The sequence below is a fragment of the Corvus moneduloides genome, chromosome 15 (assembly GCF_009650955.1).
Source record: "Corvus moneduloides isolate bCorMon1 chromosome 15, bCorMon1.pri, whole genome shotgun sequence".
NCBI lineage: Eukaryota > Metazoa > Chordata > Aves > Passeriformes > Corvidae > Corvus > Corvus moneduloides.
The window spans coordinates 9,332,984-9,477,162 of NC_045490.1; the positions used below are offsets into that span (position 1 = coordinate 9,332,984).

The following is a 144,179-nucleotide window of genomic DNA, read 5'->3' on the forward strand; positions in this document are numbered from 1 at the left end:
CACATGTTAGAAATTAGTGTATGTCTGGTACTGTCTCCCTTCTCTGTTTCTCCAGGTGGCTAAGCAAAAGCAAGAGCAAGAGCATTTTCTGATGCTGACCCCTGGTTAATGTGAGCATAAATACAAGGTTAATACCCAAAGGATGGCTGATGAAGGAAAAAGTGAAGAAAAGCAATCAGGATGAGGAAAGTAATTCAAACAATTCCTTGAAAAATATGCACCTTTGGCTTGCATTCTGACAACAAAGGGTGAGGATTACCATGAAATAGGAGAGTAGCATGTGTTATGTTACTTACTCCTCAGGAACTAAATCAGCACTGTACAGAGAATGTTAAATCTCTTAGCAAAACTAACTCAGTGCCTATTTTTAATTGAACAGTGTGCCCCAGCTCCAAGCAGAGTGTGCAGGCCCCTCTGTGGCTTTCCTGTGTGGATAGATAATGTTTTCTTGCAGTCTTACAGCTCAGCTTAACCTTAGGGATTTCAAAACTCACCCCACAGAAATGGAGATCCTGCTGCCTGCAGCATTTGTGGAGCCAAGTGCATCCCAGTGGGTGCTGCAGGCTGACACCCCACACCTCCCCATGCAGGAGCCTCCAGATACGACAGAGAACACAGTTATTTAACACGTTGGTTTGGAGAAAGGCATTATTGTCCCCAGGGTGTTTCCACTGGGAGCAAGGAATGAGGAGTGCAGAGCTGCTGTGATTTTACTGTCAGGACATTGGTATAGCCAAAGAGCAGTCAAAAGGCCAGGCAGCATCAGAGGAATTATTTGTCATCTCCATCACTTCCTTGTCTTTTCTGTTCCCCAATACTATGCTTAAGTACCTTAAGGGAGGGAAATTCCTGCTCCCTTCCTTCCACATATTCAAGAAAAGCACAATCTGTCTCAAAGCCTTAATAAATTTTCATAAATACTTCAGGCCAGTTTTGGCTCTCAAATTCATCAAGGTAAATTTGGAATGAGCAGACTTCAGAGGAGCTGCTCCAGTTTCCTTGAGAGCAGATTTTCCCTCTCTCTGCCCAGTGCAATCAAATAAAAACAATGAGAACCACATCTTTGATGTTCCCTTTGCAGGCTGGATCTCCTTCTCAGCTGAGCCACAGTTTGCTTCATTAGCTGTGATCTTCTTCAATCAGTTGGTCAGCTACATTTCATGTCCCAGACACAGGAGGTACTGCAGGAAATGAAGAACAAGCAGCACAAGCACAAGGTTGGGCTGCAGAGGAGACTCCAGGCCCTACTGAGAGCTTCTCGCCACACTCCAGCAGGATGCCAGGAGGGCTGCAAGGCCCACCAAGAGCAGGGCCCAGCTGCTCCCCAGCCCTCAGCACCACGTGCAGGATGCAGGGCATCTACAGGGAGCCCTCTGACATGGCCACAGCCTGTTTGTGGCAGGGATGTTTCTGTCTGCACAATCCACTGCTTGGTTCAGGATTCCTGCTTCTGCCTAGGACCACTGCTCACTCTGGAAATATGCCACAGCATCTGCTCCACTCTGCAGATCTTTCCACCTAGGGACCAAAGCAAATCTATTCCAGTTGACTGAGGGATCAAGACAGGAGAAGTAGCTCTTTCCCATAAAAATAAACATTCCCAGACCATGATGGCCAGTGCAGGAGAGGATGCATGTGTGCTCATCCCAGCTCCTGACTTACAGTGCTGTGGGTGAGCATTAGGAAGTGCAATACTTTTTCCAGGACAAAGGCTTTCGGCACAAATAACAGGTGAGGATATGCATACTTCTAACACTGCCTACAAATTCTTGCTGAATGTGTAGCAGTGATAGTTAAGAATGAGTTTGGTTGGTTACATAAACATATTTCAAGTCACTCCAGATGAAATGCAATGAAAATTAATGTAATATATGTTTTCAACCTTCTGTAAGGCAATAGTCTCATCAAACTACATAGAAAAAAGTAAACCTCTGAAGTCATAATTTCGTTGGGGTTTAGGTTCCCTCTGTCCATTACAGCCCCTCCCACTCAGCACTTCGTCACCTTTTCTGCTTTTAGACTGTTTTTGCTCTACTTCCTTCTAACCATGTCAGCCTGGGAGCATGGAAGGGAGGGAATCTAAGTCAGAAGAAATCCTGTCTAAGGCAAAAGTCCAACTCAAGGCAAGTTCCCTGGTGCCCAGGCAAGCCTTGTGCTGTTCTCCTGGCTATGCTCTCCCTCCTTGTTTCTGACAGACCTGTGTTGCAGCTGCAGCAGAAGCAGCATATCTTTGCACAGTCTGTGAAATGAGCCTCGTCAGGTCTTACCAAGTCCTCCAACCACTCCACAATTAATTAAAATATATCACATCACTTATAATCTGTAGCTGTAGACAAAGAGCCTGCCTAAAACCACTCTTCCCTCAAAGAAAACCAGATGCACTTGCAAGACCTTCAATTACCCCTTAAGCCACCTCCTCCTCCCTGCTCCACTCGTCCCTGAAGTCCCTGGAAAACAGATGGTCTTTGCAGCTTGCCTGCAAGTTTTATAAACCTGATGGACCAAATGAGAGGAAGCACGTTTCAGAAAGCAGGGCTGTGATCAGGATGCCCTCTCACCTGCTCCCCTAGTCACCATGGATTTTGGCCTGAGCCCCTCCAATGCCCTCTGCTGCTACAGGTCCCTGCAGGGAGGACCTCCCTCTTCCCCTCCCTCTCCTTATTACCCAGGTCATGAAATGGTTAAAGCTTTGCAAGCTCTGCTCCAGACCTGGAATTTCAGCCAGAAACCTAATGGCAGCTGTGCTGATCGCAGAGCTCTGCATGAAATTCACCTTAAGGAGGGGGCAGCTGCAGGCTGTGAGGTCTCCCCTTGCACCCCGAGCTGTTCATTCCCCAGGAACTGCAGCATGGACACCTTGGAGACAAAGGACTGCACTCACATCCCTGAGCACTGGCAACTGGTAGCTGTGCCCAAGATGATGTGCTGCATCCCAGATAATTCAAACTCTTGAGAAGGAACAAGGCTGAATTCCTCTCCTGCAGATGCCCCAGGGAAGGATGTTCACTGTCTTTATTTGACTCACTGGATGCATACACTGTCCTGACATATTTCTGCGTGGAATAGCTGGATTTTCCTCTCAGGTTTTGCCTCCAGGAACTCATCATGAGTATTACACAAATCTCCTCTAAAATCACCATCTGCCTGTTGCTCATACCCAGTGACAGGGAAAAGCCACTGCATGCACAAATGTGGGACCACTGACAGGAGCAATGGAGCAGCTCAGGAACAAGCACCGCAGACATCGGCATCTAACTCTTATCTATAAAAATTCTTGGATTAAACATATGCCACAAATATGAACATCTTCAGCTCAGAGTAATGACAAAACTTATAATCAGCTCGTAAAGTGGACTTTCATCAGCTCTTCATGTGGCTTTGCTGGATGTGAGACTGATGTGAAAAGACTTGTTCAGGAGCAGTGCCTCGGGTGCAGCAATGGTGGGGCAGAAGGAAGAAAAAGGATGGATTTTTGTAGTTTAAATGTAAATCTCAGTTTGTTACAGAATATCAAGTATCTCTTACAGATTTATCTTCCTAATGCAGCTCCCAGAAGAAAGTCCATTTCCAGTTTAACCCAGTGGACACTGAGGTTCCTGTGTTGGGTAGTGAACCCTTGATTGCTTTTTTACAGGACAGGGATGTCTGTGCAAGTGCCTCAACTCTGAGGTCACCACATTCTGCACAAGGACATAAAATATCAGCCAAGCTCTATTTCCTTCCTGGTTCTGTGGTAATAGAAGGGAGAAACAGCAATGATCTCCAAACCCTCTTTGAACAGAGGGCTCAGATACTGTGCTTTAATGAGCTGCTATCACCCCGACTGGAGAGCTGAAGTATTTCAAGACATCTCTCAGCAGCTGCATTGCAAAAGTTAATGATCTGTTCATTGCAAGAGCACATACAGATTCAGGCTGAATGATACGGAGTCAGCCTTCTCGCCTTGTATCTTTTGATATTAACCTTTTCCTGGTATTTGACCTCAGAAATGTGACCAAGGAAAGTCACCAGCATAAAGAAAGAGACTGGGATTGCAGTGAGGTGGTGAACTGCATGTTTATGGAGTCCAAGTAGGATGGATGTATTTATGGATGTTTTCACAAAAGAGTCTTCTTGCTTCAAAGCTGGAACTGATTTGCCTCAATCCTGGGCTGATAGATGAATGCAGCTAAAGAAATGTGATGGATGTAAAAAACCAAAAATTGTATGTGATAATAAAAGATAGACTAGCAAGACCTGAACGAGCTTTGTTTCCATGAGTGGACAATGCTACAAACCAAAGCAATATAAAAAACTCGCCAGGTCTGAGATGGGAATTTACAAGAAAAGAACTGTTTTAAAACACTTGAGTGTTAACAGAGAAAACAGGACTGTGCTTGTATCTCCAAATTTGCCCAAAAGAAAACTTGAATTTGCAGTCAGGAAGTTACTAAGAGATAAAAGTTTGTTATATAAAAGAACACCATCTGAGTCAAAGGTACTTGGATGCACAGAACACAAGATAATCATCATCAAAAGCTGTTTTGCTGATGTACAAGTATTTCAGTTTGCTGAAGTAATTCTGAAGTGTTTATATAAGGAGAAGAATCACAGTAAACCACTTTGAAATCACCTCTAGGCACTGAGAACTGAGCACTTGAGCATCTGAGTTGGCAAACAAGGAAACTTCAGGAAACAGAAGCTCGGAGTAGCCAAGGACATTTCTCTATAGAGGGAAAATTAAGTAGCTAGTATGAGAAATGGGAAAGGTTCTTGGGCACATCTGTGAAAACAGCCTCCTCATAGATCTGTGCCCTTGAAGACAAGTAACTTTCAAGTACTCTTGCAAGCACCTGAGCAGAGAAATACAGGAAAATGAGAATTTGCTATTAAAATGGTTATGACAAACTGGAGAACTCCATGGCACAAACCCAGCTCTTCCCAGCAAAGTCTGAAGCACTCCTTTGTTGAGTGGATGAGTTTTTGCAGGAGGTGAAGCTCCAAGTCTATCTAGAAAGGCCAGTTGCCATTGGCATCCCAGTAGATGATCTTGCAGACCTTGATCTGAGGCCTGTTAAAGCTATGAAGAAAACTTTCAGGAGATACTAAATCTGACATTTGATGCTTAAATGACTTGCATTTTCACTGATATTCTGTGGGAAGTTTAAGAATAATGAAATTGTTTAAGGAAGACGTTTATTTTATTGCATGAGGCGAAATGAATGCATGGTGCAATATTTTTAAATTCATATTTTTAAAATGTCACATTTTAGTTCTTGAGGAAGGTTTGCTTTTCCAGAACTTCACACATGTCATGCAATTTGTTGTGAAACACGATTCATTTTTAGACAGAAAACCCTTTCACTGCCAGATTCACATGGGAAGAAAATTTTGTTTCCCTGGGTGCAGGGACTCCAGACAGAAGCATCAACAACCAGAACCCAGAGCATTGAGAGAGCTCTTTCTGTTGGGTGCTTTGGTGAACACTCAACTTTCCAAACCATTAACAGTAACTGAAATCCACCATTCAACAAAATACATACAAAACACATTTTCCTGAGGTTTGTTGATCAGCCTGGCACAATGATAAGGACATGGCTGCATGCCCACATGCAGAACCAAAAATGTGTCACCTTCCCTGCAGTAACCAGCAATCTCTCATCCCCAGGTCCTGCATCTAACATGTCCCCAGTGATGTGAAAATTTTGAGCCACAGCTGTCACAGAATCATAGACTCACAAAATAGTTTGAGTTTGAAGGGACCTTTAAAGGTCATCTAGTCCAAGTGTCCTGCAATGAGCCTTCAACTACATCAGGTTGCTCAGAGCCCCATCCAAACTCTCCTTGAATGTTCCCAGGTATGTGGCATCTGTCACCTCCCTGGGCAACCTGTTCCATTTTGACTTGCACCGAACACTGCTGTCAATAATATTGGAGATGCTCTAAGACTTCATCTCAGATGTGGAAGAAAAGGAAGAAAAAGGAACATTAAATACACATTTCTGGCTTCAAGCTGAATCTCCTTCCAGGTGCATGCGGCCAGGGGCTGAGGTTTGCACAGTGTCTCTGAATGAGACCTGACAAAAGGATAAGCAAGGGCTTAGTGCACCTGATCCTGAAAAGTGGCCAGAGCTCAGGTCCCAGTTCTGCAAGGCAGTGAAATGAAGACTTAACTGCAAGCACATGAATACCCTCTCCCACTTAGCTGAAGCTCTTTTCCAGAACACATTTAAAATGAGATTGGACAGAAAACCAGAAATCGAAAAAAACCAAACCCAATTCCCACAGTAAGTGGGAAACAGAGAAGGAAGGCTAATAAATGTTTATCATTCCTAAAAGCAGCATTTGCAGTGGTGACTGGCTTGGAGAAAGACCTCATCTGGGTCTGAGCTGAGAACATGCCATGCTTCCGCCAAGTCCCCCAGTGCCTGAGGAGCTATAGCTGCTTATTTCTGGGGCAGAGAGAAAAAGGGGAAAGAAGAAAGCTTTTTTTATTTGGGGCGGGGGAGTGGGGAAGGGGTTAGGCATTTACAGCTCAGCAAAATGATGTATTTCCCAAGTGTTGCAAGATTTTTCTCAATGTACTTCTTCCCTGTCAGTTCATCTGCTGTTTTCCTTGCTGCACCCTTTTAGCCACTTCCCAATTGGTTTTGCCCTCAGGAGCAGGAGCACCCTGGAAGCCTTCACACATAAGCAGAGCCAGGGCTTCTTCCAAAAGGAGCCGCCGAATTTAATTAACTCTACTCCATATTTGCAGTCCTGTGATTTCTCTTACCTTTAACGTGAACTCACATATGGATTAAAGTGAAATAAACCCTACAATTTGAGTTCAATTCAAAGCTGATTGGAAACATGTATTACCTTTCCTTGACCCGGCAGTGAGAAGGGAAGTTATTACAGTTCTTTAGTGAGTTTGTAAACTCTTTACTGCTGTGGCAGTTTTAATCCTGCTGAGAGAAAATTTGATCTGGACAATAAATTGCTCCCATTTTATTCTAATATTTTCCAATCACAGGTTTAGATAGCAAACAAGCATCAAGTTCTTTTGGAATCAACATGTGAGAGTATTACCAGAATCCTCATGGCATTTTCAGGTTAAACAATAAACAGCCATAAATAATAAGAAATGAATGCTTCAGACATGTGGGTTTTCATATGCTGACATGATGCAGAAAAATTTGGAAATGTTAATGATTTTGTTACACCATGACTAAGAAAAAAGGTACATGTCTGAATTAAAGTAACTGATCCTGCATTCCCAGATAAAACAGCAGATCTTCACCATTCTTTGGAAGTTTGTAAACATTTTAGGGTCACACAGAGAAAAGTCACAAATGATAGATGCAAAAATACTGGCAGTGCTCTCATGAAAATTTGAGTCTAGTCCAAAGGAGTCCAGAGCAAACGCCCAGCAGTTCTAATGCTCTAACATGCCCTAATGGCTGTTTGCATGTCAGCTAAATGGAACCGGAACCCCAGCACCGGGGCTGAGTGATGGGGGTCATTAACACATTATAAAAGCAGAATGGGATTTTCTATCTCTTGAGGTCTTCAGATGAAGGCAGGATGTCTTCCTGGAAGATGTGCTTTGGCAAAGCAGAAATTATGAGGCTGCAAACAGAAATGAGCTGGGCAACATTTATTGGCCAGTGATAGATGAGTTGCACCTCATCTAATGTGCTCCCAGCTTCCAGTGCCATGAATCTCTCGACAAAAATCCATGAAAAGTTGCACCCAGGAAGTCTAAATCAAACCTCTGAGGTCTTTGCTTAAATTAGGCAAATCAAATACTTTTTGCAGGACTGATGTCTCCTAAGTGTTTGCTTTTATGCATTTGCATGATGATAAGGCACAAACCTCCCACACAGTGTAATGGGATGAGCTGGTTCTGTGTATTCTGACAGGGGACAGACCTCAGGCAGCTCAGCATGTCACTGTCCACAGGAAAGGATCTGACACTGTTGGGGTAGAAGAACTGGGTGTATTTTAGCAACAGAGTGAAATGCTACCTGCAAATCATTTTTCCATAATTCCTTAAAAAGAATCTAACAAAGAAGGTACAGGAAGGGGGAAAAAACATTTTTCCTCTACTCTTAATTTGCCTGCCAAGATGGATGCTGTGTAAGCCACCTGGGCACTCAGGCTCTTGGAAAGGCACAGTCTACTAGCAGGATTTTCTATCCCACCTGGGCGCCAAATATCCACAGTTTCTAGATCCATTTGCCACACTATTAAAACTGAAATATTAAACACTCCAGGGTATTCAGTTGAAAAGTGGGTTTTATTACTCTAAATGAGCTTTAGACTTGCCAGGCAAAAATGCTCAATAATATTTCTTTTTAACTCAAATAAATTATTTGTTCTACACAGCAGAGTCAACATAATATTATTTACAGGAACATAATCATGCCATCCCTTTTACTATCTCTGTTTTCTTGCATGGCACAAGGGTAAAAAAGGAAAAATATTGATGCTGAAATCAAATCAGGCAGAAGATGATCTAGTGTAAATAGACCATAAGGGAAGAACTTTTTAGATTTGTTTTCACTGCTGGCATCTGTTACTTCTGACACATAAAATTAAAGAGAATGATAATCTGTTTTCATGGGTGAACAAAGAAATAACAGCAAAATAGAAATGAAATCAGAAGTATGCAAGAATGCCTGTATTGGGTCACACCAAGATGAACCAGCTGACAGTGGCTGGTGGAAAAGAAATGAGGAAGAGGATGAATACAGTGTGATGATTCTCCTGGTTCTTCCATGCTGGCATGTAGGGACTCCCAAACCTGAGGTTCCAGGTTGGGGCACCATGTTTGCCACCAACCAGCTAAGCTCCAGGACTGCTTCCAGGATTTTGCTGCACTTTTATTTGTCCAGGAGTGGTTGCCCTGTCATTTCCCTGAGCACTCCCTCCTTTTTTCTGAGGACAGAAAGGACAAACCATTCCTTACTCAACATGCCCACATACAGTTTTACCAATCCCTGTGTTTCTGTTTAGCCTCTCTTTTTATGGCAGTGATTACATATCCCCTATTCTCTGGATCACTTCCAGACTATTCCTAGTCTGAAATCTCTCCTTTGAGAGCGGTTAGCAGCCTCTACCTCCGAGTACTGCTTAAGCAGGAGGGGTGCAGTAGCTCCTCCTCACCCATTCCCCTCAGTTTCCCATGCAAGAGGTGATGTGTCTTCATAAATCCGTTTTTACAAACTTCAGAGGACTTCCAGACTGAAGGAGAAATTATTTTCCCTATTGATAGATGATGTGAGGGTGAAGAGGGTCAACATGCATTTCCCCATAAGCATCCCTGAAGCTCCCAGCACCCTGGGCCATGCCAGAGGATCAGTCCTTAACCCTTGGCTGTTGTCCTCTTTCTCCAGTCCTACTCCAGCCCAGTTCCCCTCTGGCGTTGCTCCTGCTGAGGCAGGCTCAGCATAGGGTTTGCATGTACTTTCTCCAACATCACTGTAACCAGCTGACTACCCTCCCCTCAGCCCCAATTTAATTTTATATCTTTAAACAACAAGGTACAGTCCAGAATATCTAAAGCCTTTGAGTGGTCACTGTAACCTATAGCAGCCAAAAGCTCCTGATCCTCAGCCAAAGCTAACTCATTAGGTACCAGAGAAACAGCCGTGGCAACACTGTTTTCCTTTCAGTGCTGACTGCAGTGGGGATATTATATGAGGAATGTTCAAATGGAATATAATTTTTACTTGGCCAGTAATAATTCTGTGAGGTTTACAGTCACTCAGGTCTTGCAGGTCACGAGTTATTAAAATGAAGTTATGAATTGTGCATATCTACCAACACAGGAAATGGGCAGTGACCTCCTACACCACTTAGACACACTCAGGTCTGTGGGGCCCAGTGGGATCCTCCCAAGGGTACTGAGCCACTTCCCATCATTTATCATCAGTCCTGGCTAGCTGGGGAGGCCCCAGTTGACTGTAAGTGAGCAGATGTGACACCCATCCACAATGCCTGGCTCCAAGGGTGCTGGGCAGTGGGACAGCAGAGTGGGGTGAAGATGGAGATGGGGATGGGAGCATACCCTTCCTTGCACTGCTCCCTCCCTGCTCCTGGCCTCCCCACTTATAACCAAACATTTCAGCCAGCCTTTCAGGGTTGCTTTTGTTCTCTTTCTGAATCTAAAAAACCTTCCAGGGAAATGCTGTGCTAACATGCTGGCTGGTGCTGTGCTCGGCACACAGAGGGAGCGGGGGGGAACACACAGACACCGAACCCCAGAGGTCACTGCACCGATGGGAAGCACAGAACAGGCTTTGTGCGGATTTGCCCTGCCAGCTCCCTTCATTCTTGACTTGAAACACTTGCTGATAATCCACTCCTTGACCTCTCCTACACAGGATGCAGTGTCACTATATGGAAGCCATATGGAACAAAGGGATCACTCTCAATACACGCTGAGCATAAAAAATAAAAGTTTACAATGGCACTGTCACCACAGCAGCTGGGTCGGCTGTTTGCCAGCGTGCCCTCATGTTGGCAGCTGGAAGCTCGTGTGCCTGGTCTGACAAAGCACAGACTATTGGGCTTCAATAAGAGGAATTTCAGCCAGGGGATGTGTTTGTACCTCTAACTGAGCTAGCTCCTGAATTTATTGTCCAGATTTTTTTTGTCTCCCTTTGAGTAATCATTAAACCTGTAAAATGTTTTCTAGAACATGAGAAACAGATATGATCCTTGATGGCCCTGTTCCTTTGAAGGAGCATACCTGGTTCCCATTAATAACCTCTATATTATGGGATGGAGCTACGGACAATTTGCTTTCTAGTGATTACAGATTGGAGTACAAAGCTCAGGAATAATCAGAAAATACATTGAGTTTCTGCTCCAAATGCTTTAAATGTGCATACGTATCTCATGTCTAAAATTCAGAAATACCCCATAATTTGTTGATAGGATTTAATAAACTTTAAACAACTCCCACCAATATAAATGACCTTCTTGTGTTTTGAGGAGAAGAAGGGAAAAATCAACTAAGGAGTTGCATTACTTTGCAAAGAAACAGTAAGACTCTAACTTTGCACCTTCAGTACAGAAACAAGAACAAGGCTTCAAATAAGCCTTAGAGGGATGGAGCTACAGGTAAGGTTTTGACCTTCTTGTTCCATATTTCTTCCCTAATCTGTCTCTAATAGCAGAAAAGATGTTCTGGCAGATGCAAAAGCCACCTGATGACCAAATTTGAGCTGAAGTTTCCGTGTCACTTTTATCGACAAGGCGCTAGTCATCCCCTGCCCTACACTCCCAGCACTCCTGGAGCAGATGGCTGGAGCCGGATTACAGCCAGCCTCTTGTCTCTACCCTCCTTTGCCTTTCAGGAAGGTTTTATTGGAAATCTCATCTGCTCCCATTGGTTTGGTCCCGTGCCAGCTCTAAATGAGAAATGGCCCATTTCCCGCTTCATTTCCCCTTCAAAATTCATGGGGAGTGCTTGGCAGCTTTCAAACCAAGCCCTGACCAAAAAGCCCAGCACAGGCTAAATCCACAACCCAAAGAAAACCCAGTTACTCAGCCCAGTGCTGCTGCACCGGCACCACTGCAGGGAAAGCAAGTTTTTCTTATTTTCAGTACCTCTTGCAGAAACCCTTCTGTCCACACCAGAGAGGAACACATATAATTTTTGCTGATCATCTAGATGCCTGATAATGAGAAATTTCTCATCATATGGCAGAGCACAAGCACTGCTTTCTTCAGCATGACAAGCTAAAGCCTTTTCCAATTTTCAGCCAGGAAGAGAGGGGAGTTAGTTTGGACTCAATTATTTAATTATTAGGCTTGAGAATTCAGTATCCCTTACAAAAATGATAGAGAAAAATGTGATGGGTTTTAAGACAGAGATTGAGTGACCTTCCTTGAACACAGATCCCAGCTTGCTACTCCACACTTTTGGGTGGCAAAAAAAAAAAAAGAGGGGCAAAATGTGTCTTTTCTTGTAAGCTAGCAGCTGACCTCAGAGTAGCCTGAGGGCATTTTAAACCTACCTCTGCCTTTATTATGTGTGTCATGTGCCCCTATTCATCCTTTGTAGTTTAAAGCAAAAATGACCTTTTATAGCTATCTAAAGCGTAATTTTGCTTATGTTCTCCACTCTCACCATTTGTTTCGAGTTAAATATCAAACATATGTGCACCCATTTTTAACAAAAAAATGTTTAATATTAGAGAGCATGCCCTCATATAAGACTGGGAAAGCCTTTCAGGGAAATAAGCCTTTCAAATAAAAAGGCATATTAGTAAATTTTAAGGTGATTTTAACTGTATATTTTCAAGCATTAAAGGAAACAGATCCAGCAAGCCATAAAGTGACAAGTGGGAGGTGGGGAAAGATATACGGTACTAGTTTGAAAGAGAAATTAGACCTGGAACAGGGTGGAAAAATCCACCTACCCTGGAACTATTTGAATTCACAGGTTTGGAGGTAGGGAAGTTGGAGGGAGGGAGGGCGGGCTGAAGACTAGCAGGGGGCATCAGCTCTATGCCTCACCCCCTGGCAGACAGGAGTTGCTGACCGTCAGAACCACACCATGGAGAAAGTGGCAGCATCCAGGCTCATTTTATATCTCATGACTAAGAGACAAACACCAAAGCTCACGTTTTTCAAAGCTAGCTCCCAGCTGGAATATTGTGCTGTGGCTCCATGAAGGCATCAATCAGCTCAGTATGAGCTTTGCTCTTGTTCCCCTCATGACTCTGCAGCACTGATGGTGCAGGGCTGCATTAAACATTCCACATCTCCAAATATTTCTTGGTGCTGCACGTATTCAAAGTACAGAACTAAATTCCATGATCTGCAACAGCCATCTCCTCTGATGGTTAATGCTGAAATAAAGTATTTCCATGTGGCTGCTTGAATTTCTTCTGCTGTAAGAAAGAACTTTCTCTGCTGAGACATGCCTGCAAATTACATTTCCATTTGGCACCAAAGATGGTTTGCACAGATTTACTCTATTCTGGGGCTATTCCATTTGCAGTTTGGAGGAGAACTATACCTTTGGTGTTTTACAAACTTGGGTTGTATCGGCTGCTCCAGTCCCGGAAGATGTAACCAGTTATCACTCCATTAGGCTGCTGCAGCAGTACCTGAAACCCTGAATAATCTGAAGTCATTGTCCTTAATGACTGCTGAAGGGAAATGGTTCTGTTTCCATCCACTTAGCTTTGACAATGCAACCGAGCCCAGGGGTCTGCAGGAATTAAAGCTTTGGAGGCTTGGGGAAATAATTCTCTTGCTCCCTTGCTCTGTTTCTTTTCCAAGCCTGGCTGCCAGCTTGCACATCACAGCAGCTCCCAGAGTCGGCTGCTGGCTTCCCTGCAGTACATGAAATACAGGTTCCTCAGCTTTGGGCAAAGGAAAGAACACTTCTGTCTCTTTTAATACCTTTATTTCTCATGAGTAGCTGAAGTGGGAATGGAGCATTATTACATTTTGAGAAGCATATCAAGGCAGTAGAAGACTTATTCCTGGATATTCCGCTCTTGCTGAGGGATTTCTTGACCAAGGTCTCATAGTTTGGAGGTTTCTGCGCCCAGGGCAGACATCAAATTTTCTGTTTGGGGAACCTTTGCATACCCCCGGAATGGGCCACATCAAGCACAGAGGTCACAGCTGCCACAGGATTGGCTAAAGGAACACCTCCATCACATCACCACAGCACTGGGGAAGTGCACTCCTAAAGCTGGGTGAGGAAGGGAAGTCAGTGCATGTTTTCCATGCCAATCAAACTGGCCTGCCACTGCATGGTATGTCCATTGCATCAAGAATTTTAAGGTCAGAAAGCACTACTTTCATCAAGGTGTATTTTTTTCTCTATTCACCTACTTAGTTGAATTACGAAGCCTATCACCAGCACCACAGTTCAGCAAAGGGTCATTAGTTCCTCTATTAAGACTTGTTTTGATTGTGTTCACTCACAAAAGAGCAGCTCAACCATTTGGAGACCTTCCAGCCTGATCCCTCTCCGAGAAAGTCAGAGGAACTGAGGTTAGGCTCTTCCTGCTTTCATCTGGAAGGAAAATAACACAAAGCCAGGCTGGAGAACAGGAGCAGTAGAGTAGGCCACTGCATTATTAAGGAAACTCAAATAATGGCCCAACAGAATTCAACAGTGATTTTTAAATTCAGTGCACTAAATCAGGACAACCTAATAAAACCAGTTTTCCATCCTTAGTATTGAAAAAGAACAATGGCATTATCACTGCTTGCTGGACCTGTTGCCCAGCTCAGTAGGATTTCCCATCCTTCGCTGAGAACAAATACAGGGCTGACATGTCAATGTGTGGTACTAGGCAATGAGAATCATTTAGATTCCAAACCATCCCATTCTAATCCTCGCCTCCCCACCAGCCGAGTTATTCATCGGATAACCAGAAACACCTGGGTACAAGGAATTTCCTGCTGCAATTCAGCCTTAATTTCCTCAGACAGTAAAAACCTAAGGCTCACAAAGGTGAAAGAAACCAGCAGTCAATCAAGTAAATCACCACCACCACCACTGCAGCAGTGATAGTACATTCTAAATTAAATTTTAATTCCCACCTGATGGTTCACCGGGAGTTACTTATATACAAACCATTCATCTGACCCACCTTTGTATTTCAGGTGATTTGTTGGGGTCCCATTGGTTATTAACACCCACCTAAGTTCCAGAATGGCTTTTTTTTTTCTGTGATTGTGATCAGAATCAAAATCAGAAGCAAAGAAAGCAACGTCTGCAGGTATTTGCTGGGCAGATACATTAAGGTACAGACAATCTTACTGTGGAAAGCAATGAACAACAAAGCCAAGAAAACTCCCAAGGTCAAGCACAAAGTATAAACAAGACAGGTTTGGGATCTTTAATTTTTATTCTTTTTGGGGTTAGAAAGAGCTTATGGTGCTTACTGGGATCATGACTAAGCGACAAAGGTCACCTCTCCCTGTGGTCAACAGTCTTAGCAGCAAAAATATCTGAGAGTTCGGCACAAACACACAGACAAGCTATGGCTGCCCCGTTCCTGGAAATGTTCAAGGCCAGACTGTATGGGGCTCTGAGCAACCAGGTCCAGTGGAAGGTGTCCCTGTCCATGGCAGAGGGGTTGAAAAGAGATGGTCTTTAAGGTCCCTTCCAAACCAAACCACTTGTGATTCTACAATTCCTCAAAGGCCAGACGAATTAGAAAAGCTGATCAGGGCTGAGGCATGTGGGCAGAGCTGAGTGGAGAAAGGCAAGAGAGGGCATTTCAAACCAGCACTTTCAGTCTCTCATCACCTGGATTAATTAATAAAATGAATAAAAGTAAACCAAGTCCTTAAAGCCAGATTTTTAAGAGTGATAGTCGTGGAATTTCCATATTTACATGCTCAGCACAGCATCTGCAGTCACTTCTGTTTGCAATTCTGCCAGATCTGTCAAAGTAATGCACACAATTAAAGTATGTTTTTGGCAAAATTTATAGCAAAAAAAAAGCTGAAAAGGAAAAAAAAAGTGAATTCAGTAGAAGAGTCATCCAAAATTGCTGACATTTCTTTTTCCTCCTCAGTGAATTTAAATACGAATAGTCACAAATGTCTATGACAACTGGATTCTTTATCCTAGGAAGATGCTTTGCTAGGCGGCTTCTGACACTCTTGAAGGCTATTAAGACCAGGGAGCTTGCTGTGCTCTCCAGGCAGGGGCTGTGTTCACAGACAGCTGCCAATACCAAAGGAGTGAGACCTTCCCAGAGAAGGTGTTGTTAGGTTTTATTGATGGGACCCAAGAGACAGGTGTTTCAACAACATCTACTGCTGCTCCAGCATCACAAGAACCGGGAAATGTCACATCACACTTCTGTGGTAGGAGGCTCTTAGCCTTCTGGGAGAGGTGAGAAATAAGCCTTTCTCCATCAGCTTTAAAATTATTTAGAGCTGAAAATGCTGCAGTGACTAATGTGGATGCAGTAGCATCTTTAGGAAGATATTTGCTCTGACATGTTGCAATGTGGGCTTTTAAAGGAAACACTATTTTAAAACAGTCATATCATTTGTGTCTGAAGAGCGACAGTGTGGCAGCTGGAATGTGTATTTTTAGTGGCTCAGTAACAGACTATACACACCAGTTGCCTCTCACATCAAGATCAGTACAAGGCAACAAATCTTTCCAAACTGTCAGACAAAGCAGCAAAGTACATGTCAGCGAAAGTCAGTGTCAAGCCAAAAAGACAAAAAATAGAAAAAAAATAAAAACCTGCAACAAAGCTGTATGAAATTCTGCCATTGCAAACTAGGATACAGAATGGGGTGTTACAGCAACAACTGAATGATGTTCTGCCAGTGTGAAATTCATGTTGAAAAACAGGAATCCGGCACTCACAAGGAGAAAACAAAGCAGACACTATGTTCAGGTCTTTATCCTTTCTGGTTTCTGTCATGCTAAAAAGCTGACCACAGCCAGGAAAGGTTCCCAGAGCCCACGTCACCATTTCATCTCATAGGGACTGCTGGGAGATTCTCAAGGAGGAGGAAGATGAGCAGATGTCTCTGTAGAGCTCAGTTCCTTATGGGTCAATGAACTCCTTGGGACCCTGTTGAAGTGAAGCTAAAGGAAGACTTTTCAAGCTACACGGGCAGCATTTCAAATCCACTTGGTCCCTATTTCTCAAGAAATAAGGTCAAGATAAGCCCTGGTCTGGAAGGTGAGAAATTCTGCAGTAAAGAACATTTTCCACAGACAAATTCCAGCCTCTGATGCACCAATTTCCCAGCAGAGTGTGATTCTTTTTCTGCTATAAGGACACACACACACGGATGACCATGTCCAGCACACAATCTCTGAGAAGGGAAGGGTAATGGGTGGACTGCACTGGGACTGCATCAGGAATAACACAGTCATATGGAAACAATTAGAGCTGTTTCTCAGGGGAGATCTCTCTCTGCTTCTTCAAGTTTTTCTTTCTATTCCTCCCTTGGAGTTAGCCTGAGCAATTTTTTAATTCATAAACTATGTTTTGTAGGTGGGATTTTCCAGCCTCCTGCCTGTTTATAGCAATCAGGATTGCCTCTGTCAGGATATCATGTCTATTTAAAAATGTTAGTCATTCACTACTTCAACCAAATTTCAAAGCATATCTGTGTTGCCCAGCAACAGAAAAAGCTGCTCCTGTTTCCTGTACAGAAAATTAGGAGTGTAATTACCTAATGTCATCCTGTTCACTGCTAATTAGGCGAATTATGTTCAAGGAAATGCCTTATATTAAGATTACAGCAATGAAATTTACTTCCACTTGTAGGATCAGATCGTGGCTTCTCCTCTGTGGTCTGTGGGAGGACTTAAAAACTTAATGTGTGATGAAAAGTGTTTTTCCTAAGTCCTATTCACTCAGGACAGTCTCAGAGCTTAATTCCAACCAGGTCATGAGAGAGAAGGAGGAAACACACTCAGATCTCTAGAAATTCATCTCAACATGCCAACCACAATGTGAGCCCATCAGAACTGTGTGCACATATTTTCTCTGCTTCCCATGGCCAGGATCTGCCTGACTCCACAGTCCTGCTTATGCCCACAGCTCAGTGGCACATCAGTAATGCTCCTTGAGGTCTGCCTTTCCAGGTGGTCCTCTTGGCCTTAATTCAGATGGATCGATCCCTATATGTCACTGGATGAGACAGTTATTCAGTGTCGTGGGTGGCGCTAATGATCCCAATGAAGCCTGCTCCCATTGTGCAAAGGATGATGAGAAATGGCTCCTCCAGTGCTTTTCTCAGTGCCTGGGAGAGGAAGCCATGGGCATCCTGAACAGTTTAGAGTCTTCATAAAATGAGAGCAATTAATTTTAATCCCCACTAGATGGTGCAGGAAGTCAATAAATGTCAATCGTCCTCTAACACTGGACTTGTCTTTCAAGTGCTTCCATATTCTCCTGAAATACCTCATCAGATGGTTTCTTTCATGAAGTTCTAAGCAGGGTTTAAACCAGAATCTGAGCAGCACCTGAACTCCCTGCTGTGCACCAGAAAGTGTTTAAACATGGTTTGGGCATAGTTCTGGGTTTGTACAGCACATTATTATTTTGAAAAAAAAATAAAAACAATATTATCATTAATATTAAAAATAATACCCATCTAGAAATTGCTTGAAGGGCTTAACAGAAATCTAGTTCTGCTGGCATTCAGAAATTCTCTATGAGATTTAATAGGCAATTGCATCCTTTTTCTATATTAAGGTTCTTTAATGCATCAAAAGACAAGATCTGTTATCTTATAATTAGATTGTAAATGATTTGAAAATACAGACTGTACAGCTTCTCGTACAAATGCTCTAATTCATAGTTAAAGATCTCCAAGATGCTGGAATAACATAAAAATATACGTAAAGATAATGAAATCCTGATGGATTTTATAATTATTTCTGTCTTGCAAGATTATAATAGCTTCATACCTCCAGTTCAGTTTTCAGAATTTCAGACCATAAACCAGAGGGGTCTTGCAGGATCAATATGCAAGTTATTTAGAAGACTGTTTGATGCCCATATGATTTTCTGAAACACTGACAGATGGCAGCACGTAGATCTAAACCCAACAACCAAACATGCACACGTTGGGGTAAGGATGAAAGAGAGAATGAGCATGGCAGATGTCAGCTGGATCACATAATGCTTAGCTGGAAGGCACTCAGATACTCTCTGGTGATGAAGGTGGAATAACATCCTGTATAGACGAGAAAGCAATTTACCCAAGGAACTTGCAAGCGAATAAAAAAAATACAGTACCATACTCATGAAATGAGCCCTCTCTCTTCAGTCCTAAATTTTGCCATGAGGCAGTGCTCTGAAACATGTAAATCTATATGAATCAGATGAATTTCCAGCTCTGAACACAAATCAAATCCAAAGAGATAATGAGCCAAACAGAGACATTAATTATTTTTTATGCTGTCATTTATTTTGCGGCATTTAATTAATGTCATAAAAATACATAATATACATTTTCAATAAAGAATTTAAAGTACCACAATCAAAGATCCCATGACCCTAGTTTCATTATGAAAAGTACCTGGATTCAATAAAAGGAGGACATAGATTTATCCAAGACATAAATATGGTTCAGGCAGCAATATTGAGAAAGGTTAAATGGTAAAGAAAACTAATCTCTTAAAGCAATATGAATCATAGAAAAAGAGGTGGTGGTAAGGTGATAATAAAAGTCAGAGCTGTAATTTTCTTCTCACAGAAGTAATGCCTACTAGGGAATGTACAGCACTGCTGGTGCCTTCCCACCACAGCAAGGCTTCACCTGCGGGGCTGAGCAGGGACCAAACATGCAGCATTAGGAGCCACACCTGGCAAAGGATGATGGGGGGAGAAGCAATCTGCACCATCTCAAGCACAGAACATCTCCTTAACAGGGCTGCTTTGCAACCTTCAAAGTGCCACTGCAGTTCAATACAGTGAGCACTCTTGAGTGTCTCTTGGTGTCAAAGGGTGCAGAACTATCATTTTTGTGGAGCTGTGCCAGTTTACCCCAAATGGACAACTTGGTGCCATATATTTTCAGTTAGTATAATTGCTTATTTATATTTTTGAAGCCAGTTTAATCAAAGACAATTTAAAACTTCTTTACTCTTCACTGTACATTCTCTTCACTGTCAGCCTGAAAATGCAACCACACCAAAGTAAGTTGTTTTCATTGCCATTTGTCCTAGAGCTTTAGACTTTGGTGAGTGCAGAATTTGGAGTCCAGCTGAGGAGAGCCACCTCTCAGACAGCACATCTGGCCAGTCACTAAGATTTGTTAGCATCCATTTAGAGACATGTAGAACCTTCATGTTGTTCTGTTTTGCTTCTCACTTGTTTCCAATATTTAATGTAAACCTTGGCATGTTTTGGGTTCAAGTTTTTTAATTGTCTCTTTGGAGGGACAAATTTGGTGTGACTTATTTTGGTTTACTTTAGTCTTCCTGAGTCCAAACCGGAAAAACACAACGATGTGCAGCAAGGCTGTCAAGCCACAGTGATTAAAAAGGCTGTGTCTTGAAACCATTGCTTCCTGAAAGGTGGAACTGCAACATGTCTTCCCAGATTCACTCTCTCATTAGGAAAATGCAGTCTGGTTTCCCTCCTGCCATCAGAGAAAGACTCTGATTCTGAGAGCCAGCGTTCCCTAAAGTATGAAGAGCAGACTTAGACTAATTCTGCTTCTTTAACAAACCAGTTTGTCCTTGTATTTTCCTGACACCTATCTGAAAATCTTTGCTGCACATTCATTAGCCTGCTATCAGCTGCCTGAAACCATAACAAGTGTCTCTGGCACCAGCTCTTCTGTCTCCTACCCTAACCTCTTTGATGAAAACTTTAGATGCACAGGCTGGAATTGAGTTGGCTCATAAGGAAACGCTGATACTTCCCAGAAATAAAAATCCCAGCTCTGTTATTCACCAGCTGGATGTGGACAGCATCAGCTCGTATTCCTAATAATTTCATATATGGGCATCAAACCATGAAACAGATGAAACTTGAAACCTCCTGCAGTGAAAGCCCTCTGGATTGAAAAAGAGAAAGAGCTGAGTGGGTCTCAAGTATTTTAAGCTCTTGATCAAACCAGGGACCTCCTGGCATGCTGGCTATGCATGGGACATGACCTTCTGTCATGCCACTCTCCCCCTCCTGCACCCGTAAACTTGCAGTAAAATATTGGACATATTCATAATTTGTCTAACCCTCTTACTATTTATTGCCAGACCCTGTGGAAACTGTTCCAGCATCCCTTCATTTCCATTTCCCTGGAAGTACTGTAGCTACATTCAGGATTTATTTCTTCTTGAAAGTACAGGCTAAGTCCTAGACACAATCACACTACATCACTGCCCTGCACAGAGCTTGTCTTCACATTCTGCTACATTCCCTGCAAGTTTCTCTATTATCTTAGCACTGAATTTTTGTTTAATTACATTAATTTTTCTTTTATAGCTGAAAGCTTCTCTGATAACCAAAATACAGATACTGGGGCTGGATATTTAAATGTTTCGATATAGTTCCATGACTTCTGTATGCCTTCTGGAGAAATAGATTTAGCCAGCTAATACTGTTGGGATAATGGAGTCCAGGAGCCAGGGAGAATGTGCTCCTTCAGCATGTTTTACAGAATCCAGAGCACTCACAAATAGCATTATAAGGCAAAATAATTAATACCTCATGTGATACACTGCAAATACTACCTAATGAGAAAATACACATCTTCAGGATGTGTATCTGAAAAAGGCCTTTATTTGATAAAATCACCAAATTCGCTTCTGATGAACCCTCTTGCAGCCTCAACAGCTCAAACCTGCTTGTTCCAGCTGCAGTGCTCTATCTCTTTGCTTCCCATGCTATAATCCCCTCCTTGAAACAATTGATGGCAATTCTTATACACTGCAAACTGACCATAACTTCCTCATTTTAATTCAGCAATTACACCAGTCAGAGAGCAAAACTGGGGGTGCCCTTTGCCTTCTGAACAACTGTGGAGCTGTTTCGTGGCTGTGGAGCTGTTTCCCAGATTTAAAGAAAGGAATGTGGCAAAGCAGAGCTGCGTGTGTATCACAGCAACCTCCAGCAAAGCCATCTGCAAGGGAGCTGCACAGGGGCATGGCACAGCCACAGGAACCATGCCACTCTTTGCAGCAAGAAGGGAACATTTCACTCCGAGGCGAATAACCTAAAAAAAGCAATAGACCTTGGTGATGAGCTACTATAGGTCTCCTGAATGCTTAAACCTACGTGATACAAGAGCAGGAACTCCTGCACAGAAACAGTGGTCCTTTAACAAAAAATGGTGAGTTTCCTAGAAACCAAAGTGATGATCTCCTATAATCCTCTTCCACGGCCATTTCTCCACCTTAGATTCCTCCCTCCTTATTCCCTCTGACTGCTAGAAGTTGGCAAAGACATGGTAATAATAAAACCCCCACTGTCTGCTTTGTCTTTGGATTGAGGTGATGGCAAGGATCTCTGCAGAAAACAATGCCTCGCTGCTGATGAAGTCATTTTAAAACCATCTGTCGTAATTTACTGACTAATGAAGTGAAGGCTTGCTCTCCCCAGCCTCACTGCAATTTGCCATTTTTTGGCACATATATAAAACAACACTTGTCTCCTCTAGCAGTCTCTGTGACAGTCTCGAGGTGACTGTCCAAACATTCCTCAACCCTGGCAAACGTAAAATCACCAAACTTTGCTTGACCCTCACTGAAAGACATTACAATAGAGTTAGTTTTGCAATACGCTAACAGCAATTTTTCTCCCAGCAGCTGTGTGTTGGCAGTAAAGGACAAGATCACACAGAATACAGAACAAATCCAAGTAAAACTGGAGTTCATTGCAGAACTGATAGACTGAGGTTCAGATGCAACTCAAAAGGCAAAATCATGTGTTACCTCACCATCACCTCTTTTATCTTCTACAGCAATTCACCATCCTTGAGTTTGAATACTTCCCTTCTTCTCTTTTTTTTTTGTTTTGTTTTTTTAATGCTTGTTCATTTCTTTTGATGTCTGAAATAAAAATCATTGTGCTGGAAATACTGCAGTTAACATGTGGGAATACAAGCAGCATATTACTTGTGGAATCCCATCTGATTTCAGGTGCATCCCATTGACCTCCTACCCCATACACTGGCAGCTATATTTTGTTTAGAAACTGAAGAAAGAAGAATACTATAGAATCATAGAATGGTTTAGGTTGGAAAAGACCATTAAGATCATTGCGTCCAACAGAAATATGAGAAGAGTTTATTTAATTAAAGAAGAAATAGCCTGATCTTGCCAGAATTTTCCATTTATAGTTTTTGGGAGGTTTATAGCTTGCCAGTAGCTCAGTCTTCATCCTTTGCACATTTTCTTCCCTTATGTCTGTAACTCCCTTCCATCCTGGCAGGTATAATGATGTTGGGACTGTAAGCACCGAAGTACACAAGTATGCTGACATCAGGCATGAAGCATTGCACCAGGAGGCTGGAAAGCCTGTTTATAGTGTATCATTTCAAGAGTGGAATGCCATTTATTTTCTTTGCTTTTTGTAGCTTTCTTTAAAAAGTCTTTGTGGAGTGAGCTGCTGATTCAGCATTGCCTCCTGGAGAGCCATGAGAGGGTGATGATGTGAAACTGAAACATGAGACCCAGCACTGGAACAGATCCTTAGATCAGCAGTCAGCCTTCTGCTATGGCAGGAAGCACATCATCCAGGCCTTTGGATTGCTGAGGTTTTCTAAGGTGGCAAGCAAAATGCTGTTAATTTTTGCAGTTGGCGAGACAGCAGGAATAAGCCAGGGCTGGCTGTCTGAGCCCACCCAGGCAGGGATGACCTGCCCCCTGGAACGCTTCCCGGTGTTATTTATGACAGCCTCCGTGGCCACAGCCGCTCTCCTTCTCCAGCATCAGTTGCCAACTTTCCTTTTTTTGGCACTTAGAATGGAGAAAATTCTTCTTTTTGCCAGGTGAAATGTATTCACTGAACTGAGGGTATTTGGTAGTAAATTCTCACTCTGGCTTTGTTTAATGTTACTTTGGTCTAGTGCAGTTTGTCCATCTGCTCCATAATGCTGCATCCCTTATGGGTGCTGAGATGCTCATTTTAGAGTTCCTGTTACTCCCTTCTCTCTCCTAAGGTGTTCTGCTGACTGATTTGAGAATACAAGCACGTTTTCAGATGCAAGGATCTGAAAAACATTTCAATACTTCCAAACGTCTGGACACTTTCTAGAAGTCTTTTTCTAGCCTGTGTCATCTGCTTTGAACATGATTTCTGTGGTGCTTTGCACCTCCCCTTTGAGTCCTTTGTCACAAGTTTAGTGTCACTAGTTCAGGACAGACCTGGTTTAGATGAAAGCAGTAGTTTTTCTGTAGTCTCTAGAACTGAAATTTCAGTCTGTATAATTTGCTTCAGTGTTTTGCCTGTAATTCACATTGTCTCTGCAGCAATCGAGTTGTGTCATCATGTGCTTTCAATGGCTGCCAATTCCCTTTCTTCTTCTGCATAGCTCAGAGGAAGTCAAGGTAACCTGGCAGTCCTTGGTCTGCCCATCTGGTTTGCTTTCCCTTTCCTCTTTGCGTGTTCCTGCCTGATTTGTGTCCAGTAGGACTCTAGATTTTATAGACTTCATTTACATGAGGTTCTGCAAACCATTCCTGGCCAAAAGGATGCAAAATTTCACCTTTAAACCACCACAGCACAGTGCGGCAATTTTTTTCCCTGAAAATTCTAACATAAGTTCTTCCCTGGATGCCAGTACCGCCTACAACTCTATTAACCAAAGCAAATCCCATCATTGTTTTTCTTCACAGTCTTACACACCTCTTATACTGATTTCTGGAAAACAGCAAAAGCTGCCTCCAGAACACAGTAGCTTATCATAGCAGCATTTGCTAAGGAGCTCCTGTCTTTAACCTCAAACCAGAACTCACAGTGCAAGATAAAAGTGATGGCAGACCGCACAGTTCATCTCTAAGATTGAGGTATAAGCCTTGGAGCCTGGCTTCATTCCCAGGCAGATGCCAGCCATAGCCATATCCTGCTCAGAAGGGTTGGCCAGCTCCAGTCTCTCCTGCTTTGGCTGTTCAGCATTAGGTTCATAATAAAGCTCAGTGACAGATGCAATAAACCTTGCTCTCATCTACCTCCCATTGCTACCAGTGCAGTGTTATAATTTTTGTCAGATACTTCTTGACCCTTTAATCTCTTTCAGTGCTTAATGCAGCTTCTAGTGAAGCACTGACATCAAATCCTACACTGATCTTATCCTAATCCTATTTTTTGCCATTAAGGTAAAAAATAAAACAGTTTAAATTGGGAATTCAGTTCATCTGAGTGTTCCTTCTCCCTTCATGTCTGTTCAGGTATACACAAAAATGACAGATTACTTGTTTTTTAATTTACACATAATGACAATTATTTAGCACTCCTCCACATTACTCCAAAGTCGATGCAAACAAGTTCATAAATTGCCCATGGCACCTTTGCAGCAGCAATGTGGTCTACAGATAAACAGTCTGATGGGTGACAAAACTTTACTGACCCAACGCTCTTCCAGAAGTGTCCATAAGAGGAATTCCCAGTAGCACAGTTTCAGATAAACCTTAATCAGTCTAAAACTGCTGTTTAAATGCAATTTAAACTCCACCTGCTGGCTGAGCTCCTTAATGGCATCGTCTGCACATAGAGATGGTAAAGGGGCTTAAGGATGCTCCCCTTCCAGTGCTAAGGAGCTTAAGAAAGATCTATGATACACCCCATTAAGAAAAATACCAGGCAAGACTTTCTAAAGTGATTAATGATCTCTATAGCGCTGTTTAATAGAAACATGCCTAAAAGAGTCTGATTTGCAAAATCACTAATCACATTTGAACATGTTGGCAACAACAACCCTGAAACACTCTGAAACGCAAATAGGTCTAAGGAGAAGTAACAAATGCCCTCTCAGTTAAAAAAAAAGGGAATGTATTTCATGAAGAAGGCTTGAAATAGAGGTTTGAATGACCAGATGTTGCTTTGTTTCCCATTTCCAGAGATGCATTTCAAGTAACTGTAGAACACTAACTGTACATACATACACACAGAGAACATGATGCACACACGTGACAATAAGGGATTTGTGCAGAGTTCACATTTAATTCCATTGGGACTCCTATATGCCTGTGTTTATACAAAACCATACATTGAAAAAAAATTACGATTTTGTTTTCCTTTTCTATTTTAGTACCTAAAAAGCAACTTCAGTGGAAAAACAATCTGTAGAGCAGTTTAAAAATATGAGTTGCATTCAGGAAAAACGTTGGGCATTAGTAAATTTTTCCATGTGTGATAAGGGTAATTTAGCATAAAACTACATATCTTCTATTTTCTTAAAACTAGCCAGACTTTAGAAAAATGTTATGATACTAATGAGGCAGAAATCTCTGAGAATTCAGTGCATGGCATACAGGGAAATCAAAAATTAATTTAAGAGGCCTATTTCCAAGGTATGAGGGTTATTGACAATAATCAGTACAATCAGGAAGTCATCAAACACTGACTATTTTCTTTTCAAAACAGTGCATAAAAAGATATTAATTTTGTTTCATATTCATATTTCATATTCATTTATTATCCCATAAACAGTTTATGTGACTGTATTTATATTGCATGAATTGTTTGGAAAGTATTCACCACAACTATCACCCAGAGAATGCTTTACTTTCCATAGCTCAATTTGTGGGGCAGGTCAACCGACACTTGAGACTAATTCTGCTTGCCTGGTTAATCCACAAGCTTCAGAATGACCCTCTAAGAACTTCCAAACAAATACCCTGGCCCATTTCTCACCAGTATTCACCCCAGTGCTTTCCAAGTGCCATTTTTTATGGACAAAATGTAATCAGATGGATTAGCAAGAAGCAAGTAGAAAAGAATAACATATCCTGACATGAACTGTAGGGCTTTACATAAACACACACACACAAAAGAATATGTATGTTACAGGCACCTGCTTATTCTTATTACGCCTAGTGGCAGAATCTGAACATGATGGAAGGATGGACCTGGTCAGCCAGTAATACCCTGTTAGCTTCAAGCTGCTTACCCCTTCAAAAGTAGCACATGTGAGGACAATCACAGTGCAAAGCCTAAGCTAAAGAAAAGCAAAGCAAAGCAAAGCAAAACCCAGCAATAATCATAGGGTTTCTCATTAACATGTGTAAACTCTTTAAAAGCACAGGTTCTGAGTAGCTATCAAGAAACCAAGACTTTAGTTAGATATTATTAGTTATGGATCATACCCTCAGGATCTGCTCCTCATCAGCCCACCCAGCCTGTCTGGAATTAGCAGGAGCAGCGGAGGCTTGGCTGGACAGGTAAAGCAGCACTGAGGAGATTTCAGCTGCCCAGAGCCTGGGGCTGCAGTACAGGTGATTCCCATAGAGGGAGATGTTGCTTTGTTTCTTCTTTATTTTGAAGTTTTTCTGTCCATGTCATGGGAAAAACTTCTTGTGCTCCAGTCACGGCACAGACACTTCCCAATATGTAGATTTTTAAGATGTGCAAAGCATTCACCAGAACCTGTCAGTCATGTCTATTATTGAATTAAATTTTTCCATTGTCCTGCTATATGGCTTTTTTGAGCCAGCATTACTGAATTTACAATTCCTGGCTGTTTTCTCAACCTGTCCAAAGGAGTCCATGAGGATGCTCAGAGTGCTGGAGCATCTCTGTTACAGAGACAGGAGGAGCAACGGGGGTGTTTAACCTGAAGGAGAGAAGGCTCCAGGGAGATCACATTGTGGACTCTTGGTACTTAAAGGGAGCTTATAAACAAATCGATAGAAGCTTACTACACGGGCAGATGTCCTATCCCTAGTGATAGGACAAGGGAGAATGGTTTTAAACTAAAAGAAGGGAGACTTAGATTGGATGTTAGGAAGAAATTTTTTCCCTGTTAGGGTGGTGAGGCCATGGCAGAGGTTGCCCAGAGAAGCTGGGATTGCCCCATCCATGATAGTGCTCATCCAGGCTGGACACGATTTTGAGCAACCTGGTCTAGTGGAAGGTGTCCCTGCCCATGGCAGAGGGGTGGAATGAGATGAATTTTAAGGTTCCTTCCAACCCAAGCCACTATGTGATTCCGTGATTCTATGATTCCTAAAGTGGGATAGAGATGGAAACTGTTCTTACAAAGCAATCAAGCAGCTACTGCATTCCCAGTGCTCTTTGGATCCTTCAGCAAAAGCCAGGCTGACCACATCACTTGGCACTTTTGACATGAACATACTTCTGTGTCCTTCACAAATATCTGGCACCATCACTTCCTCATTCTGTACCTCCATACAGAGAACATACTTCAAAATAAACTGAAGGAATGATGGGCTGTGTCTGATATAATGAATTTATGAAGCTCAGGTTAAACTGAGTACATCACCCTCTGGTAAGCCTTCGTTTGCTGTGACAGCCAATGATCTTCGTATCTGCAAGAGAAGTTTTGTTTAACTTAAGCAGTAGGGTTTGTCTCGTGAGATGGATGTGAAAGTGCCTGATTTCATTGCTGCCTGGTATTATGGTGGACTCTAATTCTCTTGCCTCCTTCATGAACCATATTCTATAAAATTTCTGCTGTCCAGCACAGGAGCCTTCTTAATTAATATTCCTCAGAGAGGTGATCTGATTTTGCTTTTGCAGGCAAAGAAATGGGTCTGCTTTAAAAATAACCTCTTACATGAAATGATGCATCATAGCAATCCCATGCAGAACAGCAGCTAGGAAAGTATTCCATAGCAATGGCCACATCTTAATAGAAGATCATCTCCTGGACATCTCCCTCTGCATTTCTGCAATTATCAACTACGTCTCCTACCATGTGCAATTATATAAAACCCCTCTGGCAACTACAGCTATTGCTTACATGGAAAATTAATGTAGTGGAGCAATGGGACCTAATAACTAAATATAAGAAATGTGAGTTATTACTACATTACTATCTGCCAAGCTTTACACCAGCTACCAGGAACTATGATCATCATGTGAAGTAATTTTGAATTCTTTGACTTAATAATACAAATCATAGATCTCAGATTTAATATTTTCTTTGCACAATAATGCAGAACTTTCCCCTGCCACTTGACATTAAAAATGCAGCAATGCAAGGGCTGTTTTGAATACCAGAAAGGAATGAACTGATTCGCTTAAAAGACAACCAGAGTTATGTTAGGAGCAGCTGTGTGGGAGTCAGGTTATGTTGGGAGCAGCTGTGACCATAGGAGAGACAGACAAGTGTCCTTGTTTCCTGGGTGCTCCAGGGTGCATCAGGCTTGTTTGAAAGCACACTTCTTCCATATTGCTGGGAAAGAGGCATTCATGTTTCCTGATGCCACTGTGTCATACTGTGGTTGGGCTACTGGTTTTATAAATCAAAAAGCACTTAGATTCTATTAGAAGAAGCAGGTTTTGAAATGCATTATACTGCAGGTTAATATTAATCCTAATCTACAGATTAATAATGATCTTACAAACTTTGGCTTTTCCTTTTGTCCCAGCTTTAGTTAACTGTATGAATGACTTCACAACCTGGTTAAAAAAGGTGCAGTTATCATAGTGGCTCTCATTTTCCAGTTTAAAATTTTAAGAAGTTTGCCTTCTTTTTTTTAAAAAGTGACATTTTATTTAAAATATTTTCAAAGCAATTAAACATTGTCTGATGGGGGTATAAACATTGATAAAAAATTTCCATAATTGACATTTTTCTAGAAGAAAGCAATGGCAAATGGCATACATGTTTGAAAAAGTTGCACAAATATCATGTTGGGGAAAACAGTAAGAGGTGGCCTGCCTAGAAAGATTTGGAACAAAATAAATTATTGGTACTAACTTATCTCTGTCTGCTAGCCTGGGAAAGAAATCCCAGACATCCACTTTTTGTGCCCTGGAAGTATTAATCTCACCATAACATATCAGCGCACCAGTCAGCACTTCTGTTATGGAACAACACTCCTGGCAATTAATACAGAGTCACCAGTGCCTTGACGTTGTCAAGGCAGGAGAAAATGTTCTGAAGCGGGAGGATATCCCAGCTGTCATGACTTGGATGTCAAAGCAAAGACTGACTGAAAACGGAATTAATCCTGCTCACCTGTGGCAGATAAACAAAGGGTGAGTATAAAACAGCAGCTCAGTTCAACAGTCAGCTGTCAGGTTTTGAACTGTGCTGAAACTAAACTGCAATTCTCTGGTGGTCTAGATAATGGAGATAAAAAGGGATCATTAAGATCAATGGCTCTGACCCTGAACCAAACAGGTATCAAACACACCATGCTTCCGTAGCACCAGTCTGTGGACAATCTTAGTTGCAGAACTTACTGATCTTGATGGGCTAATTTTGAATAACCGGGAAGCTAAGTATCTTTAGAGTGGCTGGAAAACAGAGCGAAGTGAAAGCAAAGGCCTGGCCCACACACATTCAAGTCCTGTAGTACATCATTCCTCTGGATGGTAACGACACTGGTGGATTAAAGCAATCTGCTGCAAGGCCAGGGTCAGCCCTCTGGAAATCACAGCTAATACTCCCCTGGGACAGGCAGTAGGTCTGTGGGTTGCATTAGGAGCATGATAAGCACTGAGTGGATTTGGTACAAGGTCACTGTGCCCATCTGATGGTGAAGGCAAGAATATCACTAGCATGACACACAGTACAGGTATATTTATCTGTGTGATTGTAACCTGAAGTTAAGAAGCATGGATTAGTCATACAGTCCGCAAAGAGAGAGAAGGCTGAGCAGCTGAACGAGGTTCAGATAACCCCTTCAGAGAAGTAGGTCATGTCTGAGGAATCTGTACTTTTTTTTGACGATGGGAAGGTGAAAGGAGAACAGCAGGGATCTGCTGGCTAGGCACACAACATCCTGAAGGAATATTTCAGCAACCTCCAGTAACCTAGGACATGCATTCTCAGTAGCCAATAAACACACAACATCATCAAATACCAGTGACAAAAGAGGTGACGCATTTAGAATTAGGATAGCTATCCTAAAGTGAAAACACTCATCTAAATTTAAGAGGATTACCCCCAGCCACAGCCCTTCCCACACTGCTCTGTCCCCTCCCAGGTGATATTTCCTTCTCCACCACCTCTGCTGCATAAACAAGTTAAGGGTTTGTATTCTCAATCACTCAGAATTTCTTCTGCAAATAGTCCCTTGAGGTTGCTAGAATTGATTATAGAATCAGAGTGTCAAAATAAAGTAAGAGTAAAAAAATGTAAGAATATTAACTGTTTAGATTAGCAATAAAGACAGCGGAACTCTGGAAAGGTGTTTTTTCTCATTCTATATAAAAATAAATACACTACAACTGGCAAAGAAAACAAAACTTAAGCCAAGGTTTGTTTTAGTGAGGTTGTTCATGTAGTGTTTCACAGGCTTTTGTTGCAACTTCTAGACAGTCATGACACATTGTGTGCTTTCAAAATGGGCAATTTTTGTAGACCCAGCAGATGCTCAATATGATAAGTCTGTGTTTTGGTGGGAGGTGAGCCAGGCAATGCTAACATTACAAATTATCAACAGCAGTCTTCATGCTAGCATCCCATTTCATGGACAAATTGTTCAGGACCTCTGCAAACTCAGGTAGCTCCCACTCCAGAAATTCTCACCAATTCTGTTTTGAAGGCTTTCTTCAAAAGCACAAAATCCATAGACTCCCCTTCAAACCAGACAAAACGAACAATGATAGTAGAAGAGCATAGAAAGCAACCTTCGGGTTGTAAGGGACCTTAAAGGTCATCTAGTTACAACCCTTGCAGCCTTCCATCAATCCCATTACACAATGTCGTGGGTTCTTTAATTTCACATGGGCTTTTGCAGGTCATATCAACAAGATATTTGGCGGAGGGTTGGTTTTGTGATTTGGTTTTTGTTTTGTTGGGGTTTTTTTTATTTAAGTAAAACTTGTGTGGGTGACGGGAAAATAGAGTGTGAAGAGCCAAGCACCAGAGGACCAGTTCTGTTGGGTGCTCTGCACAGCATACAGAAAAGGTTACTGCGTGGGCAGCACAACCAGCAAAGAAAAAGGGAACGGGGCAACGTGGAGGAAGAAGAGGAGGAGGAGGGGAAGGAGGGAAGGAGATGATGTGTGTGGAGAGGAACACAGGGAAAGAGTTTGTCCTCAGCTGTGTAAGAAGAGCCATGGCAGATGGCCTAGTAAGGACTGTATCCATATCTTTGGGTTAAGGGCAATCAGGGACTATAAGGTACTTGCCCAGCAGGGAGCCTTTGTTAAGCAAAACTGCCCCGCTGCATGGCATGCAGGGTACAGTTAGCACTCACGGAGTGCAGTGAGGACTAGGTTGCATTGGACTGTGTGGTGCACTGAGACATAATGAGAGATGTCTCAGGAGACACTGAGTTTAGCTGTGTTAAAAACCAGACCAGGTCTGGCCATTTGGATGGATGAGAGCACCACAATTATAATGCCTGAAACACTCTTTGAAGGGATATTTCTCAGACCAGCCACACATTTTACATAGGCTGTCCACACTCCCCTGTTTTTTCTTTTTCTTTTAAACCCCCTTCTTCCTTCCCGCTTTCTATTTTGTATCACAAAGGCACTGTGATTGATATGCTGATAAGGAGAGCTGGAGCTCAGAGTGGTTGAAGAGAAAAGCAGGAAAAAAACTCCTTGCTATCCAGTAGTAATAGTATTATGCCACTTGTCACTTAGTACAGTTCTACCCATGAAAGAACAGCAAGGGACACTGGGGAAGAGGCTATGGGCTAGCATTCCGCTTTGGGTACTGAAGAAAGAAGATGCTCCATTCAAATGGCATTGGCACAAAAGTCTGGGAGCATTAACAAGGCAGGAATCTTCCAGGACACTCAAAACTCCAGCTGCTTCTAGTCCCACCATTGTAAACAGAGTGGCAGTCTGTTGTGACTTGTCTGTTGTGACTTGTCTGTCCTACAGCCAAGAACCGCTGTGGCAGCTCCTCTTTTCCACTGGCAGCCTGTGGGCGAGGCAACTGGAGGAGGCAGGAGAGGAGAGGTGGAAAAGGGACTGAACCCTCAGTCTGTCACAGGGCGTGTGGGCAGGGGGCAGCGGCGACCCAGGGCTCCCAAGTCGGCAAGGTGAGCTCAAGGACATCCGTGTGGCCCACGCACAAACGCGTCCAAACGCTCCATCTGGGGCCTTGGTAAAATGGCACTGAGCCATTTTTGTATAGCACGAGGAAGAAAGTGCGTGTGCCTCACGGAACAATCCAGCTGCTCATTCTCTTCCCTCCATGAACTTCATTCTTGTGAGGAATACAGCGCGAACCCCCCGGTCTGACTTCCCCGTCCTGAAAATTTGGGAGTGAACACATTTGTACACAATGGCTCGGTCGGGAGCAGCTGCGGAGGCCGCGGTGCCAAAGCCCAGCCCAACGCAAGGACAGGGCTTTTCAATAGCCCGGCCGGCCCAGCTGCCGCCTGGGGCCTGTGCGGGCGGGAGGAGAGGAAGGAGGGCCCCTGGGAACCTCCGTGATCGCGGCACCGGTGGCCCAGCCGAGAGGGATCGTGAGGGAATCCGTGAGTGGATCGTGGGGAGACCGCGAGGACAGCGTGCGGCACCATGACGGACCGTGCGGCACCGTGACGGACCGTGCGGCACCGTGACGGACCGTGCGGCACCGTGAGGCGGCCCCGCCGTGAGGGGCGGGCGGTGGATGTGACGCGCGGGCGCGCGGGGCATTGTGGGAGCTCCGCCAGCCCGTCCAGCCGATCCCGGTGGCCCCGCAGGCGGAGCGGAGCAGCGGGAGCGGGAGCAGGGACGGGAGCGGGGCCGCTGCCGGCCGACCGGAGACATCTTGCCCACGCCGTAAGTCACCGTCAAGGTCCGCCCGCTGTGCGGGAAGGAGGGGGTGCGGGGGGCTCTGTCGCGGCGCGGTGACACCCGGCGGCGATGGGGGGGGCCGAGCCGGCCAGGCGCGCCGTGGGAAGGAGGGGTGCCGGTCCCCTCCCCTGAGGGAAACCAGGGCTCAGTTCAGCTGCTGCTTGCTGTGCTTCGGGTGAAGCCGGGAGATCCACCCGCGCCCCGCGAAATGGTGGCAGCGGGGCTGTATTTCTATGGAATCCGCTACGGAATGACGGTGTGGGGCTGGAAGGAGCCCGGCGGGGGTGCAGGGGCGGCCGGGTGTGTGGAGCCGCGGTCCCCCACGTCCCTGTTGTTCCACGCACGGACGGGCTCCGTCCTCGTCGTTCCCACCGCGGGTCGCCAGGCAGGGGAGCATAACCGAGGGAGACTGCGAAAAGCACAAGGCAAAAAACAGCAGGACGTGCTTTGCGTGTGTTTCACTTCGGGATGAAGAACCCGTGGCATAAAAGTTACCTGCCTCGTGTGAATGACTTAATTCAAAAAAGCCAAATGACGTATTTTAAACCGTAAGCAAAGGTTTCCGAGAGTGGCAAAGATAAATGTTTGTCTGGAAACGGGGCTCCTTATTCTTTTAGGACTGTCACTTCTTGTAGAGGCTGCAATATGTCTGCCTGCAGGATTCGAGCAGCCCATACGGACTGTCTGGGTGTGGGTGTTCCTCCAAGGGGACTGCGAGTACTGCAGGGCGCAGGTGAATGCAGTTTCCTGAGGCTCCGCACCGGCTCCAGCACAGGAGCGCTGGGATTGAGACTCGAGGCTGACGTGTTTGTGTGTGTAAGAGACAGTGAGGGCAACAGACTATTTCTGTGACTTGCATCTCCCTGTAATCCTTTTGTTTCTTCTGTAATCTTTAAAAGTAAGTTGTAGAAGGCCCATGATATTGTGTCTGAAGCCAGCAGTTGGAACTAGCTCCTATGCAAGCAGGGTGGTGTAAAGCTGAGGTTGCTTCATTTGTAGAGATGGAAGGAGATTTGTTGAAATATACTTGGATGAGACTTGTTATTTATCTCTTGACCATGCAAGTGAACAACCATTTTTTCCCCAGGAGTGTGTGTGGCTGTCACTTAGCAACAGGTCTGTAGGGAACTTTGCAGATCCACTGCCTCCCCTATTCTAAAGAGTAGAAGAAATAAATGAGCGAAGGAGCAAGAGTGCAATTAATGAAAACAGTACCTGGGTTCTTAGGGACAGCCCAGAGTTGAAAGACTTACGTGGGAACAAGACAATTACAGTTGCATTGAAAATTATGTTTTAATGCAGTTGGGTATGAAAGATTTTGTATCATGTAGTCCCTAGAAAACTACCCAGTGTGTTTGGGGGTTTGGGGCGCTTTTTTTTAAGTGTTGTGAAATAAAGGAATTACATTGTTTACTTAGTAATGGTTGCAGGTTATTTTGCATCATCATGTTTCGTAACCTTTCACACTGAAATCTAGGCCTTCTGGGTTTCTGAAGAGTAACTGTGCTTTGCTGTGTGTACTGTGTGTGTATCCTTCTGATTGCCAGTAAAGCCAAATGTTGACAATGTAGATTAAGCCATAACTGATCTAAAAACTAGTGGCAAGACTAGTATTTGGCTTAATGACAGTAATGTCGGTAAAGTGCTGAAGCACTGCTTATTTTGTAGATCAGCATGAGCCGTAAGAGAAGTCCACCACTGCAAGTTTAATCTTAAAAGAAACTGCTCTGTTTAAATTTGTTCTTAGGAGTTACCTGGTTCTGCCAATACATAGCAATGAGCTTTGATAAAAGATATTCTCTTGATAAGATAGGTGATACAATCACACTCCGGAAGAATAGTCATGAACCTTTGCTCTCAGAGGAATGCAGAAATATTTTTGTGCAACTCTGTCAACTAGGATCAAGGCCTGCTGTCAGTTCCACAGAAAAGGTAGTCCTACCCCAGCAAGGTTATAAAGAAGGGATAAAGGAGCGGGGATCTGGAACTGTTGCTACAAGAGGAGAACAGAGTCTCCAGACAGATCCTCCATTGGGAGAGGAGATGTTGGCCCTGTGGGCAGTGCTGTGAGCATTAGGTTTTGTCATCTCGAGGTAAAATTGGGAAAGAAAAATGCAGTGCTTGTGGAAAGACTGCAGGGCTGGCTAGCTTGCTCAGTAGGAAAAGATGCTATGAACACATAAAGAAGCTGTAGTTCCTTACCCAGACCCATTCTAAAGACAGGATAGGCAGGATTCAGCTCATGGTCCTTGTTCCAGGAGTGATGTAAGAATCACACCATTCATTACCTCCTTGATGGGTCAAGTTCTTGCAATCCCTTCCCTCAGCAGCATAATGTCTATTTTAAATTTTGTTCTGCATTTGGATTTTGCCTTGGAAGCATCCATGTGAATTCTTTATTATCTTTTCATTTTCTTACAAATATGTCAAGGGACAAAGTTGTTTTCAACATTTTATTTAAAACAGTTTTTCTGAACATTAAATTCACAAATGGTCCAGTGACTTAAAGCCCTGTATAAATTTTTATGCTTTCTATCTAGAATGCAAAACCCCATAATATGTAAATGGTTATTTCAGGCCAGTTCTGCCAGCAGTGGTCAGTGAAGACAATTGTATTTACGTTTTCCTGACTATTGGTGGCAGGATGCCCAGCAGAAACTCTTGTCACACTCCCAGCACTGTTCTTAGTGGAGGTTTGCACATTAAGGGGCATTTGTTTTGGTGTTTCAGACCCACTGTGGGAGGGAAGGACTTCTGCCAGTTGAATACCATTGTGCAACAGTATTTTGTTTAGCACACAGATTTTGTGAAAACGTTATTCCTCTTTTTCCCATCCTTTATGTAGGAATTGTAATTGTCTTAATCTTCAACAGAAAGTACACCTACTGTGCATTCCTAGATGAGGAGTGTTCTCTTGGTTTTCCAAATGAAAATAAATGTATGGTGCTACCTTTTCAGATGAGAAGTTAATGGAGTTTTGGAACAGCTGTTTTACAACTAGTTTTACTCCTCTGTCTGTTTCAAAGAGTTACTGCTTTGATAAAGAATTTGAGCTAAAGTTTGAAATCACATCAGATCAAATGATAACTGAGTGATTAGCTCTTTTTAGTACCGTTGTACCTAGAAACCACAGTCCTAGGCAGAGACACTGTTGTGCCAGGCAGGTATTATTAGAGACCATTCTATACCATTTTATAAATATGCCAGCTTCTGATTAGCTAAGAAAAGAGCAAGTTCATTGTCACAGCAAGTTCAAATGCACCTTTTCAGCAAGAGTTCAGCGAGTGGCTATTATTGTAGGACATAAATAGATTTAAGAGAGAATGGCAGCACTTACATTGTTAATCTTTTGAAACAATGGGAAGAAAATAGCATTGCAGTTAATCTCTTGTGATACAAAAATGAACTTTCCAGCTTAGTCTTTGTATTGAAAGAAAAGAAAAATAATTACTACATCTTTGTATTTTTCCTATTGTAGTAATGGTATCCTGAATTCCACTACACTTACTGATATGATGATGTAGATCTAAATTGAATCATTTCTTTGAGTGCAGTTAATACACCAGTGTAAGCCCACGATCAGAACAGTCTCTGTCTGACAGCAGTAACATTCATAGTAATTTGTTTAGTCATTAAGAACCAGTACCTGAAAACTATTAATAACAGACTGGGTTTATTACTGCTGTTTGATCAAATCGACTGAACTAATGAAGTACTGGTATTTGGGTATCGCTTTACCAGGATGTTCAGGCTGTACTTTAAGAATTATGTGATGTTAAACCTTTCATTTCACAGATGCCTATGTGCATTTGAGGAAGATGGTATTTGAAAGTGTGGTTTAGCAGAATATCTGTCTTCACATAGAAAAATATGGCCAACCAGAATTACTCCAGCCAATTTCAAAGAGAGAAATCTTAATTACGCTGATTTCATCACTACACCTTAAGGTCGTTTCTTAGGAAATGTGTTTCTGGCTTGTAAAGACGTGACAGCAGAGGAGCCTTGTAGCTTGAATCTTTGCTGTGACAATTAATACACCATCAAATCTTGTTTATGCATTTGGAGATCTTAGAAGGCAGTGTGAATCTTGCCACAGTCTTTAAGGGGTTTCAAAAGGCTGTGAATCAAGTGATAAATTCTGTATCTAGGGCAATCTGTGTCCAAGCACAACAGAGCCACTGAAGAACATAGTGTTAAATTTCATTTGAAGTCAAAGGTGAACTTAGATATTTGACTCCTCAGTGATATCCCCTGATTATTACAGTGATAATTTTGTGAACTCTCACACTGAAACAAAATCATTTTATTGTCAAATCTGTGGAGACTTCGCAATGTATTTGGTAAAGTTCTCAATAATTCCATTGCAAGTACAGGAAAAAAGAAAGAAAGGAAAAGTACCGGTCCACTGACTGTCATTTACTGTGATTTACTTAAAAATATATTTACTTACTTTTATTATACTGCTCAAATCTTGTCTGAACTATGGTGCATGTGATAAGGTTCCCTTTGGTTGCTTCTCTGATCTGTGGGCTCCCAGTGACTCAGCAAACAGCTCTGGTTCATTAGTGTTGGCAGCATTCCAGAGTTTCTGGTGTTACAAAGATAAACCATTTTGGAATATGTAAGGCACACGGCTTTCTTTGGTTTTTGATCTGCTGCCATGCACTTTACATTTCACCTCAGTACATTTTCTTGTGGCTTTTGCAAGTGAAATCTCTTTCCCTTCTCTTTTTTGGTGGAGAACTAGAAGTAGGGAAGAGACATTTGAGAGTTGGTTCGGCCATGCTGCAGCTCAAAGGCAGGACAAACAGGTTCCGGAATACACAGTTAAGCTCTGAAAAAGGTTTTCATGCCGGGCTCTCACCTTCACCTTCCAAATTACATGGTTGGTAACAGTAAAAGTGGTACTTGAAACCTAATTGAAGTTTTCCTCCCTCCACCCCCAACATCTAAACAATCTGAACATCCAGTGATTCACTACATGTAGGAATGGGATCCTTGAGATGGGAAGGTTGGAAACTAATCTGTATCACATTTCATCTTTAATACTAAGAGTTTCAGAAGTTCTTGATTTTTTCATGATGCAGCCCTGCTCACCAGCACCTTTCAGATTCTGGCAAAGTTTCTCCTCACAAATAAACTCACAGCTAGAAAGGTCTTTAATGTTAATATAAGGGGATCAGGTTAATTGTCAAGATAGATCCAGGGTATCCTAAATATTATTGTGAGTTGTATGACCAAGTGCATAAAATAAAGAGAGAAATTACCTGTAGAATTCGCAGAGGTGATAAACTAAGCTTATGTAAGAAAAAAAATACTCCATTTTATATATGGGTTGGTGTTATTCTCTATTACTACCTACTTTACTAATGCTTTGATGCAAATGTTACAGTAGCTGATAGCTAAGATGACACTCGGCCAAAGGAAAAAAAACATTAGGAAGTAAGGATTTCCATATTCTCTTCCAGCTATTCTGACTATCCCATAAACTCACTAAATGATTAATAGAAGTTTACTGCTTAAGGCTTGCAGGCTTTCTCTGGAAAAATTATGGTTTTCGTCATTGACCTCTCAGTTACAAACCAAACATATTGCAGAGCAGCACAGGTACTTCTTATGCCCCTTTCTGTGGTGTTTGATTCAATGAACTTCTTAACATTGGAGATTAAATGTCCCTAGTACTGTTGATGAAAATGGATTATGAAACATGAAAATAATTTCTGGCAGAAGGTCTATAGCCAAGTCAAAGCCCCACCCAGCCTTCCTGCTAACAAAGACAGAGCTAACTAGATGAGAAAATGCAATTAAATGGATGTTTTTAAATTCATTTGTGAGCTGCAGTTAGGCCATTTCTCAAGGCAAGAAAATTGGCTTTTGTCCTCTTCTTCACAGAAGAATGGTTGTTACAGAGCCGAGTCCACAGCGGATGAAAGGAGAAGGAGCCCTTTTGATGGCTTCCCCCTCCCAAAGATTCCTATCTGGTTTTGGACACGAGTTTCCTAAATGTAGTGTGACTTTCATCTGAGCTACAAAGATGGGATTATTTTGTTTTGCTTTAACAAACAGTAAACCCATAGCATTTAATTTACCTAATGTGTTGTGCAGGTGTAGAGAAATTCTGATGAATGGAATGTGGAAGTGGAAAGGAAAAGAAACCTTTGATACTCGTGTTTCTTTCCTGACTTTGTTTGGCAGTTATGTAGCCTGAGTCTTAGTGACTCACTGAGGTTTGAAGGACTGTAAGGATGTGTCAGCACAGAACAGAAATTGCAAAACCTAAAAGTGGGGTTGATTAACCTGTTTTGACTAACTCTGAGCTCACTCCATTGTGTGATTCAGGCATGTGGGAAATACAGTTAGGTTCGTAAGGGCAAGGAGAGAATTCAGAATAAACAAGCAAAAAATAGAGGAAGCAGCAGAATGGTGTCTTGGGAAAGCAGGCTTAAAGGGGGTTTCATAGTGGAGTGTATAAACACATCAGTGAATTTGCATGTGTATTAGGTAGGACTTGTGCAGCAAGGGAAGAAGTGGGATGCACAGAGGTGTGTGTGTGTATATCACTGATGCATTCTGCTGGTTTCCGTGGAGTTCAGATGTGAGGGAGGGGAGAGATGGGGAGATGGGCACTGTCTCCTTTCCTCTGAGGTAATTTCAAAACCCAGTGAGTTGCCTAAACCTTTGAAGACACCTTGAGAGCCTGTGAACCCTCCACCCCTTTGGATTTACCAGCTTCTACTTACAGCCTGAGCAGAAATCAAAGAGACAACAGAGTATGTTTGACAGCTGTATCAGCAGTAGTTTCCCTCAGCAAGATAAACTGAGATACAGTTGTCACGTACATGCTGGGTGTTCAGATCACTGTGCTGTTAGGGAAAGGTGGCAGATAGAAGATCGTCAGATTCCTGGAGGGAATGTTGAAGCAATATGGTCTTCCATGTGGAGGTGGCTGAGTTTTGCTAGGTTCAAATCTCAAGGGGGTAATTTCAGATCTTTCTAAAAATAGAACTTTTACTGTACAGGAGATGTGTTTTGCCATCCATAGGCCTTTGTTCTGTCAATTCTCACACATCTTGAAAATGGAGTTTTTTAAAGAAGTACACTTTGAAAGCTTTAGTGGATACAGTTTCTCCTGGTTCAGAATGTAATTATTCATGAACATAACTGCCCTACCACAGCTGTTCAAATGCCCTATCAAAAGGTTTTCATGGCGATCAGGAGGTTGTGTCAGTCTCCTCGCAGAAAGCATCCTCTGCTTCAATGCAGAAGTTTTATTTAAATCCGGTAGTTATCACTCTGCTCCATTAGTGGTATTGGAGTTAATCTGTTAGGAATTTCAGAAAAGTAGATTTATAGGAAATAACTTGTCTTATATATTTTCTGTATAAAATTATGCCAAGTTACAATGGGAAGTAAACATTCTGTGGAAAATTATTTTAGGTTCTTGTTGTGTATACTCTAAAAAGGCAACTTGTCTGGATGTTTTAGATACTCTAATGCATTGCCTACTCCAAAATTCTGATTTGCCTTGGAATTCAGTGTGTGGTCTTAGAGCATCAGTCCTTATTAATAACCTTTTATCTTTTTATCTTTTTTTTTTTATCTTTTGTTCCTTTTCTTTTTCTTCATAGAGTGCTGTTTCAGACCTGATACAGACAAGATGTCCAGCAGGGGTGGAAAGAAGAAGTCAACTAAGACTTCCCGCTCCGCGAAGGCTGGGGTCATATTCCCTGTCGGAAGAATGCTCCGGTACATTAAGAAAGGCCACCCCAAGTACAGAATTGGTGTTGGTGCTCCTGTGTACATGGCTGCTGTACTGGAATATCTAACTGGTAGGTTTTGCTGAATTATGTGACATAGTAGCAGTAAAAGTTAAACACAAACTGAATTTGCACAGAAAAAAACCCAAACAAACGAAAAAGATCATCTGATTTATAAATGACTGAAAAAGTTACAGCTTAAGTGCATGTTATGCTGAGCACACTTCTAAGCCAAAATAAAGGTACCCTCACTCCTGCCTCACAGCCCTGATGGCTTTTGTTCATTCCAGTATTGGATTTACCTTCACCAGTTGTAAACACACTGCTTCCACATAGGCAGTCAGGGTTCCTACTGCAATCTGTGTGTGTGGACTACATTGTTGCAGTCCTCCTTGCTTTGATTTTGTACCTGATGACTTTGTTGGGGTTATAATTGTCTGTTAAGCATATACATTAATTTTAAATAGAGAAAGCTTCTCAGTGTTTACATGGGGCTGAGATTGCTTACAGCCTTGTTTAAACAGTTTTGTTCAATTTACAGATTTCTTTTCAGACTACACATGCTGTTTGCAATTTGTTTGACTGTCTATGTCCACATGCACACTGTTCATCTTCCCTGGATCTCTGTATCTTATTTGCTTACATTTGTAGTTCTTGCTCTGTTCCTCTCATCACATCAGAATGAGAATACCTTAAATAATTATCTCATTCTCACAGTACCTTCTCGGAGGACAAAAGTATTATTTTTCCTCCATTTAGAAAGAAGCTTCAAAGGAAGATAATGCTTTGCCCAGTGACATAAACAACCAGACATGCAAGTAAAGATCTTTACACACCTGTTTTGTTCTCAAACAAGACTTAAGACATTGCAAGTTTACCCCCCAAACAATATTACAAAAGCAGTCTTTTGACAGAAAACCCCGACTGTAATACCATCAACATATGGGCTTTTTGCAATAATGGTTTACTTAAAATAAAAAAAAAATAGAGAGGGGTTCAGTCACCTTCATGTGGCCAGGTTGACTTCTAAGTATATACTTGTGGTGTAGAGATCTAGAAAAAACCACAAGTGCCACATGGAAGAGTGTTTGGAGCCAGATTCTATTAGCATGACTAAGGAAAAGCTTGAATTAGATCTTATTTCTCAAAGCAGTGTTTCTTTTTCCAGTGCATTTGTTTGTGTCAGTGTTCTTCTTGCTGCAGGTTCAAGTGTTGCAAGGGACAGGAGACTTTAAGCTGTATTGGTGTGCTGAGCCTCTGAAAGATACAGGTTTTTCTTTGACTCAAGCACAGAGTTGTAAAGCATTGACTTTTCTGGGAGTATTTAAAATTGAAGCAACCTGACCTTACCACAGTTTTAGATACATTTTATAATGGCTATTGACATGAAGAACAGAAGATTTCTTCCTACAGTTTCTTCTCCTGTAAAGATGAAGATTGATAATACTACCGAATAATTAATAGAGTGCTTGTTTTCTGTAGGATATTCATACCATCAAATATATTTTTCCCTTTCACTTGTTGACATTCAGTTTTCTTTACTTGGGCTTTTTCTTTGAAAGAATGCTTTTAAACTTCATAGATGGCCTTAAAAAAATAACATTTCCTTTAGCTAGGTTCCTGCTTACAGCAATAACAACTCAAATAAAAGGCTTCTTAGGGTGAAGGGTGCTTTGAATGCTGCCCTTTTAAAGAAACAGAGCAATGCAGGTGATCTTAAGGCTCTGCTAATGAGCAGCACATGTTACTGGTTAACTGTTTGGTTTAAAGTGTTGGCTGCGGCAGTGATAGTTTAGGCAGTTAAGAACAGGCTGGGGAAATAAAGGTGTTTCTTTAACTGCTGTGCATCTTGGGAACCTGTCTGAGGACATTACCAACAACAAGAAAAAACCAAGCAAAAGTAGCATAAATCACTTCAGGAAAAATAGAAGAGGCAGGAGGAAAGGATAGCTAAAGGAAGAAGTACTTTACCTCTTTATCCCTTTAACTATTTTTAAGCAGTTTTGTTGTGGTTTTTCTGTTTCCTCTGAAGGCTAGGTAAATAATCTTAGTAACCTGTATCTCAGGGTTTTCTTTCATTCCTGTACGTAGATGCATCTCAAAAGCACAGATACTACTTTTTTTTCCGGAGTTAGTACTAGTTTTATCATAGAATGGTTTGTGTTGGAAGGGACCTTGAAGTTCATTTTATTCCAACCCCCCTTCCATGGACAGGGACACCTCCCACTAGAGGAGGTTGCTCCAAACCACATCCAATCTGGTGGCCTTCAACACTTCCAGAGATGGGGCAGCCACAGCTTCTCTGGGCAACTGTGCCAGTGCTGCAGCACACTCACAGGGAAGAATTTCTTCCTAATATCTAATCTAAATCTATCCTGTTTCAGTTTGAAGTGCTTCCCCCTTGTAGTCCCATCACTTTAAGTCCTTCCCTCTCCAGCTTTCTTGTAGGCCCCTTCCTGTTTCAATCTGGTGGGGTTTTTTTTCCTTTCTCTAAGTTTTTCACACTCTGTATAGTACAATTTTTTAGCTTTTAGTGCTCAGTATGTTTTCTGAACTTGAGGTCATTCGTCTTTTTCAGTGTAATTCAGAAACAGCCCCTTGAAGTGGAATGCTTGGAGATTTTTGGTTTGTGTTCTTTTTACCTCTTGGCAGTTATTACTTCACAAAACCGGAGAAATCCTGACTTCTCTCCAGGAGAATTTTTAAAGATCCTCATGTTAGCACATGGTCTGAGACCAAATCAAAGCATTTCAACCATTTCAAAGTAAAAGCAGGAACGTGACATAATAGGAAGGAGACCATGTGAACTGGCATGCTAATAAATTGGCTAAATCAAAAAAGCAATCCTTTGCATCCAGGAAGGAGAAGTAAAAAATATCAAAAGCAGTCGTAGGAAAGAGAAACTTCAGAAACAAAAATGGGAGGGGAAATGACAGAGACATGACCTAATAGAAAGGAACCTACCAAGGTTTAAAAACTGGTGCATCAGTGTGCAGAATATGGAACCAACTTTAATCCTTTAGAAGGTGAGGTGCTAAATTTTGCTGGCCTTTGCTGAGGTTTAACTTTGAAGTAAATCTGAAATTAGCCCATAATGTGCTGAGATCTGGGGGTTTTTTGTTCAATTTGAGATTCGAACTTCTGAAATGCTTCCAGCTGTTCAGACTTGGAGTTCTGTTCTGGATTCGTCTGGAGTTACGACTTTGTCCACTTTGTACTTGAAAGTACCTTATTTTTATCATGTGTGTACAACTACTCATCAGAAAGTGAGAGTGCACATTGTATGATTTCTCATGTCATTAGATTTCAATATGCTTCACATAGAAACAAGTTGTACAGTGGGTATCCTCCTTTTATTACTTATTCACTAAAGGTTCTTGTTACCTAGAAGTAACATTAGAAAATAATTCTCTCATGAGCACAGTCAGTGTATCCAGTTTGGTTTCTTAAGCCAAGCTGATTATTGTTTCCTGGTTTTTATCTAAGGAAATAATGTGTTATGTCCACTGTAAATAGGATGCAAGTATCTTTTTTGAGTAAATGTGCAGAAAGTACCTTTGAGTGTTACTAGTATTGAAGCAGGTGGATATACTTCCTTTCTTTACTCTGGAGGAATAGTGTGGATGCCAAAGAACTATAAATGTGCAGTTCTTGTTTCTTTTCTTTCTTTGCAGCAGCAGTTCATGCAGTGCTTCCTGTCTTGCAGGGAATAGTCAGAGTAGTGCATCAGTTCTGCAGCATAAGCAGAAATTAATTTTAAGCTAGTCTCTGTTTCTAGGAGGCCTCTTAAGGCATCATTATCAACAGTTTTCAGTTGGCATGTGCAGTGTTGATAATTCCTTTTGTCTTCTTTCCTTATTGCACTTATTTTCCAATGGTTCCTTGCCTATTTATCTTCCCTAACATAGACTTCAGAAAACTGCAATCCCCTCCTTAATTTCTCTGCAAAATAGTGCATCAGTATCAGTTTATGTCAAAAAAGAACAGTAGGTCAGTCAAGAGAATGGCCACAGACTTCATCTGGGGCATTGCAGCCATTCACGTGAATTTCAGTGGTTTGTGTTTGTCAGAACTGCTCCTGCCATACAGGTATGGTCTTTTCAGATGTAGAGCTTGCACATGTTACAATATATAGTCCAACCTTTCTTGCTAACTGAAAAAGATACTCCTTTGCCCTTGAAAAACAGAAATCTCTTGAGCATAAAGGCAGCAAGAGCCAGGCCTGCAAGTGATTTCTGCTCTCCCCTCCCCCATCATCTGTTCTACACTGTAAATAATTTTCAATTGCCAAAATGTCATAGCAAATGAGGAGAAGGAGAAGTTTATTAAACAGCAGGAGCACAGGAATACAGAAGAAATGAGGCTTTGATTTATATTTGTTACGTACATATGAAGATAGGAGAAAATGTTAAATACCTGTTTTCTCCATTAAATCGTTTTCTCAGCTGGGTTTTTGAGTTTTTTTGCACAGGGGTACTGTTGATCATATATTTTGTTGAAATGTAAAATAAGCACTTCTTGAACCCCAAAGTTAGAATTGCATCTGAGGCATTCCTGTGTTTACCTGAGTTTTTGTTTTCAGGCTTTCTAATGTCAGCAGAATCAAATAATGGGGGTTTATGTGCTGGAGCTCAGTTCATTGCCTTTTCATCTTGACTAATTTTCAATGTGGGAAATGCTCTTGGTCCAGAGGCTGATTCACTGCAAAAGGAGAGTCCTTCCTGTGAGCATTAGGTTTAAGTGCTCACTTTGCAATGTGCAAGCTGAGCAACTTGAACTGCTATTCTCCTCTTGTGTTCTGCTCACTGCCCAAAATCTTCACAGGCTCACTGAGGAAAACAATGATTTGCGCTCTCTGTCAAAGCAGATGTTCTGCTGAACTTCTTCTTGGAAGCAGAGGGGAGCTCAGGGTTCCACAGTAAAAAAGCATTAGGTTAAAAGCAGATTCAAGTTCCAGGCATTCTGAGACTCCCAGAAATAACCCAGTGTCCTTGGAGTGTAATGAAATTTAAGAAGATAATTAATTGACAATATCTTTTTTGATACTGCTTAAATGTGCATTCACTACCAAGATACGTTTCTTCTATTTAAAGAGGCAGCTTTAGAAACACTACTTCCTTTTGTGGTGGTGTACCACAAACTCTGTCCCAAAGATGCTTGAAGTAAATGAGGGGCTTGTAGGATGTGTGCCTTCCCTGAGCAAGCATGAAACTACGTCTTCGTATGTAGTGTGCATTTAATACGGATTAATACTGGACCTAAAATACAGCAGGGTTGTTTATGGCAATAACATCACAACCTTTTGACTATATCGGCGTAGGAAAGCTCCTTTGTAACATTCCTTTTACATAAGACTTGTGTCGTGCTCTCAAGTGAAGTGTCATTATCACAATTTAAAATTGCTCCACTTGTAAGAAGTGCCTCTTTAGATACAAAACTTTGCACTGTTACCAACTGAATGACAAACTTTCTGAATTACAAATGCATGAATCAGTGTATGTCAAACGTATATAAATAAAGAGTTTTCTTTCACTGATAAGCTCTTCCTTGGCTCTAGCCCTGTAATCACTTACATACGTGTCTGTCATATTGTGTAGTCCCATAAACTTCTGTGGATCTTCGAGTTACAAAAGCTCACTCAGTACAAAATTACTGACCTGATTACAGTCCTAATGTATTCTCCAAGCTGCACAGGTCAGGTTTGATGAAAAACTGTAAGGGCCAACAAGAGTGTTTTCTTGTAATAAAAGCTCTAACAGTGCATCTTGCTATGTCAGCACAGTTCAGAGAGGTAAATATGCAACATTGTGACGTGTCGGATTGCAATAATGTACAAAACGCTGGATGGGGCTGGTTTAGTTTTTATGTCATGATCAGTGAATATTTCTCCCTTGAAAATGTTAATTTTTTTGCTATATTTCAGTTACATTTTAATATCCTTAGATCTAGCATGAAGTACTTTTTATTCTAGTAAGTAATTTCATCTGTTTATTTGGCTAAGTTGCAACAGAGTAATGACTTCTTCTGTATATTGCTGCTCAATTTAATACTGCTTTCAGCCTTTGTTTGGAAGAATGGAGTGTAAGAGAAGTGTAAAACAAAAATGTGGCTCATTTCACTACACAGTTTTTTCCTACCCATACCTTTATCTTAACACAAATTCCTTCTTGAGAAGGAGAAAAGAATCTATAAAGCTTAAGTCTTTTCTTCTTCAGCCCTTTATTCTTGGAATGACAGTTGTAGCACAACTGGCTAGAAAGCAGGAAGACATCCTGACTCCACAGTGTATTTATCAAGCAGTTTCTTTCTTCAGATATTCACAAATTTTAGAAGTTCTTCCATCAAGTATTGTAAGCATGATTTTTTTCCTCCCTTTTTTCCATGAGGATTATTTAGAATGCCTGAGTTCAGATAATGTTCTTTGGTCTTCAGTATTTTTCCAAAGTATATTTTTCCCTGAATTACCTTTAGAAATGAAATTCCATTTGGATTATTCAGTGCTGTCAGACAAAGTGCTCCATTCTCAATTTTAACTTCACTGGGGGAAAATAAATTTAGGGGATTGTACTAGTTTGAAAACAAACCAGTGGGAGGCACCAAGTCAGAATAACAATTTAATGGAAGTTAAAGAAAAGGAAAAAAAAGTAAAAGAAAACACTGGTTCAAACTGACAGAGTCAAGGTACAACCTGACACCCTGTTAGGCAGGGTGGTGGTAGCAGTCTGGTAGAATGGTGGCTGCAGTCCTCTGAAGCAGTGATCCTGTAGTAAAAGAGTCTGCTCTTCCTCAGAAAGTCCAATGGTGGCTGTGTAGCTCCTGTCCTCTGGAAATCCAGTGGGAAAGGTTGTCTCTGGTGGTCAGAGTCCCAGCTTATATCCACGATGGGATGCTTGGTTCCTCCCTCTGGGTGGAGCATCTCACAATGGGGTAATGAGTCATGAGGCCAAGTGTTGATTAGGCTCATTAACAGAAGATAGTCCGGAGGGAGTTATCTCTGAGTCAGGCGGCAGGACAGTGATGGGCAATTAACAGAAAGATAGTCTGGGAGGAGGAGGCAAGGAAACACTGCCCCACCTGGTTTCAACGGCTCATGAGGATGGTAATAGAACACACTGCAACCCAGGACAGGGATATATAGTGAAATACAATATTTCTAAACCAAACAGGAGGTACTTTTCTCCCAACTTGCAAAAATGTCTGTGGTGTAGCAAGCCTTGTTAGTGAAAGATGTTATGGATACTAAAAAAGGTGCTGAACCTTTCTGAATGGATTCAGAAAACAATTAGACACATCCATAGAAATAAAATCCATTGGGGAACTAAACAAAAAGACAGCATTTCTAACTTGGGGAACCACTCAGCTGCACATGGCTGAAATCAGAGGGAATGTTCTGGAAAAATAGCATTTTAAGTTTGCCTGTTCCTTTAATGCTCCAGCCCACCTGCCCTTGGGCACTGGCTGAGGACAGGAGGTCAGGCTGGATATGGGCTTTACTCCAATGAAGTTAACAGAGAGTCCTCTTGATTTCTGTAATGTTTGGGAATGCAGTGTTAAAGACTAAACTAGGACCAAGTCTCAGGATGTGAGTAGTCTCCTGTATTATTTAACAGCCAGACCAAAGCGTACATGGAATCATTTAGGTTGGAAAAGCCCTCCAAGATCATCAAGTGCAACTGTTAACCTGGCGCTGCCAAGTCCACCACTAAACCCTGTCCCCAAGTGCCACATGCTGCACTTGATCAAGTAACGTCTGGCAGCAGTTCCATTAATCCATTTCTAAAACATATGTAAGCTGTTATGAGGAACAGCAAAGTGTACTGCCAGGTAGAGGAAGCTCCACTGAAAAAGAGTAAAAGCTGATTTGAGTTAGATCAGGATTCTTGTAGAGAAGAGCTAGGCTAGCTCTTTAAATTAGTACTCAGGGTGTGGCTGGTGTAATAAATAACGTCTGAGTTGAAATTCAGGTTTCCCTGAAAATTGAACTGTCGTATCTTTTACAGATCAATGGTAAACAAGAAATTAAAATTAAAAAAATAAAAAGGGAAGGAAGTTAAATAACCCTGGATCTCTTACAAAAAAAAATAATGGATGGTATTAAACTCTAGAAAAAAGATGAAAAGACGTGTAAGTCAGATCAGAAGGCTCGAAGTGGAAGTGGCTTTTGTGGCCTGAATTTGTGTTTTATGTAAACAGCAATCTGTCATCTGCTTCACAGAAATGCAAAACTTACAATAACTTGGCAAAGTTAACAGTTTTTCCTTTAAGGGGCCTAGTTTTGATACAGCTCAGATTCTCAAGGTTTGGGGTTTTTATCACATCCTAAGAGAACAATTGCCCTGCTGAGAGTTAAGGTTTCATCAAGGCTTGTTCAAAGCAGTAAAGTTTCTTGAACTGATTTTCACTGCATCAGATTTCCATGACTTTGAACCAAGGCTGAGAACTGTTTTATTGGAATGCATAAGAGGGAAAGTGTTGTTAAATGATTTTACCTTCACTCTTGCAACTGCAGATTTCAGGGGGATTTGGTGGAATACATGGAGAGTAGAATGCAGGAAACTTTTAACAGTCTTGGTTGATCGGGGTTGATTGGGTTAAAACCTTCCGGAATCATGTAAAATGAATCTCAAGTCAATAAAATGCTGATGAGAAAGATGATTAATTTAAAGTACAATAAGCAGACTCCTTGTCACATAGTTGGCTTTGTAGCAAATACATATTTTTCTCAGTGGAATTGTATCAACATTCATTTTTCTTTGATTTCTGGATATTGTTTTCAATTTTCTTTTGAGGAGTGGCTTCACAATTTTTTAGAAACCCCTGACTTGTTCCTGTTGGAATTTGTGTGTTCAGAAATTGGCCTTGTGTCAACACATCACCTGTTAGTTGTTAAGAGTTTAATTTTCAAACATATTATTTCATCTCCCTGAAGACAGGGGGGACAAAGAGATTTGATGCAACAGCCATGATTTAGCTTGAGATGTAAACCAAAAAAAAAAAAAAAAGAGGGAAAAAAAAACATTTTGGGGATGAAATCAGACCAATTGAATTGACTATTTACATTGATAAAGTATTACAGCCTGGAATCCATGATAAGCTACAGTCTTTGTCATTTAGTCTTGAGAGGAGTTTTAGTCAGTAATGACCAGTAATATGTTGTTTGAAAATTAGGATAAGTGAACTAGAGCACTCTCCAGGAGGGGGAGGAGAATGCATTTGCTTTTGTAGCACCCAGGTTTGCAGTTCCTACTGTGCCTGCTTTGTTCTGGCCTAATAGTAATTAGTTTCATTTTAACCACGTGTTGTGCTCTGGTTCCAGAATTTGCAAGTGTTGTGAAATACCAGTGTAAGAGTACTCGGGCCAAGCAGACCCCCATGAAAGGGAAACGCAGGTAGTGAAATTGGGAACTTAGTAGGATGTCTAAGAGATGACCTGAGTCTGAAAGTAAAGAATGAGGAACTCACCCTGAAAACTTGACTCAGGATGAGGTTTCTGTGGAGACTTCTGACACTTTTTGGTTGTGTTTAAGTAGGAAATGTCTTGAGAACAGCTTTTCCTGTGGTCTTATCTCAAGCTTAAATATGAAGATACACAACCGGTTTGCTTTTCTCCCTTAAAAATATTTAACTGAACTTTTAAAAACCTCAGCTGAAGAAAAGTAGTTTTGGTCCAAATGCTGAGAACAGGCTTAGACCAGTTTTCACTACCCATATCCTAGTTCTAACTATTACAAAGGAGTTTTTCAAGTGATCTAAATGAAAATTGCCTTGGAGATAAATTTTAAGGAAAATTTCTTAACTTTCAGGGTTTCCCACTTTATGCTTCTACTTTAATAATGACTGAAAAGAAGAAAAATATTTATCATAACTATGTCTTTATCATGTTCATGATAAAGTCAGATTCCTGAGGCGTCTACGCCTTTTTTGCTACTTAACAGCTGTCCGTACATGAATATATCACATGCTGACATAGCATTCCTAATTAATTTTTTTCCCTAATTATATAGTTCTCACACCTTTTTCATTGGTTTGTTTTATATCTGCTCTTAAAGTGGTACATGTTGGTTTGCATTTTTGTTTGAAATTATTCAAAAGCACAGAAAAAGTAACTTGTGCAGATGGAGTTTCTCTTCGTATTAAGCTGATTTCAGTATGTAGTGGTTGAAGGATACCTTTCCAAACCATGTAATATTGAAAAACTTGGGGTTTTCCTTCACTTCTGAAAAAATAGAGCTCTTCATGTTCTTTAGTTCTGTAAAGTGAGTCTTGCAGTTGCCTGTTGCCTGAGTGGTGGTGATGTAATTATTCTCTAGGGGGGAAATGCCTTGAGTAAATATATGAAACGAATGGAATAGACATTATGCAACTTCCATCGTTTTTGTGAGGCCTCATTTTTGTAAAACATTCTTGTTTTGGTCTTCTGGCTGGATAAATACAAGCTGAGTGAAACCTGATGTCATGGAAGCTCTTAAAACTTTCTTTTGCCTCAACAAGTCTGAGCAAAGCTTTTTCTCTTGACCCTGCTCAATTGCAGGAGTAGATTTTTGAATGTCTGTTTTTTCCTACTGTGGGAAGATTACTTTTAATGAAACAGAACTCTTCAGTGACCCAAACCTTTGAACCTGGTAGAACAACACTTCCAAAGATGGGCTGACCTGAGAGTTCAAGTCCAGTCTCAGTTTTAAATACTTTTTCCCACCTACTTCTTTTTCCAGAGTTACTCTTCTGAAAATTTGAATCAGCTCCCTTACAGAGAGATCTAGATTTTCATCTAATTTAAAATTGGTTTAGAACATGGGCAAAACACCATTTAAATCTTTAGAATTAAAGCAGTGTAAAACATGTGAAAATAAAGCCGTCTGCAAGAAAAATCCAGGCAAGTAGTCTGAATCCTGTCTGCATCCAGGAAGTCTACATTTCCAGCATTTCTAAGTGCTCTATCTGTTGGGTTTGGATTAGGTTTGTCTCTTGTCAGTGCTAAATCAAAAAACTGTTGCCTGTGTTGGCTTCAGCTGGAATACCTCCTAATCTGTTTCTAAATAGGAGAGTCCCCCTCTGACCAGACTTTTGTACATAGCTGAGTTTGGCTGTTCTCGGTGCTGTGGGTCTCTCTGCATGTACTAGCAATACTTGATTATTGTTGGAGAGCTGAGGAGAAGGCCAGAAGAGAAATTCCACCTTCCATGGCCTCCTCCTCTCTCCCGCTCCCCAAGCTCATCTTTTGTGCTCCTCAACACCGGTGCAAAGCACTCTGTGCCTGAAGAGGAAGTGGGGTACCTCAACTTCCCTAAAGGACCATTAGAAAACTGTAATTTCAAAATGAGTTTCCTGTCCAAGGAAGAGGGCTTAGCACTTACAAGAACAGTTCTCCACTGTACGAGGCAGACATTTTCATTTTATGAGGAACAAATAAAACATTCCTCTGTGCTTTACAGGCATAACACTTTCTTAGAGTCTTTAGTTCCAAAATGACCTGTCTGCATAGCTGTGCTGATCAGTCGCAGGGAATAACACGGCCTGACTGTTCAGCGGGGCCTAATGCCGGAAAGCAGTGGAGGTGGGGGAGTGGAGGCAAACCAAAAAGCAGCAAAGCCTTCCCTTGCTTTTCAGGTGGGATTAAGTCTGAGGTACAAACAGTTCCATTCCTGGTGTGGAGAAGTGGAGGTGGTGGAGTTACTCAGTGATAGAGCCTTGCTGAGGTCAGTGGGGATGCCTGGGGTGTATCCAGGATTTCACCATGTCCCCTGGGAGGTGATGCAGGGCTTTTGCCACCACAGGCTGCAGGCAGCTAAACCTCATGTGTCTGAGCTGGGCCTTGGGAGAAGTATGTGAAAAGGATTATGCCAGCTTAATTCAGTTCTTTGGAGGTGTGGAAAGCATGGGCAGGTTGACCTTACCCAGCTAATCCTGCTTTAAAAATAAATTAAAGCAATTGTTGTCAGCATGAAATGTTGAGTTACTTTCAGGGTTTCGACTTAATATTCTGCCTCATGCTGTAATAAAGTTAATTGAGTGCTTTGTAGAACACAAAAATAGTGAAAACACACAAAAATCCTCCATGAAGTTTAACTGTAGAACATCCAGAAGCATCTGAATGTTTTCCAGCATCATAACTTACTTCTTATGGGACTTAGGATGAAAAATAATTGGTGAATCATGTTAAATTCAGTCTAATGAGATGCCGTGGTCTGTGCTGTGTAGTATTACTTAAGATTTACTGTGTCCTACAGTAAAGGCATGTGGTCACGTGGACTTTGATTTTAGTATTTTTTGTTTCCAGGTTAATGCCTTAATTCAGTTCTGTTTGCCTCCAAAGCAAGCTTATGGGAGAGCTCTCATGGTATAGTCAGCTCTTAAATGTGAAATCAACTCATATATTATTGTAATGTTGCATTTTAATATTAGTGTGTAATAGATGTAAAAAAAGACATTTCCTTTTTTTTTTTCTCTTTTTCTCCAAATGTTATCCGATATGCAAAAGGAAACCTACCAAATGCCATAGTGAAACACAGATTGTAGAGAGGGAGATGAAAGGTTATGTGTAATGGAGACAGCAGTAGCACATAATTGCAAAGTCTGATAAACATGTTATGTCATTTTTTTTTTAATTGTTCCCCAGACTTTCTTGTAATTAATTTTATCCTTGCCCAAGGCTTGTTGAGCTGCAGATAGATCAGTTAGCAGGTAATGCTCTAATCTTTCTCTGCAAAGATCCTGCAAGAGGAGCAAGTTCGTCTTTCCTGATTCAGTTATATGCATAGCTGTTAAACCTTATATCTTCTAAGGAAATACCTTCTAAGGAAATAATTTATGAGGCGCAAACAAACATGATTCATCAATTACTTTTTCTGGTTAAAAACGTCTCAGATACGAAAAGAGTCTTCAAGTGAGTGTAGCAGCAGAATTTGTATTTTTAGTGTCCTAATTGGATGTGTGCTTACATAGTTCCATAATGCTAAAAATGAGTCATTGAGAATAGTGTCTTCCAGTAATAAAAAAGTAGAAGTGATGCAAGCCAGAACTCGCATTTGACAGGTTTGAGAAAAAGACCTATAGAATTTGTGTATCTACTGTACTCTGTCCTCTGATTGGAGAGGGATCCTAAGAGATGAGCACACAGTAGCCTTGAGAAGAACACTGAAAAGTGAAGAATCTAGGGGAACTGCTTCAAAAGAGAAAAAAAAAATTCTAGTTTAAAGCACAGGACTTAAGTGTGCATTTGTTCTTCAGTGATTAGACTTATATAAACAAAATGATACTTTTAGAGTTAGATGTCTATTGAAGGTACCTACAGCAGTTAGGAGTAACACGATGTAATTCCCCAGTCGTTTTGCATGGATGCTAAATAACACATTGACTTTTCTTAATGATCGCATTGTAATTAAAAAGAGCTTACTTTTTCTTCAGCGGAAATTCTGGAATTGGCTGGAAATGCAGCAAGGGACAACAAGAAGGGTCGAGTCACTCCTAGACACATCCTGCTGGCTGTAGCAAATGATGAAGAATTAAATCAGGTAAGAAAAATCTCGGCTATGTGAAGGCCAGGATTTCCTTTAGGGCTTCTTAAATTGTCTTTCCATATAGCTGACTTGTAACTCAAGACCTCCTCTTATTGAGTAGCACACCAGGAAACACTCACTAGCATGCTGGCTGTGTAACTAGCTACAGCACTCAGCTTAATTATGTATTTCAGCACTCCTAAAATGTGAAAAAATGCAGTGGAGATGTAAAATGATGTTTGCTAACACTGTTACAACCACTTCTGTTGGACTGAGGCATTGTCATAAATTCAAGGATGCTGAGAAAGTCCTGCAGATGCTGGTTTTTGTTTGGTTGGTTTTAGTTTACCCCTTAGACAGCTGAGGACTCAGTGGGACCTAACCACTGAAGTCTGTTATTGTGACCACAGAAGAGCTCTAAACTCTTGCAAGTCTGTGTCCTTTGCAGATTTAAAGATGCCTTTAACTTAGCCACAAAAAAATGGGCATTATTATTACAGTGCCGTGGTGTCAGCCAGAGGCAGTGGCTGGGGTTAACATACCTTTGTGTGAGGTGCTGTAAAAACCTGTCTGAAAAGATGCTTTTTCCAAACCTATGTATCATGATGGAGCAGGAAAAAAATAATATCCCCCAACCACCCTCCTTCTGGCTTTGTCCGAAATTTGGTAATACTTTCCATTCATTATCCTTTTGTAAGTTTGGGGCTCACCGAGTTGAGACTGGGGAGCAGTAACACGAATCAGAAAGTGAGAGTAGCTGGGGGACCTGGATGTCACTGTCTGTATCCTCCTGAATAATGAATTAGTCCCAGTTAGATGTAAAAAAAAATTTATTAAAGTGGTTTTAAATACAGAACATGATATATTTCACCTCTGCTTTTGAAGGCTTGAATGAACTGCACACTTTTGAATATTGATCTTCAACTGCATATTTTTTTGAAGAAGGACGTACAGGTATAGAGATTTGTATAAATGTTGCCCTCCATTTTGAAGTTTGTTTTTCTAAGAAAAAAAATGTTTTTAAAAACACAGTTTAGGAAGATTCAGCACTTGAGATATTTATTGGGTTCTCCACAGTGTGGCACCCGCTGCAGTCTCACACCCTGGATTTGGGGTCCCATTTCCCTCTCAAAGGCTGCCCTGTCGGGCCCTCAGGTGTGTACCTGGAGCTGTCTTGTTTTTCCTCATTGGGTAATAGCCTTCATGGCGTGGATTCAGAGAAACGGATCTTGGGTGAGCCCTAGAGATGCTGGCAGTGACAGGCACGGGTGCAGGAAGAACACATGCTCCCTTTACATTTAAAATCTAGTATTTTAATGGTCAGCTCCATTTCATGCATTTCACATCTCTCTTCTTCAAGGATAGTGGTGCAGAAACTCAAGGCAGTGTGCAAAATTTGCCATAAATCTTATTTTCTATTTATCAGTGAGTAAATGCTGGAATTTGTCATGTACAACTTTTTTTTATTTTTGATTAGCTGTTGAAGGGGGTCACCATAGCCAGTGGTGGAGTGTTACCCAATATTCACCCAGAGCTGTTGGCAAAGAAGCGGGGATCAAAAGGAAAACTGGAAGCCATCATCACTCCACCCCCAGCAAAGAAGGCAAAGTCTCCATCACAGAAAAAAACTGTATCAAAGAAAACAGGCGGCAAGAAAGGAGCAAGGAAATCCAAGGTAGAATAATGTGTTTATTTTAAACCCAAACGAGCTTGCCAGCAGTAGCTGCAGGGAGCTTCACACAGGGTCAGCTCTCTGTTGCGTGTGTTGTTAACAATGGTGATTTCAGTCGCAGTGTGAGCAGGGAAGGAGGAGCACTGCCCTCTCCCTGGTGCAGCTGGAGTCTGAACACCCTCAGAAGTGGCCCAGGTCTGCAGCACAGGCAGATGGGGTACTCTGTAAGAAACATTCTGAGGTGGGCAGAGGGTGGAGGTACCAGGAGACAGAAAAGGAAAGTGCCTGGGTGCTGTACTGGTCATGCCTTACAGGTTTCAGTTTGTAGGAGTAGGGAATCTTTCTAATGTGTACATGTGTAGCCAAGGATGTTTTTTCTTTTGCAAAACAACTACTGTTAAGCAATAAATTTTGCAAGTAGGAAGAAAAGTACAGGAATTTCACATGAAATGGACAAGGAATGTGAAAGTTGCCTCTGGGTCAAGCAAAGCTTCTTTATTTATCCTGTTACTGTTTACTTGATCACTCTTCTGATTGTTTCACTCTTTAGTTTTTTGAGGTGTTGAATTTAGTTTTCTCCCTCAGAGCACCTATTAGTTGACATTTCAAATGCAGTGCTTCCAATAACCATGCACTAATAATTTCCCTAAATCTGGAATTTTTTTGCCCTACTTGATTACAAAAGCAGGAAGTCTGTTGTGGGGTTCTGTTTTTCTTCACACAATAAACTGGATTGTCTGCTTACTATATTGGTATTTGGCTAACAGTAAACTCCTGGGGAATTGAAATAGGACCCATGAAAATCTAATTTTCAAAACATTTGTGTAAAATAAAACATGGTTACAGCATCTAAAAGCACAATATACCCTTGCATCAAAGTCATTTTAGTTGTTCAGCCTCAGACTTAGTTTATATACTTTGGAAAGGGACAATAGGAGAACAGTGGTTTGCTCAGTGTTCCAGGTGTTCTTTTTTTGCTTCAACACAGATATTGCTGAGGCACCAAATATTTATATGAAATTGTAAGTAGTAATTTTATTGAAAATGTGAAATCATTTTTGGCACCAATTGAGTTTATAACTACAGCCTTCGTGAATTGACTTCCTTTTCAAAATGTTCCTAATTCTCATTTTTGTTCAGTAATTCAATTCATTCCTGAAACCTGTTATTTCACTGCAGTAATAGAGTTGAAAAAAGAAACGGTGGTTGAGGGGAACTCCTTCTCTCTCCTCCAACAGTTTTACTGAAGATGAAAGTAGGTGATGGTGTTAAGACAGAAAATTGTTCAGCCCATTTTCTGCAACCAGGCAGATAGAAAGTAGTTGTATTCTTTTGACACTGCTTCTAAGGACAGCCACATTACAAATGAGCATTTCTAAAAATAAGTCTGTGAAATCTGGGAGCACCTCCCATCACAAAAAATTTATTCTCCGGCAAGTCAGTTTTTAGCTTAGAATGAATGTCTGCCCACACATAGAGATACGTAATCTTCGTCCACGCAAGCCATTAGAAAGCTGTTAAAAGTTTAGGGCTGTTTATATGTTTTCCTGTAACATTTAAGACAACTGTCATCTTTACTGTGCACTTGTGGGCAAGAGAAGGCACCTGTAGATCTGCAGACATTGAGGTCGTTTTTCCTATTGATCCCTTCAGCTGTTATCAGGCACTTTGGTTGGACTAAAGGATAAAATCCAACGCCACTGTTTGTGCAGGCATTTTATTGCCTGCTAAGCATTTAGTGCATATCATATATCTTAGTGTCATTAAACTGTTCTTCTCATGGCCTTGAGTTAACTAATTAACTATATTTTTGGAAGAAGAAGCAGGGAGAAGTGAGCAAATCAGCCAGTGCTGACAGTACAACAGAGGGAACTCCTGCAGATGGTTTCACAGTCCTGTCCACCAAAAGCCTGTTTCTTGGCCAGAAGGTATGATCCTGCATTTTTACAAATTAATACCTATTTTTCTGTGCTGCTTAGGGAGTAGCCCCCTCCTACCACCCCCCCTTTCCACAAAACATCTAGGTACAATGGACATTTCCCCACTGAGCAATCAAAGAGATGTATGATATCAGTTTTTCTAATTTCAAAGAAATTCTCTGAAACTACTTCTAGAACATTTTTAAAAGTACATAAATAAGTCTTCATGTGACTACATAATTAAATACTTAATTAGAAAGAAAGCCTGTGTGCTTGTAATCTCTCATTCATAAACAGCATAATTGTTACAGAAAAACATCTGCCAAAGAGATTATTCTAAGAATAAAATGTATTTTTTCCAACAGTCAGCCCACTTCATTGCTGATGTAAATGATTTACAGGTTTTTATCAAAACCCATTTCAGACATTTGTTCATAATAATGGTTTTATGCTATGTTCTGCTTTGTGATTTACAGAAGTTAATGCTGTGTAATAATGAATGATGCTTTTATGAAAAGCTAGAGATGAAGAATTCTTTTTTTCCCTGTGAATATGCTTTGGGATATGGGTTGGTTTAATACAAATACATATCTGCTTAAAGAGGATCAATTTAAAGAGACAATTCGTTAAATTAATTTGGTCTTTTATCCTGAAACCTGCCTTTAATTTGTGATGCAAGATTTTCTTAAGTAAAACAGCATCTTTCTGCTATCATTCAGTAATCAGATCATTGTGTTGTAAGCCATAAAAGATGAGCCATTGTCCATTGTGGAATGTAACGCCTCTGACTCATTTTTATTTCATACTGAGGTTGTTCTCCATTTATCCTTCAGTTTGTTTGCCAAGTTTAACATGCATGAGAGTAACATTTTTTGTAAGACTTCTGATTTTCCACAGCTACAGCTAGATAGCTGGTTTGGTAGGGTTTTTTTTATTTTACTCTTATTAGGGGGGTGTTTTTTTAAAAAAGTTTTGATGACTAAATTAGAACCCAAAATTTATAATAGATATTACTGTTTCAAGAAAGCAAGTAACATCAGACTTCTGGAGCTGATTTTGAGCTCATTTTAGTTACCATAGAAAACCTGTAATAAGACCTAGTGTTGTGTTCCAGCAAGACTGACCCAGCAAATCCGTGGGGCTTTGCTGTTGGGCTCAGTGGAAGAAAATCATGAACTCCAGGACTGCTTTAAGCTGTGGTGGGCAAAGCCAGTGTCTGTTGTAGAGCTCCCCAGTGAGTCCTAGTACCAGGGAATGGACTTTCTGGCTTTCTCATTCACTTGGGGTGCAGCCCCCTGAGAAAATTACTGGTGTAATCCATCCCTGCACTGGGTCCTTGTCAGTTAGGCCTGCACATGAGAAGGACCAAGTGTTAGCCTTTTGTTGTAACACATAATGAAAAGAGAAATCAAAAGAAAATGAAAACCTGTTTGTCTCCTGTGAGGGAACACTCCAAATGAAACAGATCACGTTCTGAGGGTTAGAGAAAGCATTTGAAGAATTGCTGCTGAGATCAATCAATCAGGATCTTTCAAACCTCCTGTGACATTCTTGAACACCTTTCCAGCTCGTCTGTTTGGTTTGCAAAACCATTATCTGCCAGATCAGAATATCATTTGCTAAATGCAGAGAAGGAAAAAAATAATCTTGGTTTTGATATCACATCATTCATAAGTGTTTAATGGGAAAAATCTTTTTCTTGGCTTCATGTTTGCAGAAGGGAAGGGGAAGGTTTTGTTTGCAGGAGCAGCTCTTCATCCTTCTAATACCCCCAGATTTAATTTGATGCAAAAAACACAAATGAGAGTGTTGCAAACCTGGGTATTTTTCAGTTTTTTAAATTACAGTATTGCAATGAATCTTTAGGTAACCGCTGACATTCGGCTGGAAATGCTTAGAGGTCCTGAAATGGCAAAGAACCCTTCAGTTATACCTGTATAAGTTTATTAATGCTACATTAATTATTAAAATCTAGTTAATATGTAAATGATTGCACTTCCTACAAGTGACATCCTAGTGGAAATGTGGCATTGTGCACATTACCTAGTTTTGTTTTTCCTGAGAGGATTACAGAGTAGAGGCAGAGTTGCAGGACCTCAAGCCTAAGCTTTAAGGTTTGGTCTCTTTCCAAGAGACCTCAGCTTGTGGTCTGCAATAGGCATCTTCAGTTTTTGGTATGAAACTCATACCAGGAAAAGCTTCAAGACTCTTAAGGTAATTTTGTCTGAAATTAGAAATGCCAGGCTTGGCTTAGAAAATACTCATGGATGTGCCAAGTGCCATCCGCATTTTATCTAATTAACATTTAATTGAAATGTTACCTAAAGTTATGTCCGTTCTTTGTTGCACTTGTATATGCAAGTTATGTCTGTTCATTTTTTTAACGTAGCCCTTTAGGGTATCACTTCTGCCTAATACATGCTTCATACTATTGGGTAGTGAAATTGAGCAATTACTCATTGGAGGATTTAATTCCCCAGGAAAAATTCTGATGAATTTTTTATTTGTTTTTTGGCAATTGGATAGCTAACAGGGCATTGAGCAGTAAATGCAGAATTTAGTAAAATAATACTTAGCTGCCAACACATGCTATCAGTCATGGGCAGCTTTTTAAGCATTTTCTTGTTGTGTTAAATTGAAACTTTAATTACCAGCTGTCTGTTATGTAAATCCTATATATGAGTAGGCTCAGGGGTAGATTTAAGGTCCAAAACAAAAACAGTCTGCAGCTGAGATAGATCTGGGGCAAAAACTTGTAGAGCACAGAGTTAGGAATCAAAGAGATCACTTAGAGAATGAGCAAAATATGCTTAGGAACATACTAAAATTTCCACAAAACAGTCCTGGTGTGTGCATGTGTTTTGCAGTTGTTTTTTTGGTTTTTTGTTGTTTTTTTAAATTCATGAAGTTTTTTTAACATTTTGGTTTGATTTGATTTGACTTTTTTAAACAGCAGTTGCTTGTATTCAAACTCAAGACTCAAACTCCAGAATGAATAACTCACCACGTGTGAAGTATTAAAGGATTCCAAGCTATTTGGAAAGGAAGCTTTCTTAGATTTTATTACAAATTCCCAAACAGACATGTACTTAAAACAGGGCTGAGTTACACTCATTTTTAGTCAAAATCACCGTATTTTGAGGTAACATAGTTTACTCAAGCAAAATATGTAAATTATATGAAGTTGCAAGCTTTTAAAAAGAGAAAGAAGGTCAATTCATAGAATCACATGAATGAAATGGAAATATGTTTTTCATAAAATTTAAATACAGGGATGGTGGCCTCCTTAAATGTCCCATTCACTTGTATGAGTTCCGTGGACTGGCTCATATTCCCTGTTAATAAATTAACATACACAAAGAAATTATTTGAAGAGTTAAGTTTACAGACCATGGACTACAAATGAGATAAAATTCTCTTCTTGACGAGATGAAGTGCCATGCCTGAAGGTGTATGTTATGCTTTGTAGGCTGAGGGCATTGGATTAAAAGGAAAGTCTGGTTTAACTGCAGCTGGTTTCAGGAATTGCATCAGTGAATGAAAGCTTTCTCTTTTATGGTTGCTTTCCATATCACCTAAAGAGCTACTGAAAAAGTCATTTTAAATGCATATTGTAAACACAGGTGTAGGTCATGCTGTAGCTAATGTATTTCCCCAAATGAAAAAGTCTGGAAAATCTTTCGCACTTCTAAAGTATTTAAAGTTTTGACAGTAGTAAACTTGGTGCCTGTGAAATCAGACTTCCAACAGAAGTTACGAAACAGTGTCACAACCTGCTCAAAACCTGGTTATAAACTTTCCATATCTGCAGTTCTGACCTTTGCCAAGTTTAGCATTCCCATCAGGTTGCCTCAAATTGTAGAGTTGGTTCTGTGGTGTGGGTCACATCCTGTGAGGAGACAACCAAACTGTCTTTTAAGAACATGTAGTGCAGGTGTGACATCAATCTCTATGCTGCCTTCCTCGGTTTTCTGTGTGCCCAGGAGAAATCCTCCTGGTTTATAACAAAAAAGAAATTGAAAGACGTGCTTGAAATATATGGGAGTACTTTGAGGAGTAAATGGGCATTACTGGGTGGGGTTAAAAATCTCTGCTTTCCTAAGGGACAAAAGGAAGTAAAGCAAATAAAAACTGGAAGCAATACGCACATAGTATCATGGGCCTGCTTACGGTACCTCACCGGACATTCCCAAAGGCTGCAGAACTGTAATGAGGACTGAAGTGCTGTAATACAAAACATGGTGACCACTGATAAGGAAAGAAAAAAAGCCACGTCCCCTTGTTGGGATGGAGGAATTGCTGGAGACAAGTGTGTGCTTTCTCAGAGATAGGCTCGTGTTTGCTGGCTTAAAGGAGGAGGAAGCAGCAGCTTTGATCCCGTTTCAGTGCGGAACGGTCCTAGCACATCCCTGTAATTGATGCTTAAGGGATGCTTAGGGTGTCCTTCATCTATACTCAGGGAAGAAACAAATACCCTCTTTTAATGGCAAAATGAGAATCACAGAATGGTTTGGAAGGAATCTTAGAGCTCCCCTCTTTCCAACCCCCTGCCATGGGCAGAGACACCTTCCACTATCCCAGGTTCCTCCAACCCCCATCCAACCTGGCCTTGAACACTTCCAGGGATGGGGCAGCCACAGCTTTTCTGGGCAACCTGTGCCAGGGCCTCACCACCCTCACAGGGAAGAATTTCTTCCTAGTATCTAATCTTAACCTAGCTTCCTTCAGTTTAAGGCCATTCCCCATTGTCCTGTCACTCCATGCCCTCATGAAAAGTCCCTATCTAGACTTCTTGTAAGCCCCCTTTAGGTACTGGATAATAATAAGAATCCCAAATAGTTATCAGTGTAAAACCAAAATAGAGCTGACTAGTAGGTACATTCATGTTCTCCCAGTGTGAACAGTGTTTGAGTCTTGTGTTTGAATTTTTTTGGGATAATAACCCTTTATGACCTGCCTTTTATTTTGCATATTTGTTTGCAGTGATGCTATCTCCATCTGTGTTGCAAAGCTCACTTTTCTGCAGCTTCTCTGTGATTTCCCAGCTGTCCTGTTATTTCCCACCTCATGCTTTTCTTTTCAGCTGAACCTTATTCACAGTGAAATCAGTAATTTAGCCGGCTTTGAGGTGGAGGCCATTATCAATCCTACCAATGCTGACATTGACCTTAAAGATGACCTAGGTAAATGGGGCATGGGTTGACACAACTAACGGTCACATGGAAATTATGGAACCCAGAATTTACTCTCTAGGCCTTCATACCTTTAATCAGAGCAGAAATTCAAATCTTGCAGGTCCTGCTTTGTTGAAGAACTATATTCAAAATACTTTTTGACCAATTCTGAATACTTGCAGCTATTGCTAGTCTTCAAGCTGATTTCAGTTCAAAAATTTTAAATTCTTTTCCATAATGATCATATGTGACTGTTAGCTATTTTGGGGGGTTTATTATTTGGATACTTTGAGGACTAAAATACTTTTTTGTCAGGTTTTTCTCAAAATAAGCAGTTTCTCCATTCTACCTGCAATGTCAGGGTTTTTATTTTGATACTTAGAGTAGGCTTAAAATTTTTTGAAAGGGATTATTAAATAATTAGCTATCCCCAAATCTTTCCTACCTTGATTTGATGTTTAATTCAGTCAGTGATTTGTTTCCATTATGTTTCAGTTCTTCCCTTTTACATTCAGCTGAAAACAAATACTGATACTATACCAAGAGTGAACTATTGTAGGTGGAGAATTGCTTTTAAAGCTTCTCTCTTGTTTCAGATTTATAAATCAAAAAAATCCTTCTTTAACAGAAGTTTGTTCTTCAGCAAAACAAAAATTGCCTTTCATGCATTATATACTGCATTCCCTTCTTATTTGATTACACCTACTGCTGTCTTTTTTTTAAACTTCCTTAATGGAATACAACCCATAATTCTTCTACTGCTGCATTTCCTATGGGAATGTAGAGAAGTAACTTAACAAGAAAAAAGGTTTAAGAAGGCTAATTTTTAAATCAGCCTTTCTTAGAAATACATATTTCTGCAAGTGGCTTGGCCATTACATCACATAATTTAAAAATACGCCGTACTTCTAAGCTATAAGAACAATTATTTGTATTTTTTAAAGGAAATTCTGTGCAACCCTGGCTGCAAATACGTGGTTTCCTCCATGTGAAGGAGACTGGCATTTTTAGAAACAAAATTATGAATGGCTTTACATATGAAGATCAGTGCCTGTCAGCTTATTGGTGCTGACAAAATGGAGAAACTAATTATTTTGTTTGGCTTGATGATCCTGAATTTCTCTTTTTTAAACAGATTCCATATTTTAATGTCATGCTCTGTGGGGAACTGGTTGTTCTAGGTTTCTGCAAAATGAAATGGGGCATTAGCTGATTTTAAAACTTTGGAAATGATCTCATATGATTGCTCTGACTTGTCATTTTAACATTTATTTGATCATGTCATACTCAATATTCCTTCTCCTGCTGCCTACACCCCTTTCTCTACACACACCTGCACACACAACTCAGCATACTCCTTTGGCGCAAGGTTTGGAGATGTAAAGGTAGGAAAATATGGACGTTGGTACATGTGTAAATGTAGAGCCTGTGCTGGGTCTCTGTCCAACGTGGTTGATATACATCTGTTTACCTGTTGTAGTTGCAAGTTGTACAGGCTGACATTGCCACGATCGACAGTGATGCTGTCGTTCACCCGACAAACTCTGACTTCTACACCGGTGGTGAAGTAGGTAATGGCAAGTTCAGTGCTGCGGAGTTCGTATGTGTGTGCATGGTCGATCAGCAGCCACCAGCTTGTTGTAGCTATGCAGATTTGCATTCATTTCTCACTTCCAGCAGTCCTGACTGATCGTAACAAGAAATGAACAATTACAAACCTAGTGGGCATTTTTGGTTTTTATTGCCAAATCGGCCTTTCGGAACTAACAGTGGAGTGCACCATCAAAATTGAAGTGCAGGAACAGTGCATTAAATGCAGGCACATGACCAAGGAAAATGAATTACAACATTGTTGGTTTGACAAGTTAAGTGCCTGGTTTGAATGTGGTTTGAGTCTTGATCTTTAGATTTCTAACCAGTTCCAGTGCACCATGCCAAGTTTCAGATGTTCATGTCTGGATTCACATGCCAGATCTAACCTGTCTGTATTTTCCAAACTCTTAAGATTATCTTACGGGCCAATGACCTTCCTAGCCCTGCTCCACGGTCCTCACATCCAGAAGCCCAGGCTAGTGCTGCACACACATCAGTCAGCTGAGCTACACGGAGAGAAGGCATGACAGGAAGCAGGACAGACCTCTTAAGTCAGCCATCTTAACTGTCCCCTGAGTAACTCTTCTCCTAGCCCTTCTCTTACCTCTCTCTGCATACAGAATTTTGAAGGATTTTATTATAAAAGGGTAGGAGTACTTTGACTGAACTGCCTTGGTAATTTGAGAAGGCAAATCAGAATTTGGGCTGAATGCAGAAATGCTTAAAACCAGTCAGCTGATCCCAGCCTCTATTCTGCATCTCCTGTGACTTCACCTTCACTGTGAGAATGGGCTCCCCCCACACCTGATGCCTTGTTTCAGTACTGACTTGGAGGGACACGTCCTGCACCATTGGCTTTTTCTGAAAGGGCTGCTTTCTGAGTAACATGCAGAGAAATGTAGCTCTGGTTGGCCTGTTGGGCAGAAGCACTGTGACTTGGCTGGCTAAATAATATGCAGAGTGTCATAGTAGACTGCACCTGAAGAATATGCTTCCAAAGTCTGTCAGACCCATTTAGCCAATGTGCCTGTCTCCTACCCTGTGACAAAAGAAATGCTTTGCTACCTACAAAGAAAATTGTCTCTTGAAGCTGGACTGCTCATTCCTTAGCGTAGGTTCCTGTTGCCTCTGACTGCTGTAAGAAAGAATAGAAGTGCACAAATGCTTAGCTTCCAATGATTAACTTTTACCATCTAAATTTGTTTTTTAAATTTTTTGTTGGTTTTTTCCCTAACAATTTAAATGTACTGGGGGCTTATCCTGAGAATTTTAGAGCCTAAATTTCTGCTAACGCTGTTTTCAACACTGATACCAATGCCTGCTTGGAAAGCATGAGATAATGATCTTATTCTCATGGGAGTGACACATATTTATGCCTTTGAGCAAATAAGCTACTAACCTTGAAGCTGTGAAGCAAGACTTCCATCAAGAAACTTGCTACTGTAGTGGAAAATGGTTAAATACAGTCTGTCCTTTGCCAGATTAAGCTGATTTACAACACAGATGTCAAGTATGATTTCAATATAAACCCTCACTACTAATCAGAAGAAGAGCATAATTGAGGAGTAAATGCATAATATTGCATTCATTCATACCAAATATTACTTTTTCTCTTCTTTTTACCATATCTGCAAGAAGAGAGCTCAGTGAAATAAACTGATGTGGTTGTTCATTGCTTTTAATTATAAATTAATTCCCAGTAGAAGGGAAAAAGCTGATCCTTCTGGATTGAATTAAACCAAACTAGGCTAAATTCCATTAAATGTACAACGGCTTTGCAATGGCAAAGAAATGACCTACTTAATAGAACTTTGCTGTTCCTAGATTCTGCACAAGGCTTAATTATGTTTCCCCTTGAAACAAGAGAAATTAAGGATTATGAATGTCATGGGTTTTAGGACTGATCAGAGTTCATGGACTCATGGGGAATATAACTGGAATATATATAAATAAAAATTGGAATTATATGGAAATATATACAAGAATATAACTAGAATGGAAGGCTGTTTCATTCCCCCCATCCCTTCTCTGTCAGGGGGTTTTTATAAGACCCTGGAGTCGGCCACATCTGCTGGATGGGCCCAGCAAAGGGCACAGGGTGTTGTGCTTTCTGGTAATTCACTGCCTTTGAAGGGCAGAGTGCTTCCAAGCATCTCAGTGCTGCTCTGCATCTCCTTTCCCAGTAGTCTCCTAAGACACCTTGCTGCTACAAATAAAGCCATTACTGTCTTTTCTAAGAGATTTGTAAGGTGATCCTCCTACTCAGTTTCACTGGGATAGGTAATTTTAAGTTTCAGAAAATTCTTAGGAGTTTGGCTGAAGTATTTATATTTAAAAGCTTAAATGAGGACAAAGAGCAAATTACACTCTGACCTACACAGTCTGACCTTGCAATCCAGTTTTTGGCAAACCCTGTTGTGAAGTGGTTATGAAAAAGCCAAAGAAAAGGCATATATTTTGTAATTGTCCTCAGCTTTTGTACCCCAGAGGCAATAAACTCCCACTAACAAAATAGGGTCACAGAGTCGGTTTTTGAATGGAAAACAAATGCATTGTTTTCAACTTTTCAGTTTGGAAGAAATTTAGCAAAACAAAACAAAAGCATCTTGCAGTCTTCTTAGCTCCTAGAGCTATAACCTGATTTAGTAACCGGAATCTTGGAGGAGGGGCTCTGCTTCCTGGAGCATATAGTATGTGCACTTCCATCAGAAATTGCATTTTTTTCTTTCTTCGTCAGTGAAAGTAAGGGGTATCACCAAATAAATGTCTAGATCCTTAGAGATCCTAGTTCTGAATTTCTGGAATCAGTTTTCAAAGCAATATCTCAAATCAGAGCCTTTATGATGTCACTGCTTTTTACTTATCTACCTTTATAATTAATATGCACAGTGCAAAATTATGTGGGATGCTTATGTAGTTAGGAAAATGCTTTCTTGGGCTGTTTTTTCTTATATTAATATTTAAAACTAGAGCTGCAAAATAAGATCTAAACCATTTAGTGATGGACTGCCTTTGTAAACAGCATACCTTTTGGTTGCCTTGACACACTGCACAGCTCTTCTCCTCCCAGAATGACTTTGTCCAGCTCCTTAGTTGTAGTTAGTGAAGTTCATTGGAGGAATATGTTCCTTAGAGATTCTCCTTATTTCTGAGGCTCTTCCTCTTGGTTAAAGGTGGCTCAACAAGCTGGGCAGTTACCAAGTAAAGCAGCCCGCTGCACTCACGAGACTGTTTCATTCCTGGGGCCACCTGTTGGGGTCAGGGACCAAGATCAGGTGAGTTTTAAATTCTTATTGTGGCAAATGGCTCTTTAAAGCAATTTGTAAGAGAAGAGGGGAAATGAATCCTAGGGGAAAGAATTACAAACCTTCAACCACTGTTGAGCTAGCACATTCTTCTGGAACATTTCACACTAAGAGATGCTCATGAGAAGGAAGGAGGTAGGGATGTCATGTCAGATGGTTCTTGACAGTAACTTCGAGTCTGAGAATGTTAGCAAGGGATACCAGTGTGAGGTTTTTGGGTTGTTAGGGTTGTCTTTTTGTTCTTTCTGTTGTTGTTGTTGTTGTTTTTAATGACTAGCTAATTCTCAAGTCCCAAAAGGTTTAGATCTTACTTTGCAGTCCCCAAAAAATGTTTGGGCAGAAAACTCTAGAGTGATGTAACAAAAGTGAATGATGAATCACCTGTCTGCTGAGATCAGAGGAGTAAACTAACAATTCTCTGTTCAGGGAGCACTTTGGAAAAGAAAGGCGGCAAGGAGTTTGTGGAAGCTGTCATTGAGCTCCGCAAAAAGAACGGGCCGTTGGACATAGCCGGAGGTGAGGCTGCGCTTCGGGACCCCAGACCAGAGCTCGGCGGGCTGTGGGCTTGGCTCACACAGCCCAGCTCCTCCTGCAACAGCACTGGGGCTGTGCTGTCTGCAGGCAGCTCCGGAGGGTTGTATGTTTGTGTTCTCCACAGTTAAACTGCACACATTGCATCTTAAGTAACCTTTACCAAAGCACCTGGGAAATGGGCAGTGCTGTAGTGTTACAGTAAAACCAGGCTGTTCACAGGTACGTGCATACACACTCAGTGTTGATCATTAAGGGTACAGTTGAGGAAAGCAATTAATGAGATGCTTATTTTTGTAGTCCAACTCTGTTAAACATCTGCTTTGCTGAAATGCCACTGACTTTCGCTGAACTTAAGCATGTGCTTAAAGTTCAGCATCTGCTTGGGTACTTAGTTTAATCAGTGCCAAAATCATCGCTATAAAAGCTTACAACTTTTTGATGCCTAGTTATCAAAATTTATGTAATATCGGAGAAAAATCTACTATATGAGTAATAAAGTTTGATAATGGCAATATATAATTTTACACCATCTGTGAAATTGCTGATCCATGTTGTTCATATAGAAGGCTGATTCTGCCATCTGTGTTTATGCTATAAAAATAAATACAGTGTGCAGAGTTTTGTAAACGAATCCTAACTACAGCCGAAGGGGAGATGTAAGAATTCAGCTCTGACAGGAAAAATTACAACTGTTTACTTCTGGAGCTTAATACTTCGGGGGTTTCTCCCTTGCTTTTTAAAAATTTTAGTAAGTTTTTCTTGGAATTTTTTTCTGCAAAAATATGCAGAATCAATTACTCACTTTTTTCTTTTTACTAACTTCTGTACAAGATTGCTTACTAGCCCAGACCAAACTGCTTCAAATAGGTGGCAAGTTGAAAAGTTTCTTTTTCCCAGCTGTCAGTGCACCCCTCAGATCTGGGTGTTGCTTGGCAGTCTTACCCAGGGCAGCTCTGCATTGCACTGGGAGAAACTGGCTGCTAGGGACTTACTGGAGGACTCTAGAGCAGAACCGATACATCCATTTTTGTCCTACAGATACCTAGTTTTCAGATTTCTCAATTCTGTGGGCATCCCTTTAATCTACCCATAACCATGATGCTTACCTGGAATGTGACTAGCACAGAATAAGTCCCTAGTTGGTTTTCTCTTTCTTACTTCCCGTTTCAGTGCATTTGCATTTGAAGTAAGGGACAGCTGCTCTTGGTAATGAACAGTTGTCCTCATCAGAATCCTAATGAGTTAATTAATGACTACCCTAGAAAACACTCCCTGAGAAATATTAAAGTTGGTCATGTGTATCAATACAGTATTTTATTCTTTCAGGGTGAAGATGATATCCACATTTCACATCTGACTAGAGATATGTCGGCTGTTTTTAATAGATTTTTCTTGGATTTATGATGTATTCTGAATCTGCCAACATTTTAGTTGCACATTATGACAAATTAGCATTGCCTAACACTGAGACATGTTGGGACTCTGCAAACCCATAAGAACATAAATGCTTGTGCTGCCATTGTCCTTCAAAATGTTCTGGTTAACCCCTGGTCAGGATCCATATGACAAAGAGTATTTTCTCTTTCCTGCAGCAGCCACAGGATAGTATCCATATGTGATGATCATGTGCCAAGAGTTATTTCTACTATACTTAAACAGCAAAATGCCTCATAAACATTCCAGAATGGAATAGAGGATTTCAGACCTCTAAGCACCTTTGCAAACCTGATTTTTTAATTTTTTTAAAAACTTACTGGTATTTTTAATATGGTTTTGTGAAGACATAAGCTGCCATTTAATACCTACAATTTGTGGGGTATTTTAGGGGCTGATTCTTTGTGAAGGTTCATTGTATGTTCTTGTGAGATTTCAGATAGATGTTTTTCTTCTCTCAGCTTGTGATAGGGTGGTTTGCTTCCCCCCACCTTGTTTTTTTTTTTGACAAACCAAAGTTACAACTTTTTGTTTGCAACCACAGCCCAGTGAGTTCGGAAATGACAGAGATCCTCTTACCCAGGTTTCTGGCAGGCAGAGCCCAGTCTGTTGTTGCTCTGTGATGGGAAGTGGTGAACCCAGAACGTGTTCTCCTGCAGAGAAGGAGGCCTCTCATCTGAAGAATTCCTGCCTGTCAGCAGTTTGTAGGCAGGGTCTGCTGCATCTTTTTAGTCCCCAGATGTCCATGGTAGTATTGTGGTGATAAGATAGGATTAAAAATTCCTCATTTCTTTGTACATACAAGGCCTGGCCTGTTGTTACACAAACAGTGTGAATCAAACATTGCAAATCTGTAAATGCATCCTCTCCACCCCTCTGTCAAGAATGTGATGAAAGAGAGAAACTAAGCCCAGCATTGTTCAAGTGATCTTGGATGACCCATACACAAAAAAGCTAAAATAAGGCCAGGCCCAAAGTCTTGAAATCACACAAAACATCTTCATTATAGTTATTCAGAGACAAAGCTCGAAATAAAGCCAGAATCTTAATTCACCTCTTTTCCATCCTTCCTTAGGGGTTTGCAGAGCACTAGTACCTCTGAACTGCTCCAGTTTGGGCTGGCATATGATCAGAAGCCAGCTGAACACTGTACATTTAGCAGGAGTAGCTGAAGGTCACTGGAGTCGTAGCTCCTTGTGCCTGTCCAGCATCCTGATATTTACTGTAGCTCTGTAGTAAACCCAACCAAAGCACGATCATCCCTTGTCTGGGTTTGGGTTCTAACAGATACTGCCCTTCTCCTTACCCAGTCCTCAGTAGAAATGTGCTTCCTTTGATGTCAGCCGTGAATTCTTGCTCTCTCCCAGATAAGCTCAATCTTCATTATGATTTATAAATTATCACAGCAAAATGCAGCTACAAATGGAAAATACAAAGTCTCTGTAATCATGTTATATTTTAAGGCTATGTGATTTGTAATCTAAAACATTCACTGGGGCTAAAGGAACGTCTGTTGATTGTTTGCTATTTTAATCACATGTACACTCCTTTAATCCTAAGGAGAGGAAAGTAATTATGTTTCCTTTTCAATTCTTCCTAGCTGTTGTCAGTGCTGGCCATGGACTGCCTGCGAAATTTGTGATCCACTGTAATAGCCCAGGTTGGGGCTCAGACAAATGTGAGGAGCTGCTGGAAAAGACAGTGAAGAACTGCTTGGCTCTGGCTGATGAAAAGAAGCTGAAATCAATCGCGTTTCCTTCCATTGGCAGTGGCAGGTAAGGCTGTCAGGCAAACCTGATGCCAGATAGGTCACATTCTCTAAGTGCCATCTGTTGTTCCAGTCCCTTCCCATGTATAAAACACATTGCTACAATGCTGGCTTTTTTCTCCTTTGTTTAAATCAGTTCCCTAAAAGAAGTGTTTCTTCTAGGTTTGTTCAGGCAGTGCATGAAGCCTGCAGTGTTTTCCTGAACACCAGTTCAGTTTTGGCAGATCTTATAGTGCCCTGCAAATCTTAAAGCATGCAAAAAAAAGAGCATAAAACGAATTTTCAAGAGAATATTAAAAGACTTTTTTCAGACTATCAATTGATTTATATAAATTGGAGATGTGGAAAAGAACATGAAGAAAAGGGATCTCTTTTGCCTGATTTTAGTGTGTAATGAAACTTACCTGTTTTAGGATGGCCAGAAGACATGGCTTAGTGTTTGTTTAAGCTGCAAAGCTAAAGTGCCTTGATTCTCAGGATTTGCAGAGTCACTTCAAGCTTTCATCCAAAATCCATAAGCTGAATTCCATGCAGTTTACATCATGGGACTATTTCATTAAAAAAAAAAAAAAAACAACTTAAAAACCCTTGCCAAGGTCTTGAAAGCCTAAGTCTAAAGTTCAGGTCCTCTGGCTCTGTACAGTGTGCTCAGTGCCTTTGAAAGTTGGATTGTGTTCTTAAGAGTCTCAATCCAGACTGACTGCACCTTTAGTCTGAGGCTCCTGGGTTTGGGGTGCAGAGGGAGGTTGGGAACACCTGGCCTTCAATAATGGCTCAGTATGAAAACCAAAGGCCAAATCTAGACTGAATTACACAGTTGCGTCTCTTAAGAGGGTCAGTTATTCAGGGTTGGGTTTGCCATGAAAGAAGTTGGCTGGTGTACAGCAAGAATATTCTTCCCATTGTGCTGTGTTGCAGCACTAGATTAATTCTTGCATATTCTGTGGGCTAGGGCAGAAAACCGTATTCAAGGTTTTGGGAGAATGACAAGAAATAAAAGTTTCGTTAAGATGATAAATTTAAGCAACTTGCATCATACAGATCTCCAGCTAAAGTTAATTTGCATGGGTGTCATTTTAAGGAGATAACTTGAGCAAACTTTCCAGAACAGTAGAGAAATAGAGCAGAGGGTTCACAGTAACCTGTTGAATTAGCAGTCAGGGTCATAGGCTGGTCAGTACACAGAGAAGCTCTGAATCGCTCTCTGGGAGAAACTCTATTCCTCCACAGAATAATGCAGAGAGTGCAGACTCTTGAATTGGTTATGTAAAAGTGACACCATGTAAATTATCTTCCACACAGCCCTGTCTTTTCTGGATAGTTCCCAGCCCTTGTTGTGAAGTAGGTGATTGGTATTGGAAGATGATGAAGCCCTGAACAATCATCAGGATTCATATTCTGTTCTGAAATCAGGTTACTGACAGGCAGGATCTGGGGCAAGTTCTCCACTTGGCATAACATGTCATTCTTACTCAAGCCAGTTGAAGTGGTGCTTTTAAGAAGTGGAGAGGAATCAAAAGGCCTTGAGTAATATACGAGGTTATGTATTTTTCCTTTTTTTCCCCTTAATTAGAGATACTCAAGCATAAGTTAATTTTGGAGAGAACATAATATATTCTGACAGTACTCTCTACTTGTTTTTATGAAGTCAAAAGCTTTAAAAAAAGAAAAAAGTAAAGCTTTAAAAGATAGCAAATGCCAAAGACACCACATGTATGCAGCTGTTCTAGTACAGGCATCTGTCAAGCAGACATCACCCAATAAACCCATATAAACAGTTTCATTCTCTTTTATAGTTGAGGAATGGGATTACATGAGGGCAGTTCAAATAAATCACGAGGGGAAATAAAATAGCATACTTGTAGCGTTCATTGGGCCAGATGCTCAGCTACAGCCAACTTACGGAAAGCACAACTTGGGTGCTGTTCAGAGGTAGCCTGGAGTTCATTCTGGTAGGGCCATCAGGGGAAAAGGGAAAGGAGAGTTAGGGATTGAACATGAAATATCCTCAGAGAACGGATTTCATTCTGAGGCTCTGACTTTGATCTGAATTGACACTGGTTTGGCTAAAGTCCCAAATTGCCTTTTCACAAAAATTGAACTCAAACCCATAGATCAATGCATAAAGCTTCTGTTTCTTGCAGCTCACACATGGCCATCAGGCCAGCACCTTTCTGCTGATTTTTCTGCTCTTTTTCGTTTCTCTTGGGAGAGGTGTCCTGAGCAAATGGATTGTTATCAGCTTCCCTGGCACCGTGCCTTCCTTTCACCAGGCCACTCTTCTTTCATGTGCCTTGGTGTGACCACCCTGCCAGAACACTCGGAAGTTGTGTGACTTCAGAGGCCCCTGAGAACAATTCAGAAAGAGTGTATATCCACATATGGATGCTGCTCTTCATGACAGTTCAGGAGCAAAATTCCTGAAAGATCTCTTCAATGTATGCCAGGATGCAGCATTCATAAGTAACCTGCAAGTGCTCAGGTGTGGAAGCTGCTGACTCCTAAGTAGCTCCTGTGTCAAAACTGCTCTTAGTTGATTAACTTATCACAAAACTGATTATCCCTGACCAGCTCATTTGGGTTTAGAAGAGTAGAAGCTTTTCTCACAATGCTTCTTCCTTTTTTTTTTCCTTCTTCAATAGAAGAAAAAAACCAGGCATTTTTAGAAAAGAAAAAACAGTGTAAGCTATTTCATGCCATCATATTTGAAATACCACAAACATTATCTTCAAGAGAGCATGTATATTATCGCATTACAGGCAGGACTGACACAGAATTGCTCTGTGAGAATGTTTTTTGGTAAGGCAATATGCAGCAAGTGGGCCATGACACAGGCAGTTGCCCTTCGCATTGGTGTGTTGCCGCACAGAAGAAGAGGGAGATTACAACAGCATTTTACTACCAGTGTGGTGCTTCAGTAAGCAAGTGCTGAGAAATGTTCACCTGTTAGAGCCAGAGGTGAATTTAGCCCAGCTTCTTTGAACTGCTTGGGAAATGCTGAGAAACTCATCCCTCTGTGTAATCTGTAAATTATCTGTAGTATTAATAGTACACACTTTACAATGGGGACTATTAACTGTCAGATATCTGTTAGTGCATGTCAAGGAGCCAGGTGATGTTAAACAGGCTCTTTCAGATTCTGATTCAGCAGAGTGGTCGTGTCCCATCACCTTCAGACTGACTGACTACAGAGTGCACGTCACTGAGACTGGGGGAGGGCTCAGACTTTGTCAGGGCAAACTCATGGTCTGGGTGAGTAGCATTACTTCAGGAGTAACACAGCAACAAAAATCAGGCCACATTCCAGGCAGTTACCAGGTGTAATTCCAGGAGTTTGCCATGACCTATAAAATTCACAGTTCAGGTCATAGCTTTGTTCAGACCGTTCTACTTGTGCTTGACTTGTTTGAAGATTAGATTAATCTTTCAGACAAGGATTCCTAGATAAAAATGTGAAGAAGTTTGCAAGAAAGGTTGTCAGGTTAGGTCCTGTAAAATCCTATGCTTAGTAACCATTAGTAGTGGTAAGACCATTTTGTATTTTGGGTCTTTTCATGTTTCATATTCTATATCAAGTTCTCTGTCCCTTTTTACTTTAACAGTTGCTTTGCTTTCAGGACACGTTTAACTTCACAGCTCCAACACACACGCTGCTTTCCAGAACGCAGAAGGCTCTTGGTTTGCTTACCTGTTAAATGAGAGTAATTGACCCATCAGGTATCATAAGCTTCAACCCATCAATGTGTGTAGAATCTGTATTCATGTTCTGAGAACGCTTTTCTTCTCTTTGAACATTTTAAGTCTTGCCTAAATCAACAAGTTTGTAGCTTCTAATTCAGACTGTAAACACTGTCTTCGCAGCTTTATTTACCATGGAGTGTCAGCAAAAAGCCAGAGCCTTCCCTGGGAGGTTAAACCATCAAAAGTTGGTTCAGCAAGTCTTGATTTTCTTTATTTTCTCTCTCCTTCTAGAAATGGCTTCCCAAAGCAAACAGCTGCTCAGCTGATCCTGAAAGCCATCTCCAGCTATTTTGTGTCAACAATGTCCTCTTCAATCAAGACGGTGTACTTCGTGCTCTTCGACAGTGAGAGTATAGGGATATACGTGCAGGAAATGGCCAAACTAGATGCCAACTAAGCCTAGAAAGCAACAGTACCAGCCCCCTCTTCCACCCATCAGCATCCCCAAATCCTTAACTCATTGTGAGGCAGAGCATCTCTTATTTTAAATTTTGCTCATCTAGGGGAATAAAGGTGGGGTTTTTGTCATTTTGTTTTGGAATTTTTTGTTTGTTTTGTTTTTCCTCTCTAAACTGTTTTATGTTGGCACTGATAGTTGGCATTACTGCTGTTAATGCACTGTTATACCAGGCATTGTCTGAAGTTAGTGTAATCTAGAAGATTTTATAGTTTTATTTTAATGAAGTATGAATTGGAGCAGGAAGCTGTTAGGAGTATGTAGTCTTTTACTTGTGAAAGAAACAGGCCAACCCTATTTTGTAACTGTGTTGTGGTGCTTTATCAATACATCGAGTGGCGTTCCTTTCATTTTTTAAAAGAACAGATGCTATAAACCTAATTTGTGTTTGTTTATTGTCTTAATGATTCTGGAAGGAAAAAAAAATACAGAAACCCTGTTGTCCTTAATTATATTTACAATTTTGAAACTGTGTGAATTGATTTAGTAAAATGTTTGAACTGTTGCTCTTGGTGTACTTGGATTGATTTTTCCTTTAAGCCTTTATTTTCTAAGTTCTGAAAAGTTAGCTCTGAGCAGCATGAGAGCAGATCAGAACTGGTGAGCTGAAGGCTTGTTTGGACATGCTGGGCATCTTCCCTGTGCTGGCTGGATGCGAGTGTGCTCAGTGATGCTCACAGCTGGGATTTTTCCAGACTTCCCAGTTGTTGCTTCAGATCCTCCTGTTCAGAATCTGCCCTAATTACCTATTCAGTTTGGGAGGTTGAAGCCTTTTAGATCAAGCAAGGCCTAGCATTTTTTGAACTCTTTCCAGTCATCTAATATTAGCCTGTTTAAAGCTACTTTGTATTTTTTTCCAAATATTTATGAGCCCTGTTTGTAGTGGTCACCCTGTCCTTTGCACAGCTGAAATCCATACCAACATAGAGCTTTATGGAACCCACTTGGGTTTTTTACTTTGAGAAAAAAAGAAGTTACACTTTTAAAAGCTGCTGCATGTGGATGGTGCTCTGAGGGAGGCAGCTCTTCCTTTGAAGTTTTTAGCTGATGTCTAGGTAGGAGGCATACGTTTTCCATCTCTGTTGAAAACTTCATTTGCTGATGAAAGGGTATTTCATATCCACTCTGGATTGGTCCAGAGCAACAAGCAGACCAAATCTGATTTTTCAGTAAGTTCAGGAATACCAAATATTGAAAATGTGTAGCTTGAACTCCTGCAGAAGTTTGGGGTATTTTGTGTAGAAGTTGAAATACTTGGAGCCTTTAAGTGTAGAGGAGCAGCAGCACCAATAACAGATGGCAAAATTTAAAACATAAAATAAAGGTTATTCTAAATATATACCCAAAGTTAAAAGGAGCAAAGAGTAAATTATTTGTGCTTCAAATGCATAAAGGGTTTTACCAGAATATCAGCTCAAACTTTAAAATTTTTAATGGCCAAAATGCACTTGGTGCATTGTTTAAAGACAGCAGCTTAAGGGACAGTAAATGAAATAAGGTGCAGTACTTCAGGCATTTAATTGTGAAGCATCTGCTACTGCAGTTGGAACTTGCACTTTCCCCAAATTTCACTAGATGTCACTAAAAGAATTGAAAGATATCAAAAAACTCATATGAGCAGCTAACTTGGAGTGAAATGGGCCTTGATTTTTTCCAGCACAGGAGGGGATTTTTGACACAGGAGTGTGCATCACACTGAGTGTTCAGATCACAGAATCGTGATCTGTTTGCAGTGGAGAATTTACTGTATTAAATTGCACTTTATTTTAAATTCAAAGTTTTAATGTCAACAGAAGTGTTTATCCAGATATTTTCTAGGTAGTTTAAAGTACAACCTCCAATGGCATTTAATAGATCTCTCTTACACTGCACCAGACTGGGAGGGCCAACTTTTGTCTTTCAACTAGAAAATCCTAAAGCAAACTGAATTGTAATTCAAATCACATGGACTTGCTTTTTCTGGCCTCACATCCCATCTCTTTATTTAGCTGTGGGCTCCATAAATAGCTTGGCTGATTTCTTTGGGATCACCTGTGATGTGCCATTTTATTTGCTGGGATTATGGTGCTTTTGTAAGGGAAAAACAAAATCAATATCATTTGTGGTGTTGGAGCTGGTCTCATGTGGGGCATCACCATATTCTCCTTCCATACAAACAGCAGTGTTCCTCGTCCAACAGCCCGGAGCCGTCCGTGTTCACCCACATCGCCCACAGCCCAAGGAACGCTGCTCCAAGGTCCCAGAATCCAGCAGGCTCTGTCAGGAGAGCCAGAGATCCCGGAACAAGCTTGACCTCAGGCAGCCCAAGCAGATTATGGCACCTATTAAAGAACCTAAAAAAGTAACATATCAGGTTACATTCATAACAAGGAAAATAAGAAACTCCTGCTAACACGTGCACTGGGGCCAGGACATTACTTTGGGAATCTCTGTGGCATTTTGCTTGTTGGAGTTAAACGTGCAAGCTCCACTTGCAAAAGAAAAAATAAAAAAAAATTTTAAAAAATAAAAATTACACTTTGGGAAGACCACACATGGAAAAATCTCAGAAATCTCAGTGAGGTACCTTTACAGCTTCTATTGGTAAGTTCATTCTGGCTTTTACCTGAACGCAGCAGTTAAAATAGACATTCTCCAACTTTTTCAATACTTCCAAAGCTTAAAAGCATTTTGTGGCCAATAGCGTTTTCAGTTTGTATCAGTAGAAGTCAGGTGCCTGAGCAAGGACTACCCTGACAGGAGGTACAGACATATGGCAGAGGCTTTTCCTGTCCTGATTCCTGTTGCAGCCTGGAGACCCCACTGCTCCTTATTTTCAGACAACTACACAAAAAACAGGTGGGACTGCACTGCTTTCAGTGTGCTTGACTCAGAGATTACAGGTCTGACACTACATTTTATCATCAGCATTTAAACTTAGAGCATAGTTGAGAACAAATAATTGTTCTAATTATTTTTTTTAAAAATCTATCATTCATTAAACAATCTTAGATGAATAACTCAAACCCTCTTTACCATAATATTGAAGAAACACAGCATGCAGCAGGGTAACAAATGCACCAATGGGACATCAGGACATCTCCAGAGATTTGTCACCAAAAACGCTTCTATGTACAAGATTTTATCACCATTGGGGAATGCAATTCAAGGGTCCATTGGGAGCAGTATCAACATAATCATACAGATAACATGAAAATACAAAAAGATACATGTAAGTAGCTAGATAGGAGACGGTGTAATCCTTCAGCCACCAAGTGTACTAAGGAAGAGTCACTGAAATGGCTGTGGTTTTGTAAAAATGTGAGGAAAACTGGAACTGGAGTCATTAGGTCTGAGCAAAGTACCTTTAGAAATGCTTTTTTCAGTAAGAAGGGGAATCGGGAACCTTGCTATTTGTATAAACTCTCCAAAAACCAGAGTAGAATCAGAGTCCTGGAATGGTTTGGGTCAGAGGGACCTTAAAGACCATCTCTTTCCGACTCCCTGCCCTGGGCAGGGACACCTTGCAGTAGACCCCGTTGCTCAGAGCCCAGCCCAACCTGGCCTTAAACACCTCCAGAGAATTCAGAAAAAGCATCCCAAAAGGGAAAATAACAACACACAGACAAGACATCAGAACCATAGTCAGGCTGAAACAACCAGAGAGACAAAAGTTTACAGAAAAATAAGGCTCCAATTTTCCAGCATTCATTAGCACCAAGTTTTTGTGAGCTCCCTTCCCCTTGATCCCAGCTAAAATTGGGGTTTCTGGACAGAGAAACAGCATTGACAGGAGCTGCAGGTGCTGGCTACTCAAAGATGAGGTCTGTAGGCTGTGATAACCCGTCACATACTCTGCTCTCTGCTGGTTTTACAGCGGATAGTAATACCTAAAGTTGTAACAGCAACTCGGAGGGAGCAACATAATTGATAGGCCTGAAGAGTGCAGGTAAGTAGGAGGATTGTATTTATATCCCTGGCACAAAACCCAAAGGGAACCAGGCTATTGCACACTGGCTAAAGTGCTTGAAAATTGCCACCGATTCTTTTTTGTGTCAAGTTCTTCAGAGATTTAGTTCACTCCTCCGTAGAATCCCACTTAATGCCTCCACAACTCATGTTTAACCATTATCACTAGCGACCTGCTCGTAAATGCTTCTTCCTTGTTAGATTCCACAGCCAGGAATCAAGGGGAGATGATACTGCTGTTTACTAATAGAAAGGAAGGAGCGACAACGTTTCCCAGCACAACCCGTAAAATCTCAACTCTTCCCCACTTTTTCACCAGCCTGGTTAACGGAAGAAATTTGATATTTTTGTACCTTGAAATGACTAACCTTCTTAGGCTTAGGAGAATAAATTAAAGTTCAGCCAAAGTATGCCTCAGCTGCAGCAATGGGCAGATTGATTTGCTTTCCATCTGGGAGATTAAATTCCACTGCCAAAAAAATGGCACCAGCATAATTAGCTGTCAGTCAAGTTGCAAAGAGACAGACTATGTGGGATAATTGAAAGCCCTGCAGCTTCTCATTACATACTACAGTAGCCCTATTTGCAAATTTCCACCTTGAGGAGGTTCTCCCAACATGGTCAGGATTGTACTCATTCCTCCTGGCACATTCTTCTGAAGCGAAACAGGAGTATTGTGAAGGGATGGATTAATTTTAACTAACTCGCTTAACCTAAGTTGGTTATAATATATTTGTCAACAGCCCCTGACAGCTCCACTAGGCTTTAATTGCAAACAAATCCAAACAGCTGGAAGGAAGTGGTACATCTTCCACTCTGGTTATGCCCCAGAGACACCTTTACAGGCATAAAAATTACCTCCCTCCCTTTGCCTTTCCTTTTTCTCCGTGCACTGTCCCTCCCACAGAAATCCTCCTATTCGGCAAATTGTAATTCATAATGAACCCATCAGTATGCGATATTACAAACATGTACCTTTCATAAAATAATGAACTCTTTTTTTCCCTCCCCTGTTTCCTGAGGCCTGAGAACGCTTCAGCGATTGCTGAGTGTACAGGGAAGTTTAGAATGATAGAAGAGAATCACAGAATGGTTTGGGTTGGAAGCAACCGGAAAGATCCCCTGGTTCCAACCCCCTGGCATGGGCAGGGACACCTTCCACTAAACCAGGTTGTTCAGAGCCCCATCCATCCCGGTCTTGAGAAACAAGAAGCTCTGATGATCAGTCCAAGCCTTACTGAAGAGTGTGAGGTAATCCTGGTGATGAGGCAGGAGACAAAAAGGGTTCCAAGAGTAAAATATGTCACAGCTTTCATCCTAAAACTATAGGGAATATGTAAACCAGATTTTTCCTCTGACTATAATGGGAGTCAACACTGCCTGCACTCTCCTTTTAGGGTGAGATGTAATTTCTGTCACTCTTCCCCAATAAACTAAGAAGAATTGGGTCCATCACACTCAACCAATCCCTCAGTTTTAAACAAGACACAATTACCAGCAACTCCAGCTGAATACCCTGGCCATCCTTCCCTCCCTAGGGGAGGAGGCAGCCTTGCCCCTGCCTCACAACTGGGCGTTATCTGAGCACATCTACAATAACGTGATTTATACCAATGTCCTGAGGCGGGAGGGATGGGGGAGGTTTTGTGAGCTTCATCTGCTTTCGGCAGCTTCAAAGTTCTCCAACCCAGAAAAGTTACCGGTTCCCACAGAAGAGGGAGCCAGTGTCACACCTCCCACATGGCTCTGAAACCTCCGCGCTAATAAAGCCCGGACTAATGCACTAATAACTCTTCTTAAACCAGAGCTTTCATTATAAATGTAATTTATGCTCACCTTTAAGAGCTCCACAAACCTGAGCCCTCTCACAGGCACAGATCTGCCTCTTGCCTCCCTGCAGCACTTCCTCAACACTGGGAGTGTTTCCAGTGCTGGGACTCACTGGTGTGAACTGGGAGCCAAACTGGGAACAGAGCAGGTGGTTCATAAAATTAGTAAAGCCAAAGTAATGAGTTTGCTGCTGTGATGTGGGAGAAGACTGGGTTGGCACAACAGAGCAAGACAGAAACTGCAGAGAACAGTGTGAAACTATTCCTGATTATTCAGGCTCCATCAGAAATATAAATAGGCCAATCTACTCCTATGTCTAGAGGGAGCAAGTCAGGATTTAGCACACAGACAGGTCTCACGCTGGCTTATCCTCATGTATGTTAGGAATGGGAAAATTGCCCCTCTTGTCTGTGCACAATGCCCCTTTATGATTTACTAGACAGTCCTCTTTTTTTGCCTCAATTACTCACTTCAAAAGAGGATGGAAATGGGACATTCCTAGCCCTAATACTAAATGCATGTAGTCAATAAAAAAGGAAAAACACTGAAAAATGTTTAAAGGGAGGGTGCTTAAGTTATTGCAGCCCTTGGGAGCATTAATGTATGTGCCAACAAGTTACTGTATGTGGCTTTAACATGCTTATTTATTCTGCTGTGCAATAAAACGCTCTCTTAAATAGTGCCAAAACCTGTTTGCCATGGCAACCCCTCATCACACATATGTTGCAGTAGTACTTACAAGCACCTTCTTAAAGAGAAATACACATCAGAATAAATATCTTGTGACCTTCAGGGCATTTTACAAAGTTTAAGTACCCAAGTAAATATTACTTCGGACTGAAATATTTATTCCAGGTAATTTTTTTTCCCCTTTGAGCAACATTAAGCAGTGAAGCAAAGCTTGTTCCTTGCTCACTTCTCTCCAAGTGGAGCTCTAATGACTTGGACAAAGCACAGAGCCTGGTTTTTACCTGGCAGGGCTAAGGTGTTGCCAGTTGGCTGGGCAAGCATGGTAGGGATCAGCTGGTCTTCTATAGTTTCAAGTGCACTGCAGCTGTTCCTGGTGTAATTAGTCATCCTTTGTACTGGCACAAGAAAATAGATGTTTTCCCTCCTCCCATCACACTAAATGTTTGCTCAGTGTAGCCCCTGGCCTGGAATCCAAGTGTGCACGTGTCCATGATAAAGCCACTAACACTGGTGTTACACTTCCAGTCCTGCAAGTACCCAGGAAAGGGGTCCTGCATTCTTTTACCACTGCTTAATTTACTGCTGTGCCTTAACAGAACTGGCAAGACCAGCTCATTTCCCACGTCACTGGGAGATACATCCACAGAGCACTGCAGGAAACTGCATGGAGTAAGTAGGTCTGGGTTATCCTGCTGAGCCATCCTCCCACTACAGGACGCTGCAGTGTGGGAATCCCTGTAGGAAACCAGCGAGGGCTGCCCTGTTCACTGTCCAACCATCATCTCTCAGCTGGAGACAGCACTAAATGGAGGAGGTTCCTCAGCCTTTCCAGATGCAAATTCCCAGTGACTCAACAAGCAAAGCCTGATTGATAGTGGCCTTTTTTTATTATCATTGGCTGTTTGTCCTGTTGTGCACAAGCAAGACCAGTGGAAAGAGCAGCCAGGCAGGTTCTGCCCAGGGAGCAGGGCTGCGCCCAGGAAGGCTTAACTGCCAGGAGTTACCTTATCTGCCCTTCCTCCTGCCTTCCTTCTCACCTGCTTCCCTTTGTGGGGTTCCCCCTCCTTTCTTTCCCTTTTGCTTTCAAAGAACACTATTTAAAATTTCCCAAACTCATCACAGGACTGTACAGGATGATGAAGCACCTTTATTCCCCAGGTCTTGAGAGGCCAGGGCTGGCTCAGCAAGCTCAGGTGGCTGACCCATCAGAAATGGCTGGTGGAGCCTCCTGAGAAACCACTCCCCAACAGCTACAATGACCCTGCATAACAGCACATCCTGAAAAGCCCCCACAGCCCCCAGGAAGGATTCCCAGTGCCCTCCATCCTGGAGGTACTGCCCCAATGTGAGTTCATGCTTGGGGCATCCCAGAGAGCACATTCACTTCACTGAATTCTGCTAGTAAGATTGGCAGGGGGAGAATAAGAGATATTTTAGTCCTCTGGCATCATATAGAACCACAGAATCTTTTAGGTTTAAAAAAAAAAAAAATGCAAGCTGGTCAAGTCCAACCATTAACCTAACACTGCCAAGCCCACCACTAAATATTACGACTTTTTGCATATGAAGTTCAGTTTAATCTTTACAGAAGGAAATCCATGAACATTATCAGTCCCTCCTAGGCCGTGCACTTTCCTCAGAGTTGACACACCTTGCCCACTCCATTGCCCACCTAACTTCCCTGTCCCAGGCCCTGCTGCAGACTGTGGAGGGAAAGGGCTAGTCGCAGTAAGGCACAGGGAATATTACCAGATATGGCTGTACAGACATTCTTTCTTGTAGCCAGCTCCAGGAAAATGCTCTCTCCAGCACCTGGGAAAGAAATCCTAGAAAGCACCAGAAAACAGTTGTTTAAAAAATAAATAGATGTATATAAAGCAAGAAAAGAAAACATGTAAGTGTATTCTTAATGCTCCATTATTAACGGTGCTCAGGAAGGGATTTTCTGCTTTGCTGGAGCATGTAACAGGCTTAAATAAGAATCCCTATCAGAATATAACTTTGTAATTATGCAGATAACATTTTGTTCTTGTAATGACAACATAAACACTCACAAGCTGCATTGCTTACACATTTCTGTAAATAGCAGAGGTATCTCTCAGGTTGCATTTCCTTGAACACCACAAGTGTCACCTTGACAAACCACAAATCATTTAAGACTCCAGGCATTTAATAGTGGTTTTAGTCAGGCTTTCAGCTACTGGCTCCTGGCAGGATTCCTGAAGCACTTGTGCCAGGCAGAAAGCTGATTTCGCAGCCCTATGTTATTAATTAACCATTTCAGCACCAACTCAGGTGCATCCTTTGATGCTCAGTGAAACCTGTAGAGAGCAAACCATCCTGAGGGCTGTTCTAAAATGCCTCAGTTTTACTCTTTATCTCTCAAAACAACAATACCATGCCTAGAAAGACAAAATCATAGAATGGTTTAGGTTGGAGGGAACCTTAAAGACATTCCATTCCACACCCTGCCAAGGGCAGGGACACCTTCTACTATCCCAGGTTCCTCCAAGAGCTGTTCAGCCTGGCCTTGAACACTTCCAGGGATGGGGCAGCCACAGCTTCTTTGGGCAACCTGTGCCAGGGACTCCCCATCCTCATGCTGAGGAAATACCCTCTTTTTTTCTTATTTTCTCAGTGACGAACATAGATTACAAACACAGCACTTGCACGCCTGCAGCTATGACAGGACATAACTCAAAAATTCCGAATGTACAGAAATAAAGTCTAACAGCTCTGTACAGTAAGTGATTCCTTCTGGTAAACTGTGACCCACTTCTACGCTATCACAGCAAATATGTGTTTTACTGCTCTGGCAGTGGGATCGATCCCTTCCACAGTAAGTGTTTAAACAGATGCATGCTTTGCTAGAGAACTGTTTTTGGATCAACTCCATGAGAATTCAAATTTGTGCTGAAATGTCTAATTATGAACACTTCTGTCATGTCTTACAGCTTCCTAATCCCAACTGGAAAATATCTTTATTTTATACTGGTGTCATCAGTTTAGATGAACATATAAATTTCCATTTATTGAACTGCAATTTTGCAGTGCACTTGCAAAATTCAGAAAATATGTTAATATGTGATTCCTCCTAAAAGCAGGCACTGAAATCACACTGATCTACTTGTACATGTGTTTATAATTATTTCTGTACATTACTGTATCCAAATAGCTGTTAGAAAAAATTCCAGGCTAGTGTGGATATGTTTAGTTTTACCCCAATGTCCATAAATGCACAAGAAATCTGTGCTGCCTAGAGACTTCTGAAAGTCTTGTTCTAGCTGGAATCAAATATCAGGAGTGATACCTATTACTGCATCTTGCCTATCCCATTATAGCTTGGCTTGGAGGCATCGCAATATTTTGTGTCATTACATAGTGCTGGAGGCATGAAAATTCTCCAGGCTGATTAGCATCGTAGAATTTCTCACACAAGCACCTAATCCATCGGAAAGGACTGTTGGGTCTCAGCTGATCATTCATTTGTCTCATTGAAACACTATGACTCCATTTTAAGAGCTTTTTTATAGACTCGTATAAAGGAGAAAGTGAACTTTTTAACATGTTTGCACTTCACTAAGTCAATACACATAAAAAGAAGTACAACTGGGGTTCCTACATGAATACACAGCCCAGAAGTGCTAAGCTGGTAAAGAGATACAGCTACTAGGTAGGCAAGAGATTAACTTTATTTATTTCCTTTTCTTCAATTTGCTAGCTTCTTCCTAGAGATACAACAGACATCCAGGAATGTGGCAGTAGGATGAGTCAGATCCCAGACTCCCCAGACAGATGTTTTACCCAGTACATTCATATGCAAATTTTTTTCCCCCTAAATTATTTTCTTGGAATAGTCTGTGTTACTCCATGAGTGGTTTTGCTGTTGCTTTTCTTTGAATGCCGAATCCAAAAGCAGAGCAGGATTCCCAGAGAACAGTCACTCCTGTCTCTATAGAAATGTACATGCAGCTTAACACATGTATCTCTGTCCTAACAAGTTTTTCAGGGAGTACTTTGCCCAGTTATCTGATAGGAGGGTCCCAGAGCAGTGGTGAGGATTAGGCATCTATTTCTCCTACACGAAAGTCTGGTGCACTTGTCCATCCTGCTGCCTAACAATAGTTCATAAAGCATGGTGGGGTGTTTGACCCTCCCAATTTACTGAGAGCATCTCCTTCTCCCCAGCATCCCTGGTTGTTGCCCAGATTATTCCCACACCAATACAAAGATCCGAGTCATATGAGAGAGAAGAAAATCAAGTTCCCTGCAATGGTAGTGTTGGAGGCACTTGCCCCCCTCTCTGATGGTTGGGAGATGGCAGGAGAAAGACTTAGAGGAAGCAAGACAAAGAATCTCAGCAGCTGCAAGACGCAGCAAACAAAAGAAACATGTTTTTTAAATAGAAACCATCAGCACCAATAGAGTTGTCTACTGCGCTTTGCCCAAGTGAATTTTTATTAGACTCTGTAAAAGCTTCCAAATCTGAAACTTTAAAAATATTTTTTTCTGCTTAAAATGAAATTTAAAGTGGCAGGTTTTATTAAAAATTAATGTTAAAGCAAGAGCATTGCCAAGAAAATCACTGAGATGAGTAATGTTATCAATTATCATTTAAACATCTACATTTTCAATAGTCATCCAAAACCTGTCACGAGAAGGACAATCAGGATCTCCCAGCCAGACGGCTGATGAAACAGCACCAACCAGCCTTTGCCATGGACAACTCCCTCCTTCATAGTCTAACTTCCAAAATGTTCACATCCCTGACAAACTTTAAAGAAAAATGTTTGATCCAAAATTAATGACATTGGTGCAGTACCATTGATTGCTCAGCTTGCAAGAGTGGTACTTGGGAAAGCACCAGAGGAAAGTAGGAAAAAAGAAGAAAAGAAAATAAGCAATCAGAAATTCAGAAAGTCCAGTTATATTCAGAAAAGAAGAACCCTCACATCAGGAACACAATCAAAGGAAAAGTTGCAAGCTGGCTTGGATGGTGTTTCAGTTAAAGCCTTCCCAGGCTGGGGGTATTCTTTTTGTTTTCTTGAAAAGTACACACATTAACCCAAACCCTCTGAAGGGTGGTGAAAGCTACAGAATTCCCAGCCATTGCCAAGCATCATCTTTTCCTAAAAATACTGTTCTAGGCTGTTATTTGACCTAAAAGTTGAGAACATTTAAACCAGAGCGAACCACAGGCTAGAGACAATGCTTATTAGAAACAGCCTCAAATGATATGTATAGTTGGATACTGTGATTTAAAGATATATAACAATAATTCTTCTTGGAAGATAATCTCCCTGGAAATGAGGGCAGAAATTTATGCTGCCCTCTCCTTTCTGACATTACATTGAGAAATACCCTGGAAATTCATCGTTTATTACCATGAAATGAAAGTTTAAGGGAGGAGATCTGTCAGGGCAAGCAGACCCGTAGCTGCTGGATCAAGATAAATACATACACAGAGAAAAACTTTTCACTGCTAAGGCTAAAACCTTAGGGAACCCACCTGCTTTGCCCTGCTCCACAGGTTTAATGCAAGTAACCTATTGTAACAGCCGTAACTCTATCAAGAGCATAACTGCTGCTTAAAATAACCCAGAGAACTAGGCATTCCTACTTGGATATATCTGGAGCTTCATGATGGCAGCATTTCCATTTATAAAATAGGGATGTAAACCAGCTGGGACCCACCAAACCCACTGCAGTGCTCTGCCAACAACAGACAAGATTTCCGGTCCCAGGTCAATTTGCTGTGGAGGATTAGGGACGAGCAGGGCTGGCTCCCAGGAGCTGGATGACAGACATAGTGAGAGCAACCCTAACACAGCTCCAGTGCCCCCAGAGCGTGTTCAAACACACCAATATCAGCTGTCAGATATAAAAGGGGGTTGAGGCCACTGGCATGCAGAGCATTTTCTCCAAGTCTACACCAAGCTAAAGTCTTGCAGGGAAATCTTGATTTATGTCTCTATATAGTCCATAATCAACCTCATGATCCAGGAATTAAGGGAATCTTGAAATAATTGCGAACTTCTTACATAACTAGGGAATTTGTTTTTCATTTCTCCCTCCAACAAAAGAAGTTTTTGACTCTTCTGCTTCTACATGATCCCACACCCTTCCCAACAACGGGCTAATTAACTTTTGATCCCAAAAGGATATGAAGAACAAAAGGACATCATGGTCTTTGGGTGCATGAATGCAGGACAGCAAGCCATATGCAAGCAGTGTTTGAGTGTTTCTACTGTTCCCCTGACTCCCAAAATTCTCTGAAAGACCTGGTAGAGCTCATGTTATGATGGGCAATTTGACAACAATCTGAAATATGTCCTATCCAAAATACAGTCAGTGACACAAGTGGTCTAGGCAGCAAATACAATGTTTGCCCACATGTTATGATTCTATGAACATGCGGAGTAGCATAAAATAAGATCTTTAAATGCTTTTGAGTTAAACTTCATTACCTCACTCAGTGCCTCGTTAACTAGGTCTAATTTTAATCAGCCAATAATCCTAATTGAGCAGAGTTGTCTTCCAAGAGATGGTGGGAACAACATCACTGCCCCATCACATTCATTCAAGGCACAGCATTCCTGGAGTGCTTGTCATTCTAAAGGCTTTGTTTCAGAAACCACGGGCAGTATAATTTTATCCAGTCCTGGCGAGTATGGAGGTCCATTTCATCATACTTCTCACCACAGGACTGTTGGAGATCCAAGTTTCTAAGCAAGATGACTGTGACTGCTTCCATCTCACAAAAAGGTGGGAAGAGAAAGCCATCCCAAAGACAGATTTTGGGGCAAAATACTCAGGGCTTTCAGTATTAGGACAGTTGATCAAAATATCTCTAATTTCCATTAGCTCTAAGAGGTAAATTTTTCAAGCAGCTCCTTATTTTTTTACTCCTTTATTAAGACAACCCATTTCCTTTTAATTAAGAACCCAGTGCCCCTCTGAGAGATAAACAAAAGGGAAGGAGATCCCCAGCCAAGTGAACAGGATCCACTCTCTGATATGCAGTTTTTGCATGGTTAATGGATGTTGGGCATTAATATTTCTTACCCTTTTGTCTGTGTTCACTGTAATAGAAACCCCTGTCTAGACTGAGTGGCTACTACAAGTAATCCCAGTAATATCCAATAAAATCACTCTGAAATGTGATAGCTATAGTTATCAAGGAGCACCAGGATTAACTTGATTGATTGAACAATGGACTTCTGGTTTTTAACATGATCTATATGTGTCCCAAAAAAAATTCAAAAATACACATAAGGTTGTAAAACCTTCAATGCTGGGCAACTTATCATAGTCTGTAAGTGTACTGACACACTCTGAAAGGAGAGGGATTAGTGCTGCTCCAAAATTAAAGGATAAATGGCAATGATCATAAAGAAATACTTTCACTTAACCAACTTCTGCAAGGATAGGATACATCACCCTCCCACTGACAGCCAGCAAACAAAAACATAAATATTCAATTCAATCTTTGCTTTAACGTCCTCTGCTGAAAATACTGCAAAAGTCTTCATTTGTGATTTAAGTCCAACCATGAGAGCCACTTGCTTTTCCTAAAGTGGTCTCTGAAGTGTGTATTTTATTAAACAAGGAGAATTAGGTTTTTCCAAAAAGGTATGAGATCACATGGAATGCAGTTACTGAATTTAAATAAGTAGCAAAACGTCTAGGCCCAGGTGTAGAGCACCATCCACTTCTATTATGACCCCACAATGGCTTTCTTGCTGACCTAGGTCTGCAAATGGGTATCCATCCAATACCTTTGCTTTGAGCTTAGTTGGCTCATGGTGGGTATGTCTGATTTTTCTGAAGACTGAATCACATCAGTGGATAATTAATAAGTCAGAGGTACCTGGAACCAAAACCCCTGCACTCATTTCCAGCTCTGCTCATAGTCCTCTTTCTGAAGTTGTTCAAAACTTTGAGTTCTTTGCATGGGCTGGTATGAGTCTAGAAATGAGAAAAAACGCTCCTGTCTAGTACAAAAGAGAGAACATTCAATAACTAAATGTATGCGTAAGTTGAAGATGAATTACTTCTCAAACTAGAAAAGTATCAACCTTTAGGAAAGTTACTCAATAAATCAGTTTAATCTAAGGAATTAGATTAAGAAAGATCCACCTAAAGAAACACATTTTATTTCCAGAGCTCATAATCAGTTCCCAGGAAACTGAAAGGGAACTATCTTGAGTTTGCAGCAGTACCCAGCTATAGAAAGGCAACAGTGTGGATACCAAGAGGTTTAGTAGAGGCACAATCTCTTAGGAACAGGTTTTGAATAACTTGGTAGCAAGATGGGGCTTTTTGCTCATCTGTGGTATACCAAAAAACAACACATTTGCAAAGGAATAGAAAACTACTAACCTTAACAAATTCTCCTGATGTTCAGGCTATTTCTGCACCAGCTGTGCAATGACACAAAACATTCAGGCACTGTCTCACACTGCAGCAAAAAGGCAAACCTCCCTCCCAGTACCTCTGCCTTCCCTTTTATAATGCACCTGTGGATCACATTTCCGTTGGTTCCTGAATTAAAATGGCAGAGCAGGTGGGTCAGGTTTGCTTGAAAAAACAATTGAAGGAGCTCTCCCTATACTGCCACTTGTTAAGCAGCTCAGCCTTACTCACCTGGTCTGCTGCAATAGGGCTGCTTGTTCCCTTTGTTCCTGAAAGTAATCCAATTTGGGCAGGGAAGAAAAGGGAATTCCAACCAAGAGTTGCTCATTCACTATTAATTTTTGTTTTTCTGGTGGAAACATTCTTGTTGCTACAAGCTGGGGCTGTACCCACTGCCCAACTTTCCTCAAATACCAACCAAATCCAACATTTAAAATGAGCAAGAGGTGAATACTTTAATCAATTCCATCCACCAGCCACTATGGAGCTCTGACAGTTTCTTAAAGGAGGATATGGTCCATGTCTAGCAAAACATGGTTAAAGAGCTCCCTTTGCTGACCTGACATTGAACCTTTCCCTGAGCCTTCTCAGTGCAGGAAAATATTTATTTTATTACAGCCCTGCAGAACTCATCCCAGTCCAAGCACTCAGATTAAGACCAAATGTGTTGAGCTTGCATTAGGTGAAGTTATGAGATGTGTATTTGGGATTTTATCTTTTCTATAGATGCTGGTGATGCTGAAAGGGCACAAAATAAAGCAATGGCAATAATAACAGTGCTCATGGCAGTGGGTGGGTTCTGTTGGGGACTTCATAAAGGGGATAGCCCTACCCTGTGTCAAATGTTGTTTTCAAAGCCTTGTGTAACACAAGTCTCCCTGAATAGTAAGAAATTCCTTTTACAAGGAAACTCACCAGGCTCTCCTGGATGGCTGAGCAACATCAACCCTTCAAGTCTCAGCTTACATCAGCTCCCTGCACATCACAGACATCCCCAGACCTGGCTTAGCAACACTGCCAACCACCCCAACACCAGGAGGGAGATGGAGGAGGGAACCTCTCCCCAGCCAAGAAAGGTGTCGAGGTGGGGAGAGTTCACAGTGCACACATCTCTACTGACGTACCCAAATCTGATCCTGGGAATCCTGCAATATGAGAGAAGGGACCATCTGACCTGCACTGAGACCTAACTCTGAGGTGTACAGGCAGACACCAATGCACCACGCTCATTTATTTCTGATTTTCACTGCATTAATAGCTATTTCGATAGCAGTGAGAGAACTGAGATCTCATGGGGTTCGACATTGATGAAACGATTAAGGAATTTTCTCACCAAAATTTCTAAGTAATCCATGTTCTCACAGTAACAGCAAAATACCTGTTTAAAATATAGTTGCAAATATCCTGTTTCTTTTTATTGCTGAGTTGATATATCAGACCTGGGATATGAGATATATATGATATTTCCATTACAACCATAATGTCTCCTTGGGACCTATATGGTGTCAGTGTGTATTACCAGACTTCAAGAGTGATCCTGAATACAAGGATTTTATTTACTATAATATCACATATACCAGTTCCTGATCCTGATTTTCTCTGTAATACAAAGAAAATGAAAACTAATGAGAAATAAATACTAATTCTAATATTTAAAGCCCAAGTGTAATTTTCCAACTTTAGAAAACATGGTAGGGAAAATAGAGGTGGGAAAAGTGTGAAATCATAAGTTCTTTTATCTGATCACAAGAGAAATGCCGAATTATTAGCATGAGGGTTTATTAGTGTCTCTGGGCTTGTTTCTGAGACTGTGTGAAAGGAGCCTTTATAAAGGAGGTTTTATTCGAAGACGCCCCCCAGTTCTCACACAATTTTCCAAAAGTGTGACGATAGATCGCTAATACAGAAACTGAGATCTGCCACAGCATTATCTGTCCATCTATTTGAAAGCAGCTTGAGAAGTGAGGAAGGGCGGTGAGGTGCAGATGTTATCAATTAGCCAAAAAAGTTAACAAAACTTCAAACCGCAACAGTTGTTCCAGCTGAGAAGGCTGAGGTTTGAAGTGGGTATTGAGCTGTTGCTGTGTGCTCACTCCTCTTGTATGTGCTGATAGGAAACCAGTCAGACCACAGCTGTGAAACCCCAGCTTTGGGAACCAGATCCTCACTTTCAAATCCAAGGGCCAGCAGGCAAGGCTTGTATTGCAAAAGGTGCACAGTCCTGAGGTAAAAATCACACCTGATACAAAACAGGGCTTGTAAAATGGTCATTGATGAACAAAGTGAGAGATAGATAAAACCCACTTCTGTCATGGCAAAACCAGCAGTGACATGAAGGTTTTGTGAATTGCTATTAAAAATAGTTCCTTCAAATTATGACACGAAGGCAAATGTGTGGGTAAGGATGACAAAGTCTAGAAAAAAGAGAAAATTTGCTTGGTCTATGCCCTGAAATGCCACCACCTGAGTGGGGTGCAATTGCAAAAAAGTACATAGGTTTTTGCAAACACTTATTCATTTTTAGACCACACTGAACCCTCAGCACCATCCACTGATCACCTGCTAGAACATTCAAACTTTGGCAGAAGGAAAATCAGGGATTTGTATTTCCTACTGACAAAAAATAACAGATGTCCAGAGCACAGGAGAGCCTAAGAACCTTCCTTCCCTAGTGCAGGACTTCCAGCCTGTGTCTCTCTATGGCTTATTTAGTGCAGCTTGTGGCCATCCCAGCAGGCCCATTACCTCCAAGCAAACGTGCACTGAAATCCAGCCTGCAACGCTCCCAGGTGCACTGAAGTGACTGCACTGGCAGCAACCAAAGGCACTGCAGGTTCCAGAGCAGACTGAGGACACTGCAGGCTAGAAGGGCAGTGTTTAAAGCCTGTTGGAACAGGCAGTGGTGCTTTCTGTGGAGCCTCTGTGAGCTGAGCAGAAGCTGCTCGTCACCTCTGCAAGCAACATTCATCCAGACTGCATTTCTGACCTACTTCTGCAAAAGTGAAAGCAGAGTCTAACAACAAAGTAAGTTCAAGATAAATACAGCTTGCCTGCAAAGTCATGATGTCTTGATTGTGGCAAACCTCCTGGTGATGTCCTTGGCCCAAAGTCTTGGGTGGGAGACAAACACATGGAGGTGTTCAGCCAACAAGGCTCCTTGGCAACAAGACCACAATGCAGAGCAAACCAGGGAGAGAGAATGGGTTACATGGTTGGAAGCAATAGGAGGCCAGAGCAACCAAGGGCAGCTGAGTAATTGATCTTATAAGAGTTAATTAAAAAATCAGTGTGATTCAGAAGAGTGCAGCCAGAGGTTTATAAGGCAGGGTGCTGTGGAGGGTGTGTGTTGGCATGGTTTAAAAGAAATAACAGCAAGAAATACAACAGTCTCTGATCCTGAAGTGACAAGAGAGAAACAATAAAAAGTTGCTGTACCTGCAGTTTGTCAGTGAGCTCTACAAATGGGAGTGAAGACTTTGTTTCATTGCCTTGGAGCACAGAGCCGTCCCTTTGGTTCCATGAGTCCTGCATGACATGGCCACTAGCCCAGATCTGCAGCCATCCCTGGGGTGTCGCTGGGGTTGCATCTGCCTTGTCTGAGTCAAACACTGCCTTTGTTAGCTGGCAAGTGGCTGCACCAGCAGACAGGCAAGCTGAATGAGGTCTGAGTCATGCAGCCGTGGCATCTGGTGCACCAGTCCTTGTGGAAAAATGGGCTGAGAGAGGCCTCCTGGCTTGCCCAGCCTTGTCTCCTGCTATCACAGGCACCATGTTGGATAATCCCCTTCATAAACAACAGCAGCTGTGGGAGAAAAGCCTGGAATGGTTGAGGATGCAGAAAGTGAGGTGTTACAGCGTCCTGAGTCAGGGGGATTGGGAGTATGTAAGGAATGTAGCTATGTGCTGCTCAGAAGAGCAACATAATATTTTATTAATGAAACTGGAAAGTCATATATCCAGGGAAACACCCAAGACTTTAATTATGCCAGAGAGGCATCAGGGTAATGCAGTACTTACTTTCTACTTCTGGCCTTGAGTTCAGAGAATTATTTTCTTCTGTTTCAACATTTGGTTGAGCACGACATGCCAGCAGGAGAGGAAAAAAAACTGGTTTCCATTCCTGTGAGTACTGCGTCTGGTTTAAATCATGAGAGAAGGAGACTTCTAATGAGGCTGATTCATATAATGATGTATTTTACAAGCTATTCTTAGCAGATTCACTGCAATATGTCATTCTTTATGTACCATGAGAGATATATGAGCACACAAGCTTACGAAGGGCGGGGAAGTCTCTGAATAACTGGCCAGTTTTGCACCTCATGTGCTGGAGAAGGGGAAGTTCACACAGACTATTGCTTCCAAGCCCTCCAGACCTCAGGTCAGCTGTGAACTCCACTCCAACAAATCCCAACATTACAAGACTCGTGTCTTAAAACTTATTTCCAAGGAAGTGTCTCATTTTATTGCAATACGAATAAGAGACTCTAAGGTAATATTTACTTTGGTCTACATTTCATAAAAAAAGAAGACTGTAATTTCATGGAGGCTCAAACAGAAATTCCTCTTTCCATCCAAGCGGAAGAAATCATGTTCAGGACCTTTCCTCGAGGGCTCAAGGAAAGCACATTAACATGGCAACTCCCACTTTGCTTTATTTGTGAGTTACCCTTGCAGGAGGATGAGGCTGGAATTGAGACAAGCTATAAGTGGACTAACTGGCCAAAGGCTGTCACATTAAGGGGTAGGCAAAGATGCTGAGAGGATAATCCCAAAGATGCATTTTTCCAGCTGATGAAAATCAGAAGAGCCAGATAATCACTGAGAGAGATTCTCACCTAGGCAGAAGATAACTGCAGGAGCTGTAAGCACAAGGGTGCAGTGGTTACTCTAGTTCTGCCTGTCACCCCTGCCACTGCTGACTTTCCCAGCACTATGTTTTAAGATGCTGCAGGAGGGGCTGAGGCCCTTTTAATGAACTGAAAGGATGAGCAGGGGGCCTGTCCAGACCAGCAGTGGGAAGAGAAAAGACACGCGCAGCAAGCCCTGTGCATGGGGGAAGCAGAGCTGCAGCCTGCTCCAGACTCAGGAGCCGCTGGAGCACAGGTGTCCCCAGGAACTCTCCACACTGAGCCCAAAGAGCTCTGGCCAGGTGGGACAATGTCACTGCCACGGCCACGCCACTGCCCAGCTCTGCCCCACGCCAGCCTCGGGACCGAAGGACGCTCGGACAGGTGAGTGCTCCTGGCCTGGGCCTTCCCAGCTTTCGGGTGTCTCCTGGCAAGCCCCGTGTCTGCTGCTCCGAGGGGCCCTGCTCCAGCGCCGATGGAGCAACCTGAGTTCTGGCAGGGGGAGCTGGCTGCGGCCCCTCGCTGGGCTGCCAATGTACCTCCTCTTTCTGGCCCGAGGGGCCACCAGAGAGTGATCCAGGCTGCTGCCAACTGTGTCTGCCTGGGAACAGGGGACCCGGCGTGGAGCCCAAGCCTGGATCATAGCTGTTTTCTGCTGTTCGCCTACAGACCAGCCCTCCTGGATTTCTCAAGGGCAGGCTGCCCTTACTTACTAATTTTCTTAATTTTTGTGGCCTCATCGATGACTTAGTCATAACACCAGAGTCAGCCACCAGCTGCTGCCTATTCCCACGGTATAACCTGCCCCTTCGCTGTCTTTCCTTAAATGTAATACGTGGTACATTTGTGTCTGGTACTTTCTCTTGTTTCTGCAATTGAAATTTTATCCGTTCATGGAGTGCCCGAAATTCTGCAGAGACACTTGGCCTGAATAGTCATTTCATTGCTGAAAGCCAATACTGCTTTAACAGATGCAGTAAAATTGTGAGAATCTGAAGTTCACTTTTCTGCTTTAACTGCCCCAGATGAAAGAAGTCCACTCCACACTGCTGAATGCCTCTTGCGTGCTGGCACATGAGCTTTAAAGGTGTTCTGGTAGTTTTCAGTCCTCTGTGTTGCCAAAGTACTTTTGTCTAGATCCTCAGCTGGAGAAGATGGATGCAACTATGCTGCAGACAGCAGAGCTATGCTGATTTATACCCCCAGGCATACTTTTTTATATGTAGATATCCTTAGAAAGTAATCACCAGGCTCCCTCAAGCTGATTCCTCATGACTTGCAACTGCAGTTTCAAAGCGGTGCTATTCCTGAAGCCTGCGTACCCCTCCCACACTGTGTAGGAATCTGTCCAAGGCATGAAGGAATCTGGACCCACAACAGTGGCAAATTCCCAGCCTCTACTCAAAGTATCCTTCATCCTTAGACATGCTTGACTGTATAATTATTGTACTGCCTTGCACAGTTTCAAACAATGTTTCATGACACAAAAACCTCCAGACCAAGCTGTCAAATTATTTGCATTGCAATAATTAAAAAAATACAAAATCTGTCATTTCTTCACCTCAGGGAAATGAAACCAGAACGAGCCAAAGCTTTAGCACTGCACACCGTGTCTATACGTCGCGTCTTTAGATTCTCTTTCAATATCGTTTCTGCCATGTGAGTTAGACCAGTGCAGACCAGTTCCCTTCTGCGTTTGCAGCAGTCAAACACCCTGTGGAGATGTTAGGCTCTGTTTAGTGTACAGAACTCACAGCCCTGAGTTACAGGGCTATCTCCATCCAGCAGTACAGCCCCTCTGCTCTCTGCCGACCTTGCAGGTTTGTTACCATTTGAAAACAATTATTTTCCCCTGACTTGGCATTTTTGGCTCCTACCCAACTCCTGGTGGGCACTTTGGGATTTATAGTTAGAGCTCCCCAAAAGAACAGTTATCTTGAAAGTTGAAATTACATCCAAAAGGCTAAAACATATCTTTCAGCTGAGTGTGGTTTTCCCTGCCAGAATTGCTTCATATGGATCTATGATTGCAGGAATACCTAAGGGCTGGGCTGGGGAGAAGATTGGGCTGATAGTCTCTTACAACCAGGGACTTGAAAATAGCAGTACAATTTACTTCCCTTCTGAGACACTTTACATAGCGTACAAATGTGAATCAGATCTTCTAACTAAATAATTTCATATGAAGAAATAATGTAGAATAAAGCCATTTAGCTGGTAAGTAAAGGTCCTAAAGGGTTTTAATGCTCGCAAGAGGAGAGAGGAAGATCCAAGAATTATGACCAGACCCAGGTACCACTGAAGCAGTTAGTTCCCAAAGAGGGAGACAGTGAAACACAAAGATCCCAACCCTGGCAGCCTGTCTTCCACCATGCACCATGAAGCTGCATTGCCAATGGGAACACTGGGAGTGGGAGCTCAGCATAAAGTTACCTCAGCTATACCTGTCCTCCAGACTGTAATCAGGATCTTGACATTCTTGCATGCTGTACAGTGTTAAAGTGGTTGTGTGTAATCCAATGGACATCTGTATCTCAACTTTCCTGGCTAGTGTTTAGCTGTAGGGAAGCCCAAGCAAGCCTCTAATTTTGAATATGGGGAACTGTGTGTATAGCAGAGGTGAGATTCCACACTTGGAACTAGTGCCATTTCCCTAGCCAAAACTTTCCAGGCCTTGGTTCCAAAGGTGAATATTTGATAGATAAAAATAGAAATAAAATTATATCAGTGTTTATCTTGCAGTCAGCTCTTACTCAATGTAGTCAGGACGTCTTTGAATCACTCCTCACAAACACACTAGCAGCAACAAAAAATAGCAAGTATTACAAAGAAAAAAAATCCATGTTACTGGTGTACAGAACTTCTTTCCTGGGGTAAAGCTTCTAGCACCTCATGCTGTTCTCAGTTTTACAGCTGTGGAAGGAAAGATGCTAAGCAAGATTGGGAATTTGTGCTTTGATCACTAGTTATGTCATACAGTAGGACGTGCCAAGTGGAAATTTCTACAGTCTTCTTAGAAACACCCTTCCACATGTCCCAGAAAGACCTGGACCTCAGCCTGGCACATTTCAGACTTGCTGATTTCTGAAGTTAAAAAATAAAAAGAAGCGATGCCACTAGCAGCACGTTTGGATGTGTTTGTGCCCAGCCTTGTCACGTAGCATGTTCATGGTGCAGTCAGCTGGATGGCCTTGGTCAGGACTCCAAGTAAGGCTCCTCCTCACATTTCTGCCCCCTGCTATGACCCACTCATTTAACAGCAGACAAATATTTCAGTCATCTTCCAAGTCTGGTATCTGCAGTTGCAATATCTTCCTGAAGTGTTGGCTTTCACCTGCTTGTTAATAAAACATGCAAGTGACTGTGGTAAAAGGAAGTGAACCCACTCACCTTTTTTACTGCCAGTGAAATGTCAGCAATTTTTGGTAATGGCTTTAGCACAAAACAGATGAACTGAATGGTCAGTGTGATTTGGGTCGTTGTGGCAGTGAGGGTCATGCATGGTCTGGAATGGAAATGGCACTTGACCAAAGAGGGTAACAGGAAACAGAATAAATGAAATAAATTAGTATCCACACTGGGTTTTAAAAGGTTTTTCAAGGCTCTGCCACTGGATGAGTCTATTCATTTGCAATTAAATGAGCCTTGTTTCTTTCCATTAATAAAAATACAACATCCTTGTAGCTGTTACAGAAAAAAAAAATTAATCAAGCTCACCTTTAAACAGGTATTTAACAGTCAATCTTACATTATAACAGGTGGCCATGAGGAGGAAAGCTGGGATGACTGAACAATAACCTTCATGCTGTTCTACAGCTGTCAGGGGAATGTGATCTGGGAAAATACTCACTTAGGAAAATTGATCAGAGACAGGGGATGATATAAGTCGACACCTCTGCCTTCTGCAGGGCACTCAGACTTACCCCAAGCAGGTACATCAAATGGAGCTGAGCCTGCCTGTTTTACAAAAAAAAAGCATCCTACTCATATTTGGCCATACTTCATCCTGGGGAATAATTCCTATCATTCCTTCTGGTTATTTTCAACACATCAATGCCTGAATGATCTCCCTGGAAAGCATTCCTCACAGGGGGTGCTATCCTGTCAGGACCCTGCTTTGACTTATGCCAGTGCTACCTGCATGCACTGATCCTTTGGAAGTGTCTGCAGCCCCTTGGGATTCCTTTCCCATCTGAGAGATCGTCATGAAAAACTGTTAGTAAATTCTATTTGTAAGTGGTTAAATCTGTTTCCTTAAAGAAAAGTGAAACGACAAGCAGGATAAGAGAGTCAGAGGAAAATTCCTCACTCTGGAATCCAATGCACTTTAGAATAAAATAAGATAAATTTGCTTAGTGAGTGACAGCAGCACTTGGTAGGAATGCAGGTGTAGCCCATCATTTATCAGAGCTGTGCTTTGCCTCACATCTTTATCAGACAGATTTCTTTGCAGAGCTTGGCTACATCGTAATTTGAAAAGCTCCCATAAAAATGCAAAGGTTGTTCTTACCTGCCCTTGCCCTTCATGCAGTCCCTTGGTTTGCTCTGGATTCTTGACATTCTCGCCCCTTGCAGACCAGGGCTCCATTAGCACAAGTTTTAGGTGATACTCAGATTGCTTTCGACACCCAGAGTGCTTAATTCTTCAGGCTGTCTGGAATATATTGGCATCAGTGGTGAATAATCCCTCCCAAGTCATCACATCAGGCCTGTTTTAGTAAATCTTTCCACTTATTAAGAACAAATTTAAACCATCTCAATATGCTTATGTAAGGAGTCCTTTAAAAATAGTTCGTAAATTTAGGAGCCAGCATACACTGAAAAAATGCAATAAAAAAGAAAAAAGTCAGTGACATACTTTAAGCCCAGTTTAAACTTAGTTGAATCCTCCCATCTTTTACAAACCAAACAGGAGGTTTTGCATAAAAGCAGCCAGCAAAGTCCTGTTGGTGTTAAGACATTCTTTCTGAAACGCAAGGCAGCACTTCATTTGCTTTATGAGCCCAGGGCTGAGCTGGTACCCACATTCCTGAACAGGCAGCCAGGATTTAGAGAGGTACATGTGCAGAGCAGTGACCTCCAGCTCTGGAGGAGTGGAGAGGGTGTCCCCTGCACCCAGCTGAGCACTCAAGCCTCTTGCATGAATCTTTGGGAGAAAGAAGTCAGGGGAGCAGTTGCTCAGAATAACCTGCAGGCTGTTCATGGTAGCCCCGGGGAGCAGAGCTCTGTGTGCCAGGATACTGTAATATTGGCTAGGAGATATCAGCAACACTCAGGAGAGTTACTGTCAAATCTTAGCACTTGGAGCTGTATCTCACTGAAAGCCAGACTTCCTACAGAAGCATCCCTTGCTGCATCCTGCAGGGTCACGTACCCGAGCGAACTCGGCAGCCACTGCCTGGCAAGGGGACCTTATCATACAGTCATAGAATGCTTTGTGCAGGAAGAGACCCTAAAACTCATTTCATCCCCCCCCTCTGCCATGGGTAGGGGCACCTTCCACTACCCCAGGTTGCTCCAAGCCCCATCCAACCTGGCCTTGAACACTTCCAGGGGTGGGGCAGCCACAGCTTCTCTGGGCAACCTGTTCCTTGCCCTCCCTTCTGACACAGGGCACTGCCCTTTGACTGCTGCTGAGATCTACCTTCACTTTTGGGTGTGCAAGAGGAGGTGCAGGTCCAACCCCAGGTATTATCATTCTCTGTCCTGAGCATGTGCATGAAAATGGCAGTGGTTTGGTCAGTGTGCTCTTAAATCGATGATCCTATTAAAGAACTGGACTGCCAATGGATGGAGAATTCATTGGTATTGCAGGACTGTCTTTTAAAGATGCTCCCCAGGGCTGACTTGAAGCTTCTGCTTGACAGGTGTATGTAATGTACCAGGATCCAGGGAGAAATCCTGCCCTGGCAATTCAGCTGAAATGAGGCAACAAAGAGAAAGGACAGAGTTGGCAGGTTCACGTGTCGGTTAATTTACAGCATCTCTAAGTGTCTGCCAGTTCAGTATTTGGAAATCCTGTCACATTCTCTGAGATTGTATGAATTATAAATTCCCACTAATGGCCTCACACATATGGATGTTTCAATCGTAGTTCCTTATTTTTCCTTTTCTGTGTAACAAAAAAAGACAAAAGGAGTTGCAGCACATTCCAGAGTGATGCATTGCCTGATTGTGACAGTACTTCCCTGTGCCAGTAGGAGTTGTATTTATCATTCAGAAAGGTAATCTTCTACACTTCCAATATAAGTAAATATAAAGCATTTTGCTCTGATTTTTATTCAGGCAATTTATGCCTTGGATAAACCCGACTTCCAAATGTACAACCAATATTTGGGCAAGTCAAAACAAAATCTTATTTTAATAAATACATAGTTAGGGGTCTGAAAAGATTTTGCCTTTTTGCACCAAAATATATATACAGCAACTATATGCCTCACTACATTCCCACTGAAAGCAAGCACAATTACACTGCCTGAAGTGCAATCAAAGCAGAAAGATGTGTTTGTACAGCACAGAGAATGTACTGAGATATCCGGAGAAGATTATGGTATCTTGCTGCCACACTGGCCCTTAGGTTTTAAAATATCGGTTCTGCTGCAGAGCACTGTGACTCCATCTCTGATTTTCAACTGGAATCTTCTGATGGGAAGAAAATCAGAACAGGTGTCTCCCCTAAGAGACAGTGGGAAATGGCTTTAAAGTGACAGAGGGCAGGTTTAGGTTAGATATTAGGAAGATATTCTTCCCTGTGAGGTGGTGAAATGGTGAAACAGGCTGCCCAGAGAAGCTGTGGATGCCCCATCCCTGGAAATGTTCAAGGCCAGGTTGGATGGGGCTTGGAGCAATTTCAAAGACCTATGGATGTGGGACAAGGGAGGTTAATATTTTAATCAGTCGCTTCCTTTGAAAATATCCTCCACAACTCTTTGACTAGGTGTTAAATTATTCCCCAGTTTTTCTGTATTAACATAAGCCTAGATGCTCTGTGTTAATTACATTTGAAAAGTTGTCTGCACACAAGCTTCTATGATACCATGGCTGGTCTGGAGCCCAGCCACAAGCCCCAGCAATGTGAGTCAAGCTCAACACATTTATTGTTGCTGCATGTGATCTTCTGGTGCTGCAGTGCAGGGGACAGACATGACACAGTAAAGACAGTTTCTGTTTCATTTCTGGAGGTACGTCCCTCTGCTTGATTTGCTCCTGCCAGTTCCAGTCCCCACAAGGCTGTCATAAGGGAGCACAACTTAGGAAATCTTTCCCATGCTGAACTGTCTGACTTCAGGATCCATTTCTTTGTAACAGCCCCTCTTGCTGTGACTGCATCAGTAAGCTGTGATAACAGCTCTGCTCTCCAGGGCCACATTAAGCTGCTTCAGGGCAGACTTTTTTATGTCCTCTTTCTCATGCCATTACACACAGGCTTCATGTCCAAGAAAATCATCTGTCACTTCCAGTTCCTGCAGCATTATTCTGAGAAAAATCAGTCACTACGAAAGTCCTTGATGTCAGAGGTCTCATGAAAGCAAAGTAATAAATATTGCAGCAGTCAGCTTGTCTTCAGAGTCCTGGTGGTTTTGCCAGAAATCTCACTAACTCCTTCAACACTGATTTGTCAAAAGAATTTTTTTTGTTGGAGTTTCTGTATTCTTCCACTTCTTTTATTTTTTTTTCCCCTTTCTCTTCTTCCCAAGGAAATGGGGGCAAACACAAGTGAGCTATTGTACCATCTTTATCACTCCACCATCTGCAATTGGTTTCATTCTCATGACAATTTCACATGCAACCTTATAAAAAGACCTGACTCACTTAAGCTGCGAACTTCAAAGATGTACAAAGCTTTGTTGGACCAGTCTGTGCTGGTGGAGCAGTAAATAAGAGGCTGTGTTTGATTTCTGTGAGAATCTCTCTCTGTATCAAATGGCTAATGGGTGAGAAAACATTTCTTCCTGTCGTAGAGCTCAATCCTGCTTCAAAATTATGGCAGAGAACAAATTAGTGGCCAAGGGAGGCTAAGCAGCCCTACAAGGAAGGAACCTCTGAATTTCCCCTCCATTCTGCAGAGAAGGCCATGAAAGGTTGGACCAGACGATCTTGGAGACATTTCCAGCCTCAAAGATTCTATGAAAGCTTCTGGCATCCCTGCAAATGTTTCAATTGAATTTAATATTGTCCTTTTCTCCTGTTAATAATTTCTCTGTGCCAGAAGTTTTGTCAAGTGCATAGTCCCATCTTTGCCCAAACCCTTTTTTCCTTTGGCTGGGGCAGTGGACAGCACTGGGGTGAAGCAGCAATGTCTGGCTGGCCCTGCCTGTCCTTCCATAGCTCCATCCTGTTGATTCTAACTAGCTCTGCCATGCACTCACCCCTCCCAGCTCCCATTAAAAAATTCCTAGGCTGTGGGGACACTCAGACCTTGCAGCCCCGTGCTTGGTCTGCCCTGCTTCCCTGGAGTCCATGGTTCAACACAAAACCTTTGTACCTGACAGAGCGTAAATGAAAACGAGTATTTTTTGCCTCCTAAAGGCACCTTCCTGAATGTTCCAGTGGCTGTTTCCTTCACAGAACATTCTTCTATTTTCCATCTGTTAGACAAGGTCATGACATTGCATTTTGCCATGTGGAAATTTTAAACAAAAATAAAGCTATTTTTATTTTGATTTCCAGCTTCTCTGAATATCAAGGGAAAGTGCATTAGCCCCATTTCTTTCAAAATGACTTTTTAATAAAAACATTCATGTTTTTCCTAGTACTGAAAACATGGCTTTCTGTTCTCTTGAACATTTCTTGTTTTTCTTTTAAGTAGTTCTGATGAAAATTACTTTGGTTCTCTTTTACTAGAAAGCTTCCATGTAACAAGGCAGAACATTGCCTTGAAATGAAGAAAACATATCTCTGATTTTAATCTTTTCATAAAAAGCCTGACTTTTCTCCCCATCTTGTTGCTCATATTTTAAAAAATTATTATCAAATAGCAGAAAATCTTGAGTATTACTCTTTGGCTCTGTGTTCAAATTGAAGGTTTTTTAAATTCTTCTTGGCTGTTCACAAGCCCAGAGGATTTCTTTTGATTTTTTAAGCCTCTCTAGAAAGTGCAGCCTTTTCTCTGGGGACAAGTTATAAAAGAAACAAATCAGAGACGAGGAATTTTGTAGTCAGTTCACTCTCTGGCTCATTCCTTTGTCTCTCTCCTGTCAAGCCACTTTGGTTCTGCATCCCCCACATATCTCAGCCTTTTGAGGCATTTATAAATTATAGAAGTATTTATTATTGTGGGGAAAATATGATCATTCACTGAACTCGTGGTGAACTTTGCACACATGCTCACTCCTTTGGTCCTGAGATTTTTTTTTCATAGCAAGCAACCCCCTTCACTTTAGGTCTGCAGGCTGAGAGCTTGGCAGGTGAGCTGAGGCTCATTCTGCAGAACCTGGAGCAAGAGCAGAATGCAAAAATGCCCACTGTATGCTACACTTTTCTAAATTAAATCTGCAACTTTCTTTCATGTTTTTCCAGTTTGCCATATAAATACAGCAAGTGTGTAAATCTCTGGGAAAAATTTACCCATAGTCCCACATAGCTTTATGGAAAAATTTTTGTGAGATTTTCAGTTCCTTTGCTGGTCAAACATAAATGTGCGTGAGGGTAGGATGTGAAAAACTTGTGAATAAAATTAAGCTACCACTTTCTGTGGTAGATACTGAAAGAATAAGTTGCTGTGTAATTGAACAGGGATCTTGTCATTCCTCCTCTCTTCCAACATTGTTAAACAGGACAGTTCAATGTCGAAGAGGATTTGGGATATTTGGGTTCACACGTGGATATCCCACCTGGGATATCACCTGGGATATCGATAATTCGTCATCAGTGGGATCTGTTCCATGGCTGACTGTGCAGATACGTGACCATGTTTCCTTTCATACCCGTCCTTGATACTACAAAGAGCAAAGTTCTCAGCATGTGCTGTTCCATTGCAGCAAAGACACTTCTCAGTACAGACACTCTGGATTTCAGCTCAAGCCCCCAGAGAAGGCCGCTTAATCCCCAAAAACACCTTCAGTAGCCCCTTAAAGACTCCTCACTTACTGTGCCTTCTGTGATATCTTCCATTAGCGCTACCAGGGACCCAAACTCTGCCTGATCACTGAGTGATCTGTTCTCCACCAGGCCAGAAAATGAATGCATTTAATAAGGATTAACCCCAGCTGGCACTAGGGAGCAATAAATATCATAGCGCCAGCATTCGTAACGCTGCAGTTATCATTGTGTCAGCATTTCTGTTATAAACCAGGGGTTGCAGTGGATTAGAACTCAGCCATAAAATTTTCTCCAGGCTGAAACTTGGCATAAAAAAGAAATATCATTCTATGATATTTTTTCTTAACCTTTAAAAAAAAATCATTTCAGTCTATTTTAAGTTGTAAAAGGAAAGAATATAAGACTCTTCCCAAATTCTTTAAATCATCATCCAGGCCTCTGGGGGATGAAGAAAGACTCTGACTACCACTGCATTTATGGGTGAGTTTTCAATGGGGTATCAGAAGTTCAGGGATTAAAGATGTTTTTTGGTATTTCTTGAAAGTCAAAAGCTTTGTCACATTATATTAAAGAGCTCAATTCTTTAGCGATGGGGCTTTAAAAATATTTCTTGCTCTCCTTTCTGTTCAGAGAAGTGGATAACCTGAAACTGCCAGGACCTCCAAACCACACACAGTACCCAGGCCAAGCCCCATGTCAAGGGGCTGTGCTCCCGCCTTGTGCCAGGCTGGGGAGCCTCAGGGGACAGACTGGGGAGGCTGAAATCAGGGTTGCTTGAGATTTTATTCTGAGCTGAAACTCGAGGTTTTTGTCAGAATTAGTTCCCTCTCAGAAACCAGCTGTATGGCTGAGGGGACTGACGTGAAAGGAAGAGAGGCCAGCGTCAGTGGTGTTGGGAGGAGGAGCAGGCACAGAGCTGTGCAGTGGGATGCCACCCATGACTCTTCCCAGCGCAGACATCCATCCCCCTGCTCCTCACTCCCCACTGCCGGCAGCACAGCGTGGGTTTCCTGTTTCTGGACAAGCTGCTGTTTGGAGAACAGCACGGTTTACCCTGCAGTGCACAAGCACACACTGCCAGAAAGGTCAGCAATGTTTTGTGTAGACCTCGAGAGAGGAACATGAATTAATTTGTTCCCCCCAAATAACATTTTATTTTAGAAAGAGGAGAGCTCTTTTTTTTTCTTGTGCAATCTGAGGTATAATACTGAGTTCCAGTTTCCCTTAAGAGCTGAACTTCATCCTCCTACTAGGATGGTTTTATTTTAGTTACCAAATATTTGAGGTTAAAGTGAATAGTTCATCTTTAATGGGATTATCTCTTTCAATGTTTGCTTTCATTACAGTTTGAATTGCTCTGAGCATGAGAATCTAACCTCACCAAAAGCATATTTTTGTAATATGATACAAACTAAATTTAACCTTTGACTCTCATCTATAAAGACGTTACTTTTTTCCACTGAAAAGCAGAATGTTAGATTAAAGATCTGCCAGTTTCAATTTCCAGGTTGCTAACCTTCCTGTGATTGGGTCCTGCACTGTGAAAAGCTGTGCATTTAGTAAAGGTATTTAACATTAGCAGAAATGGTGGAGATGGTCTCATACCTGCTACTTTTAATAGCTAGATGGAAGTTCTCTACTGACTTTTTACGTAGACAATAATTTCCTTGACCTACACTGTACAATACAGTAGAACTCTTTGGACAGAGACATTTAAAATAAAATCTTCCCTTTGAGTCACTTTACCATGTCATCATAGTTCTTTTGTTAAACAAATTAATTTTATCCAAATGCTTTGGAATATTAAGGCTGTGCTTAGGAAAAATAGATACATGTTCCAACTCCTGAGGGCTCACTTTAGATGGGATACAGAAAGGGAACCAGTGTCTCTGTATTATTCTATATATTTCCTCCAGTAAATCATCAGGAAAAGTAGAGAGAACTGGCTTCTTTTTAGAAAAAAACTATATTCTTGTTCTCTGCTGAGAGAAACCTTCTAAGTACATGGAGTTTTTCACTTCTGTTTTGATAAGATGAAGTGTTGAAACTTTCACTGACAAAGCTTTTCAGATATTTGTCAGGAATTTAAGGGTGGGTTCTTTAGAAAGAGCAATTAAGTGTGAGTGAAAAATTATGATGTCTCCAGTCCTGGAGGACAGATCCAAAGTGCATCAGCTGTGAGACTTCTGGAGAAGGAATGGTGCTGCCCTGCCTTTCTACAGTAATGAAATAAAGAGGAAATGGCTCAGTGCATACATCAGGACACAGAGAGGAATGTGGGTGTATATCTTTATTTTTTTAGAAAAATTCAGGAAAATTCACTATGAATTCTACAAACTCCTTTCTCTTGATATGTTTCCTGTGTCTCTGGAGTTTACACTTCAAAGAAAAGTATTTGTGTTCATACACTTACTCAAGTTCCATAGGGAAGATTGATATAGATACAAAATTTATACTGTTAAATCTGTCCATTCTGTAGAGGAAAGCAAACGAGAAAAAAAATAAAACAAAATGAACTTTTAAAAAAAGAAACCCACCTGTATTTCAGCTCTGCAATCATCAGAGAAGAAAACTGCAGCTAAAATTCAAATTTCAGTTTGAACACATACTGCACTAATAAATGGTCAGCTTAGAAGCATTTCCTGTTTATACACTGTGTTAATAAGCATCCATCACCCATGTCACATATACGGGATACCAAATTCAAATGTCAAACAAAATGTAAGAGGTCACACATTTTCCTTTGCTAACTAAAAGTGTAATTCATAAATATTATTGCTACCAAACTCTCCATCTACAGCACTTGTTTAGAAATATGCACATGTAATATAAATTGTGATTAAGTTAAATGGGTATATTATTTCCTGTTTTAAGGGTGAGCAGCAGCATGAATTATGTTTTACTCAATAGGCATTTCAATAAAAACCTACAGCCTAACAAGCTGCTATCATACAGTTCAACTGCACAGACTAACATGAGAAGGAGCTTATGATCCACCACTGATATTTCAGCTGTTTCTCTGTCTGTTATTTCTGCTGATGCAGGAGAAAAACACATTTTCTTAACTCAAAACCTCACCCATTTTTTGCTATAAAAATAAAACTTATTTGGTTGTAGGAGGTTTCTACGTGCAGAATAAATAAGATAAATGTAATCAGCTAATGGCAATTTTTTTATTTTTACTGAAATCAAGAAATGTGGGACTGGAGGAAATCACTCTTTGAAAATAATCAGCAACTCCCATGTTTTGAAATTATTTGTTTTCATTTGTAAAAATCAAACACTCGAGGAACAAAATAATGGAAAGGTTTTAGAAATTACTTAAACAGATTTTTTGAAAATGGAAAGTGCACTTTCAATGTCATGCAGTCACTAGATTTTGTAGAATTTTTGGCTAGCCCGTGGTGTCTCTTTTTTCTTGATACTGAATTTTTAGTTAATTTGAAGCATTTTAGGTTCAGAATTCTCTGAGGTCATTTTAAAGACTTGCAAAGCTGTAAGTAGAATAGACTTAAATGAATTTGAAGAAAAAACCTGAAAATCTGATATTATGAGTAATATTGTTCCTGTGACAAAACATTCCCCCTTCAGGCCCAATGAAAGATCTTACTCACAAAGACACCAAATAAAGATATTAAAATTGAATTTTAAATATACCATTTCCCCCACATTTACATAAAACCTGCCAGAATCCCTTAGCTTTCTGTGTGCAATTAAAGAATAGGAGCAAAGGTATATTTTGCTTGGATTTTATGTAAAGAGAGTCATTCCCACCAAGGAGCTGCAGAGCCCCAGATAAGCAGACCCAGTTACTGCTTGTCTCGAACCACTGCGTACAAAATGTGGTTGCAAATACTGTCAAATCAAAGGCTTTCGAGGCAAATAAGAATGCCACACATTCCCAAGTTATCTACTCCTTTTTTTTTTAAGCTTTGGGTAAAAAAAGGAGGTTTACCAAGTCACTGGAGTCTGGTGTTCTTTTAAAAGCTTGTAAAATGGGAGTCTGAATATTTTGTTTTATTAGGAGGACCATAGTGCACAGCAAACACAAAGAAGATTACTAAAAAGGAAGGGGTGCTAAGACCTTTAAGATACTCAGAAATGAAAATAAGTTCCATATTCTGAAAATCCTAGGAAAACAGGCATATAAGAGCACTGAATTTTATTTCAGAGTTTTTTACAGTAGTGTAAAATCTTTGATGTGTCCCTGTTTATGAAGTGAAGGAGACACCAAGGCAGATACTATCGAAAAGGAAAAATTCCATTACATTTAAGTATTCCAGTAATGGAGAGAGTCTTATTCATTAAAGTTTCAGCACTAATAAATAACTAATTGTATAAATCTTCCCCTCCATGGTTTGTCCACTGAATTTCAGTAGTTAAAAACATAACAGAGTGAAGTTATTGTCATTGATATATATTACTGAGTGATGTCCTTGAAAGCAGCCAACAAATACAAAAGAATTCCAAAATCAGTTTATAAACCGCTGTGTTGAGTTTGTTTTGCTGTGGGGTTATATTCTTTAGCTTTTTCATATTCCTGAAAAATTCCCAGAAGGAATTCCCAAGAGAGGTGTCTGGTTTTTACCATACCACATGTGAGCCTGTATTGTCTTTCCATCTTGGAGTGGGAAGAGAAACCCCCAGGTGGTCCACAGAGCAGCCTCTGCGCCAGCTCCGAAGGGCGAGGCAGCAGCAGCATCGAAGCTCTAGGGAGGATCTGGAGAAAAAGGTCTATCAGGAAGCAACCAGACCTCTTGGATCCCAGGGGGTCCCTGGAGCTTGTGAACCACGGCTCAGTCCACGAGGGAATTCACGATGATGGAGCTGGGGGAAGAGGAGGGGAGCAGCCACTGCCCTCTTGACTGGATGATATATGGGAAAGTCCCCAGGGAAAAGCTCTCTCAGGGTTTAATAGGGGAGGAGTGGGGGTGCAATCACAGGCCACGTTAGGAACCCCTGCATGTTCAAAGGAAAGGTTTTATGAGTAAAGACAATGTCCTTCCCTGAGTGAAGATCAAACCCTTCCTAATCTTCTGTTGCAAGAGACAAATGACTTAATAACTGTCTGCATATTCTCCACATAAACTTTTTAAAAATAACTGAAAGGGTTTGGAGAATTGGTGTCCCAAACTGTTGAAAAACAGGGACTGAAGTAAGAACATATTTTCTTTTTTCTCCAAGAGGCCAAAACATTGCAGCTTTTTTCCCTTATTCACACAAGCAGTACCACATTCTCAGAAATACAAATTTTCCTGAAGACAGACAATGCAGCAGAATGTCCTTCTGGTCCAAAAGTGTCCTGTGCATGTTCCAGCCGATCCCAGGTGGCTCGTAGATCTACAAAATTTGTCCTTTTGTTCTGTGTTTATTGCTAAAATCCCTATTCATGCTCATATGAGGGTTTTGTACAGTTCATGAAAACTGTTCATCTTCTAGACATTTTAGGAATGTGCACTGATAGGAATAATAATAATAATTGTAATAATCAAAATAATTGTAATAATAAGTAAAATGTGGGAAATTAACCAGTGTTGCCACCACAGATATTACCAGTACAGTGGTGTTTTAATGATGCTCATTTCCCGTCCTCCACAAGATCTGTTTTAATTAAAATTAAACGTCAGTTATGTTAATAGTTTGTAAAAGAGCTTTGTGTTGTTTTCATTTCATACACAGGAATTGTCTGAAGCGCTGCTTCTCCTGGCAGAGGCAGTAGTAGTACTCAACTGTCAGGTTTCCAAGGTTTTTTTGATTCCCACCTATGAAATTTTACAACTAAAAAGAGAAAATACAACATCTAGCCACTGATACAGAAATAGGGATTTTTAAAGGGCCTGAGGCAAGGATTTAGGGAGGTACCAGCAATGGGTTCAGGAAAAAAAGGAAATTCACTTAAGAACCAAACAAAATTAAGGCAGCAGTGATTTCTAATACCTACTCACGATGCACAAATTATTTCATCAAAAATTACATTAAAAACTGTGCATTAACCACAAATATACCACACACAATTTCCTCCGATATAATTTGGTTATTTGTATAGGTGTGACTAGCAGAGAGCTCTGTATCACTGGCCATCTCCCTCAAGGAAGGCAGTCGGTAGCCCCCCAATAAAAACCTGATTTGTGCACAAAAGACTCCACATGTGCTGAAAGGTTCAAGGTCCAGGGACTAGAGGTATGCCATGCACAAAGACTATCTGGAAAGGGCTGTCCTCTTTGCACCTCTACTGCTCTGACTGGAAAACTTTAAAAAGCCCACAAATTTATAGTTCTTCCTTCAGAGCCTAATACACACCAAAATGTAAATCATGAAGCGACTCTGTTTATCACAGTCACTGGCTGTTTAAAAAAATGTGTTTGAAAACAGCCTTCAAAGAGACAGAGCAGATCAGAACAGCCATGGTGACCCTGTGGCCCCACAGGAAAATGTCACTCTGATGTCCTATGCATTTTACCTTGAAAAAAATTTCACTTAGTCAATGCATTTTCTTATAGTTACAGGTTGCTTAACTTCGAGCATTTTCCCTTTGTGTGCACCATGAAAAGCAGGACTTGGGGAATCTGGTTTAATTCACAATTAGTGGCTTCTTTCAGGACCCAAAGCAAAGGGACAGGAGATGTTGAGCACAGCAAGGCTCCAGCAATAAGCAGATAGAACGGGAAAAATTATTTGCCCTCTGTGAATGGAGGTTTGGCTGTATCATTTCCCACCAGGGCTCCCGTACTGCCCTGTATACTGCTCAGAAAAGCTTCTCCAAAATCATTTAGGTTCATAAATTTTTGTCTTGCACAAGATTGTCTACGGAGTGTGTGCCACCTGCACTTGCAGACCACAGTGAGAAAAGGTGTGCCACATGGGACAAACTACAGACTCCAGGGTTAAAGGCCGTTCATATGTTACTGCTGAGTACATTTGTGGGAAAGCTGATCAATCAGCTGGAAATTTGACTTCTGTAATTACCACTGGAGTTCAGTAGCCTGCTGGCCCAGGGCACAAAGGCTGAGCTGGAGCAAAGCTGGAGACAGGCCCTCTCCAAAATGGAGCAACTTCTCTCCTTTCCCCAATAATGTTGCAGTTCCTCCTCTGTGTCAGAGACAAATGATGAATTCTGACTGGAGGAAGGCTGTGGGACACAAATTTTACATTAAAAGCCAAATGCTATTTCTTCCTATTTATAACTGCAGAACTCTGGCTCAGCAGAGCACCAACTCCTCCCAGGCACTAAACATGTGCACAGCAGAGAGCTAAAGCTGCACTAAGCCCTTCAATGGCAAATGAAACACAAGGGGCAAGTAATGAGCGAAATTTCATCCATCTACGGTCAATTAAGCTAATTTAATCCCCCAGCAACTCAGTGTATAACATTTAGCCCTTTCCATCGCTTGTTTTGTTCCACTGACATTCAATCACTTATTTATCTCTGTTGCCAAAGGGCCTCACCTGAGCTCTGATTTATAGAGCACAGTTGCAAGGGGAGAGCAGCTGGTTTCACTGGTGATTATTACATTTCTGCTTAGTGAGTAACATGTTCAACCTGCACAGGTAACTTGGAGGGAAATGGGCACAGAACCTTCTGTTCTTCCACCTGTTCAGCTGTATCCCCTGCTTTTGTTCAAAGTCACAAGTTTTTCTTGTCACCTGCATGGACTTTTCATGCACTGCTGAGTTACCTTGCAATATTTCTTTCCAGAAACCAATTGAGGTTTTCACTTTTTGGCATGTTTAATGAGCCTGACATTTCTGGGAAGGCTCAGTCCTTGTGTGCATGCATTGGCAGAGTAAGCCCACCGTGTCTTGAGCATATCATGTTTATCACTGGCGCAGGCTGTGCCTGCAGCTCCTGAGCTGAAGGTCTGACCATCCCCAAAGCACTTATCTCACTGCACATTCGGGATTGCTTTGATCTACTCGCAGACAATGGACAGAGCCGAAATTTCAGGGTGGTCAGCAGCCTAACTGGCACAATAACCCAGATGGATTACTAAACATCTGGATATCCCCTCCTAAATTAAAAAAAAAAAAAAAGCCAAATTGAACTCAGGCAAAATTTCCAAGAGAAGAGGGAAAATGTGTCCAGAGAAATGCAGATGTTGAACCTCTAGGTTGGATGTGGTTTAGATTGGTGGTGCAGAGGTGAGGGCAATTATTATTTTTTTAATAGGAAAACAAGATTGTAAACCAACCTGAACCAGCAGTGAGCTTCATGAATAAATGTAGTTTTCTGTTTTCCAGCCCTTTTTGCAGAGGTTCTGAGCACTTATAATTCATATTTAAGGCAAACAGAGCTTCAGATGTTCAGCAATGTTAGTCATTGAACCCTATTGTGTCCCTTGAACCCCAAGACACAGCAGCCTTTTAACTGCAACTTCCCGTGGCTCATTTCCAGTAAAGAAACATAAACATGTGAGGTCTGCTGACTCTCTCTCCATTTAGACTCTGAGAACTTGATAAATGCAAAACATTTGCTTACCTTATGAAAAGGAAGTCATGCTCTCTATTGCAAAATTTTGATGGCGGTATGAGGGACTCGCTGCTGTAAAGCAAGAAAAATAATGCGAGAAAACTGTGTTTTCAGACAGATTGTGTGGATTATTTTTTATGATTTCTGACTGTTTTGACTTGGCAAAGCAGGAGTCTAAGAAAACAAGTGATGAAGGCTCCTAGCATGTGACTTCTCAAATATTTAGCAATTATTTGTAAGTTTTATTAAGTCAAGATGACTCATCCATCTTGACTTGCTTACATGTATGTTTTGTGTTCTATGCTATGTAGACCAATAGAAAGTGTTAGTCATTTGTTTTATTACTGCAGGGCTTTATTTCAGCAAAACTATCTAGTTCTGATGCTGTTTATTTTCAGAACAGCTCAGGGTGAATTTTGTAGGCCTGCAAAGCCACTGGCCTTTCTAACTTCTTTTCTCAGCAGTGGAGACCTAGAAATGTGAAGAAGAATCTCAGTTTTCAGTTTAAAATTAAAATAATAAGTTGCTCTCCCTTTTATTTAGGGGCTGTGTTCTTGGAAATATAACTCTGGTAAAGACAGAGGAGTTATTTTTGCCGAAATTCTTCCACTGCTTTTTGCTCAAGGCCAGGTCTTCTGCAGCCAGGAAAAAAGAAACCCATAACCATAGGTGTTTTGACTTTGGGAAAGCTTCCATGGGAGGTCAAGTTTAAAGGAGGAAGTGGCATTGGCACAGATATTTACCACAGGGGATGTGGACATTTCAATCCTTTTTTTAACTTCAATTTGTCCCACTTAAATGAATTTAGTCTCCTCAGATCTGTAGCAGCCCCTGGCTGCCAAAAACCCCAACTGCTGGGTTTGCACAAGTCACCTTGAGGTATGACCCTGGTAGAATCTGTTTCAGGATGCAAATAAGGGTTTTCACAGCTAAAATCATGTAATAACTGTGCCATGTTGTTGTTCAACCTTTGGAGTAGGGGCTATGTCCTTGCACACTGTGGCTGCACAAATTCAGGACTTCCATAACCAGTTATTGAGTCCTCTGCTTATCACAAGTGAGGTGAGCATTTTTTTGACCAGAAAAAGGGGTCAGCCCACTCTGAAGATGGCAGCATGACCTAATGAGCTGTTTATCAGTCTGACAAAGGGGTCAGATTATGCTGGTGAAACATTGTGAAGTCATAGAGGCCACAAGGCAAAGATCTGGGACATGAGTGTTTAACATATGGCCTAAATCTAACTTCAGTTTGTTCATCTAGACAGATAGTAGTCTAAGCCAGTTCTGAAATTTCTGTCTAAAGCCAGAAAACCACACAGCTAAACCTCATTAAAAACAAACAAACAAACCAACCAAACCAAACCAAAACAAACTGGTTTTTTTTTTCTCTGTGGAAAATTGTTATTCCAACTAAAAGAAATCCATGGATGGTGCTTTTTTTTCTGCTAAAAACTTCGTCTTTTCACTGGAAAAAGGAAAACCTGGGCACTGAAATACATCTCCTGAAAAGTGCAAATTTTATGTATTAGTTCCTGCCAACAAATTGCTCTTAATGATATTCTGGTTTAATCACATTTTTTTGCAGAAAAATTTTGCCTAAGGCTTTATCAGCTCCACACATCACTATTTTCTATTTGCAAAGTCTGTGCTACATTCATGTCTTGTTGTGTAAACACTTTTATTATGTTTTTTCTTGCAGACCAACAGCACATCTTCAGGAAAGAGAGTAAGAGAAAAATAACTTACCGCTAAACATGTCTTTTCTATCAGTAAAAGGGAACAGATGGAATGACACGTGAGAGGTTCTTGAACTGAAAAATATGTGGTAGATACATAATATACATGTGTTTAAACTTATATATAGGAACACACAGGCAGATGTGCATGCACAGATGACACACCAACATCATGTACGCTCTGCAAGGTAAATAAATGCAGATGGAAACAGATTTATGTTCCATAGCCAAACACATTTAGCAGCATCCAAAAGAACCCTGAGAAGGACACTGTAGATGTATATTGTATCTGCAATAGCAATCTACCTAATCTATTCTGGGTTTTGGCTGGTGTCTCAGGGTTCTCTAATGTTGCCAATTGTGCAGTAAATCTGCTGGGTCACATTACCAGACATATCAATACCATTCACAGTACAAATGAGCCATCAGCAAACTGCGAACACCAATGCAGATCATTTCCAAAAAAAAAAAAGGACAATAATTAGTAGGGGTGTCCTATCCCCTTACAGCCCTGGGAGTGAAAAATGAGTTATAATGCAGAACACCTGTGCCACATAATGAAAATCCTGGAAAGCAGTTGTGGCTCAGAAAAGCTGGTGTGGGAGTGTAATATATCCCTGCATCCACCATCCAGGGACATAAAGCCCAAAACCCAAACCAGCTCAGACTGGACACTGCTTTTGCCCAGGTGTTTTTCTGATGATGAGTTAGCAGGAGGATAGTTCAGTGCTTGGGAGGTTTTGGGCCAAACCCTAACATAAAGCCTCTCCCAACTCAGTCTGGAGATGAGTACTAACACAGGGTGAAGAGTTGCCCGTTTGGAAGGTCCTGGAGATCACACAAATAACAGGGCCTTCCCTTCTCTCACTCAAATCAATTGTTTCTGTACAAAGCTCTATAGCACATGACAGAGCCCCTTTAAGGATTTTTCCAAATAAAGGATTTGGAGAGGCAGAGTCTGTGAGAAGAGTTGCTTATTCATTAGACCAAATATTCTTGGAAAACAATGGAGAAGCTTCGAGGCACAAAAGCCCTTGTAGAAACAGTCAATGTCAAAACCAACACAGGCTTAGAAAACTATCTCTGTGGTGTGTAATTATGTTAGTCATCCTGTTAGGCTGAGCAAAAAGGGTGATTGGAGATGAGGAGATGAGGAAGGTGGTCAGATTTCGCCCTGTGGGACAGAGAACTGGAGTTTTGGAGGGTTAGCTGGAGAAAGGGGTCTTGTGATGAAAATCCTAATGGACAATAAGACAGAGTTCAAGTGATGGAGACTCTATCATGTCCCTTGGGAAACTGTTTTATTAATAACTTACACTGTGTTTAAAAGTTCACCTCTTATTTCCAGGTTTGATTTTTCCTTCTTTGACTTGAAGCCATAGAGGACTTTGTCTGCCAGCCCTAAAGAGATTTTTATTTGTGATATTTGAGGATTGGTAGAGTAACCCAGAATTCAATTTCACTTATGGATATTCCTTTCCACTTAAGGGTCTTTCCACTCCTTTTTTTCAACCCAGTTCTTTCTTTTGTATCAGAAAGAGTCCTTAACTTCACTCTTCAGGGATCACACATAATACAGCACAGATTGTGAAGGAAGGTGCTTAGAAAATGCATATGGAAGGTCTAGAGATCCTGAGAAAGCTATAAAGCTCTGCAATGAACACAAACCAGAACCAGTTCCTGGAAGCTTCTAAAATAAAACTGCTGCTTTATTAAAAATTAAAATTTTAAACCTAAATCTCACTTTAAGTGGCAAATACAGAATAAACCCAGCAAAACTGAGAAGTAAATTGGTTTCCAGGAGGGCTAGTCCTGCATGGTCAACACACTGCCAAAGTAACTGGGGGTTTATGCTGTTGTAAATAGCAGAATTGTCCCCCTTATCAGGAGATTTCACTATTTTGTGGTTTGCACTCCTGTTGTTCTTTGGAAGGTTTTTATGTAACATTACTGGTTGTCCTGCAAAAATTGGGATTAACTTGGAAGACATATATTGCGGATTGGATTAGACTTCAAAGAGGTGTTGCCAAAGAGAACTTTTAAAAGGCTTTAAAAAATGAATCGCACTGATAGAGGCCCTTTTCCTTTGAACATGGAGAAAAAAAGGCTGAGTTTAATATTACTTAAATGTGTCCAACAATTAAGTTGCTTGGTACTCAGGCAAACCACATGGAGAAGTTTTCAAAGGAAAGAGGATATTCTAGTGACTTTTCAATTATTCCCTTTCTCCACATTTCTTCAGTGCCCCTGAGACCGCTGATGCCCATCTCGGTACCTGTGTCTGAATCTGCCCTCCATACAGAGCACCACAGCCCTGTCAGCCACCCAAAGGGGCAATGGCCTCAAACTGACAGAGGGCAGGGTTAGATTGGATTTTAGGAAGAAATTCTTCCCTGTGAGGGTGGCGAGGCCCTGGCACAGGATGCCCAGAGAGGATGTGGATGCCTCATTCCTGAAAGTGTTCAGGATGATGGGGCTTGGAGGCACCTGGTCTAGTGGAAGGTGTCCCTGCCCAAGGCAGGGGGTTATAACAAGAAGATCTTTAAGGTCCCTTCCAACCCAAACCATTCTATGATTGGCCCAGGATTCCCCCTTTCCTGTTTGGGTATAAAATGGCCCCCTTGTTTTTATATTTCCTCTCAGGTTGTGCTGCCTATCTCAGGCTCTGTGAAATGCACTGGAGAATGATGGACACACCTGCCTGTACCAGCACCTGTGCCTCTGGAACACCACGTAGGGTTTAAACTGGGGATATTAAAAAAGGGATGGGCTAATTCTGGACAGTGTCTGCCCCGAAACCTCTGTGTGTGCCTTGGCTCAAAGGAGCTGAGGCAAAGAGAGAGGAGGGATTGCTTCACTCTGCCCCATGTCCCCCAGCCTTGGTGCTGCTTTCCCTTGACCCTCCCCATGCCATTGCTGGAGAGTACAGCATGTTTCATCCAGGCAGCATTGCACAAGGGATGCTCCTGGAGTTTCCAAAGGAACATTCAGGAGTTGTTGTTGAGCTTTCAGTGTTTTTGGCCAGGCCCTGCCCTCCTACAGTGGTCATCTTGGAAGCAGCAGGTATGAGGAAGACATGCCCAGGCTTCACCAGCTGCTGGGCACCAAGTGGTCTGGCCCTGCCTGCCTGCTCCCAATGCCCTGGGGGATGGCCCAAAATGTGGCTCCATCAGCTCCTGGGTTTCACATGCATGTCTTTGAATGGTTTTCTGTTCTTCTCTATCTATTTTTAATTTCTTCAGGGTAAGAGGGTTTATCTGTCAGTAAGACTTTGGGGTAATTTGTTTTACTGCAGGGAAGGTGAAGCCCTGACTGATGAATGAAGTCAAGTGCTTTCCGAGTGGATTTGGGTGTTTGTAAGGGCATGTGGAATGCAGGGCGGGAGAGCTGCTGTGATAGGGACCTTGGCTGACTGCAGATTTTCTATTGGAAGAGTAAATACAGAGGGTAAAATGTCATTGTTTTTATAGAACATAATAGATCTCTTTCTTTTTCTCCCAAGAAGCCTGGGAACTCCAAACAAGTTTGGGGGCAGTTTTATTAAATGAAAATATTCGTGCATTGAGCTAATTTATATCTTTCCAGCCCAGCCCAACAAAAGGTCAGTTGAACAAACCACTCTCTCAGGAGCTGGGGAGGAGTTATGAGCTCACAGTAATCCTCCTAATTGCACTCTACCTCAGTTTTCCATTTTGTTAATCAGCGGCCAACAAATCCTGGCTTTCAGAACTCATTATCAACCTGCTCCATTCTCTTACCCCTGCCCTCACCCTTTGGTTACTCACTCTGCACAACCCTCTGCCTTAGGCATCCTCCAGGTTTCCTTCTGCATCATTCTGGTGCACAATCATAACCAACTTTTGAATATAAGTCAACTATAAATAACTGGGGTGCTGCTGCACGTATGGATTAGTGCTGATGGAGCAGCAGAACAGAATGAGCACTGGTGGCCAGCTTTGCTCCTGCTGGGAGCTTTAAAATCCAGCCTGGGTTCCAGAAGATCTCTGCCAGTGGAAACTGCCCAGGCCCAACACTTCATCACTGTATCTCCTGGCTGGATCCACCCCACCCAACATAAATGTTTGACAAAATTTTACAATTGGAAGCTCAGGTCAATTTCTCACAATCTGCAAATTAAAAAAAAAAAAAAAAAGAAAAACAGCAGCTTGAATTTTCTCCAAACTTTACACGACCCTTCTCTCTTCCCTTCAGAGCAGATCTGGCAATTTTCAGGCCTAATGAATTTTCCAAGTTCCAGTAAAAGGGGAAGCTGCCTGCAACCCTGCCTACAAACTTTCAAGCCGGCCAGCTCCTCAAAGCTCAGCAGTGCTTTCCACTGTGCTGCCTCGTCGTGGTATGTGTGGTAAAGATCTGTGATTCCCCCTGACTTCCTTCTCCCTCTTTTTTTTTTTTTTTGTTACAGTCTGTCTCAAACAGATTTTAAAAAAGGGGATTAGAAGTGAGGTTTGGTTGAAGAACAGTCACATCTGTTCTAGTGCCAGGTGACTTCCATTTTTTCAGAGTTTTGTGACAAGAACATTACTTAAGAGTATGACTAGATGAGAACCATGTCCCACCTCCATCCTGTGTCCATATGTTTGAGTTTGTCCTACAATGGCCATGAAATATCAATCTTTGCTGCTCTTTTGGTGTCTGGACATTACAGCATATACAAGAGTTACCCTAGAATGAGGTCAAAACACCATGACAGCAAGATTCAGGGGGATTTTCTGCCCCCTTATCTGCATGCGCTTGTGGCACAGCTGTATTGTCATACTCAAGAGAATGGAGATAGTTCAATTCCTTACACTGGGATCTGGGGCCAGCATTGTCTGGCTTCATGCTGGCTTTGCTGGACAGCAAGACTTGGGCCCCGCTGAGTTAGACATATGGGGAGAACCTGCTCCAGTTCATCCTTGGAATGAAGGTGATAGGAATTCCTCAGGAGCTGAGCATCTACAAACTCACACAGGTTCATTGAGAAGAGGGAAGTACAAAGCAGTATTTAGAAGCAGATGTCTCTCCACCATTGCTAAGCAGCCACAGACACTGCACGGTCATATGGATCCCTCTGCTGCAATCCAGATTTATGTCCATGGACTCTCATAACAACATAATACACAGATCTCACCAGACCTGGCTGTAGTTCTTCCCAGAGACTGTTCAGCCCAGGCTTCCTCCACCTACAAATCTTCCCTTGCTTCCTGCTCATGGAGACTGAAGTAAACAGCCACCTCCAGAGGATTCACTGAGCATCTCTCAGAAGAACCTGTAACGTTACATGCTGCACATTTGGAAACATTCCTGCAAATCTAAACACACCAGTGTTCCCTTTCCATATGTGACAGACAGACCACATTGCCAGATGTTCAAAAGCAAAGCAAATCCTTCTCCACCTTGCATGCAGAAGGACAGACTTCACTCATCTCACTTTTCCTCCATTTTGATTCAGATTTTTATCATTTTCTCAAGATGCAGACAGAACTCAGGGCAGTTCCAAAGCATCTGTGTACCTCCTTCTATAACTGAAATACCTTCCCCAAATCTTCCCTTTGTCGATCTGCTGTTGAGAAGTTGCCTCTATCAGAAAACTGCCTTTGTTCATCACTTCTCTTTGGAGTCTGGTGCCATGGAGTCTATGTCACTTGTCACCTCATTTCTTCACCAACATCTGTTGCACCACCAGCCCTCAGCCCCCACCGTATCACATGAACTGCAGACTCTGCACCAGAGGAATTACGTGGAGCTTGAGGCAGCCCTGATTTATGTTGCAATACAAATTGCACTGTAAGTTATGCTGCCCTCAAAGGCGAGGGATTCTGACAGAGCACCTGTTGTCCAGATTCCTCCCTTCTCCCCAGATCAGTCTCTTGCAAGGTCGAGTCATGGCCTACGTGGATTAGGATTCAGGACTCTGAAAGCTGAAGGCATTGGGATGGTGATTTATCCAAATTTTAAATCAGATATTTCAAAGATGCTTCATTTAAAGAAATAGAGAAATTATAAAAATAATAATGGCTTAAAGTATGCTGGCTGTTTAGTCTGAGTGTCCTTGAAAAGAACAGAAATTATAATAACTACCCAGCAGCGCAATATATGAGAGAGATTATCTGTGAACATTAATGACTTACTGTTTTTTAAATGTTCTTTATCTTAGTTGCCAGCACATGCTGATGCACTCAGAAAAGCTGACAAGGCAGACTTAGCAAAGGTTTTTCCAAGTTTGCATAATTTTCTCTCACAGTAACCTTTTCTGCCTGTTAAGCTTTTTGTGCCAATACTGGTGACCAGTTCAGATCAATGAATCACAGATGAGCAATGGTCAGCTATACCAGGAGAGGTAAATATTCTGTTTTAATGCATCTTTTCCCCTTTTCTCCATCACCTTATGGGAAGGTTTAGTTCCCATCAGACTGTCAAAGAAGACAGTTTCTCTTTCATTTGGCTGGCTTACATCTCACCTACATCACCTGGAAATGAAAGAGAAGAGAGATGACCTGCTGCATTGTTCCAGTCCTCACATGGCCCTGCAAACCAAGACCTCCCATTCAGGCCAGAATAGCAAAGGAAGGGGTAAGACCACTGCTGGGGTTTTTTCCACATTATGGCCTCTTTTGCCCCTGGGAACTTTCTGCTTGGGCAGAATCTGAGGATCTTTTTTTTTCTTTTTAATGTCTCTGACATACACAGTTGATTGAAGTGACCCTGCTCCCACAATGACCAGTTGTGGTTATTAATGTGCCCAAAGCAGATATCTGAGTTGTTCAGTGCAGCTGGTCCAGTCTGTCCTGAATGTACTGAGTTTTACAGTGCACACACATACTTTTTTGTGTCATCAGTGGCACCCAGAAGGACACGAGAGCACAGCAGAGGTGAGACACAGCACTAACAACTGCATTGAGACAGGACGAATCTTAGACTTTGACCCACAACAGCATCCTTTGGACTCCCTGTTCATGACATGCCTTTGCAATGCACAAAGACTCATACCTTGGAGGGGAACCGTAGGAAAAGGTGTGCTGTATTTGTTCAAAAATTAATTATTGATGTCAGTCAAACTCCTTAGCCTTGAAGCTGTGAAGTGGAAACATTAAACCCGTGCAAAGGTCAGCTTTACCAGGACCTGCCTATTCAACAAAAGGAACTAAGGCAGAATGATGAATTACCAATGAGTTCCTGTGTGTTCAAGCAAATGACAAACTATTAACCAGTAAAACTGAACATTGCAATACAGGAATTCAGCTTTGGGATGGAGTCATCACTGAAGTAGGTAAGCAGAAGGTTTTGTGAGTTGTAGATCAATAACTGAGCATCAAATATGGAGATCATGCAAAAGCAGAGGGCACTTTTGCAAACTAACTGCTTTTGGTTAACATAAATACCTAAATTTCTGTGGAACAAGAAAATGCTGGTGGTATATGGAAAGAATAAGTAAACGAATGTTCTATTGCTCAGTACTGGAGTCTATCAATATGGAACCATTTGCTGAACCAAGGCAGTGAAGTACTCCTTTGTTTATTATCCTCGTTTCAAAAACAGGCCACTTGTAAAACAGGAAAGCTCTTGAGGTCAAGTCTTTCGCTGAATTATGCTTATAGATTAAGTGCAACTAAGCCCAGTTAATTACACAACCACTTGGTGTGGATGGAAGAAACTTAATAAAAAATGGGAGTTTTGACAATTATGTACTTCAAAGCCCTGAAACCATCAGTCCTCCCAGTCTCCTCTAGTTATTGGGATGAAGATTCTTTCATTAATCTGTTTTTGCTGCTATAAAGTTGGAGCATTTGTTAAAAGAAGACTCAGAGGCTGAAGTAATCCACAGCCAGCTGCCACATTTCCATGGGATCTATAGTCCCAGCTCATGGAGAGTTTTTAATGCAATGACTTTACAGCCCCAGGGCTGCCACACTTCTTTAGATATGAATAGACACTCACCCACTTGGCAAGTTAGGAACCTAAAATGGACCGGACATTTTTTGTTTAAGTCCTTAAAAGTTGTTCCCTCTATTTGCTTTCCTTAGTAACCCATGAGCATTGAACATCTGGGACTCATCATCTGTTTTGTGATGACTATGAGGCATCTCATCTTTTGAGCAAGCCCAGTAAACCTCAGTAGGTTTATGTCAGAAAAAGTCAGTGAACAGTCCCATGAGCCTCTGGTCATCCAGCTTCATATGGGCAAGGTCTACCTGCTTTGGACGGGAAGTCACATCTGTTTCAATCTCTACATGGTTTTGATATGCAACTGCTGACACTAACTTGATCTAAGACATAAGCGTACACCAACAGACTCACAAAAAGCCATGAAACATTCCATTTCCATGATAAAAATAAATTTTCAAGATGCTTCTTGGAAATATGCATACATTTTTAAAATAAACCGCACCAAAGAAAGCAAACAAAGCAAAAGGCTCTGCTACTTTATGATACCAATTTCAGTTCAAAGTGAATTCAGACCTATGACTTGGGCTATGTCTGCTCCAAAGCTCAAGGTCTGTCAACAGGCCAGTGTTAGGCAAAATTTCCTGCATGTCCAGAAGGAGAATTTGCAAGCACAGCTTCTGCAGGCTCCGAGTAACCCTGTGTCTTCCCCCAGAGTATGCAGAGATCTCAGTCCTCTGCCACTGTGTGTGCAGGGTCCAGATGGGTGCACAGGGGTGGCTGCGCAGTCACCTCACACAGTACCCTCACTGAGGGGGCTCTCTGCATCCAAGACTGTCCCAGGCAGCCTGTGAAGCAGATTCTGATGCAAAGCCAGGCCTCCAGGACTTGAAGGGGAGATGCGAGTACTCACCACCTTGTTTAACATGACCCAAAACTATAAAAAGCAAGAAGAAAAATATTTCCTATTCTTATTAGGATCTGCAGGCTTGGCCTGCTGAGAACTGAAATAACTTACTGCATCGTGGCTAGAATTGGGTTGCACACAAAGGGGAATACTTGGACCCATACTTCCATTTCACATGTTTTGCAGGCTCTGAGGATTATGAAGATCGGCTTAGTTTGGCTGTAGCAGTAAACAGCAGACCCAGTCTGACAGATGCAAACACACCTGGGTAATGTCACTTCAACGTACAGCTCAGCACAGAGAAGCCACCTGAGTCAAATTTATTCGCATGTGTTTTTAAAGAGCAGTTCTCAGCTGAAGGCTCGGGACTGAAGTGCTGACACCCTTAGTGGAAAGACAATTCAGCTGGCTACAAGCATCAGTGACTGCATTTGCATCTGTCATCACAAATATATATTTCAGTTTTAGACTGGGGGAGAAGAGAAAGCAAACACAACATTTTCCGGTTAAACAGAAACAAAGTATGGAATCACTGAGACCTAAAGGAGAGTTTATTTAATTTATTCTTCCTTACACACAGCTAGTTTGCTAGGATATTATAACTCATTTCTCTGGTGACCCATGGCAACCTCTGGATCAAAAGGATTACTTGTGACTCATAACTTACCTTGGCTAAATATAAATATAGGGCTTTGGGTTAAGTAATCTAGGCCTTAATCAATAAAACATTTAAAGTGACAGTACAAGGAGGGATTTCAAAAGTCATGCTATTATGATGTTAACTCCTAATACCTGAGTTTCTGGGGCTCTCCTTTTCTGGTTTAACACAGATGCCCCACATCAAGGATTTTCCATACATTTCATGCATACAAGTACAGCTGTATACAGTTTAAATGTTCTCCTGTTCCACAGCAAATTCATGCTCATTTTCCCCCACAGGAAATCCAAGCAATTGCCCCTGTGTGCAATACCACAATTAGGTGACCATAATTGCATACTTAATGAGCTTGTATATGTTTGAATGCCAGTTTCTCAGATGTGGCCACCTAAATGGATATCTGAATCTCACTTTTGAGTGGTGAGGTTGAGAAAAAAATGTATGAAAGTCTTATTTCATATACCTAAATTGGACCTAATTTAAATCCCCAATTCTTGTTTAAGTGCCTGTATTTCAATATCAGATCTTACGTGCAAATCAGCCACCCTGTGGGCTAGTGTTGGCAACCAGAGATGGGAAAACACAAGTTGAGTAAAATATGACTCCTTTAAAAGAAGTCTGGAAGCTTTCCAAATAGCTGCAGGAATGTAAAGATTACAAAATAATTTCTCCCCAGCCTGGGGAATCTGCAGGGTCATTTCTGGTTATAGCTGTGGTGGCCACTTGAGGGAAGTGGTTGCCAATCCAGGGTACCAATCCAAACCCTGTGCATCCAGTGAGCAAAGTGGACATCGGGCAGGACTCCCCACTCCCAAGGTAATACAGCTTCTACAGCCCAGAGATGGATGGGACAAGGGGCAGTTCCCATCAAATCATCCAACAGTAATTTTCAAGTGTACAGGCACTGATAGGTTAGATTTGATATGAAAATCTAGTGGGTAAGAAGTTAAAAAATTGGAAAGAATCTGTGTTTATCTGCAATTATTTTAGTATTATTGACAAGCTGGGACTTCAGAAACAATATAAATTATGCTGTCTGCTGTCCATAGTTCCACCGATGTCAGTGGAGGGAGTTTTGGCTAACACACCTTCCTCAGAGCTAGTACAGTCCAAATTATGAACATAGAGAAACTACTAGTTTCAGGTATTAAATAACTACATTTTTTCCTTTCTGAAGGAAAGAGCCAAATTTGTATCTGGCTTTTATTCTTGCCCAGGGTAATGGAAAACTGAAGATGAATTGCAGTCTTAAAAACCCTTCCATGAGTTCTTCAGTATGAATTATTTTATATAATTCACGGAGAAGGTGACATGATTTACATCAATATATACAGTTAAATTATTCTATATTGTAAACCATTAGCAAAGAGGGATGAAGGGCTTATGAAGAAGAGTGGAGAGACTACACTGTTATGACAGAATGAAAAATTTCTGGACATGCAAGAAGACATCACACTGTTTCCCTTGGAAGATGCTTGTGTATGTTTCCTCCAGCAAATATAAGATCTCTGGCCTGTGTGCTGGAGACTGTTCTTTGTTTATTTTTGTGATATACCAGAAACGTTTGTACAGAAGAGCAGGCAGATTGCACTTCAACTCCCAAAATACAAGGTGGGGTCGGTTGTGGAGGTATGTGTCAGAGGGATGTCACTCACAGCTGATTGGTCTTATCAAGGCTACATTGCTCATCAAGTATTATCAGGGGAGGTTTCAGTTGGAATTCTTCCCCCGGAGGGTGGTTGGGCACTGAACAGGGTCCCCATGGCAGTGGTCACAGCTCCAAACCTGTCAGAGCTCAAGGAGCGTTTGGACAACAATCGTAAGTCCCATGGCGGGATATGGGGAGTCGTCCTGTGCAGGGCCAGGAGCTGGACTCAGTGATCCGTGTGGGTCCCTCCCAGTTCAGGGTATTCTGTGATTCTGTGATCAAAGTCCTCACCAATGCAAAAAGGATATTTTTTACAGCACAGGCTGGTGCTTGCCAAGTTTTTGAGGCACAGCTGCCCCGTGTGTCTCCATTCTCAAACAAAGGAGATACGTCAGCAAGTTGGTCCCTCAAAGCAGCGCCGCTGGGATATGAATGCCCTGAGTTCAGGGATTAAGAGAGAGCAAATCCCTCTCCTCCTTTTACACAAGATCTTACAAGCAGGATGCTGCACGGTGCAGGCTAAACAAACCAGACACTGAGGTGGAATCCCAGGGCTGGTTTTGCTGTAGGAGGTTCCCACAGGAGATTGTGGCTGGGGGAAAGGTGCAACAAACCCACCAAATGGTTTATTTTGAGAAACTCACCCTGGAGAAAAAGGATGGGAATACTGTGGCACTAGGAAAGGAACTGCAGAGCGACTCTCTTGCTGACACAACTTCATCCTTTTCATCATCTAGATTTGTCATCTGCTACGACTCCAAGGAAAGGACCAGTTGCCAATCCAATACAGGGTCTGATACTCTTCATCTTGGAAGTAGCTTCAGCCTTGCTTATTTGTTGTTGTTTTCTGTCTGGTGCTGAAGATTCCTGAGGAAAAATAGTCAGTTTATCTCTTAACCATTCCTGCATCTGTTTAGAGAAAAATTCTTGTTTTCTAAAAGGTGTTTAATTTCCCCCACTATGGACCCATTTAACTTTCCTTTCTAATCTCCTAACAATCTGGAATGAGGTCTTTAGTAGTTCTGATTGTTGTGAAACAGCTTTGGGAGATAACTCCTAGTCCATGTTAACTACACTTCAAATAATCTTTGTGTAACTGTGATGCAAACCCGTAATCTCCCAAGGCCCATTTATAACCATTTTAATGACTGAGACTTAAGGATGTTATTGCAGGATGGGCAGGGAGAGAGGGGTGAAGAACTGACCAAGGAAGCACAGTTCAGTTTGTCTTCCAAACAGCTCCATATCGTTCACAGCTTTACAAGGATGAAGTGACTGGTGAACAAACAAGGAGGCCTAATCTCAGATAAAGAAAGGGGGTCCCATTCTGACCACCGGCCTTCTTCTGGAAGGTCATATAAGCCCATACTTGTTTCTTTGTGGTGAGAGAGAGGCTTGAGTTTCATAGGACTCAACACCTTCAAACATAAATGAAACGTACCCTCGGGATAATGAATATACCAAGCTCTGACAGCTGACTGCACACACAGAGCAGCTGTGTGCTGTCCTTGGGGACATCAGTGGTGAGGGAAGAGTGTTAGGAACTGTATCGAACACTGGAGAATGTATTGCATTAAATGGTTCTTTAGACAAAGTCCATCTCTCACTACCCTCTTTTGGGCTGCCTTTTGGCAAAAGAAAATCTGCACGTATCAAGGACAGAAAACAGATTGGGATTTAAAAATGAGATGGTTTCAACATCCCTTCAAATAAGTCTCCCAAAAACACAGCAAAACACATAGTACTGCAGAGGGGCAGAACTCCTTCTAGAGGAAGATAGCCTCTAAATATCATTTCTGACTACTTTTTGTTTGCTCAATTGCTTTTAATTAAGCCGCACTTGGTTTGGGGAGCCAGCCAAATGTGGAGAACAAAAAGGAAAGCAAGAAATCCAACCCCTCAAACCTTTGCTCAGTGGCTGAATTTCCCCAGCTTTAAGGCACAGTCTTTCTCCATGAAGGCTCAATGCTTCTCTCTAAACCTGCTTGGGAGAATTTATTATCCCTGTGTGCAAGTCTTTGAAACCATGATTTTAACGGTAATAATTTCTAAGCAGTGAAATTCATGAGAGGCTGTAATATAATGCCAAGTCAATCCTATTATGATTTTAATTGGAATATACATTTTATGTGTTATTAGAGAAATGTTACTGTCCTTCTTATGTTTAATACTATATGAATAGCTAAAGCCCTCTAATGACCGTGTAATTTATTGTCCCTACAGTTATGGCATTAAGCTACAAGGCACCTAATACTTGCAAACATTGTAAACTCCAATTACAGCTACACCAGTGATCCTTCTGTCAACTGAGCTAAAAATGACTGAATGATAAGGTTAAGCACTGAGCCTCGTAATGCAGTTATCTGGAGCTCAGCACCTGTACTACAGAGAAATGTCCAATAAACCGTGCTTAAACAGTTTTATGTTGTTATCAGATATAAGTATAGCAAATACACCCAGCTTCCAGAATGATGCTGCTTGCTCTGATTCCACCAATCTTTTATGTATTTTTCAGCTTTAGCCTAATTTAGTGTTAGCAGTAAATCAGTGATTCCCAAGAACTTGACAGATTTCACAGGCACCAGAGCGGATTCTGCCCAACCCTTCAGAAATCTTGGAATTTCATGAAAAATTGCCAGCAGTTTCTATGCAAGGTGGGATCTTCTTTTCAAACATCCACAGCTACTTGAGAAAGTACCAAACTATCTGACAACAGAATTCAGAGAATTTGGAAACAGGTTAGACTGCTTTTGACTTCTGAGTGACAGGAACTCAGTACCATTTGAAGGTAATCTTTTCCTCAGAAAAAGACGGCCTTTAACAACAGTGGTAAATTGCCAGAGTCAAAAGCAGACCTCTCACATTAATGCCTTTGTCTGGCAAAGGAGTTGAGAACAGTCAGTACAAAAACATACTGTAAAGACCAACCAGAACAAGTTTTCCAAAATGAAAAACCTCAATATGATAACTGGGGACATGTCAGAAGACATGTATAATATTGATCCTTCATTGGCTTTTTCTAAACAGAAGGATATAAATCTAATCCACAGACCAAAATAACAGCAAGATCCATGCACGAACTAAATTACCTCCATGCAAGGTTTGTTATCAGCACAAATGGCTCCTCAGGTTTATTAATAATTCTGGTTTTCTTTTCTCATGAAAAAGGTTGGTGGAAAATAAAGTGGGCTACCTAGACTGATCCCCTCTCTGAGCCATTCTGTGCCCCATAATTTTTAAGAAGCTTCCAGAATCCTAACCCTAGTTTTAGTTTTTCACATTTCTGTATTCCAAAAGGAGAGTTGACATTCAACTTCAGTAGTAACCTAGGCATCCAGCTGGTGTCCCAGAAAGAGAAAGCAACTTTAAAAATTCCCTGCATTCAGGTACTCAGCACTGTACTACCCAGGTGCCACACCTGGGTCATGGTCACTGTCATTTCTGATGAGGCTGTAAATGAAACAGAAACACACACTCTGCTCTGGGTGCATTCTGTTTCTATGTAGAAAAGCCTTTCCTAAACAGTCTATTTTAAATATTCCCGAGATGTGCCGTAAGGCTGAGGGGGACTCTCTCCACAGTACTGGGTTCTATTTCCTTTTGAAAGGAGGAGATGTGTGGGAATTATCACCTATATCATTGACAATGTCGTGCTTACCTGCAGAGTCATTCGTGCTGCCCGATTTGCTACTTACCACATGCTATACAATGCCATGGTACACAAAAGTACTGTAAAACCTCATTTTATTTCCTATAAAAATACATAGATTATATGTGTGTATACATATTCCCACAAACTGTAATTTGTATGTGTTTTGGAGGGCTTTACACCATACGAGAGGTGATAGTTAAATAGAATCCTAGCACCAGTTCTGCTAAGAATATTTCAAACATTTGAGGCAATTCTCTCCTGTATGATCCATTATGTCTGTGTAATTCCTCTGGCTAAACACTCCTCTCAAAAGAATACATGTAGCAAATCAAGTGCATGAAAAGGATAAATCACCTTTCCTCACCTGTGATTTGTGATTGCTCACTTAAGCCACCTAACATTTCTGCAGCCCAAAGAGGTGGACTAAAACCTGCTAAAAGAGGAAAATGGCAAATACGCATTTCAACGACATTTCAAACTACATTTTGAAAAGGAATGAGCACTCCAGCCGCATTTTGTGACACATCTGAGATTTGTGTCGCTTCATACATTTCCCATGACCATCCAAATATTCATGAAGAATTAATAACATGGTCCTGCTTTTAGCAAGTTCCATCCATTCTTATTTGTATCTGGCTATAATCAGCACTGAGACCTCAAATAGTGGATGACTGCATTTGATTCTTGAGTCCTTTTCTTTTTGTTTATGTCAAAGCAAATTAGATGGAAAGAGACTGATGAGGAAATCGAGCAAACGGTGGAAGGTCAAGAGGGCATTTCACTGAAATGTAATATAATAAGTACAATTTAAACAATGACAAGTCCCATTCACCTCTTTTGTTTTCTTGAAATGTTTAGAATTATTTTTAACCATCTTTTTAATAAATAAAATTGTTCTATTAGTTTGTTGTACATTTGGATTTCATTAATTTTAGATTTTTTTCCAAGCATCTAAAATTAAACAGATGTCATTGGGCTCATTTAGACCTCAAACAACCCTTGCAACAAAACCAATTATTCAAGGGTCATTTGGAAGTTGGAATTCTATAATAAAAGAAAATTTAAAAGTTAAAAAATGAAATTAAGAAGAAGAAAAAGAAGAAGAAACAATGCCAATTTTATGTCAATTCAGTTGTTAGCACAATAACTGAAGATCTGTTTTATTGTTGGGGGAAAGGGTAGAGCCAAAGAGTGAAAGTTCAGGAAAGCTGGTTTATTCCCAAAATGCCCCAGTTGTTCCCCTTCCCGTGACGATTAGTCATAAAATATCTCTCCCAGCTTTCTAGCTCTACCATGGGGATGGATAAGAGGACAAAGGTTTGGTTTTGTTCTGGAAGTTGTTCCTGTTGCTCAAAGAAATTTCAAAAACATCATGATCGTGATCATGTGTGGCAAAGTGCAATCCAAGGACACACGGCAGAATGGACAAAGGCAAAACCTGGGATCCTGACTACAATGCCATACTCTAAAGAACACTTCCACCTCATGTAAGAGTGAAGGGGTTTAATTTTGCCTTGTCAGCACAAACTGTAATTTGTTGGGGGGATTTTTGGCTGTGAAAAGGTTTTCAAGGACAGTTGGGAAACAGGTTGGATAATGCACTGCCGGAGTGTTCCCCAGCAGGTATCTCAGGGGGCAATGCTGAGCCAGTTCAAGGTGCTGAGGAGGAATAAATGACTTCTGTCAGCCCTGTAGAAAAGGAAGCTTAAAAACGTGGTATAAAGGCAACTGCTTTCCCCTTCTTCACACCTTGCCAAAGAGGGAACTGGGCTCCCAGCTCTGTAAACATCTCCAGATTTATAGGGGTGTGTCTGAGAACAGACACGAAAAATCCAACCATTGTGATTCCTTGGTTGAAAATTAGGATCTGGGGTTTACTTTACTGAGCAGGAGGGAAAATGAAAATTGCTTTCCCTGTAACCTGAGAGACTTAGCAGAGCTCTCCTGCCAGACTGCAAAGATATGCAGTGGTCCCTGCCCTAAACTCTACCATCCTACTTAGCTGCCAGGACTGCTAAATGGAGACATAGAAAAATGAATAATGGATTGTATGAAAGCTATATTACCATAACTTGAAAATCCTGCTGCTGGAGGCTGAAGATCTCTCTGAAATATTATCAAGCACGGTGGAAAGGGAGTAGAGGGCTAACATCCAAAAAGAAATTTAATAACTGACCCCTGAAAATCATGGTTTAGCTTTTTCTTTTTCTCTTTTTTTTTAAAAGACAGTAGCTGTAACTCTCCTTCTGACCCAACATTAACCTTCTACAAGTTATAACAGACGATTTGTAAAAACACCCCTTTATTGCCTTGACCTGTTTTAGGGCTGCTCTATCCTCCAACACAGCTGTATCCTGTGGTCTCAGTTAGCTGAGTAGTCATGCAGAATTGTTGCTTTGGACTGAATTTGATAGCTCAAGTCATGCAGGTTATTCCCAGAGAGGCACCACAGCCCAGCAGAGCATCTGCCCCATGGTGGGGGGTTTATCCTTAACATGAAAAGATAAAAGAATATAGCAGATTCAGTGGAAAATTCACCTTGCTGAGCAATGGGTAGAAGTGGCTTGAAGGACCTGGGCTGTTCTGTGTACAAGTGGGGAAGAAGAGAGTGTTCCACTTTGAAGATCCTTCCAGACTATCCTGACAGCCCAGCTATCCTGAGGATCAGTGTCCTAAACAGCAAAGAGGAACTTGCAGCACACACAGACACAAAGTGAGTAGAGAGCTCCCTAAAACAGGAACATTCCTGCAGAAGCTCTTAGGCACAGCAAGGAACCTGAGCATCCTGCCTCTTAGAGCTCCTCCCCAGCAGCTCAGGGGGTGCAGGATCTGCCCTGCCTGCTGGCTTCTGCCTACCCTAGGGTTGGGCTCAGCTTTGCAAAGCCAAGCTGCCCAAAGTGATGGCATCAACAGTGGCCTAATCTAACCTGCCTGCCAGGTCTTTGCTGCAGACAGAGGGTTTGCTGGGGGGAGACAAAGGGGCAGCCAGGACATAAACAGAAGAGAGTGAATATGACAGCAATGTGGCAAACACTGTCCTAGTGCAAGCAGCACCCTGGTTCCTTGTGCCCAGCTGCTGCCATGCTCCAGGGCATCAGGGACTCCTGGTCCTAAGGAGGACAAGTGAGTTCAGGCAGTCCTCAGCTTCCTCCACAGAGTAGATGGCAACCAGCACTGTGCTGGGCTTCAGATGCTTCAGATCTGCTCAGCTGCCCAGTTACAAAGGAAAGCCAAACATATACAGCAGTAGTAACTTCCTTCTCCAGGCTACTCTTTCCACTGAAAGTCCAAAGAGCAGGAGAGGTTTAAGGAAGGTTTTGTGGAGGGGGATCGTGTCTTTGCTGGCCTGCGCCAGGCTGCAGAGCTGCACAAGAGCCGTTCTGCCTGGAGCTGGGACAAGCACAGCAGATCACCAGCCCCAGCTGCTACACCCAACACAGGAGTCAGAGGAGACTTTGCTTGGCACAACTCTGATCAAGTTATCAACCCACTGCTTGTAAATAATCTCCAATAACAGTTGGCAACAAAGCAATGACTATTGGGAACTTGTACTGAGTTTATCTAGCAATAATAAGATCACCAGACCCACCAGCAGTTTGTTTCACTCAGAGAGGGAATCACTGCAGCAGAGAGAAATGCATTGCACTAACACCGACTTCCACAGAAAGCAAACATACCTCTTCAGATTTCAGGGTTTCAGCAGGGTTATTTTTTTGGTTTGTTTTTTACATTTTCCTGCCCCTTTTGCTTAGTGCTTTCCAGGTTTAAAAAACAAAGGCTGCTCGTAGTGGAGGAGCAAGAGCAGCTTTCATATTTAATAACTCTTAAATCTTGCTCAACATGTGGCAATTGTTACCTAGATTTGGGCTGCAATTAAAGAGGCACCCTTCTTTCTCCTCAGCAACAATATAGGCTCTTAATCCGACTAAAACCATCATATTTTAAGAGCTGAGATCATCCTGAGGCAAATGGTATCAAACTTAACATGGATCTGTTTTTCATAGGGAAGTTTAAAAGTTAAAGTTCACTTTCCTAAAAGTTTTCCGTTAAAGAGGCAGCATCTCTGAGTGCTCTTTTCAAGTACCCACAGGTACCTGTATCATGCATCAACATCTGGGGGGTGGAGGGGAGAGGATAATTACTGAAATTCCTTTGTGCAGTCCCTTTTTCTGTAAGAGCCTGAGTTGGGACTCTAAATAGAAGGGAGGTGAGGGGGGTTTGTTGCCTGATTATAGATTTGACTGCAGATAAAAGCCTTATTTGTGTGACTCAGCCTTCGAAGTGCTCACAGGTCTGATGGGGATAACTGATAAAGGCTGTGAAAGACAGGAATAAACACTGATAAAACAGCCGAGCGCACTTTGGCTTCAAACCAAAACACCTAGTTAATAAAACCGGCACAGCTGATGGGGAGACATTTTTGTTTCCTTTTGTGTTTCCGAGGTGGCTGTAAATGTCCACAAGGAATCTGGGCTTGAAGCTGGTTTGTGCTGTCACTTTAGGCTGGTGGCTGAGCTGGTGGGCTGAGCTGTGCTGGCTCCATGGTAGCACTGGGCTGGGGTCAGGACACCGGGCTCACTGCTCCAGTTGGTTTTGCAGCTTTGGGGTTTACAATTCTTTTTTTTTTACAACTACAGCATGAGAAAATACCTGCCAGGAGACCACAGGCAGGTAGTGGAGCTAAAAGCAAGGGTGATGTACATACCAGGGTCACATAAACCTATCGGTAGAGGGAAAATGTTTCCTTTCCTTGGCCACATTTGACATTCAAGTTCCCTCTGCTCCTCAGAGCATTACTTCAGGTACCCCAAATTCCTGTTTTCCCATAATAACTTCCACTCCCTATTCAGCAGCTGTTCTTGATGCTTCACTGCCTTCCCCTTTTCCTTTCTCCATTTTTCACAGGCCTTACATTCCAGAGCAATTTTAGCAAAGCCTGATTTGCAGCCTCCATCTGTGCAAAGGTAAGAAAGCCTCAGTGACAGCAGCAGTGTGTTTCAGAGGATCTGTAGCAAGAGGTGTCTATTAATATCCACTAGTCCTGCTGCTAAACCTCTACGTCCTCCTTTGAAAAGGTAATCCTGTATTGTAAAGGCTCAACAAATGAGAACACCAAGGGACTTGCTTCATTTATAATACTTGCAAATGACTTGAATGAAAATATGTCCACAACTATCAAAGTTTGTGGAGGGCACAAAATTGGAGAGGGAACAACTAACGAGGAACAAGGGATTTCAATCCACTGGTTGCCAGGGCCAGTGAATGGAAAATGCGGTTTAATGTACAGAAACAAAATAATAAGTCTGGGGCCAGCAAACCAGACAGAAGGATATTATACTGAATGGTGATGCATCATATTGACCACTGAAGGGATTTAAAGGTCAGTGCAGAAAAATCCTTGAAGCCTTAAACTTGGCATACAGCTAAAATGAAAATAACTCCAGGAAAGCAGCACAGCAGTGGAGGCAAAGGGAAGGGATAGAGCCTTCCCATGCAGTCTGTGCAGCAAAATACCACCAGGGCTTTGCTGTAAGTGGCATGATATCATCTCCCAAGGGGTCTAACATGTAGGCACTAAAGTCCCCCATTCCCCACGTAGCCCACCCCCTGTCTCAGCACAGCGTGCCATCCCGACATCTACCCTCCCTCAGACACAGAGGAAAAGCAGCCCAAGGTGTTCCCTTTACTAGGTGTTACTAGTAAAGCACAGGGGATGCTGCTCAAGTTCACTCCAAGGTTTAGTGATGCTTGTCAGCAGGAATGCAGGATCCTAAACCCCCCAGCTCATTTGCTCTTCTGCTTGATCTTTGCTTTTGGCACTGACAAGCAAGAAAAGACAAAGCAGCAGAGCCTGAGGCCCCCGTGGGCACAGCATATTCACCTGTCTGAGCACAGAGCAGCTGCCAGAATCCTGCAGCCACCCGGGACTGGAAACCCTCGTATCTGTGTCCATGTGACTGTACTGATACACCTGTGTGACCTGTCAGAGATGCAGTGCAACAGCAACAGGTGGGAGGGAAGAAGCAAAAGTGACAAGGCAATTCATTCCCTTCCCCGTGTCCCTAATGAGCAGTCTCATTTAGTCATTTTCCTTCTGCTTGCTCAGCCAGAGTACTTCATGCCTCTTCCCTCACAGCTTTCCTGCAAAAACATCGAATGAAAGAAATTTTAAAACGTTCTCTCCTCCTGGCTCGTTGCCTGTCTGAACCAATACCTTCCCCCATTCCTTCTTCTATCACTGTAAATACAAATAAACAACCTTTGAGCTTTAATGTAAATACAAAGAAACAACCTTCAAGCTTTGCTGAGCTGGATGATGCTGAGCTGCAGGTAAAGGGCTCTGTAAGATCATTAACAATATCCATGGAGTATCCTAAACCACGTGAGTGATGACCTGGGGCATGGAAGGGAACATATAGTTATACACAGTGCAAAATGGTGAGCAAATTTAGCATCGGTCTGAATGAGCAGTTTACACACACACACACACACACACAGAGAGAGACACACGCGAAGCCTCTAACACGGATTTTTCAGAAGGACCTGATCGGGAAGTGTTTTCTCAGTTCTTGCCTGCTGGGCAAGTGCCTTCCTTACCTCTGCCTGCTGCTCCTGAGTTAATTCTGGCTTTTCCCACCTGGGGGAGCAGCAGCGATTCAAAGCCAGACTGCCAGACTGCCAGCATAGGTCCTTCCTCCATCAGAAGCCCAGACAGGGAGGAGAGGATAAATACCCCTGGCGTTATGATGAGCATCCGGACGATGCAAGTACCGGGAGAAGTCCCCATTCCTCACCCTCCTCTCCTGTCCCTCTTCAATTCATTCCCTTTTTCTTCTCCATCCCTCCCCACCACTTCTGCTCCCCAAAACCTGCAGAGGACAGGGCCATGAGGGAGAGTGGGGAGCAGGCAGGTCCTGCAGCTGTGTCTGGCAGAGGTGCCTGCTCTGACCAGGCAGGACAAGGCTCTTAGCCAAGTGAGGCTCTCACAAGATCTGTGTCATCTGGCAGTCACCAGCACTGCCTGTTCCTCAGCTACTCTGCCTCTGGCTGTTGTCTTGTATAAATGAACAGATAATCTGGACATATTCCAGCTGAATTAGCATACACATGACGCTCAAAATGAACCTGAGGATAGAAATACATTACTCTCCTATTATGACACCTAAAATACAGGACCTGGAATTGCTTCCACGTCCTGGGCCAGATGCCTCTCCTGGCTCTCACCCAGATCCCATGGCAGGTGAGAGAGATGTCAGACCTGATTTCTTGCTCTCCTCCTATGCTTCCATGGGCTAAAAAAAAAGGGTCACAGGCCCAAAACCACAGCAAAGCCCTAAAGAACTAACATGGCCACAGTCCCAGTGCAGAGACTTACCCACAGCCAAGGCAGAGCCCTGGAATGATCCCTGGAATGATTATACCATGCCCATTGCACAGAAGTTTTAATATATAGCAGTCGATAACCTGTCAGTTTGATCTATAACAATTTCTTATCGAATAGATTAGATTTTCCTGCTGTCAGTACCTTTTCTTTTCAGAGGCAGAATGACTTGTATCCTGCATGAGCATCAAGGAAAAGAAAATGTTTGGTGCCAAAATATCCCATCTCTGCCAACTGCCTTGCTTGATACCCTATATCTGCTATCACCACTTTTGAACCCTATGGATACCAGCTAAATTCATTTTTTATTGTTCCTTTTTTCCTTTTTTCTGTTGCCCATTCAGCAAAGACTTATATCTCCAGTCCTTTGCTACAGAGCACTGTTTTCCAGAACAGTCTTTAAAACAGAAATCAAGCAACACAGAAAGATGAGATTAAATGCAATCTTCTGTACTCAACTTTCAGAGGTTTTCTAAAAAAAACAGTCAGAAAAGACTTAAGAGCATGCAGCTATTTTCTGTGCCTACTACTCACCCCATCAGGAGCTTAAAACCAGCCCTTAAGGTGCTTTACTGTCTTAACAAACTCATTGCAATGGTAGAACAGAGATGAGCAGTTTCAGCTCCTGCTCTTCCATTAGTGTACAAACTGTTAAAAGACAAGAAAAACTACAATAATAAACATGAGCGAGCTTGCTGCAGCTGTGCTTGTCAGCTCCAGACATTAGTGTGGCTAATTCCAATTGGGAACAGTTCCTGGGCTTGGTGATAAATTAATCCCAACTCTGATAGTACAGAAAGATTTCTGTATGCATAAGCCAAAAGAAAACTTCCCAAACTGCTTACAAAATCCTCTTTACAGTTATTTTGGTGACTACACACCAAAATATTTAGTCTGTATATCTTTTTTGGATACAGTGCAATGTATTTTTTATTTTGATTAAATGATATTAGAATAGGATATGCTTCATCCAAAAGACAAAAGAATTTATGCACAGGCTTGCACTGAAATTGCAAAATGATGAAGTACAACTGATGTGGGGTTATGTCTGTTTTCCTGGAGATATGCTGCAACTGCTTGGTAGGAAAAAGCAGTGCCATTGAACACTTCTGAGAGCAGCCTGAATTTTATTTCAGATCACCGTTTTTGGAAAAATCCACAGTCTGACTGCTAAAATAAGAAAACATAATACCATTCACTGGTCTTTTGTTCCATCCATGCTGTGTCAGTGTTGGTCTGTTGGCAGAAGGACATGACCCTGAGGACAAGGAAAAGATCCATTGGCTGTATAAAAATCCCCAGTGCAATGATTCAGCATGACCAGTGCCTGGGAGAGACACGACCACAGGGATGCTGGAATAGCAGAGTCCTGGAAAACTGGACATCTTCTGCCAGCTGCATCCTGCCCACCACCATCTCCAATTCCTGTACCTTCTCCCCGACATTCAGGCTCACACACCACATTCATCATGCAGTTGATTTTGGGTGCACTCCTGCAGGAGCACTGGGTTTCAGGACGTTATTCACCTGGGCAGTTTCATCTCAGCCCCAATGAATAGCTTCATTCTGGAATAACAAATATATACAGAGGGAAAGCTGCTTGCCACAAGGATTCCTTTATGCTATGCCATGAATTGTTGGCAAGTGGCCATTTAACATTGAAAGGCAAGAGCCACCTGTGTCAGGTGTGTTTAAAGTTCATATTGACTCCTGCCCACCAGTATTTGCATGATGGACAACATCAGAGAAAGGTGTATTTAGTCATTAATTTTTTTGCCTGACATGGGGAACGGAAATGAAAAGGAGCCCTTTTCTTCCAGGTACAGCTTTTGTTTCCCAGTGTGATCAGTCAACTACCAGCCCTGTGACACCCAGCATGGGGCAAACCCAGCTTCAGAGTGTTGGGGATATTTTGGGGTTCCCTCTTGCCCTGGTAGCCCACACCCAGTGGGACCACAGATCCGTGTGGTCCCCCACACCCTCCTCTCTGCCCCTCTCTGCCGCCGACCTTGCTGGATATTAAGATCCACTCAGCCTCACACAATGCAGCTTCCTGGGAATGGATTAGAAAGCGAGCTGTGTGGGATATTTGTTATGGCCATGCCTTTCATGGAGAAAACTGTGACTTCTAGCAGTTTTTGTAGATTTTGTAACCCCAGCCAGCCTGCTACTGATTCCTTCATGAATTTTTACAGCTTTGGCTCCATTTGTGAGTGGTAGAGATCACAGTTTTTAATGGGTTTAAGTTATTAGTTACGTATTACCAAAGGGTGTAACATTCTTTATGTTGTAAAATAAAGTCCGTTTGTCTTCTCTCCATTTCCCACAGCACACAGTGTTAAATACAGTGCACCATTGTTGGACTTTTCTCTGAAGCTGGCTATGGGCAGTTTTGGGTTGTGCCAGTGCATCAGCCACGGTGGCAATGATTGCTGTGGGTGCTGGAGGATACTCATCCCATGTGGGAATTTCCTTCCCATGAAAAAGGGGGAACCATAGGTGGGAAAATGCATGGCATGACTCAGTCAGGAAGGCTGGAAGGATTTGCAGAGGGTTTTGGAGCTGAGGGCTGAGCGATGGTATGTGCCGCTGGAGGGTTCATAAGGTTTCCTTTCTGTTCCCTAATGGGAAACTTGGGCGGGGGGAAAACATTAGGATCTCAACCCATACTGGTGTACATCTCCACTGACCAAAACCTCCTTTGTCCACACACTTCTCAAGTGGGAAAATTTGCACTGTCTGGCTGCAAACTTGGCCATGGCCTTTGTGCAGATGTCGTGGAGGGCAGAATTTGCTGGATTAGTACAAATACCATCTGTAGGCTTGGTTCAGATGAGTGCAGTGTTTGAGAAACAACCCATTTTGCTTATATAAGGACTAGCAGCATAGCCAAAATCTGCAGAACATATCTGGTTTTCTCAAACAATTATTGGTGGGTAGCCAATATTTGTTACTTTTCTCCAGAACAATGCATAAACTACGGCACTGAGACAACTGGCCACACTCATGTCAGACCAGAAACCCTGTGCTCTAAATTACTTAAACCAATTTATCTTCCATTTAAATATAAAGACAAGGAAGAAAGAGACATTTAAATTATGTTTGACACCACCTAGAGTACTTTCTAGTGTTGATACCCATTGGAGCTGGGAGATAAATCCAACCCTCTTTCATAAACCTAGATTTCTTTTATAACTGATACAGCTTTAGGATTTTTATTTTGTTGCAGTTTTCCTGACCTAAAATGTCCTTTTCTGTCTTATAATAGTTTATCAGCTAAGCTGCATTCCAAAACCTTATTTTTTTACACAGTAATGTTAAAGGAAAGACTCCTTCAGCCCTCCTACAACTTCTCCCCAACCACCATAAACACAAAATCAGGCCTTGCAGAAAAAGCAAAGCTCCGTAGGGAAGGGACAATTTTATGGTTGTTGTCTGTCTGTAATGCATGGGATCTTCAGGGACTGATTTTTACATGTCATCTATCATTTGGAGACTGAAAAGAAACAAAAGAAACCAGGAAAATTTTCTCCCAAATCATTCCAGGCTGATCCTGGAAACATTTATTACGGGGCTTTGGTGGGATTATTCCCTTAAGCAGTCAGACATCAGTCCCACCGACACGTCGGTGTGCACTGAGCACTGCACAGCCTGGCATTTGCATGGATTGTGTGAAGTCTGGGGGAAGCTCACCTACCCGGGGCTTCCATGTGTGCTAAAGCATGTCCTGGCTCAAGACATCCTGTGTTTCCAGGGCTGCCCCTTGCACTTGGAATGAATCCACCTAAATATTTACATGTATTTTGCTCCTATAGTAACAAGAATATTGCAATGGTATGTCTGACATAAACGTGCTGGTATATTCTATGCTGATTTAAATAGCACGGGAGGCATATGTGCAGTTCCTTCTTCACAAGGAAGGATGAGCTGTCAGGAAGCATCCCATCGGCTTCCGACACTTGGGAAAAAAACACGGGAGGGGGGGAGGAAACACGGGAAGGGAACAAATAATTTTAAAAGGGGGTTTTCGAGGCTGCGCGGGTGGAAGACCAACCCCAACCCTGCAGCTCCCGGGGCAGCGGCCGGCAGGCGGCAGAGCGGCCGGGACGGACCGGGAGCCGGCGGGGAACGGGAGCGGGAGCGCCCCGGGAAAGGTGCGGGCGGCGAGTCCCGGAGAGGCGGGTCCCGCTCTGCTCCGCCACCGGAGCAAGGACCAGAGGAGAGGGAAAATTTCAAAAAATTAACATTGATCCAGTTAGCTCCTTTAAGCGGAATTTTCAGGAAAGCCGGGTTTTGCCTGAGGAGATCAGGAATTCCCCTATTCCCTCTGAATCCTGCCCTGATTTAAGTTAATTTGGAGTTTTACCCTGCATTATTAACTGCACTTTTCGTTATGGATTTGAAAAATAAAAGCCTGTTATCCTCAATATTTCCAGGTTTACTCGGGTAAATCCTGTATCTCTGCTAAGGGGAGTTTTGCCTGGATACGGTGGTAAAATCCGAGCTTTTCTTAAACTATGGCACAAAGCAGAGTGAGAAGAGGGGAGAGGTATTTGAAGAAATGCCTCATTTCCCTGTACAGAGTCTGAGGGCTAAGCTGGATGTTTGTTATAAAGTTGAGCAAACTCCACAAAAACATCCAAGTTTACAACAAGGTAATTTGTAAACTTATCTCTGCTGTAGTCAGTCCCCTTACTGACTGACACAGCCATGGAATTGGATGCAACACGGGGGGGGGGGGGGGGGGGGGAAGGCAAAGAAAATTTCTGAAACCATATTTGCACAAAGAAACCAAACCAGCTTGAATTTCCAACAGTAAATGCTAAGAATAAGTCCTGCAAAGGAAGATTGGCATAAAAAAAAAAAAAAAGGTAATATAACAAAACGATTCAAGAAAATCATGCTTTATGCTTACCAAAGCTAAAGCTTCAGAAAGAACTGATATTGTATTACTCACTGAGTTCTGATCCTACAGCCCTAATACAAGATCTGTCCTGCAGTAGCAGTACAGAATTGAGTCCATCATTCTCTGAATACTAAAACCCCTTACTTTTATATAGGTGGTTATAGATCTTGTTCCTACATAAAATTTCATGCTTTTATAAAAGTAAATTCCAAAGCAAATGTAACTCTTCAGAGCCATCATTACCCAGGGTTTTATTGCCAGGCTTGTTAACCCTCTTGATAAACATCAGGTCCAGCCTCTCTGCTCCGTGACTCCTCTTCAGAGGCTGGTAAGGTTTATTTTACAAATAATACTAAGAACACACAGCTCACTTAGTTTCTCTCCCAGTGAAACTCTAGAAAAATAAGTCCTCTGTTTTGGTGGCCTTACCTGGCATTTTACAGGTGTAAGGGACAGTACCAAGAGCTCCAGTTTCTTAACAAGGGAGATTTCTGGCTTTGCCAGAAGATAATTGCTCCAGTAGTGAGCCGCCATTAATCCCAGGCTGTGTTCTTGGTGCTGACCTGCAGCCCTGCTGTTTACATCAGTGGGATTTTTAGGGCCAAATTTCGCAGTTAATTGCAGCAGTATAAATCTGGATTCCTGAATCTCCCTTCCCAGGTGTGGAGCTCCTTTGGATTTGATAGCAGAACTCAGGGCTGATCCTGCAGCTGCTGAAATTGGTGGCCTTGTCTTGCAGTGAAACACAGGAAAGACTTGGGCTAGGCCCTCTCCCAAACTTCCTAATGGCAATAAATGTGAGCAATTAGGGGCTCTGCTTGCTCTGAGGAGCAAGGGCTGCCTCATCGCCTGCCGCAAGCCTTGGGCTTGCCGAGCCTGGGTGGTACAAGGAGGTGTCACTATTAGAGCGGCTCTAGAGGGGATTAATACTGCTGTGAGCTATATTATGTCCTGTCAGGAATCTCTGCAAAAAGAGCAGAAGCTGGAAATGCA

General features: G+C 41.8%; 1 protein-coding gene and 1 long non-coding RNA gene across 12 annotated transcripts; one reads left to right on the forward strand and one right to left on the reverse strand.

The window, feature by feature from the left end:
* Positions 1–33,177: 33,177 nt before the first annotated feature.
* LOC116451330 (core histone macro-H2A.1) lies at positions 33,178–76,681 on the forward strand. 11 transcript variants are annotated; one of them, XR_004243176.1, is made up of 11 exons: positions 33,179–33,311; positions 40,955–41,155; positions 54,488–54,594; positions 56,057–56,254; positions 58,069–58,179; positions 63,254–63,353; positions 64,825–64,915; positions 68,111–68,212; positions 68,669–68,758; positions 71,811–71,985; positions 75,951–76,681. XR_004243176.1 is itself a non-coding variant. In XM_032124626.1 (9 exons), exons 2-9 carry the CDS (start codon positions 40,984–40,986, stop codon positions 76,114–76,116), a joined length of 1,119 nt encoding a protein of 372 aa, XP_031980517.1. In that variant the 5' UTR covers positions 33,181–33,327; positions 40,955–40,983; the 3' UTR covers positions 76,117–76,681. The 11 variants fall into 11 exon arrangements, 5 of the variants coding, with proteins under 5 accessions (XP_031980517.1, XP_031980518.1, XP_031980520.1 ...); XR_004243175.1 differs by lacking the exon at positions 68,111–68,212; XR_004243173.1 differs by lacking the exon at positions 64,825–64,915.
* A 94-nt stretch (positions 76,682–76,775) lies between these two features.
* On the reverse strand, positions 76,776–92,498 carry LOC116451331. Its single transcript, XR_004243178.1, has 3 exons — positions 91,027–92,498; positions 84,394–84,470; positions 76,776–78,509 (listed from the first exon to the last, which is right to left on the reverse strand). It is a non-coding gene; the product is annotated as an uncharacterized LOC116451331 (long non-coding RNA).
* Between the last annotated feature and the right edge of the window lie 51,681 nt (positions 92,499–144,179).

Bases quoted from the DNA above. Each gene is read 5' to 3' on its own strand.
- LOC116451330 (XM_032124626.1), top strand. From the start codon at position 40,984: ATGTCCAGCAGGGGTGGAAAGAAGAAGTCAACTAAGACTTCCCGCTCC. The intron at 41,156-54,487 runs GTAGGTTTTGCT...CTTTTTCTTCAG, and splicing joins TGTACTGGAATATCTAACTG to CGGAAATTCTGGAATTGGCT. The intron at 54,595-56,056 runs GTAAGAAAAATC...ATTTTTGATTAG, and splicing joins ATGATGAAGAATTAAATCAG to CTGTTGAAGGGGGTCACCAT.